We start from the raw sequence: 144,179 nt of genomic DNA, 5'->3' as shown, positions 1-144,179 counted from the left end.
TTTTAATCTTGTACTGAAGCTTTTTCTGACCTTGTTTATTTCTAGAGTTTAATTTCGTAATTTTAAAAGGCGTTTATCGGAAACATTGCTCACATTTAAAAATCAAGCGTTTAATTCTTGTATTTGTATCAAACTTTGGATTTTGTCAGGATTTGGATTCTGAAGTTGGTTTTAACTATGTAAAGGAACTTTTTAATTTCAGTTGGTTATCCATTTCGAGATCTTGATAATGAGTATTTTAAGCCAAAAGTTCTAAACTGAAATTTTGTGGAATATGTAATATATGGTGTATATGTATCCATGTATGGGTAATATAGTTCTTAAGTGCAAAATGCCTTTGCACTATGTATGAGGTAGAAAGATGCATTGTTAAACAATGTTTATTTTTCTAATTGTTTGAAATAAGATTGAATTTAGAGAATCTGGTATTTTTAATCTTGTACTGGCGCACATGAAATAAGGATGAGTTTTGATAAATTATTTTGCAATTGCATATAAATATTAATAATTGTATTTTAAATGTTTGTAAGCAAATTTCTAATTTGAGTGATTGAGAAATGAATTATTCTTATATTAAAAGATAATGTAATTTTTATGTTGAAAGATTTATTTTAAATGCATTACTTTCCTCTTAATTTCTGTTAAAATTTTAAATGTAATTAACTAGTTAATTTAAATTTTGAGTTTTAGAAACACTCTTCCTTGGTATCTATTCATTGCATCCATTTACAAAAATTTTTGAAAATTAATCATTATTACATTTAGTAATATTAATAGAAAGCTTAAAATAAATCGTGAATTTTAAACATTTACTTTCTGCTCTTAATTTTTCGTAAATCTCTTCCGCGGACAAAGGATATTTTGATTGGTTCGGCCGGCCAACCAATGGAAATATCCTTGTATACTCTTAGAAAGCATTTGATCATCGTGCCTGATCACCACGGTGATCACTATGCTTTAAGAGAAGTCATTCACATGACTAGCCTGAATTAAAATTATTTTATATGGCGACTTTCAAGAATATCGTTTTATTCTAGAATAGTGAATGGATGAGATGAATGGTAAACGGTATATTTTAGTTTTAAAATTCATAATTTTTCAATTATGATGAGGGAAAAAGATAGCTTCTGAATTATCAGTTTCTAATGAATTAAGAAGTATTTCGGGCAAATTTAATTTATTAAGGAAATACTAAATGTTTACTTATTTAAAAATCCATTGTGCGTTTAAAATTGAATCTAATTAAAAATTTGTTTATATATTGTACAGTAATTTTGTAAAAATGCGTTAACTGGTTTCTTCCATCTTTAATGATTAGATTCTTTTCATTTGATATTTTTATTAAGAATTCAAGTATGAATAAGATAGTAAAATTCTAAGCTCGAGTATATCAATTTTAAGTGAATGTTTTACTTAAACTGTCTGTATTCTTGTAAAGATTATTAAAGTAAAATTGCTTTTGATATTTTACTTAATCTGTATTAAATTCTTATTCAAATGTATTCTTATATTACATTTATTGCTGTAATCTTGCTAATGGTATTGGATATGTATTTGTACAGAATTTTCAAATAAAGCTTGTTTCGAATTTATTTCGTATTCGATCGAGTATACTTAATTATTTGTCATCTTATGAAGTATGCTTACCTTATTTGCCAGAATTTTTAAAACTCTTTTTACTCTTCTAGCAATTTATATGTATGCTGAATTTTTCTCTCTTTAATCGCATAGAGTATTAAGAAAACTATTTTAAATTATTTGGCAAATTATAATTTCATTTACAGATTTTAGGAATAGACTAGAAACGAGTTTCCTTAAGTCATTTTGAGGTTTCCTTTGATATATAAATCATTTGAGTTCATTTTTTCTGTAATTGTGATAATGTATAGATATGAAAAAAAATTGTTTTGAAAATGGCCATCTTCTGCGAATAAAATAGCACTTTATTTCATTTTCTTTTAGTACCTCTGAAAAGTTGTAATATTCGTTTATAATCGTCCTGGATTGTGGTGAAATTAAATTTTAATTGTAAGAATTTGGTTCCCACTTCAATTGCGAATCTGTTTAATTCTATTGAACATAAACGCTCTGTATGTGATAAAGAAAATCAAACATGTTGGCAGAAATTTTTAAAACGTATTCCTTTAGGGATTGCACTACTACATAAAAGGTTCAATTTATGTGTCCAATTTTTAATTCAAATTTTTGAGTGCAATTTGTTATTCTCTTACGTCAATCGTCTCTTCACTCAAGAGTTGCATCAATCCTTAGTACTGTACTCCCCTGATTCCATTATGGGATATTAGGTGGTATGCATACTTTAGGCTTAAAACATGTATAAATTCAATTTAAACAGTAGGTACATCTCTTCTGAAATCGCAATTATTAATCTTGGTTCTAATCAAAGTTATTGCATCGTATTTTAAGAGCTCTAACCTTCGAATGCTGCAAATAAAGTATTATAAGTATCTAATTAGTTTCAGATTTCAAATGGTGGCACTTGGAGAAGTTTCGCAATCTGCCTTCCCTCTGCTATTCAATCGCTTATAGATTAAAATGTAATGTATAAAAAAAAAAGTTGTTATCAGGAGAAAATTTGCTGAAAATAATAAATTTAACAATTAATCTGAATCGGTATTTTACAAGGAATAACATTTAAGGGGACAGTGGACTTTGCACGTCTTCGTCCATTTTTACTTATTTTAATTTTATTTCATCAAAATATACATTTACATTCAACTAAAATAGTTACAAAATTTGTTCAATAAAATATTTAAAGGGTAAAGAGGAAAACAAAGTGCAACTTAATGACGTTTCTCAAAAGTATATTGCAATTAGATTTAAATGTATTTGAAATGCTCCAGATGTCTTAATTTTTGAAGAAATTAAATGAAATTGATAAGGATTTCGGCCAAACATTAAAAGAAAATAAGGTATAAATTTTGTTTCGAGGTCTTTTAGATAGTTAAGACCATTTTAGTTTAGAAAAACATAAAACTCATATGGAAATTAAGTAAGTGTGCATAAAAATATTTATAAAAATTAGCATTTAATTGGAATTACAAAATTATATACGGTTTTGTTAAAAATAAATTTGCATTGGGTAATAAGAAAAAAACAGTAGCATAAAAATTAATTCGCCTGCAATATTTGGAAATTTTCAAAAAATTATTTTAAAATAAATATTTTAAAATCTTTCTAAAGAAATTTGACGTATTTATATTTTCATACATGTGCATAAAAAATTTTATAACCCTAAATAAACAATTCGAAAAAAGTATCTGGTAGTTTCCACTTAAGATAGTACGAGGGTGCTAAAGAGTGGTTTATTTTAATATAAGCTATTGTATAATATATATACATGCATAACCTCATCTCCTAAGCGCTCCAATTGATTTCAACTAAATTTGTTAGCATTCTCTAAAACGAAAGAATACCGGCAATATTCCAAAGGGCTGCAGTTATTTAAATATTCGATTTATTATAAATTATCAAACTTTGCTATTTATCTGAAATAATTTCAAAGGAAATTTCCATACTAGAAATGTTTTAATACCATCTTAATATTCATTGTTGTCAGTTCAGTGTCGCTGTACTTTCTGGGCGATTTTTTTCCCCCTTCAATGGGTAATTTAAAAATTTAATCCAGATCATTTTAAAATATAGTAGCGGTAAGAACAGATTTACACTGACACTATTTTTTTATTTCCTTGTTTATGTTTATGATTTTTTTTTCAATTGGATTAGGATGGTTATTTTACGGCGTCTAAATGAATCGAAAGAAAAAGATTGAGAAATCCTACAAATTAAATAGATTACTACAAATTTAAGGCTTCAGTAAAGCCATGTGGTGTAATTAAAGGACCGTGTACATTAAAATTTATATAAATTTAGATTTTATAATGAAAATATTATACATAAATGCTTCTTAATTTCGATCAATGTCTCTATATAGGATATTTAAAGGTAAATGACATCAAGATTAAAAGGATTTCAATAGCTTTATCCATAATATAATATAACACTTGGTCTTAAAACATGAAATAATTCCTGAAGCATTTCTTTTCGTGAATGAAAGCTGAAGCATTTCGTCTCTTTCTTAATAGTGCTGATGCATTTATATGCTTTTGCCTGCAGACCAAAACAGAACATTAATAGGCAAATTAAATTTCGTCGGGTTCAAATGAATTATAATAAATGTGTTTGCGATATTGCAGCAATAAATCAGTAATTGGATCTATTTTGGAAATCTTATCACTGCAAAATGCTCGCCTTCATTATCTGGAGAAAGATGAAGACATCACAAACTACATTTATCATCCATGAACTTCGTACATTCCGTGGCACCATGAATTTTTATTAACGATCCCTGCGATATGTTGCACAAACACAAGCATTTCTACGTGACGTGCTGAAAGGTGCAAAGAAACAAACGTAGAAGAAAAGTAGCGACCTTATGTAGATTTGAATATTTAAGGCAGATACAGCAGATATTACTATTTCATCTTTCCTATGTTATGGACTTCTTTTATTTATTTGTGTGTACCGATACATCTGATTTTACTATTAGATTGGTATTACAACAATATGAAAATGAGAGTGGACAAATAGAGTCGTTATAAAAGTAAAATGATGCACAGAAAGGGTGTAGAACTATAGCATCGAATTTATGGGGCGAAGGAATCTTCCTGAAAAGTATTTTTTAAAAACTATTAAAAGTATCTGATATGTGAGTTTACTCTCTGTATTGATCATAAACTATTTACATTCGCACTTTAGCATATAAATGAAAACCATCTTCCAAGCAGCTACCCTATCTTCAAGAACTTTTTTAAAATTTTTTTTACCAAAATCAAACATATAGTTAGGAAAGCTAATATCATTTCATATGCCTAATCAAGAAGTTAGGCAGTGTCACAAATCACTATCAGGCAATTGCAGATGAACAGTTGCAACTTTTAACTGAAAAATAATAATTCTTTGAAATTCAAGTCCTTTATCTTATCAACAGGAAAAATTCTTTGCAATGATATTTCAACAACCATTACAAGTGCTTACATTCCACAGCAGATGTTCCAACAAATTCATGCTTTTTCACATCCTGTCATTGAAAAAATATTTAAGTAGGTGAAAGTAAAAATCAGAAATAAAAAAGAATAGAAGAAAATTAAAAAGATAAAAAATTAGTTGTCAGTAATTCAAGGTCATCAGACAGATTAAATCTAAATTTATAGAATGCAAAGTACGAGTTGAAAAACATTCCGTATTACATATATTGATCTAATTGAATCGCTATCGCCATTAAATGGACATAGTGCAATGTTTTCACAGTTTTAGAACATTTAAATGGATGTAAAATATGAGTGGATGTAAAATGAAGAGAAGTATGCGCATTGAAGACTGATATTTCTGCCAAAATCTAATAATATTATTAAATATGCAAATGTATACATATATGTGAGTGAATATCACAATTCTTTCATTACCTTTTACTGAATTTTTACAATTTTTTTTCTTATTAATTTCTGAATCAAAGTGCGTAGTTACACAAATTCATTTCTATATCTCCATGAACGTGTTTGTTTTTCTTCTATAGAAGCATGTTTAATTTTTCATGTATATGGATGGAATGTGTCAAAATATTAAATATTTAAACAAAGTATAAGACGGAGGTTTCAAAACTGTCTCTGCAATAGTTCCAATAGAGCTAATACAAAAGCCTTTTTCTAAAATATTGCTGCATTTTTTCTTATTTTATAATCAAGCAAACTAAGAATATACTAAAATCATTAATCAGTTAATTCACAATGGTTAATTTCAAATTTTTGAAAATAACAATTAATTTTGTATCTATGAAAAATTGAACAACTCTCTTACTGTTAGTATATTATTAATGCTATTGTTTATCAGTCTAAGAAACTAGATTTACGTATTGTTGACGCATGATATTATGACGTCATGCATGACGTTTTTACCTCTATAAAGTTCCTTTCAATCGTAAAATCCGCCATTTTGAAAATTTTCACTACTTGTGTTGTGTGCTCTGCGAAAGCGACAAATTTTGTGGTGAAAAACTGATTTTTTGAAACTTTTTTTACGTATTTTATCTTATTACTTATTATTTATTATTGATAGTTGTTTTAAGTGTATTTTCAGATAGCATTCAGAGATGGGCTTGAAGTGGCTAAGGAAGAAACTGTAAGTAATTCAAAACTTTTAAACCTTTAATTATAAATTACATTTTTAATAAGATTTCATCGGTTAAAAAATAAAACTGTTTAAATAATATAACGGATATTTTTGATCCTTTTATTCACGTTCATATATTTATAATTTTCATCTCATTTATCAATAACCAAATTTTCATGCTTTAATTGGTTTCATATCTTAATACCCTATTTCAGATATTTGTGATTTATTAGATGCATAACTTAATGCATATAATTCTGTAAAATATTATCGACAATAATTTTTTGGATGTATATTTTAAACTTTCCCGAAGATTGCTGTAGAATGTTATGAGCGCACAAAGATCATCAAGGGTAAAGAGATAATAATACTATCTGACACGAATGAAATAATCTAAAGGATAAATTTCAATTTGATTGACATTTTTTTATGTTTATATTTATGCAAACTTTTAATTCAAAGAAAAATGGGTACTTGTCGGTTGTAACGGCCACCGAAATGTGCCAAAAAATCGCCAATTTGGTGATTTCGTTTTCAAACTATATAGCATCTGATTCTCGACTTGAGTATATTTTTTAATTTGGTGAAATTAAAATCGAATTAAGCCAAAAATTGAGCTTATTCCTCGAAAAAGTATTCAATTAATAAATAAATAACAAATTCTTAACTTAACATTGAAGTATGAATTGTCTAGATTTTGATTTTAACGTGTTTTTTAAATCTGAAACTGTTAAAAATAAACAATATGTGTATTGTTAAAGATGAATTTGCGGAAGGTTGAAGAGTTTTCGCCAAATACGCCAATTTTTAATGCGATTTGAACTGTCTCTTACAATTTTTGTGGATATTTAAAATGGTGGATATCTGGCGCGTTTCCGAACGGTTGTCACTATTTTGGCATGCCTGGCTTATTCTTAAGTCCTATCAACGACAATTTTGTGAAACATTCACATTTGTTAAGTGGTATAACCTTCCCTCACATTCACCGAAGTTTTCGCTTCTGGAAACCTTACGCATACATATTTCTATTATTGACATATTTTATTTAGGCATGTAAAATTTGTTTCGCAGTTCCTAAAAACGTTTGATATTTATTGTTTGCCATTGTCAAATTTTAACAACGAAAGAATCTAAAAGAGTGCCATCTTTCACTGATGTGCTTTTAATACGTATTATTAAAGATTCTTTGTTTTTTATGAACTATTTTAGCCGCCATAGCTGTGCTTAAAATATAGAATCAAGTTCTTTCGCTGTGGCAAAACTGAACAATTGACTCCGTCGGATGGAGTATGCCAAATGGCTTTTGTTGATTACATTATTTGCTCGTAGACAAATGTTGTTTCTTATTAAAATGGAAATCGCTTGTTGATAATTATTCAAAAAGTCAAATAATAACGAGGTCTTGACAAATAATTTTATCCTTTAAAGTCAAAACATTAGCTACCAATTTAAAATTTGGTACAATGCAGTTTTAATGTCGACCAAAAAGCGCCAAGAAAATTTTTCACCAAATAATAAAAATATACTGAAATATAAAATATCAAGTTATATATTCATATGCTATATATTTTAACGATTGTAATAGCCAAATTGTCGAAATTTTTCCTTGGCGCCTTTTGGTTCCCGTTACAACTAACAAATAATAAAAGTTTTTTTCTTTTTTTATAATGAAATTCAAATGGTTATCAAATATTTACATATTAAAAATACTATAATCATATTTCAATTTTGCAAACAGGAAAGAAGAGACTATTATTATTATTATTATTATTTAGTCTCTAGGTAGAAACACCTTGTGTACCGACATGTATAACACAAGGTTTACAAATGTAAGTCAGTACTCGATTAAAGTGGATTGTGGAAGAAAATTCAAATATAAAAGGCATAGGCACAAATGAAAAATATGGGAGAATCAAAGAAAAATACAAATACAAACGAAAACAAAACAGAATCGCTTACATGATAAAGGAAACAAACAATAAATAAGAGATTATTTTATATTTCAAATTTTGTATGGAACTTTTTGAGTATTTAAGTTTCCCTGAATCTTCAAGATGCTGTGATGAGATTTCGTGTTGCGATTTGGCGATTTATCATTTGATTTGGCAAGTTTTTCTTCTGCATCCTGCTAAAGGAAAATTATCTCCAATTTAATATTGGTTCTTATTTTGTTTTAGCAACTGACTTAATTTCAATACTGTGGTCTAGATTTGTACTAAAATAGTTTTTATTAAAATTCATTCTTATAAATAAGATTTAAAAATACAGAAAAAAAAACTTTTAAATACTATATATATATATATATATATATATTGAAGTACATACCCCTTAAATAACTTAATGTTTTGTGCGAACTGTTTCCGTATCTGGTCTATCAATGTTCAATTTCACTTTCATATGAAATATCTATAGATAATGTACTTAGATCTGCCAAATAAATATGGTACTATCATTGGATATATAGTGAACTTTATTTAAACATCCGGTAAATTTAAATTGTGGTTAAATTGGTCAAAACAATATTGTTCAGATGTGAAATTTCAAAACTTTCATCAGTTGTCAAGATTGCGCTTATTCTGGAGGATCTAAAAACATTTTTAAGGTTTCAAATTTGAAGTATTTATTTTAATGATGTTTCATAATCAATATGAAAACGTTTCAGACATCTGCGAAGATTATAAAGTTTTGATAGTTCTCAAAGAAGTGTCACCAATAGAAACTGCTTGATTGCGGGTTGTTATGTTGGCTACAAACTATATTTATGCAGATTTTAGTACTTTTTATGGCTCAAAACCAACTTGATCACCAAATATGGTGAGTTGTAGTTAGAAAAATTTTCAAATTTCACTGCAGTTTTGACTTTTCAAGCCTATATTGTATTTCAGAAAAATAAAAATTGCTGTGCTATATTAAGTTTTAATGAAACATTGATTTTCTTCTCACGAATATTTTAGTTTCACGGATTCAAGTGTATTGAAGAACAATGTTTAAACTAATTTATTTCATGTTATGTGCTTGTATTCACGTTCATTAAAAATAAATAATTCATATCTTATTTTCTGTATCAATTCATTTGGCTGTTGTTAGTTAAGTCCAAGAAAAATACTTCAGCATTTTTTTAATATTTAAGTTTATTTACTTAACCATTGTTACTTTATTCAATTTAAATTTTAGTCCACATTTTGTGCAATGGCCTTTTGATCGCGGTAACTCAAGTTTTGGATCCAAATAAACTTTTCTTGGGACATGGAAAGGGATTTTTTTTTACATCTACTATTTGAAGTCTTAATTTCGCTTCATGCTGAGTGGATATAAAAAGTAAAGATAAAATGATGATGTCTCCGAGAGAAAAAAAAATGACTATGCTCATTACAATAAAAATTGTTTCGTCCTCGTTAAAGCTAAAACTATGTGAAGAAGACTTTATGCGAATGTGTATTAAAAAGTTAGAGGAAAAGTTTTTTTTTTAATTTAAATTTAAAAAGAAAGATTCAAGTGTATTTTAAGCCATAACCTTACATATAGAAAGGCAATACAATAACATTTTGGCAGGATTAAAGAAAGATGAAAATTTGACGCTTCTTTTTTATTTGTTTTTATTAATATTTTGTATAATTTTCTTTATTGTTTTTAAAAAAATTATACACAAACTCGCTTACATAAATCATTTCTAATAAAATCATGAAGCTATCATAATTATTTCGAAAATGTATCTAGATTACAAAAAAAAATGGTTATAATGGATGCAAAATGCGAATAATCAATATAAATTATAACATAAAAATAATGTTTTAAGCTAATTACATTATTATATCTTATCAAATAAACTTTTTCTTTCTTAGTAGCATTGCTTACAATTTACTTTCTTTCTATAACTACAAAATATGAAAGTAAGTAGAAAAAATTATTTTGCTTCTACCAAGTTCAAAGATTCGAAAAAAGATTTTTTAAATTGCATGAACAGTTTATTACAGATAATATTAAGAGTGTTTATTTTATAATTACATATTAATGAAGCCTACTATTGGAAATATACCATGTGTTAAAGGGGAATATATTATTATTAAACATTCTTAAATTCAAAACATCGATGATATTGTTATCAAAGTCCATTCGCAACTTTCTAGTGTGTTTTGGGGGGAGAAAAAACATTAGTGCGGCCCTATTTGTGTCAGAAAATATTTTCATGTTAATTAAAGAAAATAATAGAATGGAGAATTAAGTGCGAACTGATATTTGAAAAGAAATAACTTAGAAAATTACAACGAAATACTATAAAAAAGTTGACCCCCCCCCCTCCCTTCTTAAAAGGCCGAAGATTAGCCGTTTCAATTTTGTCCATACTCCGAAATTCGGTATCGGAAATCTCTCCTATATAACACAGGGATCGAAATATATGAATTAGGAGCTTTTATCAAAAATGAGTGCATCCATTTTAAACAATGTATCGGGAAGCAGGAAAAACGAAAAGTTTCCTAAATATTGCTTTTTTTTATTTAATCGAGACGATTTTTTAAAGTTCATGATCTATGTAGAATACGAAAGAAAATGAACGGAAACTTTTTGGATTGCCAAGTATGACGAACAAGTTTCCGAAAATGTTTAATTTTGATATGAAACATTGGGTTTATCAATTTTTGAATTAACACTAAAAGGTTTGAGCAAAACATTTATTTTCAGCATTTCATTAAAAGCAATAGTTTAGAAAATTCTTTTAAATTTAAACGAATCAAAATTCCAGTCCTGATTTAGGCAGTTCAGTTCTTTAAAATTTTCTTAAAGAATTTTATATTATAAAAAGCCATCTATTACATTAGATTCTGGAATCATTTTAAGTTCAGAAAACGTTGCCAGATTTTGATGAAACGGATTGTAAGCAAATCCATCTCATTTTTGGTCTTTTCCTTAAATATATTATTCCTCATGTGAAGTATACAGAGATATATTAGAATGCCTTTTTACTTCAGCTTCCCTTAACATCTAATTCCCACACATCAAAATTGTAAAGGCGCAACTTCATAAAAGTGACTCGTTATTTGAACAAGACGGATAAAATTTGGTATAAGTCTTATCGAATTTTGAACAAACTCCTCTCTTCGGCTGTTCGAATAAATTTTAATACAATAACTTCAAAACGAAGCGAGCCAGATAGATAAAATCTAGTTAATGATTATTTAGCATCATTAGTGAAAACGCTCATCCTATTTTGAGCCATTTCCAACGAGTGATCGATCATTTTTCGGTTCGCGTTTTCAGAAACACGTAAACGCGATAACACAAAATCATTATGACTTTCACCATATAAAATTTGGTAAGTGATTTTTGAAACTTTAATTGCCATTTTGAGTCAAACTTTTGTTTCAAATGGGTGAGAAGGTCGCGCCTAAAACACAATATTTTTTATGCTTTTTATCCGTGAAGGATTAACCACCCACAGCATTCGTCAATTACCTCAAGATAGATTCAATAAAAAAACTGCTTAATTCACCTCAGTGTTTAACCACTGTACGGTAATGCCATTGAAAGTGTTCACTGTCAAAACATCTTTATTAGAAGTAGGAGATAAAGTTTTGGGAAAGCGATTCACTCTGGTGAGTCTGAAGAATCAGTTTAGGCCAATGCTCACTATTCAGCTTCATTATTAATGTCACTTTTATGCATTTTTGAGAAACACAATAGAGATATTAGTTATTTCAAGTCTGCACCGAATTTCCAAAATTATTAATTCAAATTCCAACAATTGTTTCTTCAAGTTAATTAACATCTCTTCAGATATCTATATTTGTTTAACACTTTTTTTCATTTATTCTGTTTCTGAGAGGTTTTGCCTTAATTCCAATAACTTTTAAAGCACAATTTTATTGTTTGCACAAACCTAATAACAAAGGGAGGGTGTCGACGAACAATTTCTGTAAAAGGAATGAATATTTTATGTTAATTAATATATTCAATTGTAATTTTTTTTGGACATTGATCTACTTTTAGTTAATACCGTGGGGCGGAGCAAAATTAATATTCTACTTTAAAATTATCGTTAAATTCTGTCACCATCTATTAATATGTGCTAAGCATGTCTTCGGGCGTCTTTCTTTTTAATGTTTTGCAGGTCGAACCTACGCCGCCGTTTTCGCCGACAGGAGGAGGTCTTCGTCCAGGAAGACTTCGCTGATTTCGACCGAAATCAGCATCTCATGTACGAGGTAAGAGCTCAATAAAATATATACTAACATATGCATCATCGTAATTTTTCTTGTAATAGTTGAATGTAAATGAATATTAAAATATCCGTGTCATATTAATTTTTAAAAATGTCATAATATTTCGCTTAGAGTTTAACTTCTGTGCAATAATGATTTTTATTATAAAGAAATAAAAAATAGCCAATATATTTAATTTAAATGTAGCATGAAATAATGATGCGATAGAGCGAAGAGCGATAATGAAGCGATAGAGGTATAAATCATAGATTTGAACACTACATGAATTACATCTTGGATTTCCTTTGAGATTCAACAGACATAAGCTAAAGGGAATTCTGCAATTCCGGTGTTTGCTTATAGGTTTTATTTAAATCAGCTAATTCACTAATGTATTCATGGGTCTGTTGGCGATTGTTAACATAGAAAGTACAAGAAAAAAAAGATTTCATTTAAAAACCTATCCAAACCAATGCACAATAATTACAGGTACACGATGAAAATTGCCGTTTTGTGTGAATTCTATCTTGTTTATGTGTGACTATCTATATTGTTTTTTTTTTCTTTTTTACATTGCCAAAAATGCAAATTCGAACAGGCTATTTTTCCTAATAAATGATTTTGAGAGGTCATATTTTTATGAGTATAGTTTTTGTCATTCAGTCATTTAAGTGCCCATTGTTGACGTGCAGCAACAAGTGTTTCCATCAAAGAAAGGTATTCGAAATATCTGAGATATAAAATAATTTTTATATTAATTACATAATTAACATATTCCCAGTTATAGAAAATTGAAATTCATGTTAAATAATGCATTTATTTTCTAATTTCGTTTGCCTTCATTGTTAATTGAAAAAGAGGAACAGAGTTTGAAACAAACTATATGTTGTCAAATATATTTTAAATCATTTTTGTTTCAAAAGCAAATAATAATAATAAAGCATAAATAATTATATATTTTAACAACATATTTATGATATTGAATATTATAGTTAATTATTTCATGTAATTGTAATGTATTTTGTGCTATTAATTAGATGTTGGATTTTCCTGTAAAACTTTTTCTTCTAGTGTTATTTTTTCAGTTTCTTCTAACATATAGTACGCATAGCTGGCATTCAGGTATTTATGGTGATTCCATCAAAAGGGTTTTATTTTTTTTATGTTGTTCATAGGAGTAAGTACATTTTCCTGTCATTCAATAAACGGTATATGTTTCGTATTAAACAAGATTCGTAGGGATATTACAGGCAAATTCGCGCAGAATGAAACTCCTAGCTTCCAGTATTTAAGTGAAGTATAGCTGTATCTTTTCACTTAATATTTCGATTTATCGATGTAAATCTTTCGAGAAAATGTCGAAAAAAATATATAAAGTTACTAAAATAAGCATCAATCAAAACAGAAACATTTTTAGATCAGTATATGATAGTGGCAGTTCAAAATGACTACTTACATTTTGAGGTAGGCCGTACAATGTCTAATAACACTCCATCAAGGATCACACTATCTTCAAAAAATAAGAAGACTATCGAGAAAAGAGAGAATTTAAGTCACTTTCGGAAGTATCTTTGGCTCGATATTTAAATTTCTTTAAGTGCTCCGATGGGAAAGTCAGATTTGGACGTGAGTTCTGATCTGATTTTATCAGATCTGATCGTGCTCTCTATTCTGTTTTATAAAGTCAAACTTTAGTAAATTTCGCAAAATTCCGAAACGGATGATAAACAGAAAATATATTGTGTCAAAGAAATTAAAATGTTTTAATTCAGAAACTACACCCAGCGTCGGTTATGGAAAATGAACGATTTTCCTTCCGTTTACATTAAAGGAATGAGGCTCGAAACTATCGGTTATCCCTCTATAGTAAAATAATATATTCGGTTATACACTTGAACCTCTACTTATATAATTGAAAAACACAACGAGCTGATTAGACAGCAGGACTCTTTAGATCCATCACATCATCACCGCATTAGTAATTAACATAATTTCTGTGATCTTTATGATTCATAAAAAAAAATTCGCATATTCATCTTATACAGAAATACAAAATAGAAATACATTATTTACAGTTAGATTTAAGAGAAACTGTACAGTAATAGATAATTTTTAGTATTAAAATTTTCGGTGTTATCTAAGATGCAATAATCTCACGCAGCGATTTATATTATTTTTTTAGATTCCGGACCCCTACTGGCCGGGCAGCTTCTTCGTGTACGACGACCAGGAGGGTCGGTGGGAAAGACAAACTCTCGTGTAGAAAACGTGAGTGCTTTCTTTTGATTTATTTTAGACAACAGTAGGAATTTTATTGCTTTCTATCGAAGACATTGTTTCTGAAAATATTAAACATAGATTTCATTATTTTCAAAAGTGAAGAACACAGATCTATTAAGATATTTTCTGTAATGTCAAGCAGCGCTCGTGGAATGGTATTTTTTCGGCTTGCGTCACCATCCTATTTGTTTATTCAGTAGCCGAATACAAAAATAGAATTTGTAGTCATCGCGTCATTACTGAAAGGAGTTAGGAGCTCTCGTGCATATTCTGCTTGGAAGTCTTATGACTAAAAATACTTTTAAAAATGTAGGAATTTTGATTTTATCGGCATTTATAAGATTTTATTATAACATGACAGCAAACATCAGAAATCGACGTGCTTTCCATAATAAAATATAAAGTTATAATTTAGTGGAAATTCTAACATTCTTAAAATTTTAACTGATATATTAAAAATAATATGGCATAATGCAAATTAAAATTTTAAAAATTATGTATAATGGTAAATAATATTACAATTTTTATTAAGAATTGAAATTCTGATCTCTTCTTATCATTTGCATGTCGGTATTTTACTTCAGTGAAAATACAGGAGAGATTTCCTTAAGTTTGGTCCAATTTAAATCATTAAGTTCCAAATCTATTCAACCTTTAATATCTAAATAAATAGAAAAATTTAAGTTTTTGAAGTTTATGATCATAATTCTTTATTTTCTACGCCAACTGACATTTCTCAATGGGTGAAAAAAAATTCCTTACAGTTAATGAAATAGTTCCAAAATGGAAACAAATGCCGAACTTAATTTCAATTTATGTAAGGAACGCTTTGTTCTTAAGTTTGAATTCATAAGTGAGCGCAAATATTTTAAAATTATTAGATATTTTAAAAAGTTTCAGTTTTGTTGAAGAACAATTCTGATAAGATAATCATTTAGTCGTAAGCATTATTACTGATATCAAAAACAGAAAAACTAACAAATAATTGTTTCTTGAAATAAAAAAAAATGAAAACATACCATTAAAATATTTCAAAATCGTTGAATTTTCTCATATATCAATGAAAATAGCAAGTTTTTTAAAAATGAAATTCAGACAAAGCGTTTCCCTGTTTAATTAAGAAATGCAAAATTATTTTAATAAGAGTAAGGAAATATCTCATATTTTCTGCTTCATATCAACTGAATATATTATAATTTTTTTTGTTAAATTTAAAGGAAAAAAGCATTAGGAATCATTTATTATATCCTAACTTCATTGAGGATTTTAAAGTAACATTTACTCAAACCAAATGTGTTAATTTTTACTAGAAGTATCGTCAATAATGGCAGTATGGAACAATTTTGAACTATCATTTGCTCTAGGTTGTATTTTATAATAAATTTTTTTGTTTATAAATGTTTAAGTAAACATTTACTTTGTGGAAGAAAATATTTAATTGAAACTAATAAATGTTCGAAAAATTTATATCTATTCCAATTTTCATGTATTCCAAGTCCTTTTAAATAATGTAAGCAATGAAATACTGATCTTCATAAACATTTACATTCCCAGGAAATTAATAACAAAATCTCATCCAAAACATTTTTTCGATCTGAAATCCAAAATATACAGAAAGATAATTTTTGTCTTTTATAATTATTATTTTCGCAATTTTCTGAATTTTCTTTTCTTTTCTTTTACAGGAGAGCTGTTTACCCATCAGACGATACCTACTGCAGGCAATATTTTTATTTATTTATTATAATGAATTTATTTTATTAGTTAATCTAGAATTTAAGTTAAATTTTTAAGCGAAATTTTATTGCTGCACTCTTTTGGGCTAATAATATATTTATACATATCGCTGCAGCAAACTATTTTGGAAAAGAAAGAAACCAAAATTCGTTATAAACCGACTGTAGATTTAAGTATATTTAGGTTATAAGAATATTTAGTTATTGAGGAATTTTAGATTTAAGATTATGTATAAGTTACTAGCTTAAAAATTATTAGCTTTCTTTTTTTTCACTATTTATATAAATACATATTATTATAGAAGTGCTTTATTCCGTTTGTTATGCTTCCAACTCAATCAAATAATTCCAGAAAATAATGTCAGCTCACATCGAATGCACAATTCTTTCACAATTCCATCTTATTTTCTCATACTTTCCATTCCAATTCCAATTCAAATTTTTGAATACTTTTTCTTTTGGCTCCGCATCCACTTTTCTGAGATTTAATTCCAGTTCCATTTCATTCATCACCATGGCTTCTTCATTTTCAGATTTCTCTTTCATTCGAGTTTTTAAGCTGTTATTGTTCTGATTCCATTGGCCACTTCTTTCATTCTTCGTGATTTCTATTCTATAAGCAGATTTGTCGTTCCCAATTATTTAGCGTTTGTTCTTATTCAGATTCTACTAGTTCCATCTGTTCGTTGCTGCCTCTTGCTCCAGCTTTAGTCTTGCCTTGCTTGCACTCTTTGCTGTCCTGTTGTCTGCCCCACATCTCTGCCGTTAATGACGTCTGCAACTTACCATCTTTGCTCCTTTTTTCTCTGCCCCACATCTCTGTCACTAATATCGTCCGCAACTTACCATCCTTGCTCCCCTGTTCTCTGCTCCACATATCTGCCGCTAATGTCGTCTGCAACTTACCATCTTTGCCACTTCTAGATTCTCAACCCAACTGTCGTAGACTCTGCAAAAAATGTCAAAAATAAAATACCATCAAGATCAATATCCCAAGCATCATTTCATGCGAATATACCCAGCATTGAAATAAACTATCCTATTCCTCACACCTTAGAAAAAAAAAAGAAAAAAAAAAGAAAAAAAAACGGGGAACCGTGTTTGCATTGATTTTGAATGCGCTTCTAACACATGGTTGATTTTAAAAGTTGCTTTTGAAGAGTGATTTCATATTTTCAAAATATAAAATCACTTTTCAGAAGATTTTTAAAGTAATAAATCTTAATGACAAGATAACTATTTGCAGAAGAAACTTGGTATCCAGTATTAGCTAGATCAGAGGATTTTTTCCAATTAAAATTTTCCGAAATACTAAATTCGTTGCAAGAGTGTAATTTAAAAGTTATCATCAATAATAAATATAAAGAATCGACATTCTGTAAAATTTAAATTCCTATAAAACTAGAAAAACAGTTATTTTGCCATATTATAACTAAAAGCATCTTTTAAGTGATAATAATGTTTGATCTAAATCCACTCTGTTTTTTCAAAATTCTGTATGATATTCATAAGTGAATCCTTTACTTACAATTACTCTCTACAAATATTATCTCAAAAAGTAAATGATATACATTTGATTTTTCTATCAATTTGTAGACTTCATTTGTTGAAGATTATCATTATACAAGTGTAAATATAACAAATATCATATGCAAAATTATTAGCTATTTTAGATTGTAGAAAAAAATTGATTTTAAATGAATGTTTTGTAATCTAATTATTTATTTAAAATTAAATATTTATTTGTCGCTTTAAAGTATCTATTTTAACGCCCTCGAATGGCATAAAAACTATCAAAATGCTAAAAAATAGTTGGATTGAAATAGAGCCAAAATTTTGCTTCCAAAATCGTTTACTCCCGAGTAATGGCTATTGCCGTTAGAAAAGCTGCACTGGATTTAACAAAAGGGAATTAATATGAGTGGGAAAAAATAAATAGGAAAGTTATAATTAGCAATAAAACTTTTGCATATATCTGACAAAGTTAATGTAGCTTTTAGAATAATAATTTTTAGAATAAACGCTTATTTTTTTAGTAATTTTTCAGTTTGATTTAAAATATTTCTAACACAGAAAAACACTTTTAAAAAATTCCAAATCGATATTTACAGTTTCTCAAAAAATTGAGAGAACACCTTACTTTCACTCGATAAATCTGACTTTCAATATAAATAACACATTACCGGGAAGTACAAACATGTTTTTATTTTTACGCATAACAAATGGTTTAATTTAGAGTAAAAATTATAAAAAAATCAACGAAAAACTTCTAAATTGAAAAGTTTCAGAAGCATTTTAAATAAACATAAGCAGAATTTTGCCTCCGAAAATTGAGAATACACCAATGAAATTATTGCAATAGCACGCATAAAAACAGTGTCGCTATTAAGTTGCATTTCTTTTGGCTCTTATAATGGCCTCTAAACGTCATGGTACCGATTCCACCCATTTTTGGTGATACCTGAAGATATTTTACCCCATTCTTCTTGCACCACTTATTTTATATTTGTTTTGTTTCTAATTTTGTGTTTTTGGACCACTGCTTCGAGTGTGGCCCACAGATATTCAATGGTATTGATGTTGGGGTACTGTGGTGGTGTGTGTAACTGCTGTATAGAATGAAAAAGGGAAATATTTTGACGTTACCTGCATTCTGTTTGGGGTCTTTATCCTACTGGAAAAGGGAATTTCCATCTAAACCCACATTTTTAGCATTTCCCTTTAGATTGCTGTGAAGTATGTCCAAGTAAATCATATCATTTATAATGCCATCTATAAAATATTTTCTACCCGGATGAAGTCATGCAACCTCAAATCATGACGGAGTCAACATCATGTTTAACTGTAATTTTTTTGGATCCAAAGCAGCATTAGGCTTTTTCCATACAGAATGATGGCTGTCACTGCCAAAAATGTTGAGTTTTCTTTCATTGCTAAATATAGCGTTCTTCCAAAGGTTATTGGTCTTCAACTGATGAGTTTTTTCAAATTTCAAATGCTTTTTCTGAATTTGCAAGCTGATGAACGGTTTCTCTCTAAGAATGCGACTTTTATAACCAGCTTGTCTAATGGCATTTCGCACAGTTTCAGCACTTACACTTCTGCTTATGATTTGAAAAGATTCTACAAGTTGATCCATATGGTGGCAGCAATCTAAAGGAAAGTGTTAAAAATTTGGGTTTAGATGGAAATTCCATTTTCCAGCAGGACAACGATCTCAAACAGAATTCCGTAAAGTCAAAGTACGGTGTATTTTTCATTGTAAACAGCAGTTACACATACCACCATAGTACCCCGGCATCAATGCCAATGAATATTCGTGAGTCATACTCGAAAAAGTGGTTCAAAAACACAAAATTAGAAACAAAACCCATTTAAAACAAGTGGTGCAAGAAGAATGGGGTAAAATATCTTCAGGTATTACCAAAAATCGGTCGAATCGGTACCATGACGTTTAGAGGCCATTATAAGAGCCAAAAGAAATGCAACTTAATAGCGACACTGTTTTTATGCGTGCTATTGCAATAATTTCATTGGTGTATTCTCAATTTTTTGAGGCAAAATTCTGCGTATGTTTATTTAAAATGCTTCTGAAACTTTTCAATTTAGAAGTTTTTCGTTGATTTTTCTTTATTTTTACTCTAAATTAAACCATTTATTATGTGAAAAAATAAAAACATGTTTTCACTTCCCCGTAATGTGTTATTTGTATTGAAAGTCGGATTTATCAAGTAAAAGTAAGGTGTACTCTCCATTTTTTGAGCCACTGTACATTATTCATCGAAAAATTTAACCTTTTACAAAATAATAGTGTAGTCGAAAGAAGCGTATGTATATACTTTGCTGTAAGTGCTATGTAGCATTGTAATAATCATTTTCAAAAAGAATTTGATAAAAATTAAATTTATAGAGGAGAAATTCGTATTTTATAGCTACGTGTTCTTGGAAAAACGAAATACTACAGTAATCCCATCTGTAAATATGGAACAACATTTAAATAACTGGATTTATTTTTCGATTTCTAAATTCAGATAGATATAACAGAATTCATAGGTATTTTTGGACAACTCTGTTATTTTAAATAAAATTCATTTTTTTTAATGCAGATATCACCCTAAGAGATTTAACAGTTTTTCTTTTATGTTTAAAATATACTTAAGAGTTGTTATTAAAAAAATTTAAATTTTCGAAAAAAAACCCTTTTTACTAAAATTTGTTCATTTTTAATAGAAGCTATTTTAACTTTTCGTCTCTATAATATAGGCCATTTTCATAATTTTTCTCTTATGAATTAAAATTTTTCTTCCGAGCTTAATTCCTTTTTACTAAAAGGCGAAAGGCTGATGTTAGAATATTTCCACTTCTCTTGTAGCTTATTTTGTAAGACATTTTGAGAAATCGTTTTGGAATACATACTACAATCAAAAATGTAATCGTTTGATTAGAAGTACAGTCCAACAAGTTAAACCAATAGAAAGACCCGTATTTCATATTCTCAATGTCCAAGTACACATTTTGACTGAATTAATACTGAATTCTAATGAAAACATGGAACGATTTTCAACTGGGTGTTTAAAATTCTATTCAAAATTTTGAAAAAATATGCCATCATTTATTGAAAAGAGGATATTAAATAACTAAATTATAATCGGTTACCAAATTTCTTCTGCGGGAGTTCGGAAAACGGGTGGGGGGCGAGGAACGATGGTAGCCCACCTCCTCGTGGTGTTCCTTGGGCAACGCTCTGGCTTATGTCAGCAGTGGCTGAGAGGCTACTCAATAAATATCAGTACGTACTTGACATATATATATATATATATATATATATATATATATATATATATATATATATATATATATATATACAGGGTGGTTATAATTAAAGTTACCCTGTTTAGACCTACGTAGTGTTCCCTCTAGTGGAAGGATGTCAAAGAAACATGATATTTAGGTTGTATGGATCATGGGGAAAAGAAATCTGCAATAAAAAAATTAGTTCAAATTTCGGCCGATAGATGGCGGCTTTCATGTACAATAAAGGCCGTTATGCAAATTTAGAGTAATTTAAAAAGTCAGTACTCACTGTCGCAAAATCATTCTTCGCCATGTCGTTAGAGTAGAAAGGAAGAGCTTTGCTGATAAAGTTGCTTTATCAGAACAGCATAATTTGTCAGCTGCACTGCGAGATTATCGGCGCTTGAAAGACGTACGAAAAGGGCCTATGTCCAGGCAAGCTTTGAATAAGATGATTGTTAAATTTGAAGAGACTGGAGAGTTGGGTGTGGTACAAGGAAGAGAACAGAAACGGATTTCAAATGAAACTGCGGAAGATGTCGCTTTTGCCGTGTCGAACGAGCGTCTGATTCGTAATATTCTTCATCAAGTGCTCAAGTGGTAGCACGTGATTTGTCCCTCCCTTGATATACAGTACGAAAAGTTCTTCGACCGATTGTAAAGTGGTATCCATACACATACATCATGTGCAAGCGCTGAATCCTGCAGACCTGGAGAAACGAAATCAGTTTTCTAGAATTTTTTAGCCAGAATAGCCGTTGTCAATTCATTGCCGTGGAACATTTTACCCTAGGCGTAGCAGTTTCGTATATGGGGTACTGCAAGTCCTAATGATGCGCATGAACAGTCTCTACATCCTGATTACATTACTGTATGGTGTGGTTTTACTGCTGATTTCATTCTTGGTTCCTTATTTTTTAAATTTTTTTTTAGGAGAACACGCCTCATGGCCCGTTACCGCGACCTTCTTCAGCAGCAAATCATTCTTGCGTTACAAGAACGAGAATGTTTAGGGACTACTGTCTTCATGCAAGACGGTGCACCACCTCACATTGCTCGACCAGTGACGGCATTGCTTCGTGCATATTTTGAAGATCAACGGGTAATTTCAAGAAGTTTTACAACTGCCTGGCCTCCGCATTTTCCGGACTTGAATCCCTGCGATTTCTGGTTGTGGGATTTCTGAAAGATCGTATCTATGGAGGAAGCATACGGACTCTGCATGAATTTAAAGCACGTATAACATGTCATGTTGCTGCAATTGATCGAGAAACCCTTCGTGCCACTGTTGAAAACGCCATAACATGCTTTGAACATGTGCTTGACGTAAATGGAATGCACATTGAACGTATATTGTAATTAAATAAAGTTTTTAAGTTCCAAATTGTGTTTTTTGTTTTTCATGCGCCGCCTTCTCACCTGGCGGTTGAAATTGGAACTAATTTTTTTTTTATTGCAGATTTCTGTTCCCCATGATTCATACAACCTAAGTATCAAGTTTCTTCGACATCCTTCCACTAGAGTGGACACTACGTAGGTCTAAACATGGTGACTTTAATTATAACCACCCTGTATATATACTATTTGCTATATGAAGTTTAGAATAAGCATTGTCTGTATATATATATATTGAATAAATTAGCACAAACTGAAAAATTCTTCTGAAACTGAAAAAAAAAAAATTTATATATACAGAAATATTTTATTTTGTAAAATAATTAATTTATGAATTTTATTTATACAAAAGAATTTATTAAAAAATATCTGATATTTGAAATATTAATGTTCTTTTTTAATAAACTAAAGCACACTAATTTTTATGCTGATAGCATTTGATAAACAGTCATCAACATACAACGGTCAATATAGCTGTTTTGTGATGTAAAAGATAGCGTCATTTCTTATGTTAAGTAACTTTTGCTGCTGGTTGGTTTAAACTTTAATGATTCAAAATCTAAAAACATTGTATTTATTTAACATATCACCATTTGATTGTTATAATTATCTTTAGTCGTCTATGAATCATTTGTAAGTAATTTCCACAAGTGACTTGAATTGTCTACCGAAATTCATCAGTTTCGTTTAAAGTTTGTTATGTAGCAACAAACATCTTGTAAATACGATAGTTTGGAAAATATTTGTGATAAAATACTTCATTTTGTATTTTATGTATAAAGATACTTTGGTTTTGTTTATTAATAGAAAAAATAAATATGTGATATAAATGGGGAAGTTTTATTCTGTATATTACAAATGTATGTGCTCTCGTCTCACAGAATCTTGTTTTCTATTTATATTTCAAAATATTGTATTATATTTTTGTTCTATAATACCCCATTTAAAATTTAATTAAGTATTTATATTTAGAACTGAAAATATAAGCATATGTGTATTTGCAAAAAGAAAGGAAATATTCCATTTATTGTTTATTGAAATTATTGTTGTATATCGAGTATCTGGTTTCCATTATTTATTCAATTTTTAATTATTTTCAAATTATTGTGATTGATTTAAATTGTTTAATTTCTTCCATTATTATTATTATTATATTTTAGTTTTAAAATTCTTATAAAAGTAATTGCTATGAAGAACAAATTAATTATCAAAAAAAATTATCTATGATTATTTCTTTTTTTATATATTTTTGTTGGAATTTTAATCACATTTATGCATGTGTGTATTTGTCAGAAAAGTAAAAATGATAAGAGCATTTTGAACCAGGAACTGTTGGATTCATTCGGGTATCAAATCCATATTCTATTTAGGTTGTCATTTTGAATTGAATAAGTAGCATTTTCTGATTATATTTGTTCCATTACATAAAGTGAAATTATCATGCATATTGATTCCTATAACAGTTATATTTATAGTAAATGGTTTTATTTTTATGAAATTTTGGATCATGTAAATATTTGTGCTTGTAATATTTAATCTGTTGTAGGTTATTTATTAAGATTGCCCTAGGTTTCCATTTCTCTTCTTGGTTGATGTTTTTACTCTGTATGTTGTACCTATTTGACGTTGTGTTTACTTTGATAGATGAAGGTCACAAAATCATTTATTGCTTACTTATTTCTTTTTTCATACAGGTTTTTTTTTTGTCTAACTATTTTCTTCATATTTTTCATCATTTACATTCTTAAAAAAATTGGTATTGTACATATTAAATCCATTCAATTATATATTAGAAATGTGCCATATATTCAAGTAAATGTTAAATAGACAGATTTTCACTGATATCAATACTTATTAAATATTTTCGACTTAGAATGTGACTAATGCTTCATGAACAATATTTCAAATGTTTCATCAAGACCTTCTTTCAGAGAATGGAATGCTTGTACCATTTTTCCATTACTTTCCAATGATAGCAGACAAGCTGTTAAACTTAAAATATCTCTATGTAAAATCTGTATATGTGTGTTTGCTGAAAGCTGTAATGTGTCATCTGAGTAAATGCAATATCATTGTATATTATAGAACTAGTCATATATATGTGTGTATGTATATATATTAATTAAGAATTGGTTGTGTAACTGGATACATCAAGTATTAGTCTGGTTAATAATTGATATTAGATTCTTAGAATGACTCGAAATATATCAAAACAATGATATATTTCTAATCTTATTAAAGAGTACTCGGTTTCTTCATGAAATGAATGAATTTGTTTCAGAAAATAATAAATACTTTTGATATTTCAAAATATATTATAATGTCAAACTCAAACTTCAATTATGCTAAATAATGGGTTAAAATCATTTCTGTTAGGTTTAATTTGAACTGTTTACTTACGTTGAATAATTCTTAAACATCTTAATGATAGTCATTGTTTTAAAAGCTTATTTTGTGAGATATTTCAGAAATTTTAAATAGAATCCATGATGATGATTTATTTCATTACGTGTTCCGTCTCTACATTTTTATTTTGACATTCCTGTAATTTTTAATACCTTTAAATTTTCCTCTTTTATATTAGAGATAGATATTAGATACTGTTCTTATTTATAAATGAAACTATAAAAAAATATGGCATTTTCAATTGTTAAATTTTTACTAAAGATGAATAGTGATATGTCATTTTTATGTTTATAAGTGCAAAAGTATTTTAAGATGAATGAAAATGTCTTATGAATTCATATTCTTTAGTAAAGGTTTCCGAAATGCAGTTTCGTGTTTTAACCTGTCTTGCGAACCTGGCTACATGATTAGCACGTGATAAAAAACTGTGTTATGTTAAATAAGATATGAAAAAAGTATACTTTCGAAGCACATATGGGAATATGTGAATAATAATGAAAACACATAATTTGGGATGAGAATGAATGGTCTTTTCAGCAAACTAATACAAGCAAAATGTTTGTAAATTAATAACAAATATCAATCGTGCAAATATTTCGCTTTTTACTTAAGATTTCCGTAGAGAGGAACAACTTAATGAACTTGAAACCACATCTGGGAACATCGTTAGGTGGGATAATGACTTTAAAAGGACACCACATATCGAATTTCATAAGTTTAATTGAAAATACATCAATTAATTTTCATACGCATAATTAAAAAAACGCGATTTTTGAACTCGTAGATTTATCGAAATAGGATCGAGTTTTTCCCCACAACAATATTTTCCTTTTTGTTCTTGCGAAAATGAACACATCGTTTGAAATACTTATAAACCAACATGCACCAAGCATTGCTCGGAAAATTCCACGCTTTAAAATTCGACGATTTTGTGTAAGGACTTGGTAAAAACTGCATTCAAACAGCAATTAAAGGACAAAAATATTTCAATAAATTCTAACATTTCTCTATATTTGTTATTACTAATTAAACCAAAATATTTTAGACAGCGATTTAAAAGTTAGAATTACAGTGTTGTGAAGAGAGAATCTTTGTGCTATTTTTAAAGTAATATTCTATTTAATTCGATTGCACTTTTTAAACGAATACAGCGAAACAACGTGTAACGGTTATCGGGGGCTGCTCCCAGCATTAAATAATCTAGTTTTCTGAACTTTTAAATTTTACTAGAGTATTTATGGTAGACATCTTCCAAATTATTCGCAATTTTCACAAGTTTGCAAGTGTTGGTCATTAATAAAATCTAATTAAATCCTGCACAGAATAAAAAAGAACTGCCGCGATGCACTCCGGGTTATTTTGAGTTTTTTGCACTGAAAAAGATGCAAATGAATCGAGTTATTTCCTAGTCTTTAGTACAGAAATGTTAAGCAGACGCATATTTCCTTTCACATACATCGAGTTATTTCCTTTCGGAGCTTTGCTCACTGCAAAGCTCCGAGACCAAAAAAATAAATATTTTTATATAAAGCGATTCATTTTTCTTCTCGGAAAAAATTATACTGTAACTTTTTGCAATATTATATGCAATTGCTTTGAACTATCAAATAAATTAAATTTGGTGCAGTAGAAATTGATGTTGATTGAGAAGGTTTGAGTCTCCTATACGTAACAAGATTTTTAATGCCGAAACATATCCGATTTTCAGAAAACTAGGAAATTTAATTTGCATAATTATTCTGATTATAATGAGTTCATTTAAATGTTTCAATAAATAAGCTGATTTTTTTTTCGAAAAAATTAACCTACAATTTTTTTCATTTCAAAGTGGGGCATTGTATAACATGGTATCTGAAACAATCCTTTCGAGTACAAAACATAATTATTTAGTTAAAGAAAAAAGTCACAAAAATTGTCATTTTTGTATTAATGCGACTTTTTGTTTGCAGATGAATATGAAATTTTCGACTTCGTTTCGATCTCAAAATAGTATTATTGCGATTTTTTTTAATTTCATGTATTTCTGTTGGAGGAATTTTCGAATCTCAGATTAAGAATTGTTTCATATCTTCAGAGAATGAGACCATTTTCTGGCTTGGGCACTTCATTGTTTGAAAGGAGGTGCTAAAGGCATCGAATTTGATGAGCCAATTCAAGATTTGCAAATGAGTTTCCCTTAAATTATATAAAAATGATTATCATAAAATTATGCATTAACTACTATCATTCTGAAAAAAGATTTGACATTGTACATTTAATCTGGGTTATTAATAAAAAGGTATTCTATATGAAACATTTTGGAGCCATTCGAAATAAATTTATAAAATACCAAAGCAACAAAGGAAAGTAATTATTATGCACTTTTCCGTTATGTAATACTGAATATAAATATTTACATATAAATTTCAAAATTTTTTTTATAGATAATTAAAAAATTTCCGGCTATGAAATTTCTGTAACTATATTTTGCTATCCGAATTACTAACCGCTCTGTCGCTGGACCTTTTTCTTTTTAACCCTTTCTAGGGTCATGGACAAGTATGCTTCACACCAAATAGGTTGGTATAAGTTCTGACAAACGCTTCAACTGAAAAGAAACTCAGATGCCTCAATTTCTTCAATTTCTTTTCTCGCACAAATTGGTGCGACTTGATTTTTTTTTCTTAATTGACAATTGACCAAATTAATTTATTAATCAAATTACAATTACCTCGTAAGCTAAATGAAACGTTTTTCATAAGCCAATTTTAATCCTAGAAAGATTTTTAAACTTCTTAATTTGCATGAAAAAGAGAAATTTTAAATATTTTTTATATAAAATATTTTTTCTACAAATTTGGAAAAAATGTTTGAAACGTTTTCGAGCTTATTTTATTATAGTCGATTGAATATAAACACATGTCCGTACTTCCGAGTTGATTGTTTCCCTGTCTTATTTAGCTTGCTCATTTTTGTTATTGTTTGTGACAATTTCGTATAAATTAAGTATGTATAAATAAAGTTTTATGTGTTATTTTTTATCCTCATATTTTTAAAATCTAGCAACTTTTAATTCGCCTTCACATTGTTAAATTTAAAGATATTCATTTATATTGGGAAGAGATTTACCGTTCGTATTACTGTATTTTATAGAATATTTCTACATACTTAAAAATTAACCCGTCTCTTAAATTTTAAGCATATCAAATTGACTCTCCTTGATTTAGTCTTAAGCATATGTTATAAATATTTGACATCGTTTCTTATGGAGTTAACCGATGTTCTAAATCCAGTTCAGGCTTCAGTTGGCTCTTTCCTTCCTGTATAGGTTATTTTTTTCTTTAGGATTCAAAATAGCCTTACTAGAGAACACGATTTGCTGGAAGCAAATTCGGCATAAAACAGTAAAAAGAATTCAGTAAGAAAACGAAATAAATAATAACCAGACGTAAGCATTTCCTTGTAAATTTATGCTTGTACAATATTTGTTTCTGGCGCCGTTTGGATTATTACGGCAATTCGAGAAATGAGTATTTGCCAATATTCACTTTTATAGGCATAAACTCTTACTAATTAGAAACTTTGTGTAAATTACTACTAGAATATAGATTAGATATTAATTTAGATTGATAATATAATTTCATTTTATAATGTATTGAGATATTATAAATTACTCCAAATCATATATTTCAAAAATATATTTTAATTTAAAAATATTTCTCTATTTAAACGGAATTTTAAGAGTCAAGTTCGCGCACATGCGTAGAATATATTCCCTTTCTTAGCATTGTGCTTTTAAAACCAGATTTACACCGTACTTAAAACTTTTTGCCGAATGTAATGAGATTTTCGTAAGAGATTTTCAGATAATCAGACGCTCTCGAGGTACGAGGATTGGTGGCTAGATCGGCAGGGTGTGTCATTGTATTTTGCTGGTCTACTCTTCGAATCTCAAGAGCGGCAAATAATTTTATAATTTTTATATATTTTTAAATAAATTTTTATCTATATTTCTCCATTAGTCATAGTGTTAATATGAATTATTCCAAATCAAATATTTCAAAAATATTTTTTAATGTCAAAATATTTCTATATTTAATCGGAATTTTAAGAGTCAATTTCGCGAATGAATAAAAATTATCGAAATTTATTTATAAAAAATATCGAAAATTATTTATATATATATTTCTTTTTTTAAAATTTATTTTAAATATTTTCTCCATTGTTCCTACAGTTCCTATATATTATTCCCAATCACATAGTGCAAAAATAAAATTTAATCTCAAAATATTTCTCTTTTTAATCGAAATATTAAGAATCAAGTTCAAGCAAATGCGCAGAAGTCATTCCTATTCTTAGCATTGTGCGTTTAGACCAGGTTGACACCGTATTTAAAACTTTTTTCGATAGTAGTAATGAGAATCTTAGACTCTTCAGACGCTCCCGTATTAAGAGACTTGGTTGCTAGATCTTCAGGGTGTGGCGTTCTCTTTTGCAGGTCTTCAGTTCGAGTCTCAAATCGAAAATTATTTTTATATATATTTCTTTTTTTTTAAATTTATTTAGCATTGTGCTTTTAAAACCAGATATACACCGTACTGAAAACTTATTGCCGAGTCGTAATGAGAATCTTAGAACCTTCAGACGCTCTCGATGTACGTGGCGTGGTGTCTTGATCGGCAGTCTGTGTCATTTTGTTTTAATGGTCTTCTGTTCGAATCTCGAGAGCGACAAATAATTTTATAATTTTTTAAAAATATATTTTATCAATATTTCTCCATTATTCATAGAGTTAATATGAATTATTCCAAATTTCAAAAATATATTTTAATGTAAAATATTTCTATATTTAATCGGAATTTTAAGAGTCAAGTTCGCGCACGTGCGCAGAATCTATTCCCATTCTTAGCATTGTGCCTTTAAAACCAGATATATACCGTAATTAAAACTTATTACTGAGTCGTAATGAGAATTTTATGCCCTTTAGACGCTCTCGAGGTACGAATATTTGTGGCTTGATCGGCGGGGTGTGTTATTGTATTTTGCTGGTCTTCTGTTCGAATCTCGAGAGCGACAAATAATTTTATAATTTTTCTATATTTTTAAATAAGTTTTATCTATATATCTCCATTATTCATAGAGTTAATAAGAATTATTCGAAATCATATATTTCAAAAATATATTTTAATTTCAAAAAATTTCTATATTTAAACAAAATTTTAAGAGTCATGTTAGCTCACATGCGGAGAATCCTTTCATATTCTTAGTGTTGTGCTTTTAGACAAAAATTATAAATATTTTTAACATATTGCCTAGTCGTAAAGAGAATCTTAGTGCCTGCAGATGCTCCAGAGGTACGAAACATGGTGGGTAGATCGGCAGCGTGTATTGTTGTATATTGCTGGTCTTCTGTTCGAATCTCGAGAGAAACAAATAATTTTATAATTTTTCCTTTTTAAAAAAAAGGAATATTTTTCTATATTTCTCCATTATTCATAGAGTTACTGTGAATTACTCCAAAACATATATTTCAAAATTATATTTTAATTTCAAAATATATCTATATTTATTCGGAAATATAAGAATCAAGTTCACGCACATGCGCAGGATTCTTTCCTATATGTAGCATTGCGATTTTAGACCAGATTGACACCGTATTGAAAACTTTTATTGCAGACTTTTAATGAGATTTTAAGGAAATTCAGACGCGCCCGAGACACTATTCATCGTGGCTAGATCGACAAGTTTTGTCACTTAATTTCGCAGGTCTTCGTTTCGAGTCTCAAAAGCAACAAATAATATTTTCATGAATTATTCCAAATCATATATTTCAAATATCTAATTTAATTTAAAATATTTCTAAATATATAGGAATTTTAAGAATAAAGTTCGCGCACATGAGAAGAATCCATTCCTATTCTTAGGATTGTACTTCTAGACCAGATTCACACCGAAAAAACTTTTTTTATCCGATAGTCATAATGAGAATCTTATACCCTTCAGACGCTCCGGAATATGAGGATTGGTGTCTAGACATTTTGTGTCAATGTATTTTACAGGTCTTCATTTCGAGTCCCGATATCAACACATAATTTCTAAAATTTTTCTTTTTAAAAAAAAATTAATTTTATTTATATTTCTCTATCATACGTACAGTTACTAAGAAATATTCCTTATTATATACTTCAAAAATATAATTTAATTTCAAAATATTTCTATATTTAATAAGAATTTTAAGGGCGAAGTTCATGCGCATGTGCAAAATTCGTTCGCGACTATTCAAGAAAACTTTTAAATACGGTGTCAACCTGGTCTAAACGCACAATGCTAAGAATAGGAATGACTTCTGCGCATGTGCGTGAACTCTTCTTAAAATTTAGATTAAAAAAAGAAATATTTTGAGATTAAAATTTTTTTTTTTTGCACCATGTGATTAGGTATAATTTATAGAAAATGTAGGAACAATGGAGAAAATATTTTTAAAAAATTTAAAAAAAGAAAGAAATACATATAAAAATAATTTTTGATTTCAGACTGGAACTGAAGACCAGCAAAGGAGAACGGCGCAAACTACCGATCTAGCAACCAAGTCTCTTAATACGGGAGCGTCTGAAGAGTCTAAGATTCTCATTACGACTATCCAAGAAAACTTTTAAATACGGTGTCAACCTGGTCTAAACGCACAATGCTAAGAATAGGAATGACTTCTGCGCATGTGCGTGAACTCGATTCTTAAAATTTAGATTAAAAAGAGAAATATTTTGAGATTAAAATTTTTTTTTTTGCACCATGTGATTGGGTATAATTTATAGAAAATGTAGGAACAATGGAGAAAATATTTTAAAAAAATTTAAAAAAAGAAAGAAATACATATAAAAATAATTTTTGATTTCAGACTGGAACTGAAGACCAGCAAAGGAGAACGGCGCAAACTACCGATCTAGCAACCAAGTCTCTTAATACGGGAGCGTCTGAAGAGTCTAAGATTCTCATTACTACTATCGAAAAAAGTTTTAAATACGGTGTCAACCTGGTCTAAACGCACAATGCTAAGAATAGGAATGACTTCTGCGCATTTGCTTGAACTTGATTCTTAATATTTCGATTAAAAAGAGAAATATTTTGAGATTAAATTTTATTTTTGCACTGTGTGATTGGGAATAATTTATGGTAACTGTAGGAACAATGGAGAAAATATTTTTAAAAAATTAAAAAAAAAGAGATAAAAAAAAATTTTCGATTTAAGACTCGAACTGAAGACCAGCAAAAGAGGCCATAGCGCACTACAGATCTAGTGACAAAATCTCTTATCTCGGAAGCGTCTGAAGAGTCTAAGAATCATTACGACTATACAAAAGACGTTTTAAATATGGTGTCAAACTGATCTAAAAGCACAATGCTAAGAATAGGAATGACTTCTGCGCATTTGCTTGAACTTGATTCTTAAAATTTAGATTAAAAAGAGAGATCATTTTGAGATTAAATTTTATTTTTGTACAATGTGTTTGGGTATAATTTATAGAAAATGTAGGAACAATGGAGAAAATATTTAAAAAAAAATTTAAAAAAAAAGAGAAAGAGATATAAATATAATTTTCGATTTCAGACTCGAACTGAAGACGAGCAAAAGAAAACGTCGCGCCCTGCCGATCTAGCCATCAAGTCTCCTATTCCGGGATCGTCTGAAGAGTCTATGATTCTCATTATGACTATCCAAAAAAAGTTTTAAATACGGTGTCAATCTGATCTAAAAGCACAATGCAAAGACTAGGAAGGACATCGGTGCATGTGCGTGAACTAGATTCTTAAAATTTTAAATAAAACCAAAAATATTTTGAGATTAAATTTTATTTTTGTACAATGTGATTGGGTATAATTTATAGAAAATGTAGGAACAATGGAGAAAATATTTAAAAAAAAAAAAAAAGAGAGAGATATATAAAAATAACTTTCGATTACAGACTCGAACTGAAGACGAGCAAAAGAAAACGTCGCACCCTGCCGATCTAGCCATCAAGTCTCTTATTCCGGGATCGTCTGAAGAGTCTAAGATTCTCATTACGACTATCCAAAAAAAGTTTTAAATACGGTGTCAATCTGATCTAAAAGCACAATGCAAAGAATAGGAAGGACTTCTGTGCATGTGCGTGAACTAGATTCTTAAAATTTTAAATAAAACCAGAAATATTTTGAGATTAAATTTTATTTTTGTAGAATGTGATTGGGTATAATTTATAGAAAATGTAGGAACAATGGAGAAAATATTTAAAAAAAATTTTAAAAAAAGGAATATATATAAAAAAAACTTTCGATTTCAGACTCGAACTGAAGACCAGCAAAAGAGAACAGCTCACACTACCGATCTCGCCACCAAGCCTCTTACTCCGTAAGCTTCTGAAGAGTCTACGATTCTCTTTACGACTATCCAAAAAAAGTTTTAAATACGGTGTCAATCTGGTCTAAAAGCACAATGCTAAGAATAGGAAGGACTTCTGCGCACGTGCGTGAACTAGATTCTTAAAATTTTAAATAAAACCAGAAATATTTTGAGATTAAATTTTATTTTTGTACAATGTGATTGGGTATAATTTATAGAAAATGTAGGAAGAATGGAGAAAATATTTAAAAAAAATTTTTTTAAATAAAGAGAGAGATATATAAATAAAATTTTCGATTTCAGACTCGAACTGAAGACCAGCAAAAAAGAACAGCTCACACTACCGATCTAGCCACCAAGCCTCTTACTCCGGGAGCTTCTGAAGAGTCTACGATTCTCATTACGACTATCCAAAAAAAGGTTTAAATACGGTGTCAATCTGATCTAAAAGCACAATGCAAAGAATAGGAAGAACTTCTGTGCATGTGCGTGAACTAGATTCTTAAAATTTTAAATAAAACCAGAAATATTTTGAGATTAAATTTTATTTTTGTACAATGTGATTGGGTATAATTTATAGAAAATGAAGGAACAATGGAGAAAATATTTAAAAAAAATTTAAAAAAAAAAAGAGAGATAGATATAAAAATAATTATCGATTTCAGACTCGAACTGAAGACGAGCAAATGAAAACGTCGCAGACTACCGATCTAGCCATCAAGCCTCTTATTCCGGGATCGTCTCAAGATTATAAGATTCTCATTACGACTATCCAAAAAAAGTTTTAAATATGGTGTCAATCTGGTCTAAAAGCACAATGCTAAGAATAGGAATGACTTCTGCGCAAGTGCGTGAACTAGATTCTTAAAATTTTAAATAAAACCAGAAATATTTTGAGATTAAATTTTATTTTTGTACAATGTGATTGGGTATAATTTATAGAAAATGTAGGAACAATGGAGAAAATATTTTAAAAAAATAAAAAAAAAAAAAGAGAGAGAGAGAGATATATAAAAATAATTTTCGATTTCAGACTCGAACCTAAGACGGGCAAATGAAAACGTCGCACCCTAACGATCTAGCCATCAAGTCTTTTAATCCTTGATCGTCTCAAGATTACAAGATTCTCATTACGACTATCCAAAAAAAGTTTTAAATACGGTGTCAATCTGGTCTAAAAGCACAATGCTAAGAATAGGAATGACTTCAGCGCATGTGCGTAAGCTTGATTCTTAAAATTTCGATTAAAAAGAGAAATATTTTGAGCTTAAATTTTATTTTTGCACTATGTGATTGGGAATAATTTATAGAAAATGTAAGAACAATGGAGAAAATATTTTAAAAAATTAAAAAAAGGAATATATATAAAAATAATTTTCGATTTCAGACTCGAACTGAAAACCAGCAAAAGAGATCGACCCACCCTACTTATCTAGCCACCAAGCCTCTTACTCCGGGAGCGTCTGAAGAGTCTAAGATTCTCATTACGACTATTGAAAAAAAGTTTTAAATACGGGGTCAATCTGATCAAAAAGCACAATGCTAAGAATAGGAATGACTTCTGCGCATGTGCGGGAGCTTGATTCTTAAATTTTAGATTAAAAATAGAAATATTTTGAGATTAAATTTTATTTTTGTACAGTGTGATTGGGTATAATTTATAGTAAATGTAGGAACAATGGAGAAAATATTTTTAAAAAAATTTTAAAAAAAGGAATATATATAAAAATAACTTTCGATTTCAGTTTCGAACTGAAGACCAGCAAAAGAGAACAGCGCACCCTACCGATCTAGCCACCAAGCCTCTTACTCCGGGAGCTTCTGAAGAGTCTACGATTCTCATTACGACTATCCAAAAAAAGTTTTAAATACGGTGTCAATCTGATCTAAAAACACAATGCAAAGAATAGGAAGGACTTCTGTGCATGTGCGTGAACTAGATTCTTAAAATTTTAAATAAAACCAGAAATATTTTGAGATTAAATTTTATTTTTGTACAATGTGATTGGGTATAATTTATAGAAAATGTAGGAACAATGGAGAAAATATTTTTAAAAATTTTTTTTAAAAAAGAGAGAGAGAGAGAGAGACATAAAACTAATTTTCGATTTCAGACTAGCAAAAGAGAACGTCCCACCCTTCCGATCTAGCCACCAAGTCTCTTATTTAGGGAGCGTCTGAAGAGTCTAAGATTCTCATTACGACTATCCAAAAAAAGTTTTAAATAAGGTGTCAATCTGGTCTAAATGCACAATGCTAAGAATAGGAATTACTTCTGCGGATGTGCGTGAACTTGATTCTTAAAATTTAGATTAAAAAGAGAAATATTTTGATATTAAATTTTATTTTTGCACAATGTGATTGGATATAATTTATAGAAAATGTAGGAACAATGGAGAAAATATTTTTACAAAAATTTTAAAAAAAGAGAGAGAGAGAGAGACATAAAACTAATTTTCGATTTCAGACTTGAACTGAAGACTAGCAAAAGAGAACGTGCCACCCTACCGATCTAGCCAACAAGTCTCTTATTTAGGGAGCGTCTGAAGAGTCTAAGATTCTCATTACGACTATCCAAAAAAAGTTTTAATAAGGTGTCAATCTGGTCTAAAAGCACAATGCTGAGAATAGGAATTACTTCTGCGGATGTGCGTGAACTTGATTCTTAAAATTTAGATTAAAAAGAGAAATATTTTGATATTAAATTTTATTTTTGTACAATGTGATTGGATATAATTTATAGAAAATGTAAGAACAATGGAGAAAATATTTTTACAAAAATTTTAAAAAAAGAGAGAGAGAGAGAGACATAAAACTAATTTTCGATTTCAGACTTGAACTGAAGACTAGCAAAAGAGAACGTGCCACCCTACCGATCTAGCCAACAAGTCTCTTATTTAGGGAGCGTCTGAAGAGTCTAAGATTCTCATTACGACTATCCAAAAAAAGTTTTAATAAGGTGTCAATCTGGTCTAAAAGCACAATGCTGAGAATAGGAATTACTTCTGCGGATGTGCGTGAACTTGATTCTTAAAATTTAGATTAAAAAGAGAAATATTTTGATATTAAATTTTATTTTTGTACAATGTGATTGGATATAATTTATAGAAAATGTAGGAACAATAAAGAAAATATTTTAAAAAAAGTTTTAAAAAAAAAAGAGAGAGAGAGAGACATAAAACTAATTTTCGATTTCAGACTCGAACTGAAGACTAGCAAAAGAGAACGTGCCACCCTACCGATCTAGCCACCAAGTCTCTTATTTACGGAGCGTCTGAAGAGTCTAAGATTCTCATTACGACTATCCAAAAAAAGTTTTAAATAAGGTGTCAATCTGGTCTAAAAGCACAATGCTAAGAATAGGCATGACTTCTGCGCATGTGCGTGAACTTGATTCTTAAAATTTCGATTAAAACCAGAAATATTTTGATATTGAATTTTATTTTTGCACTGATTGATTGGGAATAATTTTGTAATAACTGTAGGAAAAATAGAAAAAATATTTAAAAAAAAGTTTTAAAAAAAAAAAGAAAGAAATATATATATATATATAATTTTCGATATCAGACTCGAACTAAAGACCAGCAATCAGAACGGCGCACCCTATCGATCTAGCCACCAAATCTCTTATCCCGGGAGCGTCTGAAGAGTCTAAGATTCTCATTACAGCTATCCAAAAAAAGTTTTAAATACGGTTTCAATCTGGTCTAAAAGCACAATGCTAAGAATAGGAATGACTTCTGCGCGTGTGCGTGAAATTGATTCTTAAAATTTCGATTTAAACCAGATATATTTTGAGATTAAATTTTATTTTTGCACTGTGTGATTGGGTATAATTTATAGAAAATGTAGGAACAATGGAGAAAATATTTTTAAAAAATATTTAAAAAAAGGAATATATATAAAAATTACTTTCGATTTCAGATTCGAACTGAAGACCAGCAAAAAAAAACAGCGCACACTACCGATCGAGCCACCAAGTCTCTTATCCAGGGAGCGTCTGAAGAGTCTAAGATTCTCATTACGACTATCTAAAATGTTTTTTAATAAAGTGTCAATCTGGTCTAAAAGCACAATTCTAAGCATAGGAATGACATCTGCGCATGTGCTTGAATTTGATTCTTAAAATTTCGATTAAAACCAGAAATATTTTGTGATTAAATTTTATTTTTGCACTGTGTGATTGGGAATAATTTATAATAACTGTAGGAACAATGTAAAAAATATTTAAAAAAAATAATTTTTTTTTAAAAAAAGAACAAATATATATAAAAATAATTTTCGATATCAGACTCGAACTGAAAACCAGCAATTAGAAAAGCGCACCCTAATGATCTAGCCACCAAGTTGCTTATTTCCGGAGCGTCTGAAGAGTGTAAGATTCTCATTACGACTATCTAAAAAGTTTTTTAATAAGGTGTCAATCTGGTCTAAAAGCACAATGCTAAGAATAGGAATGACTTCTGCGCATGTGCGTGAACTCGATTCATAAAATTTCGATTAAAACCATAAATATTTTGAGATTCAATTTTATTTTTGCACTGTGTGATTCGGTATAATTTATAGTAACTGTAGGAACAATGGAAAAATTATTGAAAAAAATTTTAAAAAAAAGATATATATATATATATAACAAATTTTCGATTTCAGATTCGACCTGAAGACCAGCAAAGATGAACGGCGCACCCTACAGATCTAGCCACCAAGTCTCTCACCCCAGGAGCGTCTGAAGAGTCTAAGATTCTCATTACGACTATCCAAAAAAGGTTTTAAATACGGTTTCAATCTGGTCTAAAAGCACAATGCTAAGAATATTAATGACATCTGCGCATGTGCGTGAATTTGATTCTTCAATTTCGATTAAAACCAGAAATATTTTGAGATTAAATTTTATTTTTGCACTGTGTGATTGGGAATAATTTATAGTAACTGTAGGAACAATGGAGAAAATATTTTAAAAATTTAAAAAAAAAGAAATATATATAAAAATAATTTTCGATTTAAGACTCGAACCGAAGACCAGCAAAAGAGAACGGCATACCCTATCGATCTAGCCACCAAGTCTCTTATCCCGTGAGCGTCTGAAAAGTCTAAGATTGTCATTACGACTATCCAAAAAAAGTTTTAAATACGGTGTCAATCTAGTCTAAAAGCACAATGCTAAGAAAAGGAATGACATCTGCGCATGTGCGTGAATTTGATTCTTAAAATTTCGTTTAAAAATAAAAATCTTTTGACATTAAATTTTATTTTTGCACTGTGTGATTTTGAATAATTGATAGTAACTGTAGGAATAATGGAGAAAATATTTTAAAAAAATTAAAAAAAAGAAATATATATATAAATTATTTTCGATTTCAGACTCGAACTGAAGACCAGCAAAAGAGAACGGCGCACCCTACCGATCTAGCCACCAAGTCTCTTATCTCCGGCGCGTCTGAAAAGTCTAAGATTCTCATTACGACTATCTAAAAAATTTTTTTAATAAGTTCTCAATCTGGTCTAAAAGCACAATGCTAAGAATAGGAACGACATCTGCGGATGTGCGTGAATTTGATTCTTCAATTTCGATTAAAACCAGAAATATTTTGAGATTAAATTTTATTTTTGCACTGTGTGATTGGGAATAATTTATAGTAACTGTAGGAACAATAAAGAAAATATTAAAAAAAATTTTTTTTTTAAAAAAAAGAAATATATATAAAAATAATTTTCGATTTCAGACTCGAACTGAAGACCAGCAAAAGAGAACGGCGCACCCTACCGACCTAGCCACCAAGTGTCTTATCCCGGGAGCGTCTGAAGAGTCTAAGATTCTTATTACGACTATCTAAAAAAAGTTCTAAATAAGGTGTCAATCTGGTCTAAAAGCACAATGCTCAGAATAGGCATGACTTCTGCGCATGTGCGTGAAATTGATTCTTAAAATTTCGATTAAAGGCAGAATTATTTTGAGAATTTTTTTTTTTTTTTTTTTTTTTTTTTTTTTTTTTTTTTTGCACTATGTGATTGGTTATAATTTCTAGAAAATGTAGGAACAATGGAGAAAATATTTAAAATAAATTTAAAATAAAAGAAATATATATAAAAATAATTTTCGATTTGATTCTCGAACTGAACACCAGCAAAAGAGAACGGTGCACCATGCCGATCTAATCACCAAGCCTCTTATACCGGGTGAGTGGGAAGAGACTGAGATTCTCATTACGACTATCCAAAAAAAGTTTTAAATACGGTGTCAATCTAGTCTAAAAGCACAATGCTAAGAATAGGAATGATTTCTGCTCATGTGCGTGAACGTGATTCTTAAAATTTCGATTAAAAATAGAAATATTTTGAGATTAAATATTATTTTTGCACTATGTGATTGGGAATAATTTATTGTAACTGTAGGAACAATTTGGGAAAATATTTAAAATGAATTTAAAAAAAAGAAATGTATATAACAATAATTTTCGATTTGAGACTCGAACTGAAGACCTGCAAAAGAGAAGGACACACCCTGCCAATCTAGCCACCAACCCTCTTATGCCTTGTGCGTTGGAAGAGACTAAGATTTTCATTTCGACTATCCAAAAATGTTTTAAATACGGTGTCAATCTGGTCTAAAAGCCCAATGCTAAGAATAGGAATGACTTCTGCGCATGTGCGGGAGCTTTATTCTTAATATTTAGATTAAAAAGAGAAATATTTTGAGATTAAATTTTCTTTTTGCACTATGTGATTGGGAATAAATTATAGTAACTATTGGAACAATGGAGAAAATATTTATTATGTATTTAAATTATTTTAATACGCCTTTCCTGTGGGGAATGTGCTTTGATTTTTATAAATATTCTGGGAAATAATATTCAAAATAATCAGAAAAGAGAAAAAAAATATGCTTTTTCATGGGTTCCGAGATTCGCATTCGGGAACTATAAAATTCAGCGAAGCACAGAATTGTGCCTTCTTTATGCTACGTTTTCTCCGAAGGCCGTCATTTATATGATTCTAAGTAGGATTGAACAGTCCAAGTTTGAAACAGGGTAAAATTTGAAATGGTTTGCTGGTCTCAAAGCACAATACTATGGATTTCAGCATTTTCTGCGCATGTGGAACATCTTCAAATCTAAAACGGTACTTTTTTATATTATATGGTTTTCGGTACCTGTCGGTTCGCCAGTTTTAATGCTCGCTAAAATGTTTAATTAATATTTTATGTAACTTGTTCTCATAATAGGTTTTTCAGCAAAACATTTTTAAGCTTCAAATTTTTGCATTTCATATTATCATACTATTGTGGAAGTCTTAAGCCTTTCAGTTCGTTGTATTACTTGTCTCTAATTTTCATTTATGCTTATAAAATTCTATTTTAAATTATAGTGGCAAAATTAAATTACAATTAATTTAAAGCGTATTTTAGTGAATCTCAGCATGTCTTTAAAAATATCAAACTCGGCATTGAAGTCTTATGCGCACTACAGAATAATTTTCATAATTTTTAATATCTCAAAGAATTATTCAACAAAAATATCACGGATTCAACAAAAAAATTCAGTTTTTAATTTTATTTTTAAAAGGATATAATCGCTTTCAATAATATTTTTTTCGGTTTATAAATTTTTTTAAAAAAATTATGAAGTTTAAATTTTAAACAGTCTTTTGGTTCTAAAGAATCATATTCTGCAAAATATTCTTGACTCTCCAACTTTTAAATAAATACATAAACCTTTCTATCTTTTTCGTTGAAATCTGACCAATTTATTAAATTTTGAATATTGCAATATTAGAACAATCCAGATTTTCATAATCTAGGCCAATCACTCTTGAGAAATTCGGGAAGATGATTGGCTTGTTTGAGACGGTCGATGAAGTGATCTATAGTCACCCGGTTTTGTAAAATAGTGATGTTGAAATTTTCATAAGTCGGTCCGCTTTAGTGATTGATTTAATTGATTGTAGTGCAACTCTTTTTATTTAAAATATTAGCGTCTGAAGAATACGTTGTTAAATATGAATCACAGGGCACAGGTTATATGTAAAAATTTAAAATTCGCAATTGCCCATTATTTATTGACTCAAATTATATAAAATATAATTATTTATTTCATTTAGACCATGTGTTAACCAATGTATGTCTGCTATTAAAGGTTTGTAATATAGCTGTTAGGATCCAATTAGAGTAGATATCTTGTACATATTAAACCATATTTGCCTTAAATAAAGCTGTTTAATTGAGTTAGTAATATAGATATTGTGAAAGATCATCAAAAACGTGTCCTTGCATTTACTTTTCAAAAATTATCATCTTTTATATTTATTTAATTTTATACATAGATGTGTTGAAAATTACATTTTTATATATTTAATTTGGAATGATAGTTAACTTATTGTTTAATTTTGCAGTGCAATCTTTTCAATGAATTTGAGCTTTTGTCAAATTTTGTTTAATGGCAACGCGTTGATAAAAATTAATTTTTTCCCCATTAATGAGCTCGTTCAGCTTAAATTTTATTTTTATTTGCTCATATATTTTCTTTTAATATATTTAATGTTGCTATATTAAATTTTATTTTTATTTGTTGATAATAAATTATTGAAAAATATGACTAAATTACTTTCAAAAATTCATTAAAAATAGAAATTTAATTTGTTTGTTAAAATATTAATATCATTGAAAAGATAATTTTTTGAGTTTATATATGATGCAAAAATTAATTTTATGCTGTTATATTTTTGGAAGTTATAACCGAAAAACTCCAAAATTTTGCTTCATTTTTGCACATTTCCGGCCTCCAAAGTATGAACGTGCCAAATTTAGTAGCTGTAGGTAGAACGGTCTGGCCTGTAGAATGCGGTACTAGAAATGATAAAATATTTGTAGGAGCAATGCAAATGGTTTGAATTATAATGCTACTTTGAAAAATATTGATGCAAATCATATTAAAATATGTTTTTTTTTAAGTCAAAGCTAAAAAATAAGCAATATTTTCAACAATAACTATGCAAGGTTAACTTACTAAGATGATTTAAAAATCGTTTTAGGGCAGTAGCATTATAATAGTTGTCATGGAAAAATATTTTCTTTATTTTTTAATTATCTTTTTTGTGCTGATTTCAAATCGTTAGCTCTTTTATAAAATTGTGAATCATGTCAATTTTTGTGCAAAATGCACTCGTGCTGTCTTTCTAAATAGTTATTTCATGGAGTAATGACTTAAAGCTTGAAAGAACAGGCATAAAGTAAAATAATTGCTTATTTCTTAAAATAAGTCTTTAATAATGTAAATTTAAGTCTTATAATTAATCAAATTTTATAAGTATGTTAATTTTTATAAAATTCCTTATGATGAAGTGACAATTTTGAAAAAATAAAAGTTTCAAACTAAGAAAAGATAAAACGATGCAAGTAAAATTGATACAATAATTTTTTTTTTTTTTTAAATCTTTACCAAGTAAATGTGATAAAAAATTTAAAGCGAATTTTGTTATTTATGTTTTCTATAATTATTTATTTTTAGGGAAGATTGAGTTGATGAGCGAAGAAGAATAACCAATTTATAATCGAATATTAAAATTGACTAACATAAATTTTTAATTGACTTATTAAGTAGTACTATGTATATTAATATATTGGAATAATAATAATATGGTATTAAATTAATATTAAAATGTTACCAGACAATTAATAATATTTTCAGCTAGCAAATTGATAAAACATTTAATATTTCTTTCCCACCAAGAATAGCTGCTTTTGAAAATAATATATTAACAGACACCTACATTTAAAAATTTAACCCTATATCTTTTAAATCTTTACTATTATTATTTTACTTTTGAGATGATTAAAACTATTTGAAATAAAGTGCATATTTTCATATTTATTATAAAAATTATTCCAAAAAATAGAGAGCAATTTTTAAACACATTCATAGTATTTGTTACTCAAAGATTTTTGAAAATCATTTCTATGGAAAAAAATTTGAGTTACTTTGTAATAAACAGTTTAGTTCATATCTGGAAGGACAATTGAAATTAAATATTTTGTAATGTGTATGTGATAGGCATATGTCTATCGAAAACAAAAGAACAAACATTCAAATGTAATACTTTTATTTTACCTCACAAACAATACATAAAAAAAAATGAATGAAAAAATAAAAATGATAATCTTTTTCCCCAATGAAATATTTAAAAATTGCGGGCACAAAACATTCATATAATATTTGAAAAGAATTTATAACTGCACTAGGAAATTCCCAATAAGAAAAGTAGAAATTTCCTTCTGTTTCTAAAATAAATGATCAATCGAACAAGTTAATCGTTTGAAATTAAAACAGGACACACTGAATTGTATAAAGCAAAACTTCTCACATAACAATATTTACAGTACATTTTTTTTCAAAAAAATTATAACAATATCAAAACATTTATTTAAAAAATGCATAACATTGAGCAGATGGAATATTTCTCAAAATAACATTATAACATACACTTTGACACAAAGGAAAGTCTGTGTGGAAAGTTTCTTCAGTCTTTTCATTGCAACCAAACTTTGCAAGTCAACAAGTGCCTCTTATTTACTTTCAAATCTTATCATTCAAACATTAATTCATCTTAATTGTTATGAGGACATAAAAGAAATCTCTTTCTATATAATTCAATCATTATTTAAAAAGCCTAAATCAGAATATGCATTTATCAAAACATTAAATGTATCACATTAAATTAAAATAGGACTGATAGTAATTTAAATGCAATTAGCATGTAGGAAGGAGATTTAAGTTATAATGCTAAATCTTTTGCTGTTTAGGAGGAATGATGAATAATATTTTTTTCAGTTTTATGATAAAAAAATGTTACAGCAAACAACCAACAGATATGTATCAAACAGAGATGAAATTAGAATGAATAAAGTGAATCACAAATTCCACTCTACTTCCATTATTTGAAATATAGAATGCACGTCATCATGCAGATTTCATTTATCATCATATTTGCATGAGAAATATAACATGTGCAGTAAATTTTCTTTTTTTCACTCTAATTTCGCCTCAAGTATTAAGCTTCAGGTATTAAAGCATTTTTTCTCTTATACCTTATTTATCTATTCAGATAAATATGAAATGCATCAGGTGTCGACAAATGTCATTTTTTTCCCTGAATTTCAGTAATAATCATTTCATTTGATACAATGCAAGTTAATAAAGCAAAGCCATTACATTTCCTACTAAACAGCTTAAAATTATATATATATATATATATATATAGAGAGAGAGAGAGAGAGAGAGAGTTATGGAATCAATTGAAATACATTTAAATCATCATTGCATTTCTGAGAAAATGCAATGATGATTTAAAGAAAAATATCATTTTTGAAATAAACTTCAATAACCAACCTTCTGTTAACATCGATATCACTGTATCGTATTTTGTTTCAATCAAAACATTTTACAAACAACTCTTTCAAGTAATCTATACTTGCTTTTCATTGTTCAAACTTTACTAGCTACATGTGATATTTTGTACACATCAAAACCGACTGACTGTTTTTAAAATACTTCCAACTGCATAGAAAGCCTGAAGATTTATCGTGAAAGCGCTTGTTAAATTAGAATGATATTTTGGTCATTAAATATTGGTCTCTTAATTAAATGGTTTGGTCTCAAATTTTAAATAAACATTATTAATATGTAGCAATTAAAAATCCTATGAAGTTCTAATAGGAACAGGAAGAATGAGCAAATCCTAAAATCAAAATGGGATTAAAATTATTTTTAATATTGGAATAAATAATTAAAGAATGAACATTGTTTTCTAAATTAGATTATTCAAACTATAACAAAAATGATATAGACAACAAGCTCTTGACCAATACACACACACATGGTTTACATTTGTATATAGTATATGTTATAAAAATATAGCTACGGTTCCAGTTTAATAGAAAACTGTATATAAAGTAGTTCTTCTACAAAGAAGAATATCAGTTTTCACTCAATGTTTACTTCACCATTCTTTGCATCAACGACAAAATACACTTACACTGAAAAGATTTTTACCATGCATAATTAAAATTAAGACTTTTAATTTATTATTTCTAAGCATGAGATTGAATTATAGTAAAATAAAAATCATAAAGGGTGTTTCATCTTTGACAATATAAAAAAAAAAATAGTTCAAAACTTATATTTCACCTAACGAGAAATATAAGTTGAAACTAAATGAATTTTGTATTAAGGCAGAAAATAAATAAATAAAAATATATTTAACATAAATTTGGTTAACAGCATGTTTTTCACTGTTTGAAAAATAATCCAATCATATAAATATCCTTGATGCATTAAAAATACTCATCAACACACACTTTATAATTAATAGAGGCCGTACAAATAAAATGTAAAGAGTTCATTTTCCTACATAACCTCACTTGAATGAGTGGCATTTAATATACTTGTCAAACAGAAAGCATGAAATGTAAAACAGACAAGATAAAAAAATAGGCTGCCAGCATAAATTTTGTGGCAAACTTTTGTATACTTATATTTGAATTCATATTGCAATAGTCAAATCAGTCTTATGAATTAAAAAAAAAAATCTAGAAAACAGTAGAGAGCAATTAAAAGAAATTTAATGCGGCATGATGCTTTCTTTTTTTCAGAGCCATAAAAAATTACCAAACAGTCTTTAATTTTTTAAAAATGTCTTTCATTATTTAAATAGCTAATAACGTTGAGCTACTTTCACATAGTTTTCTCTGAAGGAACAACCACCAACAACTTTTGCAGCGTTCGAGTGGCTCCATCTAAAAGAAATAAAAATAAAATAAATAATGTTTTTAAAGGAGTAAAAGAACAAAATTGAATAAAAACACCCTCCCCTTTATAAAGATAAAAAAAGAATAACAATGAACTTTTATTAATTATTTATTAGTTTAAGTGTAAGCCTTTTAATTCTAAAAATTTAAATGAAAACAGAACATTTCCAAAAAGTGTATACATTTTCAAACATTTTTGTTATTGAAAATTTCCTTTTATGGATCTGATGTTAATGGTTCAATAATGAAACTTCAAAATAGTAAACTCCTTACCGATTGCGTGCCTGATAGCTTTGGGTTTGTTTTCCCAATAGATGAAGATCAAATAGACAGGGACACCCGTTGCGATGATTAGAGCTCCAAAGCCTATGACGAAAACAAAGTGTCAAGAGAAACTACAAATTCATATAATGAGTAACAAAGTACCTGCAAAGATTCACTACAAAAAGCATTAACTAATGTAAATTCCGAATAAAAAGCTTTTCTGGAATATAATACAAAATTTAAAACAAAACAATCCACCTAAATTTGGATTGAGAACATCACATTTTTCATTGTTCGAAAAATAACCCATTGGTACAAATATACTGAAAGGTGTTAATTTATGATTTTTCACAGAAAAAAAACAAACTACAATCAAAATCGAGGAAAATAATATGACTAAAACAGCTAATGTATTTCTATATTTTTGATTTAGTCACAGCACTTCTGCAATTTTAACATAGAAATCGCATTATGGTTTAATCACTATTCAGAATAAATGAAAATAAAGTTTTTAAAAATATACTTTTTTTAGTGAACTAAATAGGTTTTTGTTTTTATTTTAATTATTTTCCAATTTTAATGAAGGCAAACTTTTTAGAAATTCATAAGTAGTTGCAACTACTAGTTTAAAATCAAAATTTAATTTAATTAATGATTAAAACATAAGTAGGTTCTGAAAATATCTGAATTCTATATAGTCTTCTATAGCACTCAACCACACAGTTCTAAATTAACATATCAAGAAGAGAATGAAAATTCGATTCTAAAATTCTATATTTAAAACTATAAAACATGAAATTAAATAAATGTGCTTTAAATAATCGCACTTTTCTAGTCGCAGACTATGTAATTGTAGCAAAAATATGAAAGGGATGTAATGACGCATTAATTTGCAATAACTTAAAAGCTAATCATAATATAAAATTAATTGGCCCAAACTCTTTTTATATATACTATATATTTGGTGGTATGATCAAATAAGATTATCCTCTATAAAGTAATTTTTTTTTTTTTTCTGACAGGAAGATAATATTCATTTGAGATTATTTGTATTTTGCCAAAGCGAATTTTCTTCTTTGAGCAATAATAGATTTATTTTCAAACGATGTCATATGTGTTTCTACTAGTCTAAGAAATTTACACAACTACATGATATTAACTTATCACAACATTGACTGTAATAATAGATTAATGATCATCTATTATTACTGCTAATAATAGATACTAAAAATAATAATAAATACTGCTTCCATAATGTATTAAATATTATGGAAGCAGTATATTGTTCACTGAATAACAATCACTAGTGTATAAAACGAATTGTGTTAACAAAGGAAATAATTTAAATTCGTAGGTATCACACTCCCCAATTTATGATGATACCAAACATAGCTTTCCCTGCAGTTTGAATAATCAATGGATGAAGCGGCTTGGATTCAAAAGACACAAATGGACAAAAGTAATGCAATATACATTTAGTATTTGCTGTCTCAGATATAATTCATGTCAAGAAATCAAAACACACACTTCATTTTTTTTTAATGTGAATTCAAAAGTTCATGCGCACGGTCTCTAAATAATTTATAAATTTAGAATTTCATCGATTAAATTTCTCATCTGATAGCTAAAATTAAAAGCTCATCATCTCATGGAACTTCCTAGAAGTAAAACAATAAAACTTTGTAGCTTTTACATAACTCTACTACTTTCTCTTTTGAAACAACAGATGGCGTTACCTTACTAACATCAATGTATATTTCCCATGATCCTTCTTGGGGGGGGGGGGTCATTATTAGATTGTACTCTAAGTGAATGTCGTGTTATTTCGCATTTGTTTCGTATTGTGAAATGTGGAACTTAAAAAATAATCAAATAATTGTTCCTGAAACTCGTCTATTATTTTCATCTACCATATAATGAAGTTACAACATTGTGTTTTACCAAAAATCAAATTTATTATTATTTTTATTTTCATTGAAATAAATCAGAATTAACAGTACAAAATTTGTATTTGACAAAAAGAAATTGAGCACATTTTTAAGAAATATATTTTTAATTGAGTAATTCTTTCAGTTTTAATAAAGTTTATAAACCAGAAAATAAAAATAATGCATAGTGTAGAACAAATCAACTTGTAATCGGCTTTCCAGAATGCAAAAAAGAGTGAGTGTGTAGATGTAAAGGAAAAAATAATGGGTTACCTGTTCCCACGGGATCAGCCATCATGGGCACAACGGTGATGAAGATAGTGGCGATAATGTAGATAATGGGGAAGAACAAGTTCACCTGTAATGAGCAGAAGAAATGGAAATTCAGCAAAGTATTTCAAAAAGGCTTCCAAGTAAATTTTAACTTTACTTGTGTTTACATTCTGTTCCAACCTTTATTTAAAAATTTATCTACTTTACCTGAAACTCTAAACAAATGAATAATTTTAATTCAAGCAATTCAAAGCACAATGGAAAAAGACTGGGATGTGTCAAATAACGGAGTGCTTTGGATGATGTAGCTATTTTTCTAAGAGTCATCTAATATATCACCTTTGACAGATTGTTTTATTACATGTTTTATATAAAGTCTGCGATTGACTATCACCATGATATTATTTTTATAGTCATTTGTTAGTGTGCTATAAGAAATATTTAGTCACCTGAATATCTCGTTCTCCCTTTGGTTTAAATATCTTTCTATACTTAACACGTGAATTCAGTGGGATTCTGATCGTTTAAAAGGCGAACAATTCACTAATAACATATATATCGCACTGTACTCTCTTTTTCTAAGGGCTTCAGATGAAAACAAACTGTATAGAAGCTCTTGAAGATTTGAACAGCTCTAAAATTTGATCCGTCGTCAACTGTTACGATGACATCCAAGTTGACATCCTCATTCTCGAGATTATTACAAGATATTATTTGTAAATAAGCATCATTAATAACAATGATCAAATAGCAATGACATTTATTAGATTTAAAAATCGCAGAAAGTTTAATAAAGCTGAGAGCAAAAGATTCTTTTAAAATGAGTATTTAATATTTTAAAATTATTTCAGTCAATCGAATGAATCGAAAAATTAATGTTCAATTAAATTGCACCTTTTTTTTATGTATTTAGAGACTGAAAAACTCCGAAATCTTGTTATTTATTTAGGAAAAGCATTTTAAAGGTAAACAAATGATAACTTATTAATTTATATGTGTGTGTATGTGTGAAAGCTAAACAAATTACTCTTATTGAAGTGTTAATTATTTATTTCCCATTATTAAAGCTTATTTCGCTAACACTGAAAATAATTAACGAATATATTCTTTATTCATACTTCATAAATAAATGTAGATATTTGAGTATCTTTTATACACAGTTTTTTTTTTCAATGTTATTGGGTCAATCATGAATTACCTAATTAATCAAATTAGGTATACCATACATAATTTCTGATTTAAATTCATTATTTTCACTCATTTCTTCTTTCACATTCAAGAACTTCATCATTTCAGGACACAGAAACTCTCGCTCCAACCGCTTCCTCACTTAATTCATTACCAAGCATTCCATGGTGCTCTAACACCAAATCGAAAGCTCGTGCCAAGAGTTTTGAGTACAGTTCGGTTAGTAGAGCTAAAATAGTCGCCAAGCATGACTGTTGGCACTATTTTGCACAATGGCATCAAAGAATTACTCATCTTTACATTAAAAGCCATATGAATATTGTCGCTAAGAATAAGTGAAGTATTGCTAAAGTTTGGCAATTTTTGGATTTCACTAACGGCAGAGCATCGAATCGTGAAACACCCTATGTGATATTAAACAGAAAAATTCATTTATCTCATTCTTAATTAATTTACAAAAAAAAAATGCATACATTCTAGGAGAAGAGGAATATTTCTAACCACTCCAGGTAAAAAGAAACTTATGATTCAGATTGGACAAATACCTTAATCGGTCTGGCGAGATGCGGCTGTTTCCATCTGAGATAAGGCAGACAGGCGACGGCCAATCCAATGGCCAGCCATGTGGCAAATCCTACGTAGTTAATCAGTGCATAGATGTCGCTCGAGCACAAGTACAGTATTGACAGCAAGGCCTAGGTAAAGGAAGAATAGAGTTACAACTAGAAGATGTGAACGCCTAGATGGGCTGTTATCGTGTTAACAAAATCTCAGATATGATTCCCACAGATTAACTCATGAAAGTTGTTATAGAAAATCTCATGCACCTTCGTAGGGTGCTTAAGAAATAATATATATATATATATATATATATATATATATATATATATATATATATATATATATATATAATTAGTAGTGTACTTTAGATATAAGTATTGTAGTTAAGTAAATTAAAAATTTTGTTTAATTGATATATCTTTTAAGATATATCTTTTTTATACATAATGTTCAAAGGAAGGCTAATCATTAAAATAGAATTTAAATATAGTTATCTACTATCTAATTGAAAAGTCACAACCAAATAAAAATAATAATGGAAGGAAATATTAGTTATAACCTCCAATGTAACAGCATAAATATTTTTAAAATACTGTGAAGTGAGAAAGTTTGTATGAAGTCAGGATCCAGTATAAAATGCATATAGAAGGGAGAAGAGTGGACAACGAACTCCAGTCTATTTGGCATTTTCGTCATTCGTTCTGCCTTTCCGCCACTTTCTAATGGAATTCACTACAAATCTCCCACATTTAGATTATATTTATTTTCACATGAATCTTATAATTGGAATGCACCATAAATCTCCGACATTTTCTTTTTATATTCATATGTCTCTTATTATTGCCATAGCACAGCAGTCACTAGTCAGCATGAATACGCAACTAATCACAGCTCCTTACACTATTGGTCAGATGTAAATATAAAGGTTTAAATAAACACATCGCAATATTATTTTTAGCATGCAAAACATCCAAGGACAGCAGAAAACATTTTCATAGAGAGAGGCGATGGAAGTGACGCACAACTAGGCAAACATCGTTAGTTTCCGTAACTATACTTTGTTTCGACTACACGGGAATAACTAAAATAAGCTATTTCCAACTATAACACAGTCACATTTGCGAGGCAAAAATAGGGTGGTGACAGTGTCGTTTGGAAACAGTTCTGTCCTAAAATGGTGTCATTCCATCCGTTACATTGGACGACAAAAATGAACAAACGGTCAATAAAGTAGAAGGAATTCATAACGATTTTAGATTTTGATTAAATAAAGATATGAGTAATTGGATGAGAATACCCATCAAAATTTCTCTTTAGTTCCAAGTTATAGTTAAAACATGCGTACAAAATCTTTTAGTCGTCAAAGAATAAGATGACTGTTAATTTATTTCAAAAATCCAGAAAATAAATATGGTCTAAAACTCCGACACCATTTCGAATAATTCCGAATATTAACTCGACACATAAACACACATACATTCCAATAAAATGATGAATTTTTCAATAATTTACATAGAAAAAAATTTGACAACTCCATTGAACTTGATATAATCTAAATTTTAACAATAACTTTATGATATATTTTTAATAGCAAATTTGAGATAAAAAGTGTATCGGGGGAAAAAATCTGAAATTCCGGATTTGAAGAAGTAAAAATCTCGGAATATAATCACCTCTGAGGCATTTCTATTTAATAACTACATTACAAAAAAAATCAGATCAAATTTTTGATATTGTTACAGTTTCTTCAACATTTCTTATATAAATCATCACCATGAATCTCGAGAACGAAAACAAGTATTTAAAAGCAGAAATTAAATCATAACTTCATCTCTTAAGTCTGGTAACATTTAAAAATCCAATTTAATGCCACTTTAACTAAGAAGGAAACTTGTAGAATTCATATCTGAACATTTTCGTGAAGCTATACTTGATATAATGATGAAATCTTAGTTATAGATGAACATAAATAATTGAATTTAAGAACTATGAATCATGAACGGTATATGAAACTTTTACTTGAACGGTTAAAAACTGAAGATTTGGTTTTATATCCTTTTAAGCCAGAATTCAAATCCAGGACCTTTTCCACTCCACCCTTTTTTTTTTCCGGGCTACAATCCTTATATCACTTTTGCGAACTCTACTCACTACGCCTAATATAAAACATTTTACCTGATGAAGAGTCAGTTTAATATGCTCATATAAATTTATTCTAACAATACATTAGCTTCAATGTAATCTTCTTGATTTTATATCTGATATCACTTTCAAAGCCTCGTACCTCATTCCGCTTTATAATATCTTTCAAGAAGAACAAAAAGTTGAATATATATCTATATATATAAAATGCTAATGCACGTGGCCCAGAATTCTCCCTTATTACTTATTGCTGAATGGGAACAGTCAAATGTAAACAAACCATAATACAAATTTGATTGCTTTTACAGCTGCAGTGAATTAATTAAACGCTTCACTTAGCTAATTAATGAAGCTGCAAAATACAATAAGAAATCTTTTGGAGAGCCACCGCGGTGTCTCCAAAAAGACAATTCAGTCCGACGAAAGAAGATACAAAAGAAATAAAAAGGCTTTACAGAAAGTTCAATCTAGCGTAAAAAATAGACTTAACAATTGCTAGATGGATAATCGTTATAATTTGCTTATGGAAATTGTTGTTCATGTCTTCCAAAACAACTAATGGTGATCATATTATATTAAGACTCAAAAATTTACCTTTTTATTAATAACAATTCATCCCCGTATTTCCCCCCCCCTTTATTTCAATGATATTTTTTAATTCAATTTGTCACTCAGTTGAAATAATGTCTTTAAATATTATAATGGAGTTCAAATTCATCCATCAAATCATTAAAACCTATGCTTTTAACTCCATTATGAAATTTTCACTCTGATTTCATAATATATGCTTTTTTTTTTCAATTGCGGTAAACTGAATAAAATTCAATTCGTGTTTTTCAATCATATCACATAACAGGATGAAATTTTCTTTAAAAAAAACTCATTCCATATTGTCACGTAGATACTTTAGCGGGGAACTCAATGACACACAGGAAGTGAAATTAAACCAATTTATTAACTCAACTCTGAACTTAGAGATCTTTGGCTTTTATACCAGTAGGGGAAGTTCCAGAATACTTTTCTGGAGACAGTAAGAAAAGTCCAGAGCACTGGTAAACTAAAGAAAGGTCCAGAATCTTCTGAAACACGAAATAAAGGAGAACACAAATCAAGGAAAAATATTTACACAAATTTTGAATCTCATTTGAATCTAGCGGGATTCGAACTCACGATTTCTTGATTACGAGACTAGCGTGATGACCATTCGACTATGGAGAATCGATTGCTTTCTTTCAACGCGCCAATATTAATAATTTAACAAACTTAAAAGTCAATTTAGGCTGATTGCCAAAGGTGACGTATATAATAATCACAGAAACATACATCTCAAAAATAATTTAAATTCACAATATTTTTTTCTGATTTACTATTAACAGATAATTTTTTCCGTCTATATTTATCTCATCCTGCTGAATATGATTTTCTCTCGTGATGAAGACACTGATAATTTAATACATTCCCATAATTCAGAGAAGCTTATTCTAAATAATTTAAATTCACTTTCTAAAACCAAAATAAAAATAATTTAATTGAACATTAATCATTCATAATAGGTGAATATCCATTTCATTACATAATTATTATCACCAAAAGCGTGGGAAAGTCAGTTTCATAGCAACTTTTCTCCGCTACGAAATCGCTCATGATGCGTCGATGGCGTGTCTGAATTGACAGTGAAAGAGAGATGAAAGATCATTTCCGCGAAGTCAGCGGGTTCTGACAAAAGGACAATAAGATCGACGTCATGAGGAAGCCAAGAAGTGTTCTCAAAGTATTAAAAGCTGAAAGAGTGTGAGATTGCTTACTAAAGTAAATGCTGCAGAATTTAACACGCTCGTTTTCAGAGAGCACAAAAAAAGAAACAAAATTCTCATTTCAAAAATGTAATTAAAAAAAATTATGTATCTCTTCATGAAGGGATCTACGCATTTCCATCTTTATACCTTCCTCATGATTTATTTCATTAAATAAATTGTATCATATTTATAAGCACTCTCATTCGTGCATTCATTGCAGTTCAATGAGTACCTAACATGCAGTTTTAATTAATCAGTTACATTTATCTGCGATAATAAATAAAATTTAAAAAACATTTTTCAAAATAGCAAAATAAATAAAACCAGAAAAAAACATAACAAAATGAGAGTATAGAACAGAACATAATTTTGATTTCGTTTTATATTTTCTAAAATAATATTTCTTTTGTTTCGTTTACCTCGAATAATATTTTCAAAAAGTAATCTCTGGAATTCATCAAAATTTCAAATATGAAAAACGATAGGGCAAAGTGAAAGTGACGTAAGTGAAATTTTGGTTTTCGATTGTTAGATGATTTCTATTTGCGTTGACAAAAAAAATGTCCCCAGTGACTATCATTTAACGGAGAAAAAAATTAAGAGAAGATTCAAGCTTCTAGTTCTAAGCATCATAGCATGATTGTGCTTTAAACTAGCTTTATATATCTGGTCATCGATTGCTTTGATTGCAACAGCTATTGCATTAAATGCATGACAAATTATCCATCACAGAATGCACAGAAAGGATGGCAGCTAAAAAATATTATGTTAAAAAATGATTTTTTTTTTTGTCCCGTAAAAATGGGAAAAAAAAAAAAAATCTTTACTCGGTACTATCTATTTGAATTTCAAGATAAATTTTTTTAGAGATTCATAACATTTTAAAAAAATCACTCATAATTTATTCTTAATCAATAAAGTGAAAGAAAAAAATAATATTTTATAAAAGCGTGTCCTGTCATCAAGTTGAATAGATTTTTATTCTGTATGTAGATATAAGAGAGTACACAAAGTAAACACTGTTAACTAATTAGTATACCGTGAAGTAATAGTTTCCAAAATAGGATGTAATGGAAGAGTTACTGCGTTTAAAAATGTAGCTCATGGTAAAAGGATACAACCCAAAATCCGTCCTCTTTTTCATCAGAAAAAATTGAATACAAATTTTCCTATTAAGTCTGGGCATCACTTGTGCCTTCCTATGTAACTTTTGCTTGTATATTTGTGTATCCGATGTAACAACATTCTATTTTAGTTTCTAAATGGAGATTCAATAGGCGACAGACCTCTCAAAATTCAGGATACTGCGCTGTAATTTATTCGGCAGTTTCAACTCATGTTATGAATGTCTAGACAGTAATTCCAGTTTTTAGTAACAATATCTTTTTTACGGTCAGAGCTCCTGCCTTTGTTGCTTTAAATGCTCTTATTGTGCCTGATATGTTTTTGTTAAAATATTATTTGCGGTTTATACGGCCTACAGTATGATTTGAAACAATATCTGGATCATATTGATAAAAAGAATGACACAAAATGAATATTAGTGCATATAAACCTAAAACCTTCTTAGAAACCTATAAGAAGCAAATAAGGCAATATAACGACGTCGTCAACATAACCTGGCCATTTTCCCCCGCTTAAAGATGCTAAAAAAGGTTTTTTTTCTTTTTTTTGTAAAAATTAACGAGAATAAAACGCAAATACTAAATAATAATAATAAAAAATGTCTGTCTCGTTTAGTTTAGTTACATTAACGTGCCGTTTTAAAGCAACTCTAGGGCTATTTTGGGACGGACCTCGTAATTTTGAACCTCGGTCAGATGACGAGGACCACACCTGAGCTGGCATTCCCCCCCCTCCCATATACACACCACACCACACCACACCAGGGGCGGGACGTTTGGACGGATTAACGCCCTGAAACCCTCCGGTTTCTTACCATCAGGCCACCGTGACCCGTGTTTGTCTAAGATAGTCATGTATAATAAAAAATAAATAAATAAAACATCCCCTTGCTAGTTAGCTAAATCTCATGTTGCAAGCCTCGAAAATGATACATGATCTTCATATCAAATTTATAGCTTTCAATCAAGTTTCAACAAAATCCATTAAGAAAAATGCTGTTCGAATATAAGTTAGCCCAAATAAAGAGTGTTATATTAATAAAAATTTGGCCTATATATTTAACATCAATAGGGTGGACAGATGCCTATCATTTGTTTTTTTCTTTTTTACCAAATTTAACATTAGGATGACTGTCTGTCGGTCTGTACCTTCAAAAGTATGTAAGCGCGATAACTCAAAAACACAATGACTTAATTGATATAGAATTTTGTGACTACAATTGAAGTTCCCTATCAATTTTATTTTTCAATCGTGAAACCGGTCAATTTTTCAATTGTGAAAAATACGTTCGTTGAAGATATAATTTGCCAAGGATCAATCGCACTATAAATTCAGTAAACATGCTATATTCTCGCCATGATCTGTATTTCACAATTATTTTAGACCAATTTCATGTAAGGCGTTCTTTGCTTTATCCAAGGTGCACATTTTATTGTGGGGGAGGGGAAAGGAGGGGAGGGATAACTCTTTTATTACAGAGTATGCGAGAAAGTTATATGGAGACCACTCTAACCGATTTATTTTTAAGTAACCGAATATCTTCATCATTCGAACATTAGCTGTATATTTTATTCAACAGAGAAATTATAAAGAAGGTTCTAATTGATTACCATGGCGATGACAGCTGGCGCCGGCGTCAAGTGTTTCACCTGGATCATGGACAGGATACGAGGCATCTGGCCTTGCTCCGCGCCCGCATAAAACAACCTGAAAACAAAAACTCACTCATTACAAATACAATGCAATTTTAATACAAACTCGATGGAACTTAAAGCGGATTATTTTTTAACTTTTTCTCAGAAAGTCATTGAGAAGAAGAGAATTTATTTTGCACTGATTCAGTTTGTTTCTAAATTAGATAGCACCTATGATAAATAAAATCATATCACAGCTAATTAAAATATTAGATAAAATAGTCACCTAGAGCATATTTATTTGAGCTTTGCTGAAACTGCTACAAGCAGCATACATTATAGAAATATATTAATTATTCACCATATCTTTAACGATTATGTAGATGTAACCAGATGCCGTTTGAAATATTTTCATTCTAATTTTAAATAAGCTACACTTTTCAGTTTCATAATAACTCTGTCTTAATCCATGATGTTTAACTTACATTAACGATCGTTGTATGCACTTTTTCTTGTTTTATTTATGCATATAATTTAAGTCTGTTTGAATGCTGTCAGATAATCATTTACATGGATTTTCCTCCGTTAATACATTCTCCAGATTGCATGCTTTAATCGATGATGATTAAAGCGTACCTCTATGATTTTACGATTTCTACCTCTCCTAATGAATCTTGAGGCATTTTGTATATGCATTCATTACGTCACTACGCTACTAGCTATTTAATTGGTCTTCTGTTTGATTGCAAAGAATACTATCAAAGCAATTTTACTAGTGTAAAAAAATTAGACAGATTTAGCAATTCCCTAAGATAATTTTATATATATATATATATATATATATATATATATATATATATATATATATATATATATATATATATATATATATATATATATATATATATATATATATATATATATATATATAAGCAACTCGTTTAAAGCAACACTAGGGCTATTTTGGAACGGACCTCGCAATTTTGAACCGCGGTCAGATGACGAGGATGACACCTGAGCTGGCACCTACCTCTCCACACCACACCATCGGGAGGACGTTTGGCCCTGAAGGGATTTATCGTGCAACAGACCCCCTTACACGGCGGTTCTTCGGTGGAAAGGAGTCTTGAACCTAAAACCCTACGGCTCACAAGCCGAGACTTTACCACCAGGCCACCACGGCCCTCTTTGCATATGAGAAACATTGCAATATAACAGATAAAATAAACTAACACGTGCTTAGTTAGAAACGGAAACAACTGATTTCACAAAGTTTATTTTTCATTAAAATTGAAGAAGAAATCAGGAAACTAGGATTCGTGGTTATCTGCAAATAACTGGTAACATTTATTTTAATAGAATATCGTCTATATTTAAAAGCAAATGAAAATGTAATTTTTAGAACACAAATTTTTACCCAATAATTCAAATGAACAATTACTTCAATTATATTGGTGTAAAAGAGATGTATATTTTATAGATAGATTTATATATTTTATGGAAAATAATATATATATATGTGTGTGTGTGTGTGTGTGTGTGTGTGTGTGTGTGTGTGTGTGTGTGTGTGTGTGTGTGTGTGTGTGTGTGTGTGTGTGTGTGTGTGTGTGTGTGTGTGTGTGTGTGTGTGTGTGTAATATTATATACTAGAAACGATTTTCTCACCTGGATGAGGTGAAAAGAATTCCGTTGACTCCTCCGTAGGTGGACATGGCCACGAAAACAGGCATCACCCACGCCATACTGCCGTACAAGCTGTCGGCGAACGTCTGGAAAATAAAAAGTAGTTCAACATAACAAATGGTCTTCAAAATACTAGAATAAGAAATTATTGGAAATAATTACTCGCAAATTATATATGTATAAAGGTATACAAAAAGGTATGCAACTTCTAATACTTATAGATTTGGATAGGACATATGAAGACGAGTATTTTGATATATAAAATGCGGGGTCCCCGAATATGGCGTCATAATCTAATTACACGAAGAACGTCAATTACGAATCCGCTAGTTTGTATTCCAAATTACGATGTATACGACTATCGTAGAACATGGAAGCTTCCCTAGGCGACTATTCAAATTTGTGGCAACCGATGAGAGGGAAAGAGGAGCGCTTGCAAGTGAATATACAAATTCCCGCCATGGCATATAGACAAGGTAAACGATTATTAGTTTATGCAAAATAGTATTATAGACTTCACCACACTCAGCGAAACTTCGATCTCTTAGCGGGGCATTTTCACGATATGCTGATTGGGTTGGGTTTAATTACGAAAACATGCAGTGGTATAGAGTGGACACCTTACTCTTCAGGATTTTTTTTATGGGGAAGTCTGAAAGATACAGTATATCTCATACTGTCCTCAACAACGTTGAACGGCTTAAGAGCAGCAATTGAAACCGAGGTCGAGGAAATTGGAACAATTGTTTTTCTGAAAGCAATTGCGAACTTCGATTCCAGACTTCGCCATGCCATTTGTTCGAATGGCCGACATTTCGAAAATCTGTTATAATAAAAGTTCTCAATAAATATTGATTTTTACTTTTTCTTTCATTCTTTCTTATGTCTTGAAGTGTCCATAATACAAGATTCGCACCTTAATTAGACTCTGACGCTATGCTCAGGGACCCAACATGTTATGCATCAAAATACTCGTCTTGACGTGTTCTATCCAATCTGTAAATATTAAACTTTGCACACCTTGTTCTAAATTCATATAGGGATTTTTTCCATCCTTGCCGATTTAGGAAAGAGAATCTTGGTTACTTTTGAACGGAATGCCGTGGGAGTAGGGAATTTTTATCCTTTTGCTTGCAGCTCAAAAATTAAAGAGCCAGCAATTTTTTAAAGAGCGATTTAGAAATAATTAAATAAAAAAGTGGGATTTAGATAAAAAAAATTAAGAGAAAATTTTAGAATAAAGTATTATGGCTAATTTAAGATTAAAAAATGAATTAAAATTTTAATTAGATAGAGAGATATCAATACATATATATAACAGAGGGGATTAACTTCTATATCAGCAGGTTTCTCCCCTCTATGAAAAATGTCATCATAGCTATTTTCATATGTGAATAAGATTTGATGTAAAGAAAAGACCATTTAAGGGTTGAACCTTAATTTAAAATTTCATTACATTTTCCATAATGAATTTGAATAGAGAAAATAAAATGAGTATTTAAACCTTTGACAGTTAATTTTCCAATAATCAGATTCCCTGATCAATTTTGTATCGTACTGTTGTTTTGAATGGAAATCATAAATAGGCAACTAAAAGGGACGAGGAGTTGTATGAACGAGGAATGACATAAGAATATGTTTTTAGACATTTTAGGAATTAAGTAGGTAGCGTTGTGCAAAATTAAAAATTTCCATTAAAAAAATTGCAGACGTGGATCGATGGTAAATTCATGAGATTCCATAATAACGATGGATTTCATGATAATACACGATATCCATTGTAGTCAACAGTTTATGAGCGAGTCTCTTCACTCACCACAGCTACTGCTTCTGCCCCCAGCACTTCGGCAACGGAAAGAGTAGTGTGGAAAGCCACCACGGTAAAAGTGTACACCACAGTCACCAGGATGCAGGAGATGAAGATGGCTCTAGGAAGGTTGCTGAAAAAGGGCAAGAATCTCCATTAGTACTAACGAAACTGCACTAACACTAAATATGCACATTGACATTCACACTAATGAAACTGCACCATTAAAACTAATGAAATTGCACTAACATTAAATGTGCACATTAACACTAATGAATTTACACTACTATATGTTCACATTAAGTCTAATGAAACTGCAATAACACTAAATGTGCACATTAACACTAATGAATTTGCACTACTAAATGTTCACATTAAGACTAATGAAATTGCACTAACACTAAATATGCATATTAACATTAACACTAATGAAATTACACTAACATTAAATGTGCACATTAACTTAAAATAATGAAATTGCACTAACACTAAATGTGTACAACATTAACACTAATGAAATTGTACTAACACTGAAGGTGCACATTAACACTGAATGTGCACAACATTAATACTAATGAAACTGCTTTAACATTGAATGTGCACATTAACATTAACACTAATTGCTAACACACATTAACACTGACTGAGAAAATAACACTAACAAAACAAAACGAAATGTAATGAATACTCACACATGAGGATTTTTAAGTTCTTCGATCACAAAATTCAGGTAATTCCTGAAAATAAAAAGAGCAGGCAATGATTGTACCTGTGATATCTTAACAAACATAGAGTTAGTAAAGCTTTATAATCAGACATTTCGCTTTGAATATCACTATTCTTTCACAAAATGTAGTTTTAAACATGTACTTTTATCGAAAAACCAGTGTCTAATTGTATTAGTAAATGTTGTTATTAAGTCACAGAGAGAGAGCAACAAAAAAAAAAAAAATTCTCGTAGCAGAACAAAGGTTTCCAATCCGTGATATGCACATCCCAGCTTATACACGACGGACTGGTTCGGAGTCTAAGGACCAGTGTCTAAATTCATATATTAGAAAAGTTTCTGACAATGTCTAAATACATGTATTGGAAAATTTTGACAAAGACAGCGAGCAATAAACGAAATTCTCATATCAGAACTAAGCTTCCAACCCAGGTATTGAAATCCCTGCTTATATATGACGGATTCATTCGAGGCACACGAAAGTAACGCCGGCAACAAAAAAAAAAAAAAAAAAAAAAAAAAAAAAGAATTAGAGATTTAAATGAAACAAGCCAGAATGGTCTTCCTGAAGCTTTCTCTTATATTTTTAAATAAAGGGATTATTCCTGTTTTCACCGCCGCATAAAATCGTGGAAATCACAAGCAAGGTCAGAAACATCACGAGTATTAAATTTTTATCTTCAGAGTCCCGCATATGAGGGTTATGTACTTTCTAGTGAGTATTAAAAAAAACTAGTACTAGTATATTGTTAACTGGATGGATTGGTGAAACAATAGTTGCGGAAGAGTCTTTTAGCGTTGGCAATTAATCGCTAGCATGGGGTTAATACATTAATACCGGAAAACGGAATATGTATTTTGACACCTTTGTTCTGACTAATTGAAATCAAAATTAAAATTATATAAATCGGAAAGCCTATTGAACAGCAGGTGAAAAAAAAGTACCAATAACACAGAGTTACAGGTATAATTAATTTATAAAAACTTGAACTTAAGGAGAGAATATATTCGTCTTCTGCGTATTTAAATAACAAATGTCACCGCAAGCTTAATGCAATTCCAGATTTAAGGTCTTATCTGGTTTCATTTGAACTTTATTTTATACAACAAGCTGAAGGAATTGCATTTAATTTTTCTTTCATTTCAATACCTGAATATCACATTGAATAATTGTTAGCTTTCATATTAAGCTAAAGTGAAATTATATCCATATTATTCTCATTCGTTAGGGCGTGGAATGAATGTTATTAGAAAAACAGAATAATAGGAAACAGAAAAAAAAAATCCTACAAATATAATTATTTCGAGACGTCTGACATTTAATTGAACCTAATATTCATTTAACAGTGCTTGTGTTAACTTCGGTTCGGATGTTTCGCAACAGGTATAGGGGAGAATATAATTGGTAAGTAATCGAGCATAAAATTTCTAATCAAGGTCTACAGGAGGAAATCATAGCTGCGAGCCAGCATTTTAAAAGATATCAACTTTGAAATAACTATAAACAAATGGGGCCTACATCAAAACTACCATTATTTTGAAAGGATTAATGTGAGTAGTGTTCCTTTGCTTCTATCACGAAAATACTGAGGATTTTTTTTTTTTCTACCTAGGGGCATGAATAGAGATTAAAAGGGTTCATGAAAGCTCTGAAGTTTTAATTTAGTTTACTTATATTAAAGCTAGTTATTAGTTTAATTATATTAATTTTTTAGATTCTCAGAAATATTTACTTAGTTCATTATCAGCTGGAAAAAATAAGATTCATTAATATCATTGAATGAATTCAAATAAATTATAAAAAAGAAATTAAAAAGCAAATTTTTACTATTTAGATTTTTTTTTCAATCGTGCAATTATCACAAACAAAATGGAGACAAATCCTGTTCACATGATACGAGCAAAATGCACTACTTGAATTTATTATTAGAATCAGTGGAGTATATTACACATGGATATAAAAGAGTACACCGTCAGAAAAAGTGCTATCAATTAACATGCTTAACCACATTCGTTACGTAACAGGGAAGACCTGGGAATTGACCACATTACATGCTAATATATTCAGGAGAAAAAATATTAGTTACAATAATTATCTAATTAGATCATTGGCGGATTTCGATTGTTTATGTCCCTAGACGATGCACATTACGAGTTCCTTCTTTTAATAGATTGGTCAATTTAATTTCATATTTCAACACAGTTTTAATATAATACTCTTTTATTTTAAGACTTTTTTTTTATTTTGTTAACTTTGTAAAAAATTATTTGTTTTTATTTATATGATTACTCCAGATTGCCTGTCATCCACGTTTATTATATTAATGAAGCAGATTGCCAATGTTTATAAATAGCCTAATAACTAAGTGAATGAAATAAACCATATAAAACCCTGATCAATTATATTTGATAAAGGATTTATAGTATCCTAATATTTTATAATTTATAAAATTTGTATTTTATAATAAGCCTTTTTATTCGGTAATTAGGAAAATAAAGTTTTTTAATTGACTTGTTGCCGTCTCATCTCAGCATAGTGACCCTCGACAGCAGTCCAGTGATCCTTGTTAGTTGTCTAATGACCCTAGGCAGTTGACTAGTGAGTGACTGTTTAGTCGGAAAACCGCAACGGAATTAGATGCCATGAAAAAGTAGTTTATATAGCGCTCATGCAAATTTTAATAATTCATTACCGATTTCGGGTATGCTATAAAAAGCACAGAATATGACTTACGTAAGATGACTTGCACATATCCAATAATTATATAGCTTCTACAAAGTTCTGAACTTATACTGTAATTCTAATCACTCGATATACGAGGGCGAATGTTGGAGAGCAAGTTAATTAAATCTGCTTTGAACAATAATTCAGCATTTTAACTTTTTTTCTGTTCTTAAATCCCACTAAGCAAGATGAATAGATCAGCATCGGATCACCGGGAAGATTAATGAAATCGATCCTGTTTAAACTCGAAATATTTTTTAAATGCAGAAATATGTGACAATAACTTTCCCTCTTAGTCTCCCTCTTAATCATGAAGATTAACAATGGAAACTTGAATTATTTCGTTTCATGCTATAAACAACTAATTATTTTCATTATTAAAAGTTTGTAATTAATATCTCAAAAAATTCTTTTATCTTTATGGAATCTGAATGACAAAGGAAATACAATAAAAATCGTTTAAACGCCTTTTAAGGTATTTACATAAACGGCATATAAATGGAAGGCTGTGTAATCGAAGTATTACTAAATTAATTTGATTATAATGAAATTTAGTGAATAAAATGTAAATTCAATGATAAGTAATAAATTTAATTTTAAAAAATGGTCCTAGTATATTTTTACATAGTATTGTAAAAAGTAATTAAATTTTAAAATTAAACACTTTTTGTAAAAATGAGAAAAACCGTACTTGAATTGCATATCTGGATTACTAATAATACAATTTTTTTTTTATTTCATATGATTTATGCATAAAAAAGGGGAAGTTTAATTAAAATATTTAGTCGAGATAAGTATCTTTCAATAGAAGTGTTTTGCATTTTCGAGACAAATAGAGCAGCAACATAGAAGAAACTTAGGTGCTCAAAGACATTTCAAAATGAAAAATATAATATATAGATAACCCTGGTGAAGAAATCCTGAATTATCCCTCCCATTACGCGTCATTGGATGCCATTAGATGTGTTATCCTTCCTGCGTCCTTTATTTGGAAATGATAGATGAAAAACTAATATTATCCTCTATGCTTCCTAGGGAGGATAATTTCTTTATTACTGTTAAAGCTTCACCTTAACAGGAATAAAGAAATTATGACAAAAACAGAAAATGTGCATTTTTTTAAATGGAGAAACGATGTATAATCAAAGCTTTGCTTCTTTATAAACGACATATTTAATCATTACATAATTATGAATGGATTGGAATAGTAATGAAATGGTGCATAAATATAATGCATAAATGAAAAATGTATAAATGGTGTATGATATTTAGTTTATCAACCTCATTAATATCTACCTAAAAGTTCTGCTGTTCTTAGAACTGCTTATATAAAATGAAAATCCTTTTAATATTGTCTGAACAACAGAGAGATGCATGCTAATTTATGAGATTTTCTATCTAAAAATGTAAAGCTCTACATAAATAGAATCCCCCATATATTACTAATAAAGTAATTGTTAAGTTACGCTCGCCGATGCAAATTTTGGAAATTTGCATATTAGTAAACTTGCAAAACAGACAACAGGAAAAGCAATGAGAGATATTCATCTGAAGATATTAAAAACTTGGATTAAGTTTAAAATTAAAAAAATATATATCAAAGACTGAAAGCTAAGATGAGAGACTACAAATCATTCTAGATTTCTTTTTGGACTGTTATACTCTTAATTAATAATCTGATTACTCTGATAAACTCTCACATAAATGCTCTGATATACTCATTAATATGCTCTTATATTAATATTTCGATGACTTGTATTTGAATCAAGTTTTTGCGACAAATAGCTCTATTCCGGCTTCCATCATACAGGACTTGTATATGCCTATTTCAAGAAGGATTCAAGCGGTTTCAACTGCCAAAGGTGCCCTCACACCGTATTAGAAGCAAAATACTGTTTTTTATATGAGTTTTCCATTATTTTCGACAACACCTGTATATATGAATACGAAAAAATAGACATACCATCCGTTATAGGCGAAGAGACCCGAGTAGAATGAAAGCGCTATCTTAGTTACGTCCGTTTCTGATCCCTCGAAGTTGAAGTGTTGGGTCTGCCCTGGAAAGAAAAAACACAGATATTCAAATTTATTTTATCATTCTCAATCATCCTAAAAATTTATATGTAATTTACAACTTTAATATTATACTGCAACAGTATTAATAAATATTTCATAATCAAGTAAGAGATATTTTTTTACGGCAGTAATTACAATATCGCTCAAAACTGTGCGGACTCAGGTTACTTGTTTTTGATAATTGAATATATATATGTATGTTTGCATTGCAACTGCACCATATTTTTTGCTATTATCATAACCAAGTTGATTGTTTTTTAACTTAAAAAAGAAAGAAAATGGCAAATTCGAATTTAATTTTATTAAGAAGAGTAAAAGGCTTACGTTCATTGATAGTAAGCATAGAATTGTACAGCAAGTGATCGTATCACCGTACATAGCATATGTGTTTATACATATCAAAAATGTTAGAACTTTTTAAAAATTAGTTGCCTTAGAGCAACCTGCATGTTCTTCGGCAATAGCGACTGAATTCCATTTCAATTGATTCACTGGAGCATGATTTGATACACGTGCTTTTTTTTTTTGAAAAAAGAATTATTAAATTTGTAATTCTGATAGATAATTAGGGTGTATTTTTAAAGTATCCTTGAATTTCTTTTCATTGGCGTCCTAAAGACGCTTCAAATAGAGACAGATAACATGAGGCAATTGTTTGTCCCGTCTACCATCTAATTGCTGGTTGTCAATACCAGTTTCTCTTTATTTCTTCTCATTCAAAATATGCATCTGATACGAAAACAGCACGACGCTTTTTAAGCCTAACTACATGTTAGTTGGATTAAATTATGGTGAAAATTAACCTATTCATTCAGATTACTGATGCATTATTATCAATTATATCTATTGTTTTAGAGAGTTTTATTTACAGATTCTATAGGAAACTTGATGAAATAAATAAAAGAAGTAAAATTCGTCAGGATTTTATAAGAGAATATGAAAATTTAACAGAATCGTATTAAAAATGTAAATGGTTTGAATTTCATTGAAATATTGAAAATAATTGTTGCATTGGAAAATTTAATAAATTTTCTTTCATAAGATTATAATACCATAAAATCTTGAGGTAACTTTAAAAAGAATTTTCCCACAATTCTTTTGATTTAAAAGAATCATGGAAAATTTAACCATCATTTAATTTCAAAACACTGGTACGATTTTTAAGCGAAATCAAACAGGTTCTTTTTTTCATGCACCAACGATTTCAACTGGCCTTTAGCAAATGACCGTAAAAGTCAATGATAATCTATCGTAATTCTACATGAAACCCATAAGTTAACTTTTTTTTTTAAGATACACCACTTTTTTTTAACTCTTCACTGAGGAATTTTATCTCCGTCAGTTCTGAGAAGAGTATTCTGGTTGCCGATAAACTGCACTCTGAGGATCCACAGAGGGCCGAATGGAGTGTCCCTTCTCTCCTCCGATGACAGACGGACCCACTGCTCATCTCACGGAGATAAGATAAGATTGCCGGTTCCACGAAAAATCCATCATTAAAAGTAATAGCTCGACTATTCTAATAAGAAACGCTATCTTAAGTATCACACAAGTAGACCGCTTAAAAATATAATCCAACTATTTTAAGGAAAAGTGATGTTATCAAGGTTGTCTGTGTCCCAACGTAAGATCTCTGAGTTCAATGACTACTAGCAGCAAACAACTAAAAATTTCAAAGAAATATTATTCACAATGACGTATATTCTCGGAAGATGTTCAAGCATATGATTAATAATTCTTTACACACTCACTTGAAGAAAGAAGTCAAAATACGAAATTGATTTTCATTAAATAAGAATAAAAGACAATTGTTGAAAAAGAAGAGATGGTACTTTTTAAAATTGACTCACCTGAGCTGGGACTGTCCTGATATTTGATTTATTATCACGTTTCAAAAATGCCTCAAAATTTCTTTATTTAAATGTGCTAAACTTCAGATAATTTGATTTATTCTTTGTAGGTAGGCCGACAAAAAGGGGTTTTGAAGGTTGGGAACGTTCATCTCGGAGCCTTTAGTTTACTTTTTTTGAAATTTTAATTAATTAAAAATTAAGCAAATTTTTGACTTTCCTCCCCCCACATAACCTCCATAATTATTACAGCACAAAAATTATTTCTACGCCATCTTGAAATTTAAAAACATTATATTTTCAATAATGTCAGTTGAGATTCGTACAAATTTTTTTCTGAATTTTGACAACTTTTAAATATAATTTTCCCTTAATTTCCAATGATAAATTACAATGTTGTTTGCCCCTAATTTCAAATAGTTCCATTGTTCCATCATATATTTAATCACGTGACTTTCTTCTATTGCTGAAAGATAAAAAAGAAGCATTTTGTTTAATATCGCGTACTTTACGAGACGAATTGAAAAATTGAAGTTATAATACCGTGAAATCTAGATGACAGATGAACCGCACATTTACATTTTTGAGAGCGCTATGATGCCTTGGGACTGGTTTCTATTATAAAAAAATCATGCACACTGTGAACAACATATGTAAGACAATTTAAATAACACCACTTCAATATCCGGAAATTCGACGGAATCTTTGGACATTAAGTCATATCTAAACGATTTAATTGAAATTAAATATAGGCAATATATCTGGCAAATCTGTTGATCGTCTTAGGCAAATAATTAAATATATAATTCATTCTATGTTTCAGTTTCTCAAATATATATATCTTCAAAAGAAACGAGCAGATATCTAATCCTTATTTTCAATGAATGATAATAGATACAGACACCTACGGTACGTCACCGGATACGATACACCTACACCTACGATATATGACAAAAGAAGATTCGAAGATTTATTTTATGCATTTCGCATGTGTTCCATTTGTTATGTGACGAACGCTGGACCGGAAATGCTATTTTTGTTACACCCAATGCAATTGGTACCTGGTTAGTGAATTCATTGTTGTTGAAATTAGATCTCGCAGATCTTGTAAATGATAGATGGTACGTACATACGCTGTCTTCTATGTTCTCTAACACATGAAAATCGTAAGAGATAAGATCTAGGGACTTTGAAGGCAGTTTTTTAGATGAACAAATTCATGCTGCCCACCTTTTCGATCTATTGTTCTGGAAATGAGCCATTCAGTTAGTGACGTACCTCAAAGTAGAAGTGAGGTGGAGAACCACCTTGCATAAAGATGATTTTATCTCGCCGATATCGATTTTGTGGGAAAAAACCCAGAGAAAGAGTAAATTCAGATATGGCTATACTACAAGTTCTCACTATTAAAATGAAAGAGGAGTATGTCTGATTGACAATGTTAAGAATTCGTTAACCACGTGATCTTCCTGGACGGTGCTAGCTGCCAATCAAATATCACGTGGTCTCCCTGTTGATATTAGTATTTCTTTTTCTAGCAGAAGCGAACTTGACGCCTATACTAGGGGGAATGTGCTCTCGACTCTCTCTCCCGAGAAATTTTTATGTGTAGTTATCTAGGGCTACTACACTAAGGCGTATTCATGTGCCTTTTGTTATTGATGTTACTAATAAATCCCATAAAAGACAACATGTGTCTTCAAGTCATTTCACCCAGACCACAATCTTCACTATCAAATGAATTATTGTGTAAACAAGAAACGCAACAGTAATTTTTACAGACAATACTAATCAAAAATACAATCAGCTTTGGAAGGTCTCTTATGTTTCATGACTATGCCGGGATTTTCAATCCCTCATATTCTGATGATTTGACTGCTCATTTTACTAAAATTATGAAGGAATCCATTGAGAAAAATCTAGCATTTTAGAAAAAGTGCCGGTTTACAAATCTTCCAAAATTGCAGAGTAAAATTTTAACTCATTTTCATGATCGCCAGGATGCAATGCTTATATTAACTGCATCATATATGGCTACAGATGCAGGCATTTTTAAGCACACACCACACCTTTGGTTTCGGAATTCTAAGGTCTTCCTTTGCTTGCGTATTTCCAAGAGTTACATTTGAAAACAGCTTGAAATTTCTTATTTGACAAGAGAGAACGTTGTGTCTTTTCCTTTTGCATTTGCAATATCCTACATCAGCTGTAAATCTGTTTATGACAAAGCAACTCTTTTATGAACTTAAAGCGGTATGGACAATGGGTTTACTCTTTAAAGACTATAGAAGAACAACCTGAGGTTATTTTGTAGAAAACAAATAACAGCGCTGCTTTAATTGGGGATTACCTAAGTGCATAAAAAAAAATGTGTACTTTCCTCTATGCAGTGATGTATCATATAAAATTTATCGTAAATAATAATGTTGTGATAAAATTTTGTTGCCATATTACCCATTTTTATATAAAATTAAACCAACTATACACAAGGTTGATACTGATTTTTATAAAAAGAAGGAAACCTTTTTTTTTCAGTTTCTCAAACTATTGTTCAGCCATGTGGTATCCAAAGATTTTCAGTCAATAAGAAAATAAGCATGTGACAAAACTAAAAATATTTCTCAGAGATTCCCAATAAGATAATAAATCAATGTTATTCAAATATTACTGCATGTCAAATGTTCGCAAAAATTTAATTTAGGAATCAAGTATGCTTTTTACAAAAAAGAAAAACTTAAAACAAGAGTTAGATGAGGTTTATTGTTAAGTTTATCATGTGACTGGGATGGCATAAGAAAATGTTTCAGAAATTTGAAATCGTTTATTCTTTGTCAGATGTTAAGTAAATCAAATATATATTAATTCAATTAGTTGACCATGTATGACTCCATAAGAATACAAATGATCTAATTTGAAAGTTACAAATGAATATTTGTGAAAGAAATTAAACAACTTGTTAAGAATTCTTGTTTGAAAATAAGGTTATGAGCAAAACAAGGTTTCTTAGACCATTAACACATTATTTAAAAGCATTTTTACACCTTTCTATAAATAATGTACACAATGATTTAAAATCAGAATACGAAGGCTGAACAGGTTTTTGAGGCATTGTTAATAAAGCAAGATATCCATACAGGAATTCTTATGTTTAATTTAAGAAATAATAAAGGTAATAACTTATGCGATCTTGTAGAATTTGCAAAACATTCCAATGATTTTATTTTTCAAATAATTTACTAAAACATAAACAGATTTATTTTTTTTTAGCACAAGATTACTAATATAGGATGCAAAAGGAACAGGAATTCTACGATTCAACGATTTTTTTAATATTAAAATATGTCATTTGGTTACAGCTAAAATTTCAAAAGTCATTAATATTCTCAAACATTAATCACATCAAGTTAATGACTTATCAAGTTGGCTAATTGATATCTTCAAAGTCAGAAATTAATCATTATTCATCAACGAGCAAGAACGAAACCTGGCGTCATTCTTGCATAAGAGAGTGACGCTTTTAAGGATTTCTTGAGTAAATCTTAACCAGAGGATAGACAGGATCGCATTTGTGATTCTTAAGGTTAAACTGCGATTAACCAAGGTCGTAATTTAATGAATTGGGCTAATTTATTAGCCGCGATGAGTTTTGAGGGAATTTAAGACGCAGTATTTGCATGAAAGGAAATCTTACATAGGTCCATTCGTTCTAATCCGGAGAGTGCGGCGCCTGTCACTCAAGAGAAGCCGGAGCGGAAGTTTTGTAACAAGAATCACACGGAGGAAGATAAATTTTGTTTACTTAAGGAAAAGATTACGTGACGATTTGTTGCAAATGTCATCTTTAGGGGGAAAATCGGAAGACATACGATGAGAGCTTGCTTTCAAGGCTGCGATTATTTTTTTCTCATTAGTAATAACAAACGACTTGCGTTGAATCGATAAGGCATTTAAAAGATATTAAGAACTCTGCATGTAACGACAAGGACAATTTTTTGAGAACTGAGGTAGATTAATCGCCCTTTACCGTATTGGTTGTACCAATAGGTCATTAGGATTTTTTTGTGGTCCTTATTTCCTAGAATTGTCTGATAGGTCGGTATAATAGAATTAAATCATGGACAGGTTGATTGCTAGTAATGAGATAGCGCAAGAATTCTACAGGAAATCTAAAAGAACAATAATCTGATATTCCCATGACTTGAGAAGAATTGAAACACATTTTTGTTTCTTCTCTAAAATATATTGCTCATGGAAAAGGCGTTGGAATTCCCTTAACCAACTTACTGATAAGATCTCAAGTTCTTTAAAAAAAAAAGGAGTTAAAACTGATTTTTTAAAAACATGAAACATATGCTATGCCTCTAAAGTAGATGAATTTTAACTTCCCGCATGTAAATAACATTGTCATTTTTTTTTTTTTTTTTTTGCCATATGTTTCAGTACTAATAAAACAAATTATTCAAACAAAAATCCTGGTTTCAAATATTTATTGCAAAATTTTAAAATCAACTATTAATGCGTAACTGCAACTGCGTGGATGACAGTCAAATTACTTCACAAAAAGACTTGTTCAATAAGTCGATTAACAAATTGTTCATCGGAAAATCGACATTCCGTTTTACAAATTAACAAGAGCTGTTCATCGGGATGTCGATGTTCACTTTTATAAATTAAAAAGAACAGTTTACTGGGAAGTCGAAATTCGTTTCTACAAATTAACAAAAAGTTTTACTAAGTTTATTAAAAATTTACTACTTTTATAGTGAAATGTATATTTAAATACCGTTAAATCACTCAAGGAACGGAAACACTTCTCCGATGACAAATGCGATATTTATTCCTTCGCAATATAAATTTTACTTTGCACAAATAAAGAACAGTCACAAGTAAATTTGCTTCGCTACTTTTCAAAAGAAATTCGCTTTCAGGAATATAGATTACTTCTTTGAAAAGAGAAGCAGCATGTTTGTTCTATCCCCAAATTTCTTTTCCGCCACACAAGATTTCACGGAATTTTCGGGGCGGTTAACTGCTCCACCGAATATGGAACAAATTCAGAGTAAAAAACAACTATCGCAGTAATGAACTAAAAAGAAATACTCGAGATATGAGGGGAAGTCTATAAAAAGATTGAAACTCGCTTTTGACGATTGTTCTTCTGTCAGGGAGCAGACCGCAGAGTTCATGATGGTTATTTCGTGTTGTGCGAGTTATACATGAAGAAGTGTAAAATAAATTCATCTATATTCCAATGTTTCTGATCTGACGGAAGCAGGAAAAATTATGCTATTTTAATTTTTCTTATACAAGGTATAAAATATTGCAATCGTAAAAAAATTCAGATTGGAGAATTTGATGAATCTCTATGCTTAAAACTTTCCTGAGTTAAAAATAAATACATTTCTGGCATAATGTCTGTCTGTTTATCCGCATCTCTATGACAAAAATAACTCAAAAACGCTTTGAGCTAGACGCATACAATTTGGCATACGGACTTTATACCAAACTGATAGACTTGTGTCAGATTTTGAGGAAAATTTGTATAGAGTAAGTCTGTCTGTCCAGTTGCTCGAATAAAAATTTACATGATAACTACAAAACGAAGAATGTTAGATGAATAAAATTCGGCACTCAAATTTAACATCTACAATAAGGACATGTATCAAATTTTCAACAAAAGAATGACTATCTGTTAGTTTTTCAGAAACATATAAGCACTGTAGCTCAAAAACACAATGAATTAAATATAGAAAATTTAGTATGCGATTTTGTGTCTACAAGTATACATCTATGTCAAATTTTGATTTCAGTGTTGAGAAAAATGCATATAAAATACGATTTCGATTTTCATATACTACGCATGCCAGGGATTAATCACTAAAAAAACTCACCAAAGATCACACGATAAATTCAGTAAAAATGGTAAATTCATTCCAAAGGTTAATAATTCGTAACTCTTGTACGTCACTGCCATGTAAGCTGGGATGGCACCTTTATTAGAGAATATGCGAGAAAGTTTAGGAGATATCATTCCTGCTGGTTTAGTTCTTATATCACGATAACCCAAGGCGAACAAGGAACTAGACAGGTGAGATTTGGTACGAGATCTTTTCATCAAAACTGAAGATCAGAATCAAATTTTGGACGAAATCCGTCAGCGAGGAAAGAGATTTTCCTAAATACATGGGAGATTTTCTTCCCTGTGACATGACGAAAAAAAGTTAATGGGAGACTATTTGATGAGGATACGAGTTATTGTCAAAGTGGAATGAAAATATTATATTCATTTCTAACCACTACATTTATTTATCGACTTAAATACAGAAAATTATAACTTACAATTTTATTTCAGTTATTAATTTGAATTTGAATACATTTTTATGATAATTTATAAATAATTTAATAATATATTTATAATTTAAATAATTTATACATATAATTTATATAATTTAAATTTCATTTTATACAGTTTTATTCTTATCAGAAAAGCGTAAGAAGCATATATAAAGCTCATTCATTTCCGTGAAGCCATTCAATACAGTAAACTATAATATACTACGAAAATACTGAAGATAAATTTAAAAATTTCGAATTTTTCGTTTTTAATCAAAAGTCTCATTAAATCTTTGAAAGACCCTTTCTCGATTAGCACTCACTAGACTAACTGAGAAATCTAGAGTTACTAAAAGTCCAATTTATTAGTTCCAAATAAAACCGTATGCCAGGCAGAATATTCTGTACGATTTTTACATTACATCTAACCATTTTGTCGTCCTTTATAGAAAGTGTAACATTTTCGTTCAAAGAAAAAGCAGAACATTTAAATCCCTTATTGTTCCAGACTAAATCTCATAAAGGCAGTTAAAGCTACAACCGCTTTGAGAGTTTTGCATAAAAACAGCAGATGTAAATCTAACGGCGCCTCTACTCTCCGACAGGTGTGTGTGGAAGAGTATTCTATTCAAAACCGTTGCACGACAATTAAACGCGAGCGTACCGAGTGACGCAATTGCATCTCGACGATGCGGAAACCATGGTTTCCTGCCCGCGACCTTGGCCGGCTTCCCTGGAACGACTTCTTCAAAAATAAAAGGATGCGTAGAGTATCTTCGCCTTCTGCACAATGCCAAGAAAAGTCTCGCGACAAACTTCCTCCGATAAAATTGTAATGGAGAATAAAAGTATTAAACTAAAGTAATTAAATTTTCTGAAATTCGATAAGGATCTTCATAGAACCCAGTGCGTTATGTGTAAAGGGATAGAGATTATTCGAAATAAATAAATAAATAAAATATAATTATTTATAAAACGGTGAAGCTATTATTAAATATTTTTAAAATGAAATAGAAAGCTACAAAGCAGCTCAAATGGAACGAATTTTAATGTTTAATTTTAATGGAATTATTCTTAAAGTTTTTCATTCTTTTAGATACAAACACATCGGTCATATAAAGATGCACACATTTTATTTACAATGAAATTAGAAAGACAAACTGCTTCAAAAGTTGCCTAAAAATGAGTGCTATGTTACATAGCTACTTAAAAAAGCTATGACGGAGCACAAACTCAAATAATAATAATAATAAATAATATTGCAAAAGATATTAAAAAAGATTCTTTATCCTAGCGAATAATAATAAAAACACAAAATAGTTTATTATTTTCCAAAACAAAATTCTTATATTTATAGTTAAATTTTAATTTTCTTTCCTATTTTTGCATTTAAACAATAAGAAGCAGCAGCAATTCAAGTACTTAAAACTTGCTCTATTCTCATTTGAAAGCATGGGTCTAAAACTGAACTTTAAAATGCGGCTAATTATATTTCTGGATATAATAATTAATAGATAAAATATAATTAATTGATCATATCTGACTAATCAATTTGAAGGAAGACAAAAGAGAGGAACATGTAAACAAGACGTTAAAAGTAGAAATGCATTTTTTCCCTTACCGGTATGAAAATGAGATAATTAGAAAACAAAGCGAAAAAACGTCTTTAGAGAAAGTAAATGAAAAAACGATTAAAAATAAGAGGAAAAGAAAAGTCAATTTCTTATTTTTCATATGATAAGAATTGACTATCTGTCTGTAGCTACGATACAGAAACGTAGTTATATTATATCATAGATTTACAAGAGTTAGGGAACGGATCCAGAGGCGATAATATTTTAATATTTGGTATGATTAATTTCTATAAAATAGGGGGCGTTGAAATATTTTTCCCCCTTTGAAAGGGGGCAGTGGTCCAGAAAAAGGTTGAAAAGCTCTGATAATTTATCTTCAAAATTTTTTTATTTTCTCATCATTCGAAACCAGGTTTAATTTTTTTTAACTTGTGAGTTTCGTGAGCTGTTAATTTCCTTCCATAATTCTAAAACGTACCGAACCAATACACTGTAATACAGCAAATTCCCTTCTAAAATTATATATGTTTAAAATATCCTCTTATAACCTCTGTTTCATGCTTTCTGTTGGGCATGATTCTTACAAAGAAATCTTAATAATGAATAAGAATTAGTGTTTTCCATAACTTCACGAAGAATTAAAAAAAAAAAAATATTAGAAAATGTCATTCTCTCTGGTACTTTGATATCATGATACATCATTAACTGAAGTTTTTACGGACGACAAAAGATTATCGCAACCAAACTGTGTTCGTAGGCTGTGATTAACAAAATATTCAAAATCGCGTAATAAAAATTGCAATGACGCTGCGGACTGACTCAAATGAATGACAGAAACTTTCTGCAACAATTTTCTTTCCACTCTTTATACTAATGAAGCCAACGTTAGCCATGGTCGCCCCCAAATTTTCCCACGTATTCTGTAATAAAAGTTCTATCCCCTTTAACCCTAATAAAATTTTGGACTTTGGGTAATGACTACGAATGCTATGCATAGCAACAATAGTTGCAAAATATTAATCTTTGGCTTGAATTTAGCACTTATATTACATCTTTCGTGTGATCCTAGGCGATTTTTTGGTAATTAAACTCTGGTATGCGATTGATAGTAATTTTACCCGAAAATCGAATTTGTGTTTTAATCCTGTATTTTCCACCCAACAGAAACCAAAATTTGAGATAAAACTACAATTGTAGTCATAAAAGTACACATAAAATTTGAATTATTTAAGTATAGTAAGTCATAGTAAGTTGATAGTAAGTCAAGCCTTTAACGGATTTAGTTGTAAATCTGAATGGTATCTACACTTTAGATGTTAAAGCTGAGAACCAAATTTTATCCATTTAGTCTCTTCAATTTGTAGTCATCAAGTTAACTTATACTCAGACAAGCAGACTTCCTCAGAATAGATTTCGCAAAAAATTTGATAGAATTCAATAAATTTGGGTAAAGACCATATACCAAATTTCACTACCTCAAAGCCTTTTTGATTTGATTTTTGGCCCTGACTTATAGACATAATGATAAAAATGTGTTTTCCAAACTCAAGAATGTCTAAAATGTAAAAATTCGTCAAAATATCGTTTTCCAATTTATTTTTTCTTTTTTGGACGATTACAATACTTTCTCCACACTTCGTATACCAAAAAGTAAAAAATACTTTATTTAGTTGTTCTTTTTAGTTGGCAGAGTAAAAACGCCGCAGCCAGATAGATCTAAAAAATGCCTACTTACCATAGCACAGTTGCACGACGCCTGTGAGAATAATGATGACGAGGGCAACCAGCTTAGCAAAAGTAAACACGTTCTGCACATTCATGGACCATTTCACGTCCCAGCAGTTCACAAATGTCAAGATGCCTACATTAAGAAAAGAAAAATAAACAATGAAACACCACGTACAACAACATTTTCATACCAGCAGATTATTTTTTAAGGAACTATTTGTAACATCTTTTGAGTTTAAGATGACATTTTAGCTACGTCAAAGTTAACGGAGCTTTTTTCCACACATGGGCCTTATTAAAGAGAGGGAATTTTGCTTTACTGCATTTTTATTCAAAAATATTTAGTGTGTGTCCAGAACTGGTAAATAAACATGAAATATTAAGTAATAGTAAATGGGAAATTAAAAGAACCTCAATTTGAAAAAATTATTCAGCAAATTTAAATAATCAGCTTTCAATCAAAATGGGTCTTTTGAAACTCCTTATTTACGAATAGTTTTTGGAAAAATGGCAACTAGTCATTGTTGTTCTATTAGAATCTATTTGGAGCTAAGACACATAATTTAAGAAGCTCATGTCTGTGTAGATTCTACCAATCCAAAGCAACATTGTGTTTCCATAAGTTTAATAAAATTTAATTAAATATATAAAGACTTTAATCATTATGCAATGCATTTATTTGATCATTAACTACGGAAGAGAAAACTCTATTTTAAAAAAATCAACATTTACTTCAATAGACTTATAAAAGCAAAAGGGGTTAAATAGATATCACGGGAAATGTTTGGTATTATTATTAAATTAACTAGTAAAAATTTCCAGTTAGTGTTTGATATTGTTAAAATAACGTGGAATTGAAAACATTTAAGTAGGTTTAAATAAATCAAACGAAACTTATTCCTTTTTTAAAATCTTATCGCATATTTGCTTATACAAATCAAACAGATTATGTTTCAATAGATTTCAATCATATTATGCACAGATGATAAAACTATTACACTACAGTTCTAATGAACAACTCAAACCTTTAACCCTTTGCACTCAGAAAAGTAATTCGATGCATATTTATTCATTTAAGACAAAGACTTGTTTGTTCATTGCTCCGAAATATATAAAAATATATATATATGTCATCAAAAACATAACTTGTAAAAAAAAACCAAGTCTCGCAACTCAATTCTTCTATCATAAAAAGTTGTGAGATCCATGTAATACCAAGTCGGTCAATTCATTCAGTCCCTACTTAAGGGTCCTTCTGTCTTAAGTTATTACGTAATTAGCTAACCTAACAACATCTTATAGTGACCATATCAATATTAAAAATCTTTTATGGTTTAAATAAATAGATTGACTTGGCCATCGCATGAAAACACAATGCATCTTTACATTAAATTAGATTACATTAACATATTATATTAAATTAGATTGTTTAGTGCGATTGCCAAGTCAATCTATTTATTTAAACCATAAAAGATTTTTAATATTGATATGGTCACTATAAGATGTTGTTAGGTTAGCTAATTACATAATAACTTAAGACAGAAGGACCCTTAAGTAGGGACTGAATGAATTGATCGACTTGGTATTACATGGATCTCACAACTTTTTACGATAGAAGAATTGAGTTGCAAGACTTGGGTTTTTTTACAAGTTATGTTTTTGATGACATCTCATTTCTTTTTGTAGATTTTCCTTTTCTTATTTTTGTACGTAGTCTTCCTCTTTTTCTTTTCCGGTACTACTTCTTGAGCTTCAGCTACAGTTTTTCTCATTGACACTTCGTCTATGATAAATAACACTACTTCTTTCAAATCTGATCTCAGAACTTGAAGCACTTCATCAGAAAGTGGCTTGTACTTCGGTGTTTGCTTGTGTTCTACAGGCAGCTGCAATAGTCCATGTATAGTCAATCTATTCACATTGAATGCAGCTATTCCTGTTGGAGCACTAACTGCCACTTTTTTGTTTAAATACGTCTTAACCCAAACTTTCAGAGTTTTTATTAAATAGCACTTTCCAGTGTCACCAGTTCCACTCACAAAACAGCATAAAACGTCAGCGTTATTATCAGTTGTGTCCATTTTATTTGTGATCACATCGAAGACTCTTTTTTGATCAGCATTAAGTTTTGCGATTATACTTTGAAGATCAATTTGCTCTTCTACCAGATTGATTCTCTGAAAGTCAACCATTGCATTTGCAGCTTCCAATTGAATTATTTCAAATTAGATATTGTTACAAACCTGTAATTTTGCCTCCCAGCGAGAATAGTGTCATCATAAGAAAGATCGTTTTACAGTAATTTGTATTGGATGCTGTCGGATGCCGAGCCAATGATACCAGAGCTTGGTGATAAACTTGGAGACCATTTGGCGACTTGGCGACGAGTTTGCCGACAAAATGAATAATGCTCTAAACTTCGAGAAATTTATCGATTCGTCCATTATTGTCCTAATTATTCCTAATTATTGTCCATTATTCGTCCTAATTGCATGCTAAATTTGAAGCTTCTATGTCTGCTAGAAGTGCCTTAGAATTTTGATGATCTGTCAGTCAGTCAGTCAGTGACAAAATTCACAAATTTTGACTAGTTATAATTCTGAAACTACTGGTTCAAATTTAAGGAAATTTGAAATATACCGTGTTTATTTCATGCCTGCTTGGTTACTGAAAATTCAGGCTTCTAGTTTTATTCACAACGAAGTTATAGGGGGTCGAAAATGGCCTGAACTGCTTCCAGAAAAGGATGGTACGGCCGTGCCGCTTGTTTCTGCTCGACTTGGCGGGGGCACTGCCGTGCCCCCAGATAATTGTTTTAATTTATATTTTCCCGAATTATTTTCCACATCTTCTTACCAATTTGAAGGTATTTTTAACAACTAAAATTAAAATAATAATAATAATAAGCAAATAGAACGACAAAAGGATCATCAGTGAAAAAAAAAAAAAAAAAACGACTAATGATTGTAACTTACTTTTAACTCCTTAAGCACTACCATAAAATTATTTATCTTAATGAAAATGAGGAAATTCCTCTTCCGAGTGGATGAAAGCTAGAATATACTGCCAACGCGATCTTTCTATGATCTTCGTTTATAAATACATTACCGTTCTTCTTTTCATTCAAATGTGTCAAGAACTGTATAACTTAAACTGACATCAAATCATAATATAACTTTATTGAATCTTTATAATTAAAGATTCACTAAAATCAGTCTTTCACCATTTCAGATAATTTCAAATAATATATCAAAACATTGAATAATCTAATTTTCATGCGAATACAATTCACTTTTCAGATGCTTTATATATCCAAAAATGGAACATTCAATGCATTTGTATAAATTACGAGGATACTATAATTTTAAACGCAAAAAAAATTTTAATACTGATATCAGTGAGATGTTTGATGCATCATGGTTAGTTGAACTTCACCTTCTTTAAAAAAGAAAGAAAGAAAGAAAAATCCGAGTCGGTTTGTCAAAGGAAATAGTTCCTCGCAGATTGATTTGCGATGTCAGTGGTTTGACGAAGCGATAGAGGCGATGACGCGTTCCAGAAGTGGCAGTCATTATTTTTAATAGACTGCCGATGGATCTGAGTGAGGAAATCGACAACGACAATAAAATAAGACGAAGAGCAATATTCTTCGGCGAAAGATATTTTCAGGAAAATATTTACAAAAATGCATTTTTAAAACAATTATTACACTTTCGATGGAATCATTTTTCAACATAGCTGTCTTGCCTTGAACAAAAGCAGATACTGAGTCAGAATTATTCGATACGGGACGGTTTTCCTGCATTTTATACAAATATATTTTGTTGCAAAAGTAGTTTGAATAATTTTCATAGATTGTTTATAAAAGGTCATTCAAAATATTCTATGAATTTTTTGCAGAAAACTTTCAAACAATTTAAATTAATAATTTTTAAAAAAATTTAAAAATTAAATTCCTTAAAGTTGGAGTATTATACAGACAAAGACACACCTTCTTTTCGAAAAATGGATTTATACTTGATTGTTATATACTAAATTAGCAGTTTATTAGAATAAATGATTTAATAATCAATTAAAGCAACTTTTATCAATAATTAATATTCCGGGATTAATAACTAATAATCAAAAAATAAGGAATGTTATTTTTGTTATACATAATAAGGATATCTTATTGGATAAGGATATCTAAGTATAGGAAGGATTATCTCATAAGTATACAATAAGGAATGCAGAAAAGAACAATATATATATAATCAATGACGTATTTAAATATTTTAAGGTCCTAGGCAGTATACCTTATGAGACATTTCTTTTAATAAGAGATAAATTTAATTTCACATTTTTAAAATGTTAATGATTTATTTTAGATTAATATATTTTAAAATCTGTGAAATATTTGTATTTTCATTTTATCTATTATGACTGCAAACCTTCCGGCATTCTCATAAGTATACAATATTTTAGAAGTAGTTTCCCAGTTTTATAAATATTCCAAACACAAAACAAAAGTAATGAAACATTGGGACCTACCAAATATACATGATAAAGGACTAACCTTTTTATCGGCCACAGAATTTGTATTTATTAGAAATTTTTGATTGAATTGCTTGTGGCATCTTGTGTGTTTAATGAAGCCTCATCAGATTGTTTCATTGAACATTTCAACAGCTGCGTTGAATTTAGCTGATTCGACTAATGAAGCTGTAAAATGTTATTAGAAATATTCTGGAATGTTCCAAAAAAATCCATTCAATAAGAGGAGAAAAGATATAAAAGAAATCACGAAACAGGCTTCTAACAGAAAGTTTAATGAAGCGTAAAAATAGGCTTAAGCGTCGCCACATGAATAATCGCTGTGACTTGCCTAAGGAAATTACTGCTCATGTCTTTCAAAACATTTATATTATAAATTTAATCTTCGTATTATTATCTTCGTAAAACTTTTTAATGATACCAGTTCCATTTCCGTACCATATTCTCCCACAATTTTAATAATTTAATTTTCCGTACAACCTAATCAATGTCTTTAAACATTATAATGGAATTCAAATTCAAATACATTCACCCAAATTTTCAATCCAGTCCTTTTAATTCCATAGTAGAATTTCTATTTCTGCTTTTATTTCGTATATATACCCTCTTAATTGGCAATAAAGTAATTTAATGAAATTTATGTTTTTCAGTCCATCACATAACAAGAGCGTAGCTTTAAAAACATGCTTTTCATTTTAATAATTTAACAGTTTCAATTCAATAATTTGGGCGAACAAGCTGGTCGCGAAAGGCGTCTAGATATCATTAAAAAAAATTTAATGAATACTTTAGTAACAAAAATATTGATGTTTTCGACAGAAATTTTTTAACAATCTTAAAATTGTTAGGATTTATTATGTTCTTCCAACAATGCACATATACTTAAAGCTATAATATCATAAATTACTTTAAGGCTACAATAATACTCTGGCGAAACTTTATACGTGAACTTTTCTCCTGGCGGCACGTGCGGAACAAAATTTATCAGACGCTTGTCATCAGGCCACACTACACGCCCTTTGCTTCTCGCTCCACTTGTCAATTTCCTCGTCACAGAGTTTCCAAGTTATTGACAGGCGTTATTTACTACGAATGGGCGTGATTTGGGTTTTATTCATAAGTTGGGACTGCGTAGGATAACGTCAGCAACAAAGAGGGTAATTCAGTTTTAATTATGTTGTTGAACCACTGCCTTATAAACAAGTATCTATCTGTCGGTCAAGAAAAATCGAGAAACAATAATGTCTCAGTAAGTTCCAAGATGGGAATTTAGACGGAAGGAAATCACTATCGAATAATTTATGTAACTTTATATTCAATAACAACTTGAGGGTAACTAAAAAGCTATAAGGAACTACATCGCAGTTATGAAACGTTTTGCTAAGTTGTTTTGTGAGCTATAATGGGTCATATTAAAATCATAAGGGAAAAACTTCTTTAAACTATTCGATTCAATTTCATCACAAATATATGATTTTGTTACTCAGAATCTTGATCAGACATTTAGAGCTGAATTTCTTCAAAATATTTCAAATTTTTAAAAATATTTAAAATAAAATATAGTTCTATTTAAAATATTAATTTTTATTAAAATTTCTAATTGAATTATAATAATTTAGTACCACTACAGAAACGACAAAAAAAAATGTATGATTTCCTATCGTAGTGAAATTTCTGATGTGCAACTTATATTAGGTCATAATTTTCTAATTATTCAAAGGTAAAATATAAACAGTAAAAATTATCAAATCAATATAATTACTACGTAAGGGATTAAAAACTGGATTCTATTGTTTTGTAGAAGATTATCCACGAATAATTTGAAATAAAATAAACTGAAAATGATGAAAAAGTTGTTTCAATTCATTTTTAACTATAGGATGATGGATTAAAACTTAAATTGCATTTTAATGAAACACAGAAACTATTTAAACTAATCTTAAAGGTTTCACATTTTTATCAGTTAAACTATATATAATTTCCAAAAGAAACACGTGAAAGAATACTTTGAAAACAATTTCGGTTGCTCTGATTTTATAAAATTAGAATTTTTTTAACAGAAAAGATAAATTCTTCATAAATCGGCAATTTTTGTTTATTAGACAATGGGTTAAAATTAAAAATTTTAATGAAATTTCAACATTTTAATCACATGTTCTAAAAAGTTTCGCATTTTTAATTTGAAGACAATTTGGCTTACCCTGATTTTACAATATAAAATTTTTTTAACCTAAATGATATATATATTTTTTTTGGGTGTTGTTCCTGATTTCTAAAGTATTTTCTTTTTCTGGTTGAATGTTCGGTCACCGATTTGGTTTTTGATTTCTTTTTCGACTGTACACACTTTTTTCAAGTGCAATAAATAAATAAATAAGTAATTTTTAGGACAATAGTTAAAAAGAAAAAGATTGTCTCCGTACGCCCACACAGTCCACTTTGAGTCTGAAGACAATGACAAGAGCTAGCTGGTATGGCATAAACTTCCAAGATCGGACAGAGATAACGAGAGTCTATTGACCGCCCGTCTTTCCTTATACGGTACAGAACTATGCGTTGCTTCTTTACGTAGATTAAACTTTTTAACTTTCAAGATAGAATTTAAAAACTCTCACTTGAAAACTAGATTTTTCACTGCCTAATGCATATATAACGAATGTTTAAAAACGATTTCGATTCAAATGCATCAGTTACTTTTTAATGAACTAGAATCATATACAAGACTTTTTATTTTCTCGTATAAGAAATACATAAAAGTATAGGAATGGTCAAACAATTTTAGCATGAGTTTTTGAAGAATCTCCACATTTTAGATCTTCCTGAGTTCGAAAAACACATTTTTGACAATATATCTGTGCCAAAAATAACTCAAAAATGCTTTGAGCTAGATGTATAAAATTTGGTATACGGACTTTACACCAAATTTCTAAATTTTTATTGAATTTCTATTTCTATTCTGAGCAAAATCTATTCAGAGGAAGTATATGTGTTTGTTAGGCTGCTCGAATCTAAATTAACATTATAATTATAAAACGAAGAGGGCTAGATAAATAAAATTCGGGATACAAATTTAACATGTATAATGTAGACATTTATCAAATTTTGAGCACAATTCAACTAGGAGTTATATTGTCAACTAGGAGTCAACTAGGAAAAGTCAACTAGGAGTTGTATTTTCAGAAGCATGTTAACGCGAAGGCTCAAAAACGCAGTGATTTAAAGATATAGAATTTTGTGACTCCAAGTGTAGTTATGTGTCAAATTTTAATTTCAATTCGGTTAGGAGAAACGAGTCTAAAATACAAATTTGATTTTCGGACTGTATTAATCCCCAAAAAACTAATCAAGGACTACACAATAGATCAGATAAATATGCTACATTGGAGTCAAAGGTTAATATTTCGAAACTATTATACGGCATTACCATGCAAGGCGTTCTCTAGGATAACACCTTTGTTAGCGAGCATACGAGAAAGTTTTAGGGAGACTTCTCCTACTGGTTTATAAACTCAGCCGTAGTGTCAATTAGAGTAATTGCTGACTTACTGTGAGACAACTAAAGATAATTAAAGTCTCAGTAAAACTAATATATATTTTTTTATTTCTTAAGATCTTTTGCGAAACACACAAAGCTTCAAAAATGCAATGGGTAATAAAATTTAATAAATAAATAAATTTCAGGAACATTAAAGCAGTTAATTAATTAAAAAGTGTTTTTTTTTTTAACTCAGCAATAAAAAAATGAAGGGTAAATAAGATATTTTGATATTGCATTTGCTCTTTTTTTCCCTTTACGCTGATTCATTTACGTTGATCATATCAGAAAAATTATATTCCAAGCATTGTTCAAATTAGAAACTAAATTTTATCGACTTGAATTATTTGTTATAAGTGTAGATCGAATAATCCGCAAAAATTATTTCAAAATCGGAACACATTTTTAAGAGAGGTATTGGCTGAAACAGGCCTGATTAATAAGAGATTTCTGATAACTTTTTATACAAAATTTGAACTTTATGTCTGAAAACTCAAAATGATGCAGTTGTATTAAATAATGTAAAATATATAATTTCAATTTCCTAAAATATAAAAATAAAATGTATTGTCATGATATACAGTATAAGTCAGTAATACAATAACTGGATGAAATTTAATAGATAAATGATACATCAGCTAATCCTTTCATCTATGCCATTTTATTCGTCTTCATACTTTCTTTAATAGTCATTTAAACAGTCATCAGTCAAAGAAAATTAGCTTCAAATCATGTATTTAGCTCAATTTTTCGCCTCTAAAACTTTTCAAAAAAAATTAATTTAGAAAATTTTGATTAGCGAATAGGTTTTTTAGACGACTGATTCATGTGCCAATAGCTCGGACAAATTTATTATGAAAGATTAGATCTTGCTAACAAATTATTATTTTTAACCTTTTTTTTCGGTTAAAATTATTTATAATTTTTTCTTCTTAAAATTAAAAAAAAAAAAAAAGAAACTAATTCTCTTCAAGGTGACCTACAATAACATTTTTACTATTCAAATTTGCAAGTGTATTTATTATCTAAAAAATGAATTTACAGAAAAAAAAGATCAAGCTTTGGAATTGTGGAAGAAACGGTGCATGTATTATTTAAGGGGTTTTGAATGGCTTAATTTGACCCTGATAGCACAGTTGATTAATTATGTAGAAGGCAAAAAGATTATTTGTTCGACTAATGCTATCCCTTTACCGGAAGAAAACCATAATCCAATGACTAAAAAATAGAGTTTCCAGAAACGCGATACGAAACTTTGCAATAAAAGGTCATACGGCCTTCTACCGCGCCCTCGAAATAATATATGAAACACGATAGCCAAATCCATCTGTCGCCAGTTGAGACTAAAAATAAAATTCCGCCAATGTCTAGTGAGAAGAATCGAATTCAAAACCACGGTAACTCGACCGGTTTTTACCTTTTACTCATCTAACCCCAGACCTCGATTGTCTGACGGAAGGTTTCACAAATTACGCGGAGAAGGCGTTCAACTATGTGTGTTTTATGTTCCAAGGTTGGAACAAAGCCAGTCCATTTTCTTTCTGCTCCAGTTTGGCCAGGTATCGAGCGGGAAGAGCTAGGTCACGTGACTCTCCATCCCCCTCTTTCGATCGGCACCGGCTGACGCAATTCATACGAGCAACGCCGTCAGTGTCTTGCATCAGAAGAGAACCTTTTCCACGTTTTGTCTACCGTTCCGCCGAGAATACTGAGAGCGGGAACGTACCGAGTCACGTGACATTTCAGTAGGACACGTTTTTCGACTTCCTTTTTTACCAACAATCCAAGCACCCCGCTGTATCTTATTCATATTCTTGCTTTTTTTGTCTTGTTCCTGTCATTTATATTTATAATTAGTGTCAAATTAAAGCGTAGAATCTAAGATTACAGACACAGATTCATTGACTTCACACCCAATATTATTATTATCTGAGATTCATATATATATATATATAATGCCTTTTATAATGGTCTTTAAAAAAAAAATTATTGTGAACTAGTAAAACTTACTGGACTACCACTGGATCTGAAAAACAATAATACTCAAATTGGGATATACAAAAAGATGTGTACAATTTCTTTCCAAAACATTAGTTCAATAGAGATTATTTTAATACATTAATATACATAATACATAATGGCTCTGCTAATAACTGTTGCTCCTTTCCTTTACTTACGTATTGGTATCCAGTGCGAGATAAAAATGTATACAAACCACCAGTTTTACTTTTCATTTTGCCCCACTTTCAAATATAAATTATTTTATATTCATCTTAATTTAATATCTATATAATCTTCTTGTAAGTTAAATTTTATGATAAACCGAGATACAAAGCATTTAATTTTGATTGAAATTCACGAGAGTTAATTTTTAGAACTCAAGTACAAAAAAAAAGTTTTAATTTTAAACTAATTTACAAAAAGTTATACATTTTTCACTTACCATTTTTTCCCCCACCTAATAAAAATCTTACTAGAGCAGCTAACATGTTATTCAGCTGATGAGAAAAAAACAGCCTACTCTTCAGCACGCAAATTTGAAAATATGAAAAAAAAAAAAAAAAAAAAAAAAAAAAAATGCACATTCCGAAATTTAAACACTACTTAATTTCAATAAATTCGAGCGCATGGCTTTTGTAAACCAAATGCAAGCACAAAATTAAATTACTTTGAAAATACCAAAAAAAAATCATATCCTCGAAAGTTCTCAAATTTGCTGAGCAACTTCACATTTATTTATTTGATATTTCAATATTAATTGTATCTATTGTTAAGTCACTGAACTTTCCAGTTTTAATTCTGGTACTTGCTTGACTCTCATAAGTTCCAAAATGAAAGGTTTTTTTTCACTAAAAGACGCTTAAAGTTTTTGACATGAAGTCGACCAATATTTGGCATTCTTTAACGAAATCAAATGAAAATTATAAAGGTCATTTAGCTAAAAGCAACAAATGTAAAGGTTTACTTCTCTTAATTCATTTTTTTTTTATTTATGCGTTTTAGAATTTTTGTATCCCTTCCCTTTTTTGTGATGGTTATTTTCTTCAACTAATATCAAGCCGCATAGAATGACTATTCTAGAATTACAACAACATTTTATACCGGAGCTATTAATATGTCTGAAGAGAGGCAAAATTTAATTTTAGTTATGTTAACGTCATGTTTTAACGTACCTCTAAAACTGTTTTCGTATGGACCTCGTAATTTTTCTGCACTTCGTCCTTTTTCAGAAAAAAAGGACGAAGCCTGAGCTGCCACTCCTCTCACCGCACCCTACAAACAAGCGCGTCAATCCAACGGGAAAATATTCGGCTTGCACCAGTCGAGCTTGCACAGTGGTTCTTAGATGAAATCGCTTCTCGAACTTAGAAACCTACGATCTTGAGCCCTTACCACCAAGCCATCACGGCCTTGCAAGACAACAAATATCATTTAAGTGGAAGGAAATGGTAATCTGTAATATTTGAGGGGAGGGGGTCGATAGAGTTCCCGGTTCTATTGCGTCCATAAAAAATAGAGCAAAAAATTCCGGAAAGGCACTATCGTCCAAGTATATAACATAAATATCAGGCATATATTTTAATCATTAATAGCAATTATACAGAAACTTTCCAACTTTTTTTGTTTGAATGAGTTTCGATTTATAGGTGATACGGGCATTCTTTAATCATATGCAAGATATATAGTTCTAAATAATTGATAAAATAGCCGGACGTAAGAATATCCACATTCAGTTAAGTGCGTTTTATTTTGCCCTGAAAGTACAGGTAATAACAGCTACAGCAACTTTGGCACATTTCCCTCCTATCAAAAGAGGGTTAATTTGCGGTTGTTAAACTGTTTGTTTAATGCTCTTGCTTTCTTCCTGGTCTCTTACTGACAATTCAGCTTTCTAGCATACGAAAGAGAAGAATACAATACCGCTTTGTATTAAAGCTCTCAATATGCGAATACAGCAGTTTCACATGAGCCAGATTATTGAAGTTTAATGTGATCCAGAATGGTCTCATTTTAGACTAGAATTTTTCTATCACTATCACTATCTAAAATAAAATAAAGCGAAACTGAATAAAACATTGCTGATTTAAGATAGTGATGGACAAATTACGATCGAATTACAGGTCCTGTCTGTCCTGATATAGATTCTAAAATCATAATGCAATAACTTAAAATAGTAGTATAATACTATAATAAGAACATCCATGTTCAAACTAGATGATGGGAAAATTTAGATAGGCCTTTCATCCCTTCAGTGGGCCGATAAACTGAGGACTAAGCATTCTCGGGAACTAAATACTGTGAAGTTCAGCATTAGACTGTCCACCTAACTGGGACATATGCCTGGCACCCCAGGACCCTCGGTCAAGAAAGCAGATATGGGCACTGTAGGCCTTGGCCCAGATAGGCTGTAGTGCCAATGAGTTTGGTTTTTTAGTCACAGATTCAGTTACTGAATTAATACTAAAAATTTTATAATAAATAATATTTCTTTAATATTCACTGAGTTTCTTTTTCATTGCTCAATATTCACTGAGTTCAATTCTTTTTTTTTTAATTGACCGACATTTTTTTTTTTTCTTTGCCACTCTTGAAAAAGTTTGCTTTTAGGGAATTCACATTTCACATTCAGAGCATTTCATTGTGATTTTACAAATAAGCATGTGTTAATAAATTTGTGCGTCGCTTATATTTAATTTTTATTTCTTAAAAATTTATTGACCTACATTTGTCGACATATGGTATCATGAATTATAAATCTGTAATCGAAATAGGTCATTTAAGACAAAAATGCAAAGAATTTATGTTTTAGCATAAATATATGCAAAAAACATCAGGTAATCTAGCTGAAATTCTTCCACATTACCTGTTTATCACATTTTTGAAAGAAAAGGTGGGCATTTTCTTCATGAAAAGAGAAGGAAATCGTTCTTACAAAACCGTTATCTGCGCCCAAGTAGACATTTCCTCGTTGTCTCCACTTTCCTCATAATAATCCTATTTTCGGCATTTCACGGTACCTACACAAATGCTATCACATTTCTAAAGCGCTTTGATTCTCAGTTAAGAATAATTTGATTTGAACAGAAATTATTTTTCAATAGCAACTATCAGCATCAGTTTTCTTAAAAACTTGAAATTTAAAAAGAATTTTGATTCCTTTCATGAATTTCTTACTTTAAATATCTAAACATAGAAGGGTATAAATCTTTATTCACAAGTGATTTAGTCCATCATAGATTTCGAAGTAGTGCCTTTGTAAGCATATAAACAAAAGCATATAAATCCTCATTCACAAGTAACGTAGTTCGTCATACATTTCTTAGTACCTATTTAAATTCATGCAGAAGTTGACAATTAAATTCAAGCAGAAGAAGACATTTAATATATTAATTTATTTGAAAATTGTCCGTCGTTCAATATCAGATGTTTCAATCATAGATTTTGACATTTCTAACTTTATTTTCGATTTATATAAAATGAAATAAAACTAAACAGTTTATCTGTACCAGTAAACAATTTAATGAAATCTCTGAAAATTATAAAATGATTACTGATTAAAAATAATCCCAATTGTCAAAGAATCATTTTTTCTTGAAACGTTTAAAAAAACAGAAAACCGGTTTTCATTTGTTTATAATCCAGAAGCAATATACTAAAAATAAAACTAAAAACGATCTGATAAATATTAGATCACACTCCTTTTTTCCTCTTGAGCGGCGAGGCGAGTGAACCGGCGTCAAGAACCAGTTCTTAATAAGCGGTTATTTTCATTTTTCTTTTAGGCACAACACACCCCCGGTTCCACGTGGCCGGCAACTCGAAGGACGTCTCAACACACTGCCAGGAACAGAAGCAAAAAAAAATGCAGCGATTTAGAGTCAATCCGACTTCAGCTGCAATTCATATTTCCTAAAATGTTTCTCCCATAATAGTGTGTGCATCAAGCTACAATCTTATTGTAAGGTAAAATTGAGGACAAATATTAAACTATAAGACACATTACACATCAACCGGTTTTAACCAGCCGATTTAGTGCCACGAGTAGTGAATGGAACTAAAGGAGTAAATTTGTCCTTTCACACTATACAGAAGATCGTCTAGTCAATTTGATACAGCCACCTGCATTTTCGGTTCGCGGAAACAGTGACAATAACTACTAATTCTTCAATAGTAGCAGGAAAATTCTCAGACGAAAACTATCTATAAATGGAGCAATTCATTAAAATCTTATACAAAAGTATACCCAAATTATTATTATTTTTTCTTTTTATGATTAAAGAATGTTTCCTTTTCTTGTTTTGTTTTGTAATTTATAGGTATATTTGTGGTAGCCTTCACTACGCCCCATCCCACCCCACCAATACAACCATTCTTAGATGAGATTGCAGAATATCTTAGTTGATGGAACTAGATCGCAAGGGTTAAAAGATTTAATAAGTCCTCATTGGATTTTGCTCACAACAAGCAGTCTTTTCTTATGACAGTTTTACTGATCTAAGTAAATAGTTCAAAATTAGAAATAAATGTATCGTTTGAAAGTGAAATAGATTTTAAGGAGAGTATCAAAAAAAACGATGTATATTTATCATGCGAATTATTCACGCATATGTTTTTCAATCAATTTCCTTTTTCAAAAAATATTACAAATATATGAAATATTACAACCATATATATGAGTACATTATTTTACAAGTATTTAATTGAGTTAGAATTAAAAGAAATCAACAACTTATACAATATACAAAAATGTTTCGAAACATCGTAGCATGCCGTAGACTTATTCTTTTGCCCTGCCTTTATGCTGTATCAGCCAGACGAAAACTCTGAACATAATGATTATTTTACACTTGAATTGAAGAAGGAATGTTTGTAATATTTGTTTTAAAGCAACTCATTATAATATCACTTTCTGCCCCCGCCCCTCTTTTTCCATTGAAGATTCTTCCCATTAGCAAAAAGCTATCCAACTAATCGAGAAGATGCAGCATGTAAAACTTCGTGCTTTACATCTTTCGGGGCACTTATAAAGCCCGCAACTTTAATAAACAAACAATTTTTTACAATATTTCTAATATGCAGTGGCAATGGTCAAAATAAAACTTTCTCGCACACTCTCTAATAAAGGTTAATTTGTGTTTTAGGCGTGGTTTTCTCGAAACAACTAAAATCAAAATTCACACAGAATTATAATAGGAGTCACACAATCACATACCAAATTTGATATATTTGAGTTTTGCAGTTATTACATTGACATGAATTTGGAAATATAGACCGACAGACAGTCAACACTTTGCTGGATTTGTCAGGTGTCTACATTAAAAGCGAATTTATAGTTTAGACACATTTTTCCTCATTCAATTGAAACAAAAATTTGACACAAAACAGCACTTGCAGTCTCAAAATTCCAATCAAATTTGATACGTGAAGGTCATTGCGTTTTTTTAAATTATCGCATTTATATGTTACCTGAAATACAAATCGACAGACGGTCAACTTCTAGTTGAATTTGGCTCAAAAGTTCACAGGTGGCACACTTTGGACGATAAAATTGTGTTTCAAATTTTATCTGTCTAGTTCTCTTCGTTTTGCAGTTATTATGTTAATTTATATTTGAACAGGCGGATAGACAGACTTCCTCTGAATATTTTGATAGAAATCTACAGATATGTTGTAAAGACCGTATACCAAATTTCATCCGTCTAGCTCAAAGCTTTATTGAGTTATCCTTGTCACAGACAGACAAAATTCCAAAAATGTGTTTTTCGAACTCGGGGGGATTTAAAACATAAAGATTCGTCAAACTGCCGAGTTCAAATTTTCTTGACGTTTACAATACTTTCCTCTATATTTCATATGCAAGAAAATAAATCAGGAAATGAAATTATTATAATTATGCAGGAATGTTACTTATTTAATATTTTTGGTTAAGACGCGGTTTTATTTTCCCCTTAGGTTTCACATGTCATTTCTTGATGACCTCAATTTTCACAACAGGTTCTCTTTATTCCCTTTAAGGAAAGTACTAGAGGTGGAAGAATTCTTACCATGAGATATTTGATAACATGTATTAAAATTTTGGCTTATATTGCATTTTATTAATTAAGGCAGTTGACAAAAAATCTAATTCGCATGACATTTTTTACACCGGTCATTATTTATGAAACGTCAGTAAATTGTAAAAAACTAGTTGAACACAACTTATCTGATGATGGCAATATTTTTTTTATTTATTTATTAGGTGATTTAATTTAATCAGATAAGCCTTGCAAATAAAGATCGAAAAAAAAATATCTTAAAAATTCCAAGAGCGAATTTATAAAGAATACTTAGTTCAACAAAATCTTTAAAGTTCTAAAACAGAATATGGGTTACAGACGAATCGAAAGATTGAAATCGGGCTCGAACTCGATTTACAAAAGCTGTCACGTGATTATATGGATCATTTAATAAAATCATGCTGGATACTGAAAGAAATGTTGTTTATACATATTATTTAATAATCAAATCAAATCAGTTGAAAGCAAGTTTTGTTGTAGAGAATTAAAAATTTTGGAAGGTGAATTTGTATGAATAATATTATTCTGTACTCCCAAATTATAAAATTCCATAATAAAATTATAGTATGGCATTCAATTTACAATAAAATTATACGCGTTTTATAGAAATGCATTTGGCTGCGATTATAAATGTTAAGACTAAAAATGAAATCCTATACCTCTATAATAATGCATAAAATAATTATGAAATGCATCGAATGTAAAAATAATGTTTTGAATCACAGCATCTTAAACGCTTTGTTCTCCTCACCTTTTTCCAGTTAAAAAAATGATCACTGCCTTTTAGTTCAAATTGGTTGTAACAATCAAATAAATGATATTTAGGTGAAAAATAAATTTAATTAAAGGCAGTTTCTGTTTATAGATTTTTATTAGAGTGCTAAGCAACTTTTTTTAAACATTTTCTGCTTTTGTCACTTTAAATCGATTGTTTTTCTAATCCACTATGAAGTGGTGCCACTGATAAGAATTAAAATGGTTAACTGATTGTTAAATTCTAAAAGTATTAAAATATTATAATATCATTTAGAATAAACAAGTGTACAAAATTTCAATCTTCTACTGCAAGTGAGAGAAAAAATCAAAAAAAAAAAAATCCATCTTATAAACATAAAACAAGTCTAGTTAAATAAAAGTTTATAAAATATAAATCTTAACTAATGGCATTCGAAAAGAAATTTATTTAAAATAATTATTTGATAAATTTTATAATATTTCAATTCAAGATGATTTTCTAAACAGTTCTTTAGTAAAAATATTGAAGAAAAAAAAAAGATGAAATAAAAATAGACGAAAAAATTCTAGAGAATGTAAATTCTTCTAAACGAGCCTGCTACTCAGATTCATCTAGTGATTGTGTATGCAACGGTACATGGCTTTTTATAGACCGAAAAGTAACTGAAGTTTTATACATAACATTTTTTCGGGTTTCTAATTAAGGAATTGTAATCAACTCCCTCTCAAGTGCCTTTTATATCTGATTAACAACACTCAAGTCGAATTTGATTAGAAGAATGAGCAGCATTTTGTGCGTTGGCCTTTGTTTGAGATAACGTTCACCTGTCACAAATGCCAACAATAAGCAGATGCATAAAAAGTAAAGCAACCAAATTACGTTTAATGAACGGTGCACTAACTAGAAATGTTACGAAACCGTTGCATGTCTACAACGTCAACCATCCAGCATACGAGACTCCTAAGACAGCTGTGCCCATCCGACATGTTTAATAAAGTGTTTTAAGAGAGAAAAGGCCACGTCAAAACTGACCTCGAAGTAACTTACTTTCCCACACCGAAGCAATGTCACGGCAATAATTCTTTGATTTAAATACTTTACTAGAACAAAAATAGTAAAAAGGATGAATGTTCCTTAAAAGAATGATTGAAGATGCGGAAGTGTGAAAGGTGACAACTCGATGCACTGAAATTCGCTAATCATCATGACACTTCCAGTTAAAAAAAGTAAACTTCTGCAGTTTCCGGATAAAGATTCACCTGACAGTGAACTCTTTTTATTAATGTCTGTTGATATTATCTTATTATTATTTTTATTAATGTCTGCTGATTTCATTCGTAGGAAGAATTTGAACGTTTGAATGCCTGTTCTAACTGTATTACAATTACGGTATACAACAATACCGAATAAATATACAAAACTCTGTTTCACGAACTTGGTTAGAAAGCAGGTATGTCGTTCAATAATGTATAGCTATAAATCAGTTATCCTTTGGTTCAAGATTTCAAATTTTTTTCCAATGGAATTCATGAATATCATAAATTCCAGTAAATGATTAAAGAAGTATTTTATAGTTCTATAAAACTCTCAGTTATTAGAAAATCGTTTTTATCTATATTTTTTAAATCATTTATTATGCAAAGAACCAATTATGTTAGTATTTTCATTTATGCATGAAGTAATTAAAAATTAAACGGTTTAAAATATTCGACTGATTCTTGGTAGTGTTATATTGTTTTACATTTTAAAATTTCACATTAAAGAAATATGGAAAGATAGAAAAAAAATACTGCATTACATTTACTGCATTTAGTTATAATATATAAACGTCCCTTTTTTAAAATAACACTATAGCTATTTTGGATCGGACCTCATAATTTTGAGTCGAGGGCAGATGAAGAGGACGACACCTGAGCTGGCATCCCGTCTCCAAACGTCCGCACCACACCAGTGGGAGGACGTTTGGTACCGACGGATTTATCGTGCACCAGCCCCGCTTACACGACGGTTCTTCGGCGAAATAAGGTCTCGAGCCTGAAACCCTCCGGTTTCGAATCCGAGACCTTCCACCAGGTCACCGTGACCCTTTTACTGCATTATGATGCCAATTCATAGGTAGGCCGAAATAATTGTAAAAATAAAAATTTTTATATCAGATTAATCAGTTTCATCAGAACATGATGTCGAAACTTTAATCTTTCCTTTTTTCTTATTTGAGATCTTTTACAGAAGAAAATAACACAAAATTTGATAAATTTAAATTTGAAACGAAAATCTTTATTAGTGTAGGAAAAGATTGAAATTCTTTAATTTATTTTTATTAACTTTTTTTTGTCTTTAGTTTATATTTCGTTATTATAAATATTTAACAATTTTAAATTTCCGAAATTCACTGACATTTAATACTATTATTATGAATTAAAATTTTATTTTAAATAATTTATTAATTGGTAACGAAGCCCTTAAAAAATTTAAATATTATACTGTCATCGAGAACTCACAAATGTAAAATAATTCAAATCAGGAAGGGAATGAGGAAAAAAAATGATAACAAAATTCCATTTTTTCAAGCATGAAATAAAACAGTTTATAAAAACAATCATTCAACATAGATACCAGCATTCATCATTTGAAAAAAAACGTCATTTCTCTCAGTCTTAACTGGCAACTCTTTCTGGCTTCTGCATTTCGAACCTCTGGATACGGAAGTGTCCTAGTCACCGAACCGCGAACTGGATGTGATCCAGTAACTTAGAATCGAGATCTTTCGCATCTTATCTTCATTTAAAGCCATGTAATCCGAAAGAGGTATTCGTCATCTGACATTGAGTTGTGTATTTTTTATCTTGATATTTGACGAATGTTTAAGAGTGGATTAGGAACGATTTGATTGCCATTCGATGTAACATTAGAATTGTTATGCCGAACAAAACTGGCTTTGGGTAGGTGACAGATAGACCACAGATAAAATGCCTGCTTTATCACTTGTTACAAGTTGAATATAATTATTTCTTTAACTAAGTACAAGAGAATATAGCTTAGAAAATAATTATTTCTTGTGATAAAAATTTAGTTAATTCTTGATATAAAATAGTAAAGAATAAATCACATTGAACTAACTATACAAATGTTTTAACTGTAATGAAGATTATAATAGAATGAAAGCGATGAAATTAATTGGAACTCGTTCATTGTTTCCCGTAAACGTATTTCACCAAATGTATTTCGTATATAATTTAGGAAACATATTGCAGCATTTATTTTTCTTGCTGAAGTCAAAGTAGTTAAGTATAAGTGTAACACTTTCTCACTGAAATATAGCAACGATGTATATATTAAATGAAAATGACTGAATGCCAATTTTCTGCTGAAGATATTAAGAATTTTCACAATAATACTTTTTACCATATTTAAGTGAAATGTGTCCCTAGATGGTTTACTTTTAAGTATAAAATAATTTCTTTAGTACTACAAAGAAAGTAGTTTATTGAACAGTTAATGGGGTGTAGAATATATATTCCATTGAGATATTTTAACAGGAATTTTATGTTAAGCATTTATTGATATTAACGACCGATTTGAGGGGAGTGTCACGGAGTTCTTGAACTCAAGGTTCTTAACCTCCGGAAATAACAGGTGAATACATTAATGACATGGCAATGAGATTCTTTAGTAAATGGTTGTGTGTTTAGAAAAATAAAGGATTTACTTAGTAAGTAACTTATTATAAATCGGGAAGAAATTGAAGAAAAGAGAAAATAGATTTTACATAAATGAAATTATTAATGTTAATATTAGTAGAGATATTCCTATGAAATATAAAATCTTCATAACTGCCACTGTCAAAAACAGGATATTTCTAAATAAATTTTTTATTCATGCATTTGTTTCTCCAAGGATACTCGGCGTCTTTCAGTAAACAGAAATTATTGAATATTTTTTGCATAAATCATCATTATTACAAAATAATTATGATTCATTTATCATCATTTTGATTGCAATTGCAGTATTTCTTATGTCACCTTAAGCGAAACCAAACTTTCGCATTTAAAAAGCACACTCAACATTTAGCAAAAAAGGAAAAGGAAATTAAAAGACCTTCAAACAATAGGATTTTTAGTGTATTTTGATTTTCAAGGCAAGCATATAATAACTCCATGTTCCGTGTCTCGAAAAAACCCACTTTTGAAGCAAGAAAACAATGAATAATATTTTCTCATTTTCAAAATTACTTTTCAGAATGTTGGTTTTTATTTACTTACTCTTGATTTTATTGATATAAGACTTGTACAGAATATTTCGTAAAATTTATGCTAAATGCTAAAACAATATCTGGCAAATGAGCAAAGTTTCTTTCAAAGATTCTTGGATCAAGAATTTTATTCTTATTTTAAAAGCTATAAAGTGAATTACCAACAATTAATTTTATAAAAAAAAATAGATATTATGTGGGTATTTCACTCGTATCAAAATAGTCCAATAAGACATCGATTTTTCATTGTGAAACAAAATATCGTCAAATCTAATTTTATCATCATATGATATTTTGAACATACAGATTATTGCTAATCGAAATTTAAGATCGCTTCCTAAGATTAAGATGTTAAAAGAGAAGCCTCTTTTCAGAACAATGGAAAATAAAATGTGTGATAATTTTCGATAGTTTGTGGAGTTATCCATTCCCGACTTTTCTAATTAGCAGTATATCATTTATCAGATATGTATATTATGTGTGTGTGTGTGTACAGTATATATATTTGTGTATAGAATAGATATATATATATATAACACATTTTTTCAGGCTGATAAGAAAGCAAATTTCGAATTTAACTTCAATTTATTTTTGTCACAGGAGGGCATGATTAACACATAGGGACAATGGCGGAAGACGTCTTTTCGCACAAGAAACAAGAGAGAATGTGAGAGAAGTTGTAAACATAATGCTTTTACTAAAAGAGTATTTTAGAGATTTCTTATATACGTGTCGATTTAGGAAATCGAATCTTAGACACCTATGAAGGCAAGCCAGGAGCATTAGGTAATTTCATCCCTTTTCTTGTAGCGTGATAATTATGAAGTCAGCAATTTTTGTTAGAGCGCGTTATATAAATAATTCAATTAAAAAGTGGAATTTGAACCAGGAAATAAGAGAAAATTTTAGAGTAATTTGGGCTAAATTGGAGATAAAAAATAAATTCATTAGGATTTGAATAAAATTAAGAAATATCATTATACACAATATTATATATATATATATATATATATATATATATATATATATATATATATTGTAAACAATTTTGTAGATGCTTGATCGAAAAGAAGATGAATTAGAAATTTAATTTCAGTTTATTTTTCTTTCCAATGAGAATGAAGATAAATCGACATTTTTTTTTACATCGCGATACAAAAGCAAAATAAAAAGTACTTTTTTTCCTGAGTTCTTCTACTGAGAGATTCTGATAGATTTCCTTGACGCATGCCTTAGAGGAAAGAGACTCTTAGGTATCTTCGAAAGGTTATCATAGGTGTCTATTTCTATCCCTTTGCTCGATGCGTGAAAAATTACAATAATCAGTTTTTTAGAGCCCGTTTTAGTAATAATTATTAAATAAAACGTGCTAATTTAAGATCAAAATTAGGAAATTAATTAAATTTAAAATTTAAATTAAATTTAGGAATATTTATATATACACGCACAATGTAAATATTTATAAGCATATTGTAAAATGACGGCAGAAAAAGGGTTCATATTACATTTCCCCGACGGTTAAGAATCCGTCGCTTTGTGTTCCGATTCAGTATTTTCTAACTGATCCCGTACAAAATGAAGAGAGGCGATCGTGACAGGATATCTGTTTTCACGAGTCTATATAAATCAATTTTTTACGACGGCAGACGGATGTCGCGTGCCATTGTATTCCAATGGAGCTAATTCTCACTCAAGTCAAGGCCGTGCATGGGAAAAATGCTCGCCTGGAATGATCACAGCAAACAACACACTCGAAGCACATTAGAGTTAGTGGCTCGCCTCGACTGTTTAAATGCCTCATTCTGAGTGCCACCCTTCTTTGATTACTGATGTCATTTGATTAATAATAACCCTTATGTGAAATACATCGTCTTAAATTCAGATATCAAATGAAATTTATCGATTGTTTACAAGTAAGCTCCACCTCGAACTAAGAAAGAATGAATCAAGGATATTTTCAAATGAATCTTAGATTTGAGATTTTAGAGATCAAAATTCAAATGTTTTTATTGAAGGCATCTTTAATCATAAAAAAATGCATCATTACTCGTATTATTCTAATCTCCATCAATATAGGCATACCTAAAAAATATTTTGTTTCTGAAATTGTATATGAAAAAGAAATTTTTTCAATAAATAAATAAATAAAATATCCGCATCACTGTATCAAGTTTCGAGAGAAAACACGTCATTTTGATTTTTTTTAAATGATTAAAAACACATAAAACTTTTAATTCGTTCAAGAAGCCAAAGCATGAAATATGCATACTTATCTGCAAAATTGTAAAAACTAATGACTTTAAGAGTCCGAGGAGGAATGACGATTAACTGGATTTAACGATCGATGGAATGCAGATGTGAAAGGACTCTACAGAATATCCATCACGTATATGGACACATTGCATGTTAAATATGCCGTAGCAGGTGAAGTTTGGAGAGTGGGTGGCTGCTCATACTGCATCTTAGTCATCTGAATATGGTTGGAAATTATAAGATATGGCCCAAATTAACTCTCATGTAAATTGGAGCTTTGCTCAAGCTATTTATAAGCAAAACTCTCTCTTAAGGAGTCTTTTAAGCTTGTCCTTAACAATTTAAGATAAGTTTCAAAGAATCCTTAATGCTTTGTTTAAAGAGCTTACATTTACTTTTTTAGTTTGTAAACTATTGAGACTCTTTTAAGTCTGTAATAACCAATACTTGATCATCGAAGTCAAGTATTTAATAAACTATTATGGACTATAAAAATAGATAAAAGGTTGAATAATTCTGAAAATTCAAATGCAAACTTTAAAAATGCAAAAAAATCAATGCAAACTTTATCATATGGTCTTCATTCAATGTTCGTTTAAAAAAAATTTAATTACACTGACATTTTTTTTTTTTTTTTTAAGAATATCCACGACACTATAGAAATTATTTTTCACAAGTACTTTCGAACTATTTCTTTGTATGGATATAATTTATTCCACTATTTGAGTTTATTTTAAAAGGTATTTAAAACGGCAAAATTCGGCCTGAGTTTACCAGGTTTCAATATTTCAGATGTATAATCCCCCTTATCATCAAACATTTAATTTTTACTCTAAAATATGTATGTGATAATTAATTTTTAACTTAAAATTTAACTTTTAGAAGACAATCCGTAATTCGGCGCAACTCATATCTAATATACTTAATCCTCTCAATTAAACCGAAAGATGCATTCTATATTGCAGAATGGAATTAGAAATGATAATAAAACTTTTGCTAATTCCAACTTTATAAATTCACCATCGTGTTTTGAAATAAATGCAATGTTTTTTATGAACATTTCTGCCTATAGTAAAGATCATATTATGCCAAATTAAAATGATGGTCAGAAAATAAAATTTAAATACGAGTTCAAAAAATGCTTGATGAAACGGTAAATTGTTGATTTGTAATTATTTCTTACAGTTTTTAAATCTCTTTTTGTTTTGTAGCCGCTCTTGTACTACTAACCATACTGACTATGATGACATCAACAAAAGCACCTTTTCATATCTGCAGCAATGGTGATGTTATGTGCTGCATGCTTTGATCCATGCTCTTCTCTCTCTATATATATATATATCTTAAAATTATTCCAAACTTTTGTATGTAAATTGTCTGTGTATAACGTAACCTGTAAATAAATAACTGTTACAATAATTCGGACATTTTACTGAACCTCTAAAAGACACCGTAAACTTTTAATTAATCATTTTTTTAAAGGAAAAAGAGAAAAACTACTATTAAAAGAAAAATATAAGTAGTTTTCGCATTTGCATTCAGCTTTCAAAAGAAAATTTCCGTCCCTACAACAGTTTTTAAAAAATCTAAAGGGATATTACACATGAAAGACTGCCTTTGGAGGTACAATTTTTAAGATCTTTTGCGAAGGGGAAAAATATATTTCCAAATTATAAATGTAAAAGAAAATATTTCTTACTACACCTAACAAAATCCTGGACCAACAATTTCGTTGGAAATGTTTGAACACTTGATTAATCTTTAGCGAGGTCGGAGCGTGATGTTTTTATCGTCCGAATCAGTAGCTTTTCCAGAGGTGGTCTACGACCTCCGCGACAGGTGGTCTTGGCCTTTCTTTTATCACAACCTGGGTTTCCTACGTATCTTCAATCCTTTTAAGGGCGGTGGTTTCGATAGAAACCTCCCGTTTTAGGAATTTATAACTGCAGGCAAGTCTTTGGCGTTCTTGGAAGTTAGCAAACCGCTAACTCGATGGAAGAAAGAGGTTTGCTCGATTGTCGGTTGCGTTGTTCTAAAACCATTATTTTCTGTATTTTTTTTTTCCGTTGATTCCATATTTTTCATAATAAAGAATTATAAATTAAAGACTAAAAAACAGGAGATAAACTAAAAAGAAATTTTCATTTTAATAATTAAAGCATATTTAAATACTAATTATAAATTATAAGTTAAAAACTAAAAGGCAAAAAATAATTTAAAAAAAAAACACTTTTAAATTATTTTCAGCTTTTGCGATATAGTAAAAAAAGCGTATTTTTAAACTTTTTTATAGACGACTCTTTACAAAGATACAACCATAAGTTATAATGTTACATAGAACAATGCAGCTCACTGTATTGGTTATATATTCATTTTTTAAAAATAATTATTTCATTATAAAATTACTTTTTACATTTTTAAATAAAAGAAGTAAAGTTTTCAAATAAAAAAATTTTAAACATCGAAAGTCATGTTAACATCTTTATGAAAAATAATAGATTAAGTTGAAAATTTAAAAAAAAAATCTTTATTAGCTAACTAGAATGTGCATCAATATATTATCACCAAAGGCAAAGAAAAAATTTGCGCCCTCTCTCCTTACTCTTAATTATCATAAATATAGTTACAAATTTTTGATGTGCTGTTAATATTACAACGAGTAAAGCCGCGGTCCAACGGCCGGATGATCTTCACAGATGTGGTCATAAAACTGTCACCCCTCCTTCGTGGTTTCACCCCCACCTGTGGCAGCGGACCCACGACCAGAGAAATCTTCAGACGGCACGCGTTCCCCTTTCGACCGCTCAAAACCCTCAGTTTCTTTGACTCCCTTCCCCCCCATAGCCCAAACAAATTTTCCGGCTCTTTGATGTTTATCCATCTACCGACATTTTGCGGGAAACTACAGGCGTACCGCGGGCGATGGGGGAGTGTGGTCCCCTAGTGGGTTGGATGTCAGATTTATGACCAAATCCGTGAGGTCGCAGGTCGTTGGACCGCCGCTTAACCCTTATTCAAAGCTGAATTATACCAATTTATAAAAATTTGAGATATAGAAGTTAAAAAAAATTGATACAGTAAAACAAAAAGTTATATATTAACATATATATCTCAGGCAGATATATATTAAAAAATGAATATTCACAAATTAGGATAAGCAATTTCCTGAAATCTCGACTCAGATATCTACCAGTAATTAGCAAAATATAATCGATATAAATTTTTTAATCGATATATAGACTGAGTTTCTTAATTGTATTATTTCTTGTTCTCAAATATAAAGAAATATATATTTTTTTAATTTATCAAAAAATGTACAATTTATAATAGATATAAATTACTTATTAGTAGAAATTAAAATAATTTAACATTAAATAATGCAAACAATGACGTTAATTTCCAATTATTTTATGATATTTAATTTTATTTTATTATTTACATTTATTTAAATATTTTTAACTTCTGGGTTATGTGCAGAAGATTTTTTAAAATATAAAATTTTAGAACTAATTTTATTAATCGCTTGTTTTATCGATTTTAATTTCCATTTTCAGAAAATAAATCTTGCAAGAGGCATAGTAATAATAAACAAAAGAAAAGAACATATTTTATTTTAGACAAAAAGAAAAGAGAGAGAGAAATCCAAAGTTATCTCTCCCTCGTATGGATTTCAAACATTCCAGAGATAGAAAATTAAAAGACGAAACGTGTCTTCGCTTTATATCTTCTTCAATTCCGATGTATATTCTGTACAAGAGGGTGGAAAACGCTTTTATTCAGCGTGGGAATAATTCTTCAATGAATTATAGGTGGGTGAAATACGCAGAGAAGTGTTCGTACATCGGGCATTGCCTCCTCCTCCATTCCCCTTCACCTCCCTCTTCTCGAAAACCCACCTGTTTGACCCGCCGTTTCAAGGGCAGACGGAAAAAAATTCATTTCCGATGAAATAGATTTGGTCCACTGTCGCTTTGAAAAGCTGGTTTTTTTAGCAGGAAACTTTACCTCATTCACTGACTTCTAAAGGCGTTAGTGGCAACAATTGAATCTGGAATTCAAATATGCTGCTTTCCTATGGATTATATGAAATAAAAACTGCACATATTATTAGTCCTCGAAACAACGTTATATACGGCTCGGATGGAAATATTTTTCAATAGAAAATAATTAGAGGCTACGAATTTAATTGAATAAATCCAAAGATTGAAATTTATCCTTTTCACAAAACGCACTTAACATTAAAAAATCGAAAATCCAAATTTAATCTTTTAGAATTAAATTTCTTATAACCCTCTAATTCAAATGATATTTTTTTTTTTCGAAATATTTTGTTTTGATTCAGCTAAAAATTTTTTTCTACTATTTTAAAACTTATTTTAATATGTTTATGGATTTTTTAAACTACGTATAATAATGCAAGTGAGTAACTTAATTTTACGCATATGCATTGCATAATTAATGCTCTAATTGCACAACTTTATTACTTAAATTGTGCATAATTGTAAAGTCAAAATGCATACCATTCAAGGTCCTAGAAAGCGAACTTACTTTTCTGCTTTTAAAGAGTTAATAACATGCCATTCTTTATACAAGCAGAAAGAAAAGAGGAATCAATCAAAATTATTTTTAAATAAAATAAAATGCTCCGACTTCTACTTGCATCGTTTGCAAACCAAATGTTAAATGTCAAACGATATTATATTAATAAACATAATTCATTTAAATTATTTCAAGGAACACTAAATTTATCAAATTGTGTAATCTCATATGAAATTGGATTTTTTTTTAATGTTGAAAAACTAACATTCTTTGTTTGAAGTAATGTTGAATATTGATTTCTTGATCACATTTTTACTGCCACAGCATATAACAACAATAGCAAACGAATCGAATTTCGTATATGTATGTAAAGATTCATATAAATATAGGTGCATATTTCTAATATTCTAAAAAAACTGAATATTTACGATGGCTCCACACTTCGCCAATGGAATGGTGGCACTCCCTAACTAATCATCACTGCGAAAAGCCGATCAAAATTAGAATAGTGTGGAATAGAAAGTTGGATATCGTCCAACTGAATGTAGGAATTGGTATGGAGTGCAAGTGAATGACTAGCTTAAATGCATGGGCTAAAAAAAAAAATGGAATTGCATGGAATATCATTAGTGATTGGCTTAAGTCAGAGTCTGAAATTTGAGAACGAATATGTCATGCACGTGGTCATGGGACGTGTTAAGTCAATCAGAAATAGCATCCCATAGCTGGTGCAGAGAAGAAGTTTGGATGGGATGTTTTAGCAAATATCGCCGTCAGCTTTCGTCGGGGAAAAAAAATAGAGCTGAAAAAATTCGATAGCTAACATTAAAATCAAATAACATCTTAGAAAAATATTTAAATTGTCTAGTTCAAGTTGTATATCTTTATTATTCAAATTAGTAGTAAGAAATAAATATTGCTTGCTTGGTAAAAATTAAAAAAAAAAAGTTACCCTTTAATTGCCAAATTGTCCATTAAATGAAAAAAAAAAAATATTTAAAATGTTTGCTGGTCTAGTTGTACATTTTTACTATTCAAATTAGTAGTAAAAAATAGTCGCTTCCCTGATTAATAAATAAACATCACTGAAAAATATATTTTCTTCCACAGATTTACAGTTTTTGGGTTAAAAAGAAAAAAATGCTGATATTATTCATGGATGAATGCATCGCGGATTTTGACACGGAAATTTGTTGCATTCTTTTTTTCAGTACGCGAGGGACAACGGCCCCAAGTTCAAAGAATGATAAAAAGATACATAATTTTTCGTGAAACTGCGTACCACTATATAACGTCATGTAGTCAAAGATTCAACTGACATGGATATAAGGAAAGAATTTCACCAAAATATATCTTTAAGAAAATCCGCCATTACAAAAACCAATTGAACTGATAATAGCTGATTTTGGCAATATGGTGGCTAAATGCCATGTAAACTGATCATATATATAGCTGAGAGCTATTAAATGACGTCACAGCACAAAGCCATCTTAAAACAAACCAATTCTACACTTCGCACCGTTTTTTTTCTTTCTGTAACAGGGATAATAGATTGCACTGATATTTAATCGGAGCAACGAATTAACATGCACTTCAGAAAATGAATTTACTCCATTATAATAAGAAGCATTTTTGAATTATATAGCAAATATTAAGCAAAAAAAAAAAAAAAAAACACGTTACACAAATAATCAAATAGTGTCAGAAGAATTGATAACTTCATCTTTTGTCAGCAAGAAATTAAATAAATAAATAAATATGGATTCATTAACGAAAATTAATATCCTAAGATTAATTTCATGAAAAGTCTCTCATACAAATGAAAGGTTTCATTTATATAATTCAGAACATTTTAATTTAGAATTATTTAAAAAATGAAGGTATAATGTCACTTCTAGTTTCTTTTGTATGCTATTATCCACTTAGGCAGAAAATCTAGATTGTAGCCATATGGTAAGAAGTTGAAACACAGGATTGATACACAAACGTGATTCTTACATAATAGGATTCTATAATGTGATAGTGAAAATTCTTTAGAGATAACTTCTTCAGACCGAAAGCTGTCTTTAAACTAAACTTTAAACGTTTTAATATAAAAAAATAAAAATCCACATTACACAACCATTTAATCATTCCGAGCATTGTAAAATGTTCTTTAAATTTTGGCACATTTCGGCAATCGGAACCTACCATCAATTTGAGCTAAATTTTATAACCTGTATCAAAACACAGTAAAATGCCCATGAAAAAGTAGTTATTTATAATCTATTAAACAACAAATTATTTATATATTGTTCTAATAATTTTGGAAAATATCGGGATTCTGTTTAAAATGTTTGGCGAAACTATATCTAACTTGAATGTATATTTTAGAGTTGGTTTTTCATAATTGCGCTCTTTTTGAAAAAGAAATGACACTAATAAATAATTTGACAAAAGAAATAGCGAAACTCCGGAATGGAAAACTATTGCATCATCAAAGTCAGACAATAAAAATTAAACAATTAAAAATATTTTTCCTAACTTAATGAAACGAATCTGCTGGTTAGTTAGGATATAAAAGGAGTCTCTCAAGAAAACGTCACCAGTTTATGTTGAAAAATCATGCCGCTTATACTGTGTATGCATTTTTAAACATATTCTAAAATATTTAAGGATAAGAACGTGACACTGTGTACTTTCTACTACCATTTCCACAGAGTTTTTCCTCATAAATCTCAGAAATCTAACCGGAGAGAAGCCATACCCCCCTCCCCTCCCAGAACTAGTTATATAAAATCGGTGAAGTATGCAGAACATTGCAATCGAAATTTTTCACTGAAAAGCCCAGCAATATTCTATACATGAAAACCATGGTAAGAGTATTTTTTTTAAAGAGTTTCAAGAAATTATTTTTTAAATAAATCAAATTATCATTTTCTCACATTTATATTGCAAATGGTACAAATACTCGATTTTTGTTCGGATGCATTCTATTCTTTTTAATCTTAATAACCTGTGCTGATTATAGAATTAGCAAAAAGTGCACCCTTTTCGCAATTTTACTCTCTTCCGTCGTTCGAAAAAGTCAGTCAATTGCTGTCATAGGAACAAGCATATTCAGTCTGCATTGTGGCAATCTATATAAAAATAGAAATCTTATTATTTAAATTAAATTATTATCTTATTAATAAATCTTATTATTAATTAAATAAATTATTCCATTTTATTCAAATAATACATTACGGTTGATTGATTTTTTTTTAAAAAAATAAACCAAACTAAATTTTTTTCAATTCAACTAAATACGCTAGAAAAGAATTCGCAAGTAAATTTATAAAAATAATTATCTCACATGCCAAGGGGAAAAAAACGGTAAATAAAGCTAATTATAAATATATAAAGAACTGTCATTGCTAATTTTTACAAAGAGGGAGGCGTGAAAATACGTCTTTTATAAAAATGATAGCCATTGACTTTTTTTTTGTTGTTTATTTGTTTCATTATTATTAAGACAGTTAAAGGCAAAATCATTATTTGCTTAGCAAGTCTGTTAAATAAGTCTTTAACAATTTTGCCATTCATCGACTGAATTTTCATTTTTAAAAAAGCATGCTTTAATTTATTTATTCACGCAAGCCATGCCGAAATACATCTTTTTCGAAAAATTTGTTACTATTGTAGAGAATAGAAACGAAAATTTCCTGTCGGAATACACAGCAATAACAACCATCATTGTATATAATAAGAGTCAAAGAAAAAAATTGCTTAAAAAATATTGAACCTGGCAGACAGCCTATCTATTGAAAACAGAAATAACAAAGAAAAAAAGCTTTTCGCAGCTTCGAAAAACATATTTATTGCATGTATTTGTTTCAAAATGTTTTTCAATAAAAATAAATTATTTTCCTTAATGCACAGATGATACAGCTTTCTTAGATTCCTTTTACTCTTTTTTGAAATACGTGATTGCACGTTATTCGCGCAAATAATAAGCTAGATGACGAAATCTTCCGAAATGTGATGGTTATTTTATTTTTAAATGCAGTAAAATTAGGTTAGAGATAGGAAAAAGAACTGAAAAGAATGCAAAACCCGAAAAACGTATCATTAGAGACTCTTAAATATAAATGGTGTATGTGGATAGGAGAATAGAACTGGAATCTTAACAATAAGAAACGCAGCGGAACTGAAACCAAACGGTGTCAGAATAATTGCTAAGCTGCTTCTGCTTTTGTCAACACAAAAAATAAATAAATAAATATAGATTTTTCAACAAACATTAAGATTAATTTCATAAAATTCTCAAACAAACGAAGGGTAATTCTGAACACTTTTAACTGCATATGAAGAAAAAAAGAAAGAAAACGGAGGCATTATGTTTCTTCCTGACAACTACCGTCTTATGAATCATTTACGTGCTATCATTCAGCTTGCCAATCGTCCTAGATTGTAAGCATATGGTAAGGTTGAACACGTACCTTTGATACTTTCTAGAAGATGTTAATGTAATTTCCAAAATGGAAAAAGAAATGAATTGATAGAATTGTATTTTTGAATTAAACTTTAAATGTTCTAATAAAAAGACTAAAAATCTGTGCAACAAAATTTGAACGAATTTTGATGTGTATTTTCGATTAGATATTTTAAATTCTATCAATTCTACATATTTATAATGAGAAAATTTTACTAATGAATACTATTTCTTTAACTTAATTTTTGAAAAGAAAATTAGAACAGATAAAAACATAAATATTAGTTAACTTTAGAACAGGTAAAAAAAATATATATATATAAAGGTTAACGAATGTCCAAATTTGTATGGACATTCGTTATATTTATTCATCATGATTTTTTTTCTTCTACAATTTTGCTATCATACATTTTTAGCCAACATCTAATGGAATCTTTTGGAACCGAGATTCTCCTAAACATGTTCTGATCTTAAAATATATTGAAATGAATAAAGACACACATACATTCAAATTTCAATTCACCACTAAAGTATAAAACTATCAAAAGGTGTTATAAATTAATGTGATTTAAAACTGTTTCACAATTCATATTATGATTCTGTATCACTCCTTTGAAAAAAAAATATGTATTTCTCGTGCACGTTTACAGGCAGACGATTTTCTATTCAGACTTTTAATCGTAATCCATTTTTCAATAGAATCAGCTAAACAAGCAAGAACATTTAATCAACTTAGCATCATCATTCGAAATCGAAACATTTTGAATCCCTTTTGCCTACAAGTTTGGACAGCTGCTCTTATAATGTCATCACGTATGGATTTTTTTCTAACTCAGCCACCGCCATAGAGAAAACGTGAAATACTACGAGATCGATGTCTTTTGGCATGATGCCAAGAAAGCACCGCTGTATTGCATCATCACAGGGAGTGCATAGAATCGGCACGCCGAAAGGACCGTTTTTATAGGAGAATCCGTGGGATTCTGACATGCCCACCACTATAATTTTTTAATCATCGGTTGTATGCGGCCATATGTATCATGACCCAATTGAAAGTTATTTCTTTTTTTTTTCACAAACAATAACACAAAAATATTCAGATTTTTTTTTTAATATAGTTAACTCTCGATTATTATCGGTATCTCACAAAGAAAAGACAGAATTGGAATATTTAAAGTTAAAAACAAGTGAAACAACTGCACCAGAAACCGGTTCATATGATTTATCTTTCTTTCCAATTTTATTTTCTATAGATGATACTGTAAACTAAATATTTTTTTATTACACTTATTACTCACCTTATTATTGCTCTCATTTCTGCGTTTTTTTAAACTATAAACGTTTTCTATGATTTGATTGTCACAATGCTAAATGTGGTTTTTCAACCATATGCATAACATTCGATTGCATAATTTAAATACCCTTAAAATCATTCAGCGTTTTAATACATGGGTATTTTTTCCTAATAAAGTTGACATTAAAAAAGCAATCATAGTTTTTAAATAATCTTTTTAATGCTGAATGAAAATATCGTATGGTAACAGAAATCCATATGGGAAAGATGTTATGACATCTGCTGCAGTAAAATAAAAATGTTTTTCTCAAAATTTGCTTATTGTTTTAAATTAACGTATAATATTTTTAAATTCTAGCAATACATCATTTTTAACTCTTATTATATTACTTCGCTTATAACATTATTTACTTTCTTTACTTATTATATTACTTAATAACTTTACTTACTATATTTGCTTACATATTATTGCTTACTTTTATTTATACAAAATTATATTTTAGGGAGAAGATTTCAAACATCACATGTCGTTGAATTGGTTTGAAAACCATGCAAATTGAAATGTAGAAACTTTTAAAAAAATACTAATAAATGTTTAAAATGCTCACTAAGAGCACTGATGGGGTTTTCAAAATATCCATTAGGAGAATTAATTCGATTCATTGTATTAAGAGTGCTTTAAAATAGTACTTTCCGATTTTTATTTTTCTATTGGAATTCAAATAAATCTAATTTTTATAAGAATTTGGATTTAACGAAGATTTCAAACCAAATTGACGGTAGGTTTGAATAGAGGACGATGAACGATATCCTTTAACAGCATTTACCATCAGCTCATTTTCTCAATAGATTGAAAAAAAATTAATTGGAAATCTGAGCATTTTCTCTATGTATTTCAGGAATAAATTTTTAGAAAATACAAACATATTTGTATTAGTAAAATGATCGTAACTTTTCCTTTAAAATAATTAAATTCAAACTGAACCATTTCAATAAATTTAGAAAGCATTATAGTACCGTTAACTCAAAATAAAACTATAAATAACATGGTACTCTACTAGGCAAAGAAATTAGCTCACATTGAGTTAAATTTTGTAAAAAAGATTAAAATAGAAATTATTTTCAAATAAAATGTATATTTTTCGAAGATATATTCGCTAATTTTTACATTTTTTAAAGTATTTTATTAATTTTTTAATAAAAAATGAATCGAAATATTAATGTGTGTTCATCAGTAACTTCAGAGCATTTATTGCATTAAAGCAAATTTATATTGCTTTAAAAATTTTAAGCAATAGCTTTCTGGAACTACCAATTTTATTTCCTTGCAGTTTTTTTTTCTTATATTAATATTATAAAAATATTAAGTATATTTAATAAAAATACTTTCCAATATTTTATTTACAAAGCTTATACAAACGTGTGGAACGACGATATTAAATACATCTTTTTTATGCGCGCGTTACGGCAACTATAATTAAGAAGTACTTTTAAAAAATTATTAAGATACACAAATCAAGCTCAGCATATTATCATGCTTCGAACCACATATTTGAATATATTTAAATATTTTCTCCACAGTTCTTTGAATAATAATACTCCGATTCTAACCAGGATATATTTAATATTATGGTTAGAATTGGATGGTAGGCATTTATTCGTACTAGAATTATTATTACGAAGCGAAAAACAAAATACTTACATATGCAGAGGAAGGCAAGGAAACGGACCGCTGAATCCGGGGGCTCGCAATCCGGGAACATGGGCCTGAGGACATAGAAAGAAAAGGTGAGGGCAACTACTGCTTGTGAGCAGGGGCGTACGATCATGCATTCCACCCACAAACGGATGAAGGCCACGAAGGGTCCAAATGACTCCATGATGTACGCATAGTCCGCCCCGCTCTTGGTGATCATGCATCCCAGCTCCGCATAGCAGAAGGCGCCGATCATAGAGAAGACACCGGAAGCCACCCATACCACCAGGGACAGCCCCACGCTGCCTGTCCCCAGCAAGACCCCTTTCGGGGACACGAAGATCCCCGAACCGATGATGCTGCCTACGATCACCGTCACGCCATTCAGCAGGCCCATCTTAGGCTTCAAGCAGATGGCATCTTCGTCTTCTTTGGGGGCAGCCTTGTCCGACATCTCGACCCCTCGGTATTCTCCCTTTGAATCGTTGGTCATTTTCTTAGATGGATTCTCCTGCAGTGGTCAAGTTCTTAGAGAAATGTGTTCCTGCGAGCGCGATCCGCGTGTTCCTTCTGCAGAAGATAGTAGTGGAGTGATGCCGGTCTTTCCACCACGCGCCCGTTTACTACTGAGGAAGACGCCGCGTGGTGGGAGGAACGCTAGAGCGCATGCGTCAGAACTGAGTGTGGGCTGATTTAAGAAAGAAAATGTTGGTTTACTGCTCATGCGCTCCAGATTGATGGGTTTCTGAACGCTGGTAAATCTCGAGCGATTTGCTTTTTTTTCGCCCAAATCTTTCTTTAATTATTCTTTTTACTTTGGCAACGCATAGCCCATTGTTAACGATTAAAAAATGTTCTGCAAAATTTTACGCTGCGTCGAAAATAATAAATCTGATGTAAAGCTTGCATCAGAATTTATTTTTCCAAACTGTTAAAACTTTGATCCAATTTCTATTATACTCTGTCACTGAGAATTTAAATATCAATATTTGTTAAATGCATCAGTGCTGACAGATCTCAAAACAGGTTAGTTTAGGGTCCATTTTTTTTTCTCCTTTAATTGCAATAAATATGAAAGAAATATTTGGAAATTAGGATTACTGTATAACCTCTTTTAGATGTATTGTAAATGAAATTTGTTTTTGTTTTGTTTTAAACTACAAAAAAAGCATAGTTTTTTATTTTAAATTAGAAAAAGTGTGCATGAAAAATTGTAAATAAATATAACAATCCTGTAAGCGGAAATCTGGTTAAATAGCTGCCATTAAATTCCATGGCGCGGAAAATCGATTTGCAGTGGATCAATATCTTAGGCATGATGCAATCAACAATCTTTCTTGTGTTCTATTGTAGTTTCCCGACAAGGACAACAATTAATATTTTTTACAAAATCGATTAGTTATTGTTATGAATGCAGTTTGATTTCAAAATCCTTGTATATTTTATTCCATCTTGACAGTATTACAGCTTGAAGTTAATTAAATATTTTAATTAACTTCTAGTGATTTTTTATTTTATCTATCTGGGATTTCTAAAACTTTTCTTATACGATAACTTAAATTTTCAGTCTCTTCGTTTCTTTGCAAAATATATTCTAGATTTAAAAACAATTTTTTTTAAAAAAAAGGAAATTTCATGTATGATATTCATGTAAAATATTTTAAGAAATATTTAAGGTAAAAAAAAATTCTCTTGGTTATTTTTTTTTTTTTCAAATATGAAATTTTTAGATCAGTTACACTCATGTCTCCCTTTTAACGAATATGGACGAGACCGTAGGTGGGGGTGGCAAAAAATAAAATCTATGTATCAAGTTTCTAGCTATGAGATGTGTAATATGATCACAGCTTGAGAGAGCTCCGATCGTTGGTTTTCATATAAACGTAGACATTGTTATTCCTCTCCGGAATAAAAACATATTACGTCCTAAACTTTTTCAGATACCATATGCTGATCTGCTATACCTTTAGTCATCTTTTCCGTTTACTATCGATATTCCACTGCACTAACTGAAACTTAACGGTGCGTTCACACGAGGCCAACTACTGCGCGCAAGTTTCTTTCTGCCGAGGGGCTGGCAGCGTCCTAATATAAACATTTGAGATAATTGATCGGGACAATAGCACATAATTGCTCCGATGAGACAATTATTTGTTATTGATCCCATAGGCGTTCGATTGCGCGGGAGTAATTGGCCTCGTGTGAATACAGCTTAAGAACGAGTGAAATCAAGATTGGATTAGCCCTTATAAGGAGCCCTGGGGGAAAATAATCCCTCTTTTTTCTCTTCAAAAACTAAATATGTTTTATCAAATCAAATTTAATTTCTGTATAAGGAATCCTTTGATGACAATTTTTTATGATATACTGAAATGGCAAAATATTTTATCAAGAATCATTTTAAAGAGAACTGATTTCAGCATCAAATGCATCAAAAATTAAACTAACTTTTAAACAAAGTAATATAAAATTTATCAAAATTGTAAAACTTTTTAATAACTATTTCAAAATTTAACAGAGTATGCTACAATTACTCAACCAACTGTGAAAAGTTTTCAATTACACTGATCTTTAAGCGAGTTTTAAACAATACTTGATTTTAAGTAAGATAAAAACGCTCATGGTCTCTGAAAATCAAATGAAATTACAAAATTGAATAACCCTGAAAACGCCATAAAAAATTTATTAAGGGTCCCTTAAAGGGTGCCTATATTGCTTATTTGATAATCTGTCCGGATGAGCAAAATTCGAATTTTTAATGTAATATTACAATTGCTAGTAGAAAGGAGATGGAAGAATTCAGAACTAGTATTAGAATGCGGTAAAAGAAAGACAGATGCCGGAAGTAAAGGAAGGGAACAATGCCGTTTTAAATACTCTGAATTGTTTTTTGGCTTCCTTTCCTTTTAATTCGTGAAAATTCTTCGAACAGAGCAATTCTGAGTGAATCTCTTTGAACTAATGGCGTGTTATAAAACACACTATAATTAAAATTAAATGTTTCTTTAAAAATGAATCATTTTTACTTAGCAGAAAACGATTTAAAAATTTGTCAGTTCTTTCTTATTTGAGAAAGATTTGTAATTTTTATTAAAAAACTCTATCATTTTCTCGTATACGAAGTGTAGAAAAAGTATCGTAAACGTTAAAAAATTTAATTTCGAAGTTTTATTAAATCTCTACGTTTTAGACATCCTTAAATTTGAAAAATGTATTTCTGGCATTATATCTATTTGTCTCTGACAAAGATAATTTAAAAACTCTTTGAGATAGACTGATTAAATTTGGTATATTGTCTTTACACCAAATTTGTGGATTTCTATCAAATTCTGTGCAAAATCCGTTCAAAGAAAGTCTGTCTGCCTGAATGTTCGAATACAGAACGATAACCACAAAACAAGGAGCTAGGTGAATAAAATTTGATGTATAGAGATTCAACACCTATCTTCTTGGCTTCTTGCCAATTTTTAGCCAAATCCAAGAACGAGTTGAACTTCTGTGGGTATTTGACTTAGGAAAGATCAAGTGCGATAACTCAAAACGCAATGAATTAAATATATCAAATTGGGTGAATAATTTTGTTCCCACGATGGTAGTTATATTTAAATTTAGTGCACTATTAACATATTGCTATCATTCATTGCATTCTAGGTATTAATCGCCAAAAAAATCGCCAAGGATCACAAGACATATATAATAAAAATGTCAAAATCGCGTCAATGATTAATATTTCGTAACTATAGTATGCCAGTGGAGATATTATTTGCTACATCCAGTGAATATTTTGTTTTGAGTGGGAGGGAGTAGGGAAATGAGTGGCAGCAAATATTGTCTGATCTTTTAAGCATCAACTATCTTCATTACCTGGAAGTCATTCCTCTCTAAAGTCGAATAAGTTGTGATAGTCTCATTTCTGAAAATTGAAAGAATATATAAAAGGATGGATGTATAAATCAATGCAACCGTCAATCTGAAGAAAAGTTAATTTTATAAAATATATATATATAGTAGTTAAAATAAAGCTTTCTAAAAATCAACAGCATTACTGAACGAAACGCTAAAGGAAAGAAATCAAATGTTATTATCGAATAATTATAATTATTATATTATCATGGAACAAATAATAAGTTGTCTCTGAATGACTCAATAATATTGACTTAAATGCGTCTCCATTGTCTGATCTAGCTCAAAAGTCCGAAGAAAAATAAATACCTCACAAAGTCATTGGTACTCACATATTCACTAATAAAAGAATTTTCCGACATGGCATCGGTGTACAGTAGTTACGAAATAGTAACCTTTGCCATGAATTCAGCATTTTTACTGAATCTGTTCTCGGCGATTAAAACCCGACAAGTGATTAATAGTATCCGAAAATCGAATTGGTGTTTAAAGGCGTTTTTTTCTAAAACAATTATAAAAAAATTTGACATAGAACTATACTTGCAATCACAAACTCGCATACCAAATTGACATGCTTCTGAAAGTACAAACCGACAGATTGTCAACCCTTTGTCGGATTTGGTTCCAAACTTGATTGGCATCTACTCTATAAATGTTAAATATGTGCTCCGACTTTGATTCAACTTATCTTTCTTCATTTCTCAGTTATCGCGACCTTATTGTATTCGAACAGCTGGAGCGATGGACTTGTTTTTGAATGGATTTTACTCAAAATTCGGGACAGGAAATTTTGTTTTAAAATTGTGTACCAAATTTCATCTGTCTAACTTGCGAAAGACTAAGAAAGAGAAAAAACTAAAGAAAGAGAAATATATTTTAAAGTAATGCTTGTCACAAACAAAAAAGCATCTTCCAAAAAGTGTTTTATAAACTCAGACAGGTGGAAATATGTCAAACTCTCGAGTTCGAATTTTTTGATGATTGCAGTACTTTCTCTATACTTCCAATCCGAGAAAGAAAAAATGTTAAACATGAATAATTATGACATACTTTTTCAAATTAGACCTTATGAAGGACAGCGGTAGGTTCCTGAAAATATTCGCAAAATATGCTTTCATCCTAGTCGGAATAACAATTACTCATTTTTTTTACAACTTTACTACTTTTTCGAATTTAAATCATTCTTATTTTTTAAGTCGAAAATTTTGTCTCTTGATTATAATTATAATGTGAAACAAGGGTGCAGTGACTTTATAATGTCCGATCGAATAAAGGGTAGCGTTTATAGACAATTTTCTTTATTTACAACATTACTTGCATAAAAACAACTCTTTCTCATCTAGGTTAAATGAATGATGCTATTTACAACACGAACATTAAACAAGAATAGTTCCTCGAACCATTTCGGAGAAAACAACTTCACAAGAACAGCTAACAGGCTGCTGGCGTCTCAGGCTACTACAGGGGTAGCTCTCGGAATCCATCGAACTTCCTTCGGGTGGAATTTTACTCAGAAGTCCGATTCACACGGAACTTCTCTCCTTTCCTCTTCTCTTCGCTTCTCTTTTTCTTCCGAAAAATCTCGCATTTTATTTTTCTCTCAGATTCCACCTCTCATGTCCTCATTGGTACACTTGAGCTCTCTGATACCCAATCACCGTTCAGAGCAAACCTGAATGGTCTCCGGTCCACAATGGGAATGTCTCTCTGTTGCCAATCTGGTGGCTTAAAATTCTCAAAAATATTACTGTTTAGGCCTTAGATAGCTACGATATGCTACACGCGCGAGAATAATTTTCTGTAATTTTTTATTCCGCCCAAGGAAAGTCAGTCTCCGTAGAAAAAGGCACATGCAACGTAAATCCATTAAAATTATCTCTTTACCCCATAAATAATCTTTTCATTATTTTAATTCAATTAATTGTATCAATTTTTAAGTATATAAAAATTAATTACCAAATTTCATGACGTTAGAGCTTTACTGTGCTCGTCTAAACTAGTTTCAATTCATTTTAACTTTCCCTAAACTAACAAATTAAAGTATCTATTCCAAATTATGATGTGGAGGTGCTCGTGACCACTTTGTCACAACGCGGAACTCCGAAACATCACGACGTTGCCGTTGCCAATGGGAATGTCCGTTCATGATCCACCCTCCACAATGGGAAAAATAAAGATTGACATCTGGAGGGTTTGACACTCTCCCTTTTCGAAGACATGATTTATTTCCCTGAGAAATGCACGTGTGGCTCCTTATCTGGACTCGCACTCATTGGCCAGATGACCGTACTTAAAAGGAGGTCCCCCATCTGGCAATCTGGAGGCACTTAACACTGTGGGAGTTTTACACCTTGATGATACAGCTGGCCAGAAATGCTAATTATCGAGTGTGGGAAATCACAGAGGTCACCAGGGTTTCAGAGCGATTGGGCTGAGTCTATACAGGGGGCTTAAGCAGGGCTCATATGAATGTGAGATTAAATGTTGGCTACAATATGTGCTATTATTGAGACAATCACATTTGTATAAAAGATGATGTGTAACTTTCATAGTCTTACAATATCATGCATGTATTTTTGACGTTACAACTGTTGTATTACCAGTTTTTTCTATGTAATTCTATATAATTTTATAGAATTAATTATTAATTGACTTTTATTTGTACTCTTAACGCTACCTAATTGGAATCATTCTTAGTTTATTATCTAACGTGTATTCTGCGACTTGTTGAGTTTGTTTGGTTTTTTTTCATTTAAATTATTATTTTTTTATTATTATTATTTTTTTTAATTTAAAACAAAGTGTGTCGCTAATAAAGTCTAAAAATATTACATTGAAACTATAATGTGATGTTCGTTCATTCAGTATTTTAAAATTACAGCAAATTTATAATTAAAAACAAATGAATAAAATTTAATCTTTTTTCTAAATAACCATGAAAAATATATTGGAAATCATAACATTAAAAATTTATCTTAAATTAAATTTTTTTAATTAAAATTAAATTAGATACGAGTAAGATTAGTAGAAACAGATCGTCATTCTATTATAAATATAACAAGTATGTCATTTCCTTTATTAAGATTATCGTTTATTAAGTTCACAATTATCATATACGTTTCATTTCCTTTGTTTCTCCAAAATTCAAACAAATGTTGAGGAATTCGCTTTTAAATATTAATTTTTCCCTTATATACTATATTAGAATTACATTTTTTTTTTTTTTTTTTGTAGGAAAAGTGTAATGAATAAGTTCTTTTTTTAAATCAAAATTTCTCCCTTAAAATGTTAACTTTTGAATATTAGAATTTCAATGCCAAAGAGTAGAGAAAGAAAAATGAAAAGCATTGCAAAGCATGAAACATAATTTGCATAAAATCCGTTCCATAGGATAGTCTTTTTTTTTTTTTGATATTTATGTGATTACAATAATTTCCCACTCACCATTTATATATCTTTCTTGAGGAAAAAAATTATTAAAGGTCATAATCATTAAATTGTTTCTGCACTAAAAATTCAAATATGATATATAAACAAAAAGATTGTCATTTTCACTATCTAAAAAGGAAAAATTTATTATATATCGTTCAACACATTTATTTTTTTTAAACATATTTATCTTTACTTATCTCTTATTATATACATAGATAAAATTGTATAAGCCTTAAAAAACTCTTTTTGACATCTTTCTCGACTCCGAGAAAATGACCTGAAATTGTATAATTGAGTATATATTATATATACATATATATTTCAAGCTATACAAATCAAACTTTCTTAAAACCATCTATATCTGAAAAGTATACTGTAATCCTCAAATTGAATATACAGGGTGTTCATTAGTTATTGTCGGGGTTTCCGTACCTCATAACTTTCGAATAAAAAATATTACGCAAAAACCGCTTATGTATTCGTAAATTGCAACTCGTATTACGATTATGTATTCGTAAATTGCAAACCAACTGTATTCGTAATTGCAAAGAATTTTCCTGAATTTGTGTTAACCAGCGTCTGATAGAATTATCCGAAGGAGGATCTTTCTTGTACGTGATCCTGAAGCGACGTTGAGTAGTTATGACTGATTTAGTTTCGAAAAACCACAATACACGCATTGCTTTTTCTTGCACGATCGCCATTTTTATTTATGACGTCATAATTACCCAGACTGCAAATGCACTAAGATCGCATTGTTGCCACGTAAAAATCTTTGAGTTGTAATTTACAAATACATAATCGCCTTCAGCTGAACGCCCACAAAGAGCAAATTGGGCAAGCTTTACACTTTAATATCATTAATAAAATTTTTTGAGTTGTAATTTACGAATACGTAATCGGTTTTAGAGTAATATTTTTTATTCGAAAGTTAGGAGGTACGAAAATCCTGACAATAATTAATGAACACCCTGCATCATATTTAAAAATGGCGCGATAATGATTTTTATATTCCTGCAATTCTCTCATAATACAACATCATTTTCTGACGCGAGGCTAGAGACAAAAAGTAAAATAAACATTAAATAAAGAAAAAGAAAAGAAAAGAAATATTTTATCACTTTATGAATAAATATATACAATGAATATTATTAAGAGCTTTTGGACCTTCATATTTTATTATTTTCGATCTTAAACAAGATTATTTACGAAGTTATTTTTAAAAATCAATAAAAAAATTAATTGGATCAGCAGAGGTGCTTTGAAACTGAATACAACATCATCTTGTTGTACTTTGGGATATTCTGAGATCCAAACTCGTTATTTGGCTCAAAATACAAAAATGTGTTTAAAGAAGTAATAAGAAACACTCTTTTCAGTTAACTACTCAGTAACCTACCTTTGCATAAAGCATATTTCCATTGGCGGATTTCAATTAGGCAGATTGGGCAGTTGAATAAGATAGTTAAGCTAAAAAGATGTCACAAGAAAGTCGATTAAAATACTTTATTGCTTAGTAAATAAATTTTTGAAAAATAGAAACTCTACAGTAATAAAATTAATAAATAAGAATAGGAATTATAAAATGACTTTGAATTGCATCATAAAATATGTAATTTTATAAAGTAATATTGCCTTTGTATGAAGCATGTTTCCAGTGACGGTAGACTAGGGAGCTGCCTCAAGTAGTTAGGATAAGAAGGTATAGCAAAGAGGTAGATTAAAAACACTTTATTTCCCAAGCTGCCTACTAAATAAATTTGCGAAAAACAGAAAATCTATAATAAAAAATAGTAGTAATAATAAAATATTAAGAGACTTTATCAAGTATAATTGGTCCCTTTCCGTTATGTTTTATTACATTTACTTAATTATTAAAATATTTCTAAACTGGACATAAAATTTATATATAGATAATGACTCTATGTGCAGAGTGTCCGGACCGTCTTTAGACATGATGTATATATAAAGCAATTGCATACTCGCAAAATTAATAAAATTTGAAAATATTAATCATGAATATGTTAAGAAATGGGCTAAAATGTGAAATAAAATTAGCCATCTTATTAAAAGAGGAACCTCATAATGTCCGCTGCCTAAGCAAGCGAAATAATCCTTTACTTCATAATTATGAGTTATAATTCATATCCTTATATTAAACACCAACAACAGTAGTAAACATATAAAAATAATACAGTTTTAAATTTTGCTTATAAGCATATGACGGCAGCATCAGTTTTCTTAAACTACTTTCTGCTGGTTAGATAAATAGTTGCAACATGCCCCTACTCACGCACTAAATGACAAAGAAATGCAGCTTGTCTCTAGGGAAATCTATACAAAAATACACCTTACTCTATACTATTATAAAGCTTTCATGTTTTTTTTTCTTCTATTTATATTTTTTTCAATTTTTTTCTTCTTTTTTTTTATATATTTCTCGTCATTGCAATTTTAGTTTTCTCTCAAAGGAAAATGTCGTTTAATAGCTCGCAGAAGAGTTTTATAAGCATCATCAACAATGAATAGGCATAATTCTTTAATCTCAAACTATAAAAAGCACTCTCAAGTCGCAGTAAACAAGGAAATACAAAAAAAACTTTTTCCCCATAAAAAAAAAAAAAAAAAAAAAAATCTAAAAATTATTGCATTTAAAAAAACTTCGTTATACAAATATTGATACTTAATACAGAAATTATAATTGATATTTAACAGAGGATTATAGTACGGAATGATTGATTTATAATTCTTTAATATGATTTAACTTAATACAATTCAGTTACTGTTCTACAATATGGAAAAAGTTATGTTAAAAGAATACAAATATACTTTTATCATCAATAATATAAAACAATATTCGAGACAAACATTATTTCAATTGGCACAAAAAATATATGCGATATTTTCTTAAAATAAAATTTATTTAAAATAAAACTATTTCAGATAAAATATAGACTTATTTTTTGTTAAATTTCATATATTTATTATTCACTTTTGTCTTTTGTTTAATAGAAAACTCAGTTTGAAAAATAATAAATGCTAATCAATAAATGCAAGGAAGCTTACTTTACAATACTATTACAATAAATGCAACTAAGACAAGATCATTCGTTTTTATTCGCATTTCACTGGCCGCACTAGAAAATAAACGTCCAAAAAAAAGTTTTGTAGTTAAAATGGAAAAACATTTTTTTTTTTTTTTTTTTTGCTAACTTTTTTTTTGGAAGGCCATTCACGCCGGTTTAATCCCCCCATGCTTTCCCTGGACAAGAAAAGTAAATAAGCAAAAATTCTCACTAGACACCAACAGCGCTGTTGTGAGTGATCGGAAGATTAAGAATCCCAATAGTCGTTCTTAAGCTAATAAAACAACTTTTCATACATCGATGCTGGGCGCAAGAATGCCGTAAACATTTATCTGAAAATGCAAACAATAAGCACTGGAAATGCCCTCCCCCGCCCTAAAAAGAAATCTTTCACACTTTCAAATAGGTTGATTGTAAAGCGTAGGTTCCACCTATCCTCTTCTTTCCCCCCCCCCCATTGTTTATTTTTGCTTCGCATGTGAATAAATAAGGATTTTTCCCCCTCAATGAATACTTAAAAACTTTTCTAAAATCAAGAAGCAAACTCCAAACGCAGAAAAAGGATTCAGAATTAGAATCATTATCATGATAGAACTTGGCATCGTAAAAGCAAAAGGAGATTTTTACCAATGAATTATTAAAAAGGATTATTAAAATGAATTATTAAAAGGAAATGGATGCACGAGATAAAATTTGAACCATAAATTTCATGTAACACACATTCATTGGAGAACAAATTAAGTAATACGAATAGCAACGTGCGAAGCATGTATATTTTTTCGAGAGCCAGTCCTTCGAATAGTATTTTTAAATTATAAAAATTTTATTATTGATATTCATATTACTTGCTTTTTTTATCTTTTATACTTTAGGCTAACATATAGTAGTGTTCTTTACGTTATTGTGCTATTCCAAAATTGTGAATTTCCGAATTAAAATTCCGCTGCATACTTTATCTGATACATCAATTTCTTTAACTTCAGTATCAGATATCCTCCTGTAGCTGCCGTGCTTTGAATTTCCACCCCCACCCCCCTATGTTCTAATAAGGTACTAAACATAGCAAAGGGAATATAACACGAAACAGAGGGAGTTGTCTCCCCCAACCTTTTTCGCCCCCAACCTATCTCTCTGTAGTCTGTAATTTCTGTAGGCGTTTCAAAGACACTCGTTTTCCCTACTCTTCACTCTCTCCCTTGCCATGATTTCGACAAAGCTTGTTTTTTTCCACGCCAATACGTTGCGGGAATACCTTGCCTTCGGAATACCTTAACAGCTATGTTAAAAAAAAGTGACATTGTAATTTGCCTCAGTGTTGTGAGGCAGATAAATAGTAACGAGGTAGAAATGTGACCTTGAATTGCTTACAGAAAATACACAGACTATAATAAAGGTGTTATATCAAAGAACGCCTTGTATAGCATTGGCGTGTAATGGTTACGAAATATTAACTTTTGGTGAGAATTTAGCATTATTACTGAATTTTCCGTATGATTCTTGGAAAGACTTTTTTTGCAATTAATCCCCACATATCGTTAATAATATCTGAAAATCGACTCTCTGTTTCAAACGCATTCTTTGCCACGGATTGAAACCAAAATTTGACACAGAACTGCAACTGTAGTCACAAAATCACGTACAAGATTTGGTATATTTAAGTCATTTCGTTTTTGGAGCTATCACTTTTAGCTCCAAAAACGAAATGGTTTAAATATATCATTCAAACAACTTTTACATAATTGTGAAAATACAAACAGACAGAAAATTCACTCCTTGGCGAATTTAATCACAAATTTGATAGGCATCTACATTTTAGATGTTAAATCTGTGTACCAAACTTTGTTCATCTAGATCTCTTTATATTTTAGTTATCGTGTTAACTTATACTCATTTTACCTGACAGTCTTACTCTGAAAGGATTTTGCTCAAAATGTGATAGAAATCTACAAAATTCTGTGAAAGTATACCGAAAAGTATTATCATTGCGTTTTTGAGTTGGCTTTGTCTCAGACAGACTGATGGACGAGTAGACACACAATGCCAAACATTTTTTTTTTCTTTTTTTTTTCGAAATCAGGGTGGTTTAAGATGTGGAAACTCATCAAAATCTCGAGATTGAATCTTTTGACAATAGCAATGCTTTTCCTTTACTTATTATACGAAAAAGTATAAATAGCTCCTTACAGTATGTCTAACCTCAGTATAAAATTTTCGACATAGTTCTATTTGAAAGCTCACCATCATAATAAACCCACTTATACTATATCAATATGTAAATATATAAAAGAAACCTGTATTAAGAGAGTATGAAAGGATACAAAATTCCTTTGCCGAGTTATATAATTCATTAATATGAATCCTGAGATCAAATAAAATCGAGTTCTCTCTACACGTTATTTACATTAATGTTCAAAATAATGTGTTAATTAACCAAGCTGTTAAAACTGGTACCATAATTTTCGTCAAATGAACAGATAGATTCAAAAAGGAGGTAAACAATTGTGCTAACCAATTAACTAATATTAATTGTTCTTTTAAATTCAAAACAAAGATTATACCACGATTCTGTAATTATATTGTAGACTGAGAAATATGTACTGAAACGCATTGGATTATGGGAACATGATCACATGTAATTTAATTTGGAACATTTTCTTGTTCGTATAACGAGTACTCACAAGACTTTCTTTAATACTTTTTATTATTAATAAAGGACAGGAATATTTTTAACTAATGGCGCCATGTTACATTTTAATGTAGAAATGTAGTATTTTGGAAAATAGATCCCCCCCCCAAAAAAAAATCAGCCATGTATTTTAATTATACTGGTGTCCCATTTTGAAACAGCGTATAGCGAAAATTATCGTTTGCACCAGAAAACAACAAGTAACCAGTAGAACCAACCAAACCCATTTTGAAACAATGAGGTTTCATTTGGGACAACATTCAAAATTCTAAAACTTATTCAGATAATGAGGATTATACTTGAGTGTGCATATTCTCTTCAAGACCAATATTAAGGCATTCGCCTCTATACTATATTTAACCTTCTACAGGCTTAAAAATACGGCAGATCTTTTGGGAAAACAGATTTCGTATTTATAATCCGTCCATTTTGAAACAGGAATCTTACCATCACACCACAGCAACTCTATCGGCCATGTAAGCAAGATTGGTGCTCATATCATATATATATATAATTAAACTATTTGCTTTAACATAACCCCTGTCGCTATAAGAATATTGAAACAAGAGTAAAATGTATGCTGAGCTGTAAGAGTGTTTGAATCCCTCCAAAAATTGCTCTCATTTAGCTCCAAAAGGGCATACCAAACTAATTAAACCAAAATAAATCGCCAATTACTTCCTTATCGGTTCTTTAAGTCTATCAAAACGGAATGGCCGCAAATATCCCTTCAACGAAACTACGGAACCCGCCCGAATCACCTGGATATAATCGACAATTTTACCTTTTCGTGAAGTGTAATTGATTGAATACCCGTGACATGCTTTGTTAGACTTTCGCCCAGATGGAGTTGGGGGAAAGGACGGTTTTTTCGAATATTCAAAGAATGTCCAAGCATACATTTGCTTAATAACTATCAATTGGACAAAAGTCTTACATAACAACCATTTAAGGACAACCGCTGTCAATGCAGTTTTTGAGGAGGGGGGGATTATTATTTTCTTTTTCTTATCTAAGAAACTCGGGCTTTCCGGTATTCTGAGGTGCCTGTATTCAATTGATCTTATGAATGAGAAAATTAAAATTACTTGCCTGCCTTCGAAATATTTTTTGTCTTGTTCAGATGTTCAGAAAAAAATCCAAGTTTAATTAAAATGAAATTCAATATCGTTTAATATCTTTCCTGGAAAACTAGAGATATCTATAAAAAGCAGGATACAATATCAAAGTAGCTAGATGCAACTGATCGATGGATCAATCATGGCTTGATGGAAAAAGAATTTGAAGAAATATTAGCATGCAAAGCACGTAAAAGTTTGATCTCGGTTATAAAATCCAGAAGAATCAAACTGCCGATGCACTTTTATCGGCGCTATCGATCAATTCATTACCCCATCAGATATCTCTCGTTTTGTTTATTGAAAATTTTTGACGCTCGTTTGCTTGTCGTTGAGAGCTTATTGAACAGAGGTCAGGGTTTCCCGCTCATGTCACAATCGTAGAAATGATAGTACTCATCAAAATTAAGTAATAACACAAGATTCCAAAATTAGATACACTTGAAATCACTACGATTTATTCAATATTTATGTAATCAACATTTTCAAATAAATAAATCGTATTTCACTTACGCCACCGAAACTCCTTTATCAGTTAAATAAATATTGATTAAACAATCGTTCTTTCTGTTGAAGTTAAATATTTTAATTGCAAATATCTATTTTTAGGATCAGTGTATTTTGCTAACGTTATATGAAGCATTTATACAATGATTATGTTAAATTACAATAATAAAGATTTTTTTTTCATTGCGATATCTTTGAATTTGTAGTCGCATGATCACGTCTTAGGTCTTTAGGGATTCATATCGTTATATGTGACTGACATGCAGTGCAAGAAACGGTTGGTCATCACACTTTACCTATAGAACATTGGTGAAAAGCGTCCGTCAACCAATATGCATTTCTTTGGGCATGTTTCATATCCCCCCCCCTAACTTTTCAAGGTAATTGTACTTTACTAATCAACTTAAACTTATATACAAGAATAACAAGAATTATCTTGACAAACTGCAATCATTTTCTGAAGAAAAGACGGTACAAATCAGCAAAGCTCAGTTCTGAATTCAAACTAGCCTTCGTTCCCAGCATTAGATTTAGTTTGTTCGGTGTGACATTGTCACTTACTGCTTTTTGAACTAACTCGTATTCATTCGCTTTCTAACTGCGCTATGTCTCTTAAATATGTTATTAAATGCTCGTTCTAAAATACAAATTACGAATTCTGTTCCTAAGCCTAAATGCATTGATCACAATATTTAATTATCCTTCTTTCACGTTCACTTAAAAAATGTTCCACTTGAATTTAATAATCTAATTTCACTCTGACATTTAAGTCTTTTTTAGATTACTGCATATCTTGAATGACCTTTTGTTTTTTCAGATATCAATGTCAATATTTTTCTATGTTCTTTTAAAAGTTCGTTTCGAAGAGCAAGCAATAATAGTTCGAGCAGCAGCCAAACTCTGGTGAACAAGTTGAAATAATATTATTGGAGAAATTCTTCAGGTTTATACCTCTTTAGAATTTTGTTTCATCTATTTAAGATTCCCTTCCACTGTTTTTCATAGCTTTAGATATCCTTAATATTACATGTCTTAAACACCTTTTAAATTTTAGAAAAGTCGGAAAGTTTTTGCCATGAGGCGATTCATAAAAATCCAACTTTGCTGCTTTAATTGCAACTTAATTAATAAAAGAATTAAAATTTATACAATTTTTTTATGGCTTGGATATATATATATATATATACATTGCCTTTTCTGCAATAATTTGATAATTTTTCAAAGGAAGCGCCCTTAATCGGGTAATTTAGCGATTGGATTTCAAAAGAAATACATCTTGCGAAAAACCCAACTCAGTGATGCCTGATGAATTGAGAACGTTTGCGAATAGATACCTGGTATCAACAATTTAGCAACTCCTACAGAATTTAAGAATTTTTATTAAATTCTTATCTGGATGTCATCATTAAAATTTCAATTCAAAATGCACCAAATGTCTATTTAGTTGTTACTTTCAAATTCTTCAAAGCGTATGAAGCATTTATCCCTTTCTCCGGATATGGGCAACTTTTTAAAATTATTTTTTAAATTATTAAATTTATATTGATATTGATGCTATCTCCTCTATATTTTCCACTCAGTTCTTTTATAAGATTTTGGAAACCTCAGTAGAAAACATTATGCATTCATTTCAATCTGCCCACGAATTATTTGCACCGCTCTTATAGGAAAACAACTTCGATCTAAGCCATATTTTTAGTTACAGCTCAAAAGACAATGCAGGGATCAGTGAAATTTCTGATGCTCATCAGACGATTTCGATTGCTCATCAGAAATTTGAATTAAACAGGATGATTATAATAGTGTGTATTTCAGGCAAAAATGGCATTGACAAGAAAAATGGAACTCATTACAAAAGAGTCTCTAAACTCGCCGATTTTTTTTTACCTGAAATCAATGATGGATTTCCAACAAGACAGATTGGCAACTGCCTGGAACCGCCGGGCAGATGAGGGATCGATTTTTAAAAAAATGTTATTGCCTAGATGCCTAACAAATTTGTAAAGACTGCGAGACTCTAAACATAAGAATTCTACGTCTTACAAAATATTAGAATATTATCAACAATTTGTCAAGTATGATCATTCAAGTATCAGTCAGTTTCATCCTATGCACTTCGTATAATATTTAATAAAGGTATCGACTCATGTTTGAAAATTCCAGAGAAAACGTTCCAACTCGTAATTCTTGCAGCAAATTCGATATTTGAAAAATAACAATACATTAAAATATAATGATCATTCGTGCTTTGCAGGTGTGGACTAAGTTATCCAAATTCTCATCTGGGGAAAATCTCATCAGTTTGAATAAAAAAGAATGTTTTGATAAACTGCAAAATAAAAATGGTGGGAAGTTTATGAAACATCTTAAAAGCACCCCTTGAATGAAATGGGTTTTACTTTACTCTACTCTACTCTACTAGATATCTGTATCCATGCAATAAATTTTTGTATATAGAATTATTGTCATAAGAATTTACAAGCTTTCTTATTCAGTAACTTCTGAAACTAGAGCATTCCATCCAAAAAGAGAAAAAAAAAGTAATGATACATGTAAATATTTTAATAATCTTTCTAGTTTCAAAAGTGAGCGTTATGAGGAAATGAAATTTAGATTCCCTTCCATTTTCACATTTTTTAATTGAATAGTCAGTCTACATATTCAATAGAAATGATCGCTCTCTTCAATATAACCTCCGCTACCTCAAATATAGTACAAGTTACTGTAGCTATCTTGTTAAAATGATAAAATGAACAAAGCGCCGCGCATAAAACCACAGTCGGAGAAATTATATAGAAGTGTTTTTTTTCTTCTTTGAATCGCATCATGGAAACATAAAAATAAGTATTCTTCCTACTACAAATCTATCTAAAGCAGTCGGTCAATTTCAAGTCGATTTATATTTAGGGAATATTAAGTAACTAAAATTAAAATCCATGTCAAAAATAAATTACTAAACCAAGTCAGATGACTATAACAGTTATAAGCATAAATAAACTACATGTACGAAAGAGATACCGGAAAATATTAAATATGATTTTTCCCATCAATATACAATTTTTCTTTTAAATTTTGAAAAGAGGCTTCCAAAAAGATGTTTGTATTCATTGCAAGTTGTAAGCAGTAATAAAGTAAATATTTAATTGAAGGAAGTAAGCTCTATTTTAAAAATATTTTTTGATGTCATCTTTTCAAAGCCTTTTCAATTCTCTGAACATGCTTCAAAGATAAAATACTTGATATGCTTGAATTTATGGGTTGTGGTAAGAATTCTCCGTTCATAATGAACTAAATTTAGTAAGAATGGATTTTCTTGCACTTCTTGAATCTATCGCTTCCTTTATTATAAGCTGTTCTTAATGAGAAGATCAAAACATATGCCAGTCATTGAAATGAATCTCAAATTAGATATATTAGTAGAAATTCAGAAGATTAATTGAATGCCTCGATAAATTTCAAGTAATCAATTGAAAATTACTTGCTTAAACAATACTTGATAATTTACGACAGAAACACTAGATGGCGGCACTACTAAAAATGTCGATCTTGATCCCTGTTAAGCATAAGATATTGTGCTACGATATATCCGTACTGTTAAATATTTGAATGCTGCATAGTACCTAAAATATATTCAGGTCCGTAAGCATCACTAGGACAGTTAAGCCATTAAAATGCATTTCCAATTAAATAGTGACGGTTAATTAGCTACGACCAATCTTCTACAAGATGACACTCTTTAAATAGACCGATTCGTGTCCAGACTACGCACTCCCAAGATTCGGTGACCTATTTTAACTTCAACTTTCAAAAAAAAAATTTTTTTTTTAATTCATCTTAATTTATTCCCTATATAAGAAATTTAAGTATGAAATATTATGCCAATGTTAATAAACAAAACATTTAGCGACTAGTCACTTTCAAAATAGCTTATTTCAGCATTTCACGTATAAAAGGAATTTAAATTCATAAATAATTTATATAAAATAAGTAAATATTTTAAGTACTCGAATACGAACTTTGTTAGAGCTCTTGAGTCAGCCGATCAAAATTATAAATGTTCTAGCTCAGTAGTCGGCAAACTCATTAATCAATAGTGACAATTAACAATTCAGAGATTGAAATCTCTTGAGAGCTACATTTTTTAAAACTTAAATTATGTATTGGTATTTGTATTATATTACATTGGTATTTGTACTATACAAGCGAATACAAGGTGTATTGTATTCGCTTGATTAGTAAGAGCCAATATAAGAATGCCCCAAGAAAATCCACCATCTGATCCGTAACTCTCGAGCCACGGTTTGCCGATTGAAGACATAAGGAAGAACGATTACAAGAATAATTAATATTTTAACGGGACTTGATTTTTTAAAATTTAAATAATTTTAAGTACTATATGGTTCTTATAAATGAAACTAAATTACAAAATCAGATTGTCCTGAAAATAACTTCATAAAAGGGGTGTTTTTTTTTTGTCCCTCTCTTTTTAAAGTTTCGGACTTTTCCTGTTTTATAACGCAACCCCGAGTCACCTTATATTAAACTATTTTGTGCCAAGATAGATAATGGAATCAACATAAAGAATATACGGAGTCTTCATATCAGAACTCTTCTAGAGAAAAAGCATAATGCACCTCTACATATAATTTATTATCAATGGGAAATTTTTAAAAAATGTATGGCTAAGAGAGTAATGCTTGCACAATAAGAAAAAGTTTCAGAAATTGACTTGTCAAACGCAAATATTTTTTGTACGAATAAGATTTAAAAAAAAAAAAAAAAAAAAAAAAAAAAAAACATTAATCTCCCTCCTCTTGAATTGTTTCAGAAATGAACAGCTTGCATACTCGCCCTACCGCAATAAAAAATGGGGGCGGGGGTGGGTAACAAGCTAAAGATTTAGGGTTAGGTTGAAGTTTTGTCACTTCCACAAGTGATGAGAAAGGCTTACCTTTACACTTGCCAATCGGCATTATATATAGTTGCGGATGACAGTTTGTCTTGGAACTCCGAGTATTTTCGTTTTTTTTCTTTTTATGTCAAGCAGTGGCATATAGGACAAATATATGACAGCTGTTTTTAACATTTGCAAGATGCGAACAATTAGACTTAAATTATATTTTAATATTAAATTTGTCCCTGCCATCTTTGTTGTACCGTCAGTTTCAAATTAAATAAATTCCTTTGATTTTCTTTGCTTTACTTTGTGCAGAAACACCACAAAAGTTATAACAATTGATCTAAAATTTCCTGTAAAAGTATATATAAATGTTAATTAGTTTTCGTATTCTTTAAGAATCTAAACGCTTAGATAAGGACCAAATACTTGTTACTTTTGAATACCGTGGGTATAATGAATAAAAATTCAGTTTGGGTTAAGCGATTTCTTTGTGCATCAAAATAGTTATTTCTCCTCTTCTTCCACACCATTTTTGAAAGCCTATCAATTCGTTTCTAAACAATCATTGCAATGAAAAGGGTAAAAATAGAAATTAAATATTTAGTTTATTAAATAAAATGCAGATTTAAAAGTGTGCGTTTGTTAAATTTTATATTCTTACTACGAACTTCCGCTCGAGTTCTAAGAATAAGGAGTTATCCAAAATTATTCCATTTGGGTCGCAGTCTTACAGAAAACCTTTTGCAGCCAGCTCTAAACACGAATTCAAAACAAAGATTTGAATAACAAGATCTACAGAGAAGTTGTATTGATTCTGCAGAAATTCCGATGTAGAATAAATTAAACGATGAAATAGAACTGAAACGAATTTTTTTTTATGCAAATAACCTTTTTATACTAAGTGTATAAGAACCGATTAAACAATCGCGAAGTAGATTAATATTTTTAACGCGTTTTATGCATACATTTTTAGTGTGATCAATCATTACTATTCGGGCAATTTAATTCTTTTGGTCCTAATAGGCATACGCGTACCAGGCGTTAGACTTTTGCTCACTTTGTAAATCCTACTTTTATGTGGGTTATTGTAGAACGTGCCATTTTGGCATGGGTTTTAAAATTTTAATCGAGCAGAATCTGGATCTACAGGACTAAATACCGACATATAGCATTACAATTTAAGCAAACAATTCAAATGCTTACAAATTAAAAAATGCAGTTAAAATGTAAAATAAAATTTTATTTACAATTTTTCATTACAGAGAAAAAACGATTTACAAAGATCATTTTTACAATAAACATTCATTTAAAAAAGACGATTCAATACAAAGTAAAAATGAAAAAATATCAGATATTCTATTTTACTCAAGTATATTTATTGACATTTCTGGATTGAAAAATGGGCACTTAAATTATTTTTTTTTAGTTTTTAATTCATAATTACAATTGAATTCTAATTATATGGCACCTCGAAATAATTTTCACGAATTTGCTACAAAATGACTCTACAAATGGTGGATAATTAGTTCATAATTAAATTCTGCAAATATGAAAGTGACGTAAAGAAAGTGCTTAAATAAATACTTAGTAAAGAATGCGAAATTTATAACAAAATTCCATCTTAAACATGAAACAAATCTAAATAAAATCATTTAATAAAATTTAAAATAGTTTTATAATCAAGTTGTACTCTAATGACGAGGGAGCATTTAAAATAAAACTGGTAACATTCAGATAATTGCTGTAACAGGAATTTTAAATTCATCATCTTTTCCAACATTTTAAAGAGGAAAATTTCTTTGAGAGTAAGTATTTTTACAATTTTGTTTTAAAATTATCTAAAAATTTAACATATTTAAGAAGGAGATCATTTAGAAACTGAATATTTAAGAGTAATGATTAAACATAATGAAAAGGAATTGAAGTTTTTCTATAAATCGCATCCATTTGACATTATCTAGAAAAAATAACAATATTTCATTGATAAAATTTCACAATTAATGTTATTTTCGCTTAAGTGAATTAAGCGATTGTGTTATATTTTCATTTGAAGCAATTTGATCACCATGTTAATCAAATAATGCTTTCAGTAATTCAGGATTCTTGATTGGCTGGCCGGCCGAGCCAATCAAGAATCCTCAACCGAGAATAAAAGGAGGAATTAGAAAGTAACCGTGTTATTTTTTATACATAATTTTGAAATTAACTTTAAAGAAAGGAAATAAAGGAATTTCAATTTAAAATCGTTAATATATTTGGAATTAAATTTTTTGTATATATATGGGATTGGAAGATTTTTTAAATGGATGCAACTATAGACTAACACTTAAAATATTTAGCTTCGTAGAATTTTACTATGGCCTGCATAAATTCAGTTATTTAAATTATCGTTTAGTATACTTATCCATTCTTAGAAGTTTACTTATGTGTTAAGTAAGGTAAGATATACATATAATGCATATTAAAATATCAAAGTGAAATGAGAGAAATGTATAAAAATTTTTATAACAATATTGTTTCCCCATATGTAACCGTAAGCTAAATAATCCGCAATTATCCGCAGTCAATTATCACCGGTTGGGAAATGTTCCGCTTTCAAGATATTATCTTGACAATGCAAACATTACACGTTGAAAGTACAGAGAAATTTCGAAGTCGAATGATTATCACATTAAATAATTATTATTTTCCGATTATTTACAGTAGAAATACTCAATACTGTATGTTTGTCACAACTACTATATACATTTCTACCCTTCTCGGTTGCTAATCGAACATTTCAGATGAGGAATTCTATTGCCATATTATACCACATGAAGCAAATGGATTTGATAAATACATTAAATATAAAAACCTTCAATGATCAAAAGAATTCAATGATTGATTAATATTTTAAATACAAATTTTAATTATCGCATAGCAACTTGCTTAGTTTCGTGCAAGCCAGTTGCTTTGCAGGGCTTCAGTTTCATTAAATTATAATTATGTTTAATAATTTACTACAAAATTCATTCAACAAGATATTTGGATTCGGTTTTTACATGCTATGCGCTTTTTTTTTTTTTTTTTTTGTCCGTTTGCAAAGATTTGCATTTAATTTTTTTTGGGGGGGGGATTGGTCTTGAGAACAAGCCATCAAATAACATTAATATAAAATCTCTAACATTAGTTTTTACTTTAGTGCACTAAAATCTTCAGTGAGAATTCATTTAAGTAATTCAAATTTGAATCCCAAGATCAGCATCTTAAACCTTTGCATTATTCATTAGCAATAAAAATTAAAGAATGTATGAGAATGAAGTAACTTATCCAACAGTTATGGAAAAACTACAAAAATCTGATTTTAACAATTCCACATTTTTCTAAGTATTAAATTATAAAAATTATAAAAAATACGATTGAAAATTTCCATTCTTACATTCTGTCAGATAAGGTGAAATAGTTACCTGGTTAAAATGTATAGACAAGCATATTAATTTACAGATAAAGAATTTTTCAACCAAATGAAAATAAAATTTAGCCAGAAAACTACAGACATTTGAAAAATTCTTCGAAATACATTGTGCCGTTCAGTTTAAGAGAATATTAGCAAATTATTAACTGCTGTCGAAAGAGTTTGACAGCTCAATATACGACAGTATCAGAGTTTAAATTACATAAATTATTTGGAGCAACATTTTTTCTGCAAGACTACGAACAAGTGCCTTTTTGTAAACATTGAAGTTCGCCAAACTTCATTACAATGTCGATAAATTTATGCTACCAAGAGCTCATAACCCATCGATTTAAATAAAATAAATTCTATATTGTTATTTCGTGGAATTCTGATTATCAAAATATGGTTACAATCTATAACATATGAGCTACTTTTTGAAATGTGAAAAAGTATCAAGTCATAAAGTTCATAGATTCTTAAATACATCTAAATAAACAGATTTCAAGTTTAAGACCTTTAAAAACCAATAACTAAATATATATAAGAAATATTTGCTGCATACGAATATCCAAGAAAAACCCAAAAGAAAACTGCTGACCGTATTTGACACGTCCTTTGCTTCATAATATCTTGCAAAAGCCTGGAATTCGTGAAAGAACTTGATGCAATAAGCAGATAATATTCTCAGCCGTCTTTAGAAAGATCTGTCTAAATAACAGATTATCCTCGAGTCAGATCTGAAAAAAACAATTCTTTTTATTCAGGAATTTTTCAACATCATACTGAAAAACTATTGTTTATTCAATACTTTTCAATAATCTATATCAGCAAGTTATCGAACAGATTTAAAAATAGAATTTGATTGTAATTATATTTTACCACTGATGCCAGGAAAGTTCTTTCATTTATGTAGAAAACTTTGTTAACTAGAAAGCTCCAAAATACTTTCTAAATTGAAATTATCCCATAGCAATAAAGGAATAATCATTAAGATAATTCTCCCTCATTGTTTCCAGTAGAAGCATTTTGTGATACTATGCATTGGTATGTTATAGAAGAAACCTGGAGAAATATCCAAGTAATCATAAAACTAATGATTACATTTATTGTAAAAATAGTTATCAATTAAATGATTACAGCTAAAAAGAGATTCTCATACATGACATGAAGTTATGAATTTGAGTTAAAGCGCATGTAAATACAATAAAGAATATGTAAGTATATAAATACGAATATGTTGAGATAAAGAATATGTAAATTTAATGATTTGAGGATAGGATAGTTTTACAAGAGTAAAATTATCTTAGTTAACGAAAGGCTTATAGGAAGAGCTGGAAGGAAATTAAGATTCTATTTTATATACAAGATGAAAAAAAAAAACTTCCAACCATATTTGCTCTCTAATCATCGTTGCTTTCCCATTTTTAGATTCAAGGCACAGTCACAGCAACTAAAGGTTTAGGTCGAAAATTGATTTGCACTGGAAAATGAGTCAAGGAATTTAGGCAAGATAATTTACAAGTTGTTAATCTTTTAACAAAAGAATCATACAGAAACGAACAAGAAAAAAAGAAAAAAGAAATTAAATGAAAAGATGAAATCGATCTTAGCTGAAACAAAAATTTATGAAGATTCATAAGTTTAAGACTTACCCTTTGGATTATTAGAGTTTTGCTTTACATCCGTTAGAAGGAGACACCATAGAGATGGATATTGAGATCTACGATCAGTAGTGGAAACGTAGAGAAGAGAGTGATGCATGGGTTGAGTGTAGCTATGGCGATAGATCTGAAGATCTGATGGCGTAGGTAACACCAGGACTGGAGAGATATTCAAAAAAGGTATGCAGGACAGGAATCGATCTGATGGTATGCAAGTAACTGGTTTCAGTAAAGGAATCTTCAAGTCTGCTACAGGAAGAGGATATGCTACGGGGTTTAGAAGTGCAGTAGGTCTATTAAAATCGTTATTTATCGTCTCATTTAATATCATCTGCAGTTCTCATCACGTTTTCTTAAATTTCCATTATCCATGAAGAGTTTCGTTAGTATGATTTTCAGTCTAACTTTTTAATCTAATGATACTTCGAAGATAGAAAATGTAAAGCTCATGTCACTAAACTGAGAAGTAGTAGGTCATTGTATAATCCATGGGATCTCGTTCCGTACTGGTACATCGATCGACGAAATATCTGCACATTCTGAAGATAAAACCATGAATGGGGAGAACAGCTTTATAAACTTTACTCCTCATCAACCGGGTCAATTGCTTATTAGACTGAAAACACTGTTATGTCAGACAAGAAGGCCTTATTGCTATAAACGTTATGAAATTTTTGGAACAATGGAAAGTCGGCTATTTAGCAAAGACAGTATCTGCTTCGCAAATTCTGCTTTCTCGCATGCCGCGAAACATGCTCTTCACCACGGCGCCTAAATCCAAACAAGTTTTATATTGTCACAGGCTATGCGAAAACAATACAATTCCCTTTCCAGAGCTGCTGTTCACGTTGGTTTTTGAATGCCGTTTTACCAGCCACCCCAAATAACGATAGAAGAAATTACTCCAGCTGCTTAACATCTGAAAAATAAAATGAATTTGTTTTATATTTTCGAAAGATTAAACAGTGTCATTTTCTGAAACAAATGTTCGCACCATCATAATTCAGTAACTTACCGAGTGTTTCTCCTACAAAGATTTCGATGTCATTCCCGGCGAAATATTCCCTTGGACTCCAGAAATAGTTAATAGAAGATGGAATCAAGGAAGTATTTAGTCTGTAGGTACTAAGAAGTGATTATTAGTTCCATGGCTTTAGTAGGGTGTCACTGGAAACCATTACTGATATGCTATTTTTTGCTTCAAAATTCGCCGGTAGTAACAGTCATATCATGGGCCGACATTATGCTCTATCATCAACTGCTACTGAATTCATGTCCTTGAAGATTTCATAATTTACTTGAAGAAAGGAAAATTACAGAATCCTCTTATCTCAAATTGCAAATGTGTTAATGTCAATATATTAGAGACATTTTTCAGAATATGGACTACAAATTACAATACAATACGAGCGTATGGATTAATTCCAGAAATGTGGGATGGTATGAGTAATTTTGAAATAGCCAATATGATGAAACGAAAAAATCTTCAAAATAAGGCAAGTGCCAAATGTTCTCTTCTTACAACAGTTAAAAATCGACATTATTTCGACAACATCTTTTATAGTAAAATATCCAAGTGAATCGAAAGGAATTTAATTGTTCATTTTTAAAAATTGAATACTTTATTGCTATGGTATCACTTCTTGCACAAGTCATTTTTAAACAGTTCGAAGTCGAGATTTAGCTGTTCGTTTTCGTTGGCAGATATACATAAATTTTCAGCCTAGAATTTGGAAATAAAAATTTCTAGAAAGTTAAGCTAAATCCTTTTCGGTTACTTTCATCAATCTATTTAAACCAAATTATTTTGACTCATTTCAAATACTTAATTTGTTTGAACTTTGGAGTTTTCAAGAGTGGCAATGAATAGGAAGCATAGAAAAGTTTTACAGTTCTAGAAGAGAAATCCAATACCTTCATAACATTTGCATTGAATTTAGAATGGGTGCGTTAATTGTTCAACATATATCCTCGCTTGGTTGAAAAGAGATTTCATCGACGCTTCAATAAAGAACATTTTTAGACTGACGTCAGAGGCACGACTTGTGCAATGTCGGTATAGCAGATGATGCGGCACATTCATCCTTGACTGCCTTAAGAGCAGAAGAGATACCATTAATGTATTTATCCTTGAATCCCGATTAGGGCATTTATTTCAAATGCAATGTCAGTTACATGAAGCACAATGCGGTCTTGGAAACTAATTTCCAGTAACATCTTTTAGGCAGCTTTAGGATACAATAAGAATTCTCATATCTTCTATGTCTTCAATTTTAATGAAAGGTGATTCACATGCTTGGAGATTCTTTTTCTTTAAAGTCAGTTAAATACACAAGATTTAGATTTTTCCCCATTCTTTTTTTGACGATGGCCGAGAGAGCATTCCTCATAACCTCACCTCAGTCACATATGACATTTCAAAATTCGACTACCTTGCTTAAACACCATTCAGAGATGTCTCTATGGAATATCCGGAGTAACTTTCTTATTGGCTCATAATTCAATGCAGAATAACGAGATCAATACATTCCAAGCACTTTCGAATCGCCCAAAGCATCTTGTACAGTAAGTGAGATGGTTATATGGCATCTCCACAATGACTAAGTGATAAAAATATCAGTGAAAAAGTGAATTTAGCTGCCGATGATGAAAAATTCAATATTTCCTACACTCTAAAGAAACAAAGGTTTTCCAAAAATGGAACTCTTTAAAGTTGCCATCTTAATCATTTTATTTCTGCTATTAACTTTTCTATGTCAGATATTTGATTACCTTTCTGCTATTAACTTTTTTATTTCAGATATTGATAACTCGTTCATTCAATATTTCGTCCAAAAACGTTTCGTTAAATCCAATATAATTTAATCTCGGGATATTTCTAACGCAACTCGAATGCATGCTGATAAAATAAACTAAGCAAAAATATTCCAACTTATATCTGAAGCTTTAAACACCTACTGAAATTTTTTTGCATGTATTCTATACTTATATCATACGAGGGAAAATGATAAATATCTTGTAAGGAGCAATTATTTATAAATTCTTATGGTGAAGAAATTGGTTTCAGTCATTCAAATCCTGAATGAACCATTTTTATCGAAGGAATTATCAAGCATATCATTACATAAAAATATTCATTTCGTGCTTAATTAACATTCGCGGTATCAAAATGTATAAAACTAAGTTGTCTTCAAACGTTGGATGGTTAATAAATTAAAATTAAAGGGGCATCCGAAATTCCACAAATTCTTCCATTTTAAAGTGGCGAAAAACTACAAGACCCTCCTAAAAAAATGGATTGTTAGTATGAGATTCAAAATATTCTGAATTCAGGGTATGATAAAGGAGTCGAATTTCAGACGACATGAAGAAAAGATTTTAAATCTATCTTGATCTACAATAGTATCTACCACCATCATCTAATGATTTGCCTGCAAGGGAATACAATAATAAATTTGAACCTTCCCTCTTAATTCGACGATTAGTAAATTTAACACTGAAATTTCGCAATAAAGTGTCGCGTATTTCGTAAAAAATGCGAAACTTAATCTATAATGCAAGACTTAATTAGGCTTAAGAATCCCGATTGCGCAAGATTGCAACTTCGTTTTTTTTCAGATTAATAATGCAAAAATAAATTCGATTTTAAATGGACTTGCATCGTTTGGAGAGTTTTTTACGATTGTATTTAAACGCATTTTGAAGTTAAGATTATCTTTCTCAAAAGCTGCGTCTGTATAGTATAGAGGCAAACTAAATAAATCTCCAAATAAAATATAACCAGGGTGGGAAAACGGCAAATTCTACGTTACCCAACTAGATTCCGAAGGGAACTACGCACCACATGTGTCAGTTATGTAATAATTGGCCTTGTATGATCTTTACCTGGAGATCAAAAAATTCAATTCCGAAAAAAAACATTTCAAAATTGGAATTGGATTAAAATTTTAACATATTTAAATCTCAAAATAATTTTTTACTCCAAAGGTGACACCACTATTCCTATTTGTGGAAGAGAAGACACCTTTTAACTATAAAATGTTTTTTTTTAATTTAACGTATCTAATGGCATACAAGTCCAGACTACAGAGCACCATTTATAAACCTTGATGCAAAGACTGAATTGCAAAGTATGAAGGGTTGAAATTTCTGAAAAGGAGGCTTACCTTGTGGGATGGAAATATTCGAAAACGAGAAAATTACATTACGACAGTTTAAAATTATTTTTTTTTCCTTTGGAAGTTATACCAGGCATATGAAAGTTTACAATCTGCTTTGTCAAATAAGTTTGCACTTTGAGATGCACGCCATTTTGGAATTTATAGATACAGAAGTTATATTCGGTAATTTATGAAGTACTCGTTATAAACATTATTTGAAAATGGTCATCCTTTTTCGAATATTGTTATTTTTGAGAAAACGGAATTTGTTAGTAGGATATTAAAATATATATCTGGTTAATTCAGGTGTTATTTCTTTCTGATATGAAGACATGTCGCCCTTTAAAATACTTTTAAATCATTAAAAACAAAGACCTGTATGCTACTTTTGAATGACTCTACATGGGGAGAAAACTGCCAAAATTTTGGAAGTGAGCGGAAAGAAAAAGTTATGAACTATAATATGTCTGGTAAGACGAGAGAAACGAGTTGCCGGATAAAGTTGCATGAGTAAAGAATGATTTCGTACGCTAATTTTATGAAATTTACTTTCAATTTATATTCAACTTTTTAATATATTCTTGAAATTTATGATCACAGTCGACACATTGTAATATTTAGTTAAGCGACATTTATGAGGTAAAATGCATGGGTTAAATTTCCAGAAGAATGAAAATAACTACAACTAAAATATTCTAAAATCGGCATTCATCTTCAAATTTAATGATCAAATACACTGTTCTCCTGCGTTTATTAGAATAGGATTCCAAGATTCTTTTAATCTACGTAAACTGTAAAAATCTTTAATATTAGAATTAAATTAATATTCGTAATGAAGTATTTTTAGAAATCTGAATGTCTAGACATCTGTTTTCAGAACCAAGATTCCTTTTCAAAATATACGCTGTTACAATTTAACAGTTAACTTTTTAATTGGTAAAAGTTTTTCCCTGTTTAGAAGTTATAAAGCATTACTGTTACATGAACCAAAACTATGAAAAAAGATTTCCATTTGTAGCAATATATTTTTACAATTAAAACTAGGTTATTAAACTTAGAAATTCACTTTAAACGGCATAAAAAAAAACCATCGTTTGGATAGACGAGTCATCCCAATTAGAAAGAAAGGATTTTGAAGAGGAAAAAATTGGTTACATAAAGTTCTCATCCACATCAAACTCGGCCATCTAAAATTATGCTTGCAGGATAGCGACTCTCTCCCTAGTGTGGGTTAGATTTTTAAAAAAATTTAAAGTTTTATTATACAGTTACAAAATTTAAATTAATTTTAAAATTTCATTATAGATTTTTAAAATTTCATTTTATTCACTTTTAAACATACATTATCGACATTTCATATCACTCATTGCCTTACAAAGAAGATTCACCATTCATGTCTACAAAAAGATACAAGTTTCAGCCAAATTCTCACACTTCCACACATTTCCCGCTCCACCCACCATCCACAAATTCTCTCACTTCCACACATTTCCCGCTCCACCCACCATCCACAAATTCTCTCACATCCACGCATTTCCCGCTCCAACCACCATCCACAAATTCTCTCGCATCTACACATTTCCCGCTCCAACCACCATCCACAAATTCTCTCGCATCTACACATTTCCCGCTCCAACCACCATCCACAAATTCTCTCGCATCTACACATTTCCCGCTCCAACCACCATCCACAAATTCTCTCGCATCTACACATTTCCCGCTCCAACCACCATCCACAAATTCTCTCGCATCTACACATTTCCCGCTCCAACCACCATCCACAAATTCTCTCGCATTCACGTATTTCTCGCTCCAATCGAATTCCACTATGTTTCACACATTACCCGCTCCAACCGCCGTCGACAAATTCTCACACTTCCACGCATTTCCCGCTCCAACCACCATCCACAAATTCTCACACTTCCACGCATTTCCCGCTCCAACCACCATCCACAGATTCTCACACTTCCACGCATTTCCCGCTCCAACCGCCATCCACAGATTCTCACACTTCCACGCATTTCCCGCTCCAACCGCCATCCACAGATTCTCACACTTCCACGCATTTCCCGCTCCAACCACCATCCACAAATTCTCTCACATCCACGCATTACCCGCTCCAACCGCCGTCGACAAATTATCTCGCTTTCACACATTACCCGCTCCAACCGCTGTCACCAATTCTCCCTCATGCACTCATTTCCCACTCCAACTACCGCCCACAAATTGTCCCGCATCCACACACTTCCCACTCCAGCCACCGTAAACAAATTCTCACTTCCACACATTTCCGCTCCAACCACCGTCCGCAAAGGCTCCTACTTCCGTGCATTTCCCACTGCAATGCCACCCAAGAAATTCTCACTTCCACACATT

At 30.0% G+C, this 144,179-nt stretch overlaps 1 protein-coding gene across 1 annotated transcript; it reads right to left on the bottom strand.

Annotated features, from left to right (window-relative positions):
* Positions 1–43,431: 43,431 nt before the first annotated feature.
* Positions 43,432–113,534, bottom strand: LOC129984217 (Y+L amino acid transporter 2-like). Its single transcript, XM_056094043.1, has 11 exons — positions 112,921–113,534; positions 77,574–77,699; positions 65,969–66,062; positions 61,246–61,290; positions 60,563–60,686; positions 58,729–58,832; positions 57,040–57,136; positions 50,351–50,500; positions 48,618–48,702; positions 46,426–46,518; positions 43,432–46,140 (listed from the first exon to the last, which is right to left on the bottom strand). The coding sequence occupies exons 1-11, from the start codon at positions 113,405–113,407 to the stop codon at positions 46,079–46,081; spliced, it is 1,467 nt and encodes a 488-aa protein (XP_055950018.1). The 5' UTR covers positions 113,408–113,534; the 3' UTR covers positions 43,432–46,078.
* Positions 113,535–144,179: the final 30,645 nt, after the last annotated feature.

The sequence above is a fragment of the Argiope bruennichi genome, chromosome 9 (assembly GCF_947563725.1).
Source record: "Argiope bruennichi chromosome 9, qqArgBrue1.1, whole genome shotgun sequence".
In the NCBI taxonomy this organism is placed as follows: Eukaryota; Metazoa; Arthropoda; class Arachnida; order Araneae; family Araneidae; genus Argiope; species Argiope bruennichi.
Note: the sequence above shows the minus strand (reverse complement) of the source record. Positions and strands in the feature narration are given on the sequence as shown.

What these genes read in the sequence shown, in the direction of transcription:
- LOC129984217 (XM_056094043.1), bottom strand. Translation starts at nt 113,407, where the DNA reads ATGACCAACGATTCAAAGGGAGAATACCGAGGGGTCGAGATGTCGGAC. An exon ending in GGGCAGAAGCAGTAGCTGTG is followed by an intron (nt 58,833 to 60,562) that starts GTGAGTGAAGAG and finishes TTTATTTTCCAG; the next exon opens with ACGTTCGCCGACAGCTTGTA. An exon ending in GGCTGATCCCGTGGGAACAG is followed by an intron (nt 46,519 to 48,617) that starts GTAACCCATTAT and finishes TTTTCGTCATAG; the next exon opens with GCTTTGGAGCTCTAATCATC.